We start from the raw sequence: 122,359 nt of genomic DNA on the forward strand, positions 1-122,359 counted from the left end.
ACCTTAACATTTACTGACAGTGCCGCTGCGTAACAATTCATATTATGACCAAGTGTGTTGTTACGACTTTTAGTTATGACTTTATTGACATCAGGTGCATTATAAATTAATCAAAGAATGGTAAAATAAAATAAAATAATTGCATCGCAGGACATTGTTACTTAAAATGTCCACATTACTATGTCTGATTTTCTTGCACCGAGAATTTTACAAGTTTTTACAAGTGCTTTATTGCACTAATAAGAATAATGATGTTTCATATCTAATCCTTTTTAGTGGATCTGTAATCTGTCCTGTTGAATATACCAATATCATAATAATTATATGATTTGATTTCAGAACGCAAACTTTTACTCGACACACAATCATGACAGGTTTCAAATCTCACAATCTACTTCCCGGTGGTGGTGCACCAGGATCAGCTAGAACTATTAGGAATCCATCTACAAACAATGGGTAAAAATCACAATGTATAAAAATATATGTTAATAGATGTACTGTGTTGCTAGGTTTTGTCACTAAGGCGTGCACCATAAATTTCCCTTTTCATATCGTTTGGACAAAAGAGGAAATTTTGATATTAAGTTTTTATTTCTTATGATATATCGTATAAAAATAAGAAGATGTGGTACAATTACCAATGAGACAATACTACATCAGAGACAAAATGACATATATATAGAAGTTAACAACTATAGGTCACATGAATATTTTAGACGCAAGATAAACTTACAAAGAAGATATATTCCTCCAATATTTAAGACAATTGTTATCAATTTCAAAGTTTTAGAATATTTATTGCATGTTAATATAATATTATCATATTTTCAGGCAAAAATTGTATTTCTTCGATATTAAAAAAAAAGGTTTTGCAGAAGTGTCTTTTAACAGAAAATTTAAAAGTTTGTCAGCTTTGGGATAGCGGATAGCTGATTCTTCATTATTTTGAGATATATGAGGGGCCTGATGGGGGGGTCTCATCACGATTCACGAGTTGATTTTTTTGTCAATCACGATTCACAGTTTTGTCAATCACGATTCACAGAAAATAAATTTCCATGATCACGGATCACGAAAAATTAATATATAAATAAAATAAATCTGTAGAAAAACGGATCACGATAGCGAAAATGCGCCGATCACGAAGAACGAAAATAACCCATCAGGCCCCTCATATATATTGCTTGAAATTTTGTTTATTCCAATTTCTTTCAGGAAGCCCCTGATTTTATTGTCCGGTGACGATGACAGCCATGCTTACATCTTAAATGCAGTTTCTGAAAGTGTATCTGATTGGTCATATCAGTCAAATAAGATACTAGATACAAAAGGCGGTACTGTTGGTGGAATCACGTCACATGATATAGATGGAGATGGGTATCTTGAGATATTCGTTCCTGCATATTCAAATAGTTTGATACATATTTACAAACTTTTACCGTAAATTAAACATTTCATACAGCAGAAATACCAATATGCACTATAAATAAATGAATATAGAAATGAGTATATGTAGAAAAGTGTTATTAAGCAAAAGAGTTGACAAGAAAGAATATGGTGTAAAATCCCTACACGCACAAGCGAAATCTAAATGTTGCTATTCATCTAAAAGTTACAATAAGGTCTTCATCCAGGAGCAAAAGCTCTCGCAGCACCTTAAGTCTAAGACGGTACTGCCAAGTACCAGTTTTAGCGGAATTCTTAAATCGCAATGGTAAGTAATAGGAAAAACCAAATCAAGGATTGTAAGAGATTTATATAATGAAACAAAATCGCGAGAGCAAATTGGATTTTTGGGTATATGCCTATATTTATAGATTATTGATGGGTTTTCAAACGAGGTTATCTCAGCTACAATCTCATGATATCGAAGGGCGACAGCACTGAGATGAGATGTGGCTGAGAAAAAAGAGCTGTTTATCGCTATTTTGCCAATGAAGTTGTTCATGTTTACATTGACAACGTCACGTGCGCCCTTAGTTTCTTCTTACGATAATTTTTCATCTCATGCGACTGAGTAGCATGATATGAAAAAATTATCACCGAAAAAGATGATCAAAGATCAAAGGAAAAATGCACAAAATAGCGATAAAGCATTATATATATGTTAAATATGTAAAAAGCAGCATTTTAAATACCAATGATTGGTAGAAGCTGTTGACTTTAGTTTGTATCAGTCAGTTTAGCCGCACTTTTGACAATGTTTTCCAAGTTTTTAGTATTTTTCCAAATAATGCATAAAATGGAAATTTTAACCAAAACCATAATAACGGTAAAAATTAAACTATATTTTGTCTTTAGGATATAAATTAATTAATGTTGGCTAGACATGTCCTTCTATACAAAATTTTAATACACTTGTAAAATTAGCACTTTTGTACCAAAATACCTTGAACAGAAACTGGTAGTACTGGATTATATTTTGATTATATGGAAATATGTCAAATTGTTAAATAAATGAAAGAACCAAAACAAAAACAATACATGCTTTCCATAATATAACTATTAATAGTTGAGGCAAGACAAGTTTTTTTTTAAAAGGTTATACTTGTATCGTTACTCGTTATCGTACACACATGCATTCTCGAAAAACCTTCAGAAAGTATGCAATCATAGGACGAGGATGTAATGAGCTATATGTCTCAAGTCAACTTTTCTATGGGAGTTGCAACCTTATTTTGTGTATAAATGCACGATTCTATGAGCTGGAAATTGATAAAATAAAATGTATCATTTAAATCATATCAGTACCAACAGTCTGTCTTCTGGGCGAATGGTTACTCTAGTGGACTAATAACGCACAAGCAGCAGCACTGGTTGTGTCAGGCGCACAGTTCATCAGTTTTTTTTTCTTCATTCTACATATACTACCTCACAATTAACAAAGATAGTTAACAAATCTTATTTTGATTCAATATATTAAGTAACATATACAACACTAGTTCTAAAGCTTTTGACTGAATGTCAAAATATATAATATATTATACCAATCAACTTGGCAGTTTCATTACAAAAAATTAAGAACGTTTTTCTTTAATTTGAATGACTTATATGGACTAAGTGCATGAGAACTCTACGTTGTTTAAATCACAGAGGAGACAATAAACAGATTACTGTGAAAGTATTTTTATTCGTGGGTATCAATTTTCGTGGTTTCAGCAAAAGTTACATGTTCGTGGGTTCTTGAATTCGTGGATTTTAGTTTTCTGAAGAAAAAAAACGAATGACGAATTTGAAGACTTCATAATCGAATATTCGTGATATTAATCATATGTTGTTTTATAATGATTTGTGGGGCATTGTTAAATAAGGTGTTCATTTTCACTCACTTGTTCGCCTTCATTACTAACAAATTCATAATATTTTGAATTGTAGAATCTATTATTATGACATAAAAAAGCAAGCCCAAAATGAAATCAGTATTTTTTTTTCGTATGAGAATTATGAAAAAAGGAACATTTCAACATCGCATATCATCACCGGAAATCTGACTTTCATCGATCAAAAATTATTTCTCATGAGAAATAAAATGTTAACAGTCGAACATTTTAGATTTTTTAAAGATTAAATGGGTAAAATTCGGTCTGAAGTTGTACAAAAAAAAATGTATATTTAGATCATAGTACGTTTATTTATATGACCGTATCCATGTAATCAAACCTACATGGGGATCTTTCCATGTCTGGAATTGGACAACAGTTATTATATTTTGTTGGACAGTTAAATTCGTGGATAAAGCCATCCACGAAAACCACGAAAATTGGTACCCCACGAATAAAAGTACTTTAACAGTATATGCCCATTAAGTTTGAAGTGCATATGTTCCACACACGTTTTTTGACTTGACACATGCTCATTTAACTGCATATAGTTCTGCCGCTACTTTTCGAAATATTCTGAACAAATCAAACATTAAAAAGAATAGAGAATGAAAACGGGGAATGTGTCAAAGAGACAACAACCCGACCAAAAAGCAGAAAACAGCCTAAGGCCACCAATGGGTCTTCAACGCAGCGAGAAAATCCCGCACCCGGAGGAGATGTGGTATGATTGCCAAAGAGACATCTATCTACCAAAGTTCAAATGAAGTGGATGTAAGCAATTATAGAAAACTGTACAGGCTTCAACAATGAAGAAAGCCCATACTGTATAGTTGGCTATAAAAGGCATGAAAAATATGAAACAATTCAAGTGAGAAAACTAACGGCCTAATTTATAACAAAACAATTCACGAAAAACGAATATGACAGACGTGAAAACTACAGTCTCCTGACTTGGAACAGTTACATATAGAATGTGGCGGTGTTAAACTAGTTTGCTGGTGCCAAACCTTCCCCTAACCTAGGACAATGGTGTAACAGTACAACATAAGAACAAACTATAATAATCAGATGAAAATTGAACGCCATACTAAAAAATCCGAAACATACAAATGAACAAAAAATAAAAAAAAATAAAACAACACAAGACTGACAATGACTAGATGATCCTGACTTGGAACAGGCACAAAAACATGTTTCATGAGACCTCAACCCTCCCCTTATACCTCTACCCAATGTGGAATAAACAAACACAGCAAAACGCTTAGTAAAACTCAGTTCAAAAGAAGTCCGAGTCCAAACTGATTGAAAGATAATGTCTCCATCATATGAAAATCAACCGCAATCCATCTCGTTAGGGCTTTAGTATCATGCCATCGTAAATTATATGAGAAGAACTTAACCCGTATCATGCTAACAACTGATTTCAAAATAAATGTGTTTATTTCCGATGCAAAGACCCTGTGAGTGAATCAATATTCCTAAAAATGCCATCTTTAATGACTTGACAACATTATTTCGTAACTATATCCCTTGTGAATAAGTCTGTTTAAAGGTTTGGTTAGCTTTTGAAGTGAAAGACGACATTTTTGTGTTTTGTATAATAGTGAAATTATAATATTCTATAATATCTTATAGAATGTTACCATAAAAGATGGGATGTGAAATACCTGGACGTATAAGGTCTGTCTGCACGTTGATTTATATTTACGAATGATGTCCTTGTAGCGATGATAAAATTTAGTAAAAGTTTTGAAAAGTTTGTGATATCGAAGACCCTTGTGTAATAATTTTTCAGTAATAAAGAATTCTTTCGTTAAAATCAAATACGTTGTTACATACACCAGCGAATCGAACAAGTTGAGGTACATAAACACCATATGATGGTGGCAAGGGAAGTCTAAAAATTGACAATTAACAATAGGTAATGAAAAAAATCTTCTCTTTTATCGTAAATGATCGAATCAGTCAACGAAATGGCACCTTTGTTTCACTTTCAATGTTGACATTTTTTTTTCCTTTTAATGGCTGAACACAACTTATACCTGCGTAACCAATCTCTAGCTAATGGGTTAAATTGAAGGTCACATGAATACGGATACAATGAGGTGGAATTAATCACTTCCAAGTGAATAATTCATCAGCGATGTTTCTTAGCTTATTTTGACAAAATTGAACTAAACTGGCTGCTAAAAGCGAATTATTATTTCACTATTTCACTTTCATTATTGTTTGAACAAAAAAAAAATCATATTTTAATTTTTTTATATCTCGTAGCTAATGCCCCTTTAAAAACGACCAAAAAATATTACCTGGTTTTTGAAAAACCAAGTGTACTAGTAAAAAGAATATACAGTTTAGTGGTTGAACAGTGGCTTGAAACGAAATAAATCTATTATATTCATTGGAAGCCAGTACATAATGATGATGATGATGATGATGGATAGCTGCTTAACGTCCAGCGGCAAATTAATATACATATTCAGGACGAGAACATGTTAATGTAATATGAAATTTAGCCCTTTTTTTACTAGACCGACATGCTGATCCGGATTGTTTTGCTAGTTCACAAGGTAACAGTCCGCAGGAAGACATGTCACCTTACCCGGACACCGGGACAAAAACAAATTCATGGAAGAGTTCTGTTAGCTTATGTTTGATACGAGAAATAGGGCTATTATGGTTGTTGTTAGGAGTAAAATGTTCTTTTAAATGGTTAATACGAGTATCAACTATTTTCATTACTGAATGGAAAAATGAATCTAAGGATTTTTTGTCAGTTTTTTCATTTTATACAGTAAGTATGGAATGAGTCGTGTATGATGTCACGATACACATTCCAATTAATAAATGACGGGGGACGATATTTAGGTCCCTGTCTAATGAATGATTTCAACTCTCGGTCCTGGGCTATGTTAAGGTCTCCTGTTATAACATGGGAACTGGGGCCATAAATGTATTTGGAATGATTGTTATTTCATACGTAGGTGTATTTACACTGATATTAACATCTTTACACACCTCGCTATAATTTAAAAAAAACATATTTCCGGGAAGATTTTTTGTAAACTTCATAACAAATAAGAGGGAGCTCAGTATTATCAAAATAACCAGGAATTTGTTCTTTTACAAAATGGTCATTAAGAATGCCGGCAATATTTATAAAATCAAAACCTTTATTGACATATTTGATTTAAAAGATCTTTACTATATAAAGCAGTGTTAACGTTACTTTTTTAACCTAGCTTCAAGAATTAAATTGTTTATCTAATATTCATTCTCTGCTATATTTGTCAGCAATACGACATTTGAGCAAAGGAGATAGATGTATTGCTAAATGAAAAACATCTGCTAACAAATCTCAAATTGAATCTGATAGATACCAGGGTACTCTTCGACAAAGTCGAATTTGTCTCAGGTGCACCTTAGGTGAGGTTGAAGATGAATGAAAAGTTCATTTTTTATTTAAATATGACACCCATATATTAAAAAGAGAGGAATTGATGCAAAGTATATTAAAATCATGTCCAAACTTCCGATATTTAGATACTAACAACAAAATAATTTGGATTAACCGAATGCGTCCATTGATAATTATTGCTGGCTTGACATATAGAATCAATTATCTTATAAATAATGATTTTTTATTCTTTTTTTTTCTTTGAACGAGTTTGACTCATCTGCATACAAAGAAGGATTTCCCTTTAAGCATCAACTCTTGCTGCTTACTGCAGATTAGTCATAATATCCATTATTCAATGTTATTTGCATTTACCTCATAGTTAAATGTGTGGGTGTTTTCTTAGTGTTTTTTGTAGAGATTTCTCCATAAGGTACACACTACTTAAGTCTTCTGTTTATTTACTAGTCAAAGCGCATTTACATGATGCACTTGAGTCAATGTTAACGTAATATTAATTGAATTAAAATATGTTGTTGTTATTTTGGTGTTTGTGTGTGTTTCTTTTTGTTGTTTTTTATTACATGTCTATTGTCTAGATTGCATTGCATATATTATATTGTTATAAGTGTCACAGTTGCTGTCTCTTTATGTTTTGTTTGTTTATCTATGTTTTCATGTATTTCAGCGATGATCCTTTTGTACTGGATTTTATACTGTATAAAGTTAGTTAGTTAGTTAGTTAGTTAGTTATATTATTGTTTATAATGACATTGTTGGTCTGTTATATGCCCTCATGGGGCCCTAATTAACTTTTTGGGTCTCTGTGGACTCAAAAGTTTTTGGGTCTCTGTGGACTCAAAAGCCAGTTGCCTTACTTCAATATCGCGTTCAACTGAGCCTTTATGTTACAGTCAACAATGTTCTTAAATAAAGAAAGCATTATCTTGTGAATTTCAGCTTCAGTGGGTAGCTGACTGGCTGATAATAAAACAGCAGAATTTGCAGTACGAGTAGGTAAATGCTGAATTTGTTTCAGCAATTGAATATGATAAGTAGACAGTTTTGAGATTATCAGTAAACAGTAATCTCTTAAACACTTGATCTTGTACATTTATATTGGAGATTTATTTTTTGACAGATACGTACAGCTCTTCTTTAACCTTTCCTGTAGCTCGAGTAATTGTAATACGCTGGTAAGAGTTACTTAGTGTCATTTTTAGGGTTTTCACCATTTTTGGAACAGCCACATTTCTAAAATTCAATTTTACCATTTTTTAAAGATAAAATACTTCTACTCAATTCATCCCCTGTATCGGTTGTCTATAATTAGAGAAAATATCTGTAAGCAATTCAATGTCATTATTATGCATACCCCTATAAAGTCAAAATGCCATAATTACCAAACTTCAAAAAGGGGGGGGGGGGGGGGGGGTTATGGTTTTTTCTTAAAAGAATATTCTGATCCCCAATTTGATGAAAAAAAATAATTGTGGTCAAGCAGATGACAAAAAAAAATATTCTGAGTCCAGATTTTCCCATACCTTAAATTATAGTGATAAGTTTTGAAAAAAATAATTTTATTGATAGCGTTGAAAAACTAAAAAAAAAATTCTGACTCAGGACAAAAAAATCATACCCCCCCTTTTTTTGAAGTTAAATGGTTGCTCCCTTAGCGTCTTGATTGCTGAGAAGGAATAGTCAAATCTTCAAAAAAATCAACACAGGCAGCCAAATAGAGACTGCATTATAAAATATTGTAATCTATAAGTATTTTTTTTAAATTGCTGTGAGTTTTGCTGTTTTTTAACAAAAAAAAGTCTAAATGTTATCTGTGTATTTTTCTCATCTAGAGATATAATTTTGATATAGTTTGACCTTTTCTTCTATTAACCCTTCGTTTTATATTATTCTTTCAAAGTTGCAATAGAATTTTTTACGGTTTACTGAAGTTTTCGCCATAGAAATCATTTTTTAAACACACTTTGCTTGAAATATTTGTCACTGGGGTTTCGCCTTTCTAAAAAGATTAGTCATAGGTGGCGCTACAATTGCTCGATCCAATTTCAATTGCGAGACCACCCCCTCGGACAACATTGTTTATCTGCTCAGACTATTTCCAAAATGGACGATTTCGCGCATAATGAATGTCTGGAATGTCGATATTTACTATAATTTTCCCTGCGATTTTGGTAAGATATAAACAAAACCATAAACTAAGAATACAACTGAGAATTAAATTGAAATCACTGAATATTTGAAAAGTCTGAATTTTAAATAGGAAACGAGAAATCATATGTGAAATAAGGCCACCAAACTTTATTTGTCGTAAAATGCGCAGTCGCATAGACCCTACGAATTACACGAAAGTTTAACAGAACTCACGGTCGAAATAAGTTGCATTACTTATCTAATATGCCAATTCAAAGATTCGAAACGCAACATTAAAAGACTTGCATTGTCTCTCAAAAAGTTAGCTACAGTCCGAAGCAGAGACTCTAGTGGTCCTGCATATTCTACATTCATCCTCACAGCCTTCGCGCAAGCCTGTCAGAATGTCGCGCAGACGCAAGGTTTTTATCAAACACCTGTCAGCCACACTGCGCACGCAGTGTCACAGTATACTTTGACAAAAAGACCCGCAAAATTTTAACCGATAAAATGGAAATATGTTTAAAAAGCAGGGTTATTGAAAATGAGAATTCAAAATGGCTGGTAAAATGCTAATATTGCATTGTCTCCCTTTTAGTTAGATTATGAGAGAATGCATGACATTTCTTCATCAGGACAAGATTCAACCTATCAGGATCTGAAAAGAAATTATTCAACTATTATAATGCCATGGGAGTGCAGTGCAGATCACTCTGGCAAGCTTGCCATATTGTCAAACCTGAAATGAAAGTAAACAGACATTGAAAGTAAATTAGTAATTCAATGTTCTTAAAGAAATAGTCCTGCTTGAATAATGTATGGATGGAGGACAGACAATTGTTCTTTAGGTTATCTTCCTAAGTACAGCTTACACTGTTAGAACCTTATCCTGTTTGGGCTTCACACAATTTCTCTTATTATATGATATGACATTTTTTTATGGGAATTAATGTCTGTAAATTCCAGTTATGGCAAAAAACAAGATAAGGTGTATTATATCCATTTTACAAAAATACTTATCTCCAGGACACAGTAATACATGTAATACTGAATGGTATAATCAACATCCAACCAGTATGCTGAAATCTTGTTTTAGTTCTATGGTCCTGTCAACGTATATTGGTTCCGCCTAACAGAAGTTCCCCTGGAAACTTTGTTATAAAACAATGTCATGACATCTGTTCCTGTTGGAACAAATATTCTATACCCTTTATTCCATACAGAATATTTCTTCCACTTGGAACTTATATTATGAAGGAACTTTTATTTCGTGACAGTCCAAATTCCAATTAAAAGTTGTTTCCGATTCAAATGCTAACAAACAAATTAAATACAATAATTTCAAAATAATTTCTGCATGACATTTAGTAACTTCAACTAAGGGAAGCAATCACGTCACAATATAATTTGAATGTTGGTGTTTACTAAACTTCATTAAGTAAGCAGCTGCGTTTCTTTTGGAAGCTGTTTTAAACAACCAGTGGATCGTCATAAAACCTTCCAACTGTTCTACTTCAGGATTTTTGTGTTTGTTGACGACTTTTCTGTCAAAAAGTTACATTTGTCTTAATACAAAACGAATCGCTAGTGATTCAAACCCTGTCCTTTACTATATAAAATTGTCTGCAGTTTTTAGAATTCAGGGAAGACACTCCCTGATTGTAAATACTTATTCAACATGAATAAGATAGATGTGGGGTGTACTTCAATGACACAGCAACCCAACAGAAACAATAACCAAAAGAGACCAAGAGAGCAACAAACAGTCTGCAAAATGAATGCAATGGGTCTCTAATTTCTGTAAACACTCCTACCCATCAGTTGGATTTTCAATCGTTATTGCCAAGTTTTATAGTTATAATTAACTGGAAAAAGGTGGGAAACCACAAATACATGTAGTTGAAAAAAATACATGAAATAAGAAAATTATTTATTATTTACACATTCTGATATTATACGTGTTATACAGTATAATACAAACTTTACATTGATAATAATAGGACACCTTTTCAATATTCTCAGGTGTTAATTTTTTTAATTAGCATTTTTATGAGAAAAAAAATCTTAAAATTGTCTTTTTGAAAAGTTGAATAAATTGATAATGTTGTGAACTGAATGATTTTCAAATAATTGGCATCAAAAACTATTTCTTTAACCTTATCCTGAGGAATGTGAAAAACAAACTTGTTTCTTATTTATTTTTGTTGTTGAAATTTTGAACAATGCACAAATAATGACAAAAAGATATGCTAGCTTGATTTTAAAATTACACTAGCCAGTCATATCTAATTTACAATGTTACAGTCAAGCCTTTATTGGGCAGTAAGCATTATGTTCTAATAAGGATCCTTTGATTTTACACCCTTGTTTGGTATGTTGTAGGGAGTTGGGGACCATCCATGATAAGTTTAAAATAAATATTAACCTGTGAAGTCCATGTGAAAGTGTTGTCATATCATATGTGAGGGTCATATGTTTATCCTGTCTTAAGTTATTTTGTTGTTACAGTGTTATCTATTTACAACATTTTGACTTTTACACTCCATACTTTTTTCAGTCGACTAAGTCAATTTGTAAGAATACCAAGGCAGATGTCTTGTTCATGACATATTAAAAAAATTGTGGTGATTTAATTTGTCTATTGCAGATGACATTTACAGACAGGACGCATGATGATAAGTGCAAGCATTGTATCATCAACAGGTCATGGAACAGGGATCCAGACTTACACATTAAACAGTTCTTCAGATATCATGAGTGATGGTATAAGTGAACCAAGTTCTCCAGAGAGTTCGTTTGACAGTTCTGATCTACTGGGTGATGATGAAGTTTCAGTTCAGTTAGCAGCTGCAGGTACAGACATACATGTAACATAGGATATATTGATTTGCCACTTAATATGGTGGTAGTGACCAAATAAACAGTCAAGTAATGTAATGACATGCTACTATATATATATATATATATATATATTACATTGTACAGTAGCATGTCACCATCTACCACTGTAATTCTTTGCAATTTACATTTTGAAAACCTGATTATTATTATTATGACCTACCATTCTGAAGAAAAGTGGAAAGTTTTAAATTGTCATCACACAATGATGGAGAATCCTTAATCCTCTATTATATATGTTAGTACTGTGTGTAAAAGACAAAGTTTGTAAACTGACAAAGAACATTACATTCAAAAAACAGATCCTACTTAATAACATATGTGTGGACAGAGAAACCTTGATACAAATTGGATTCCTGCATATTTTCATTGTACGTGTATATTGGAAAAACTTTTAAAAGTTCCAATGAAGTGCATGTTTATAAGTTTTTCATTTTTCAGAGTTGGATCTGTTTTTCCCAGCTATCACATTTTGACATATTTTGATACAAGAACAATTTTCTTATTATACCCCCGCTTTAAAAAAGTGGGGGTATACTGTTTAACCTCTGTCTGTCCTTCCGTCAGTCCATTCGTCAGTCCGTCCGTCCCATGAATATTTTCGTCGCATTTTTCTCAGGAACTACTTGACAAGGATTTCTGAAATTTGGTTTCAGGGTTTATATAAGTAAGTTACACCCTGTGATGCGTTTTCCGATACATCACTCAACAACTTCCTGTTTACCGAAAACACTTGTATTATTTTACACATGATAGCCAAGTTGAAAATTTTCGTCACATTTTTCTCAGGAACTACTTGGCAAGGATTTCTGAAATTTGGTTTCAGTGTTTATATAAGTAAGTTACACCCTGTGATGCGTTTTCAGATTCATCACTCAACAACTTCCTGTTTAACGAACACTTGTATTATTTTACACATGATAGCCAAGTTGAAAATTTTCGTCACATTTTTCTCAGGAACTACTTGACAAGGATTTCTGAAATTTGGTTTCAGGGTTTATTTAAGTCAGCTATACCGTGTGATGTGTTTTCAGATTCAGCACTGAACAACTTCCTGTTTACCGAAATATTTCATCGGGGGTATCATTAGTGAGCAGTAGCTCACAGTTTTACTTGTTTGTATTAATATTAAAAGGATAAAATAATTTAGAGGTATTGTTTTATGACAGGGACAGTAGGATTAGCTGCAGCTGCAGCAATTGCTGGTGGTAGAAAAAAGAAACGTCCACATTCTTTTGAAACTAATCCATCTATACGTAAACGACAACAAACAAGGCTGCTTAGGTAAGTATGTATTCCTGATAAACAACATAACATATTTTATTGAGTAGATGTCTTCACATGAATGAAAATTTTATTTATCGAAACAAATGTTTAAAACAGGGATCAACATTAGAAGTAACCAAAATCAGTAAAGTAAAAAACCACCCTCTTTGTGTTCATTTAGTATGTTGAATTTTCACAAAAATGTCGAGATTATCATGCTTAAAGAATTGCATGTAAGTTTATACATACAGTATTTTGATTTATTCAACAGACTTTACTAGAAAGATCAAATTATTTCATACACACAGAGAACAATATTTTAATGCCCTGTCTTCAATAGTAGCAGGCATTATGTGTACTGGTCTGTATATATATATATATATTGTTTTCAATTTAGACTTGTATATATATATATATATATATATATATAGATTCCTAACATCACTGAAGAGACATTAATTGTCGAAATCCGGATATGGTGTACAAAAAATCTTTGCACCTTTGTTTGCAGTATACCATCTTCGCTGCAAGTTTATTGTTTTCTGTTTGGTATTAAATTTATAGTTAAGATCCATTTATTACACCTTGTGATCCGTTTATTTGGCAATCGCCAATGGCAGTCAGCAGGATTTAAGAACATTTGTTGTTCGACCTGTTATCAAATGCGTTTTGTTAAAATATACTTTTTCACTTTTTTGGTCTTTTGGAAAATGTTGTTTGTGCTGTATTTAGACCCCTCTAACAAGAAATTGTTTGCATGCACACGTATAAAAATTGCGGTTTTTATCCAACGCAATCCTAGGTTTGAACGTTGTTTTCAATTTAGACTTGTTTATATTTTTTCGTTTGGGCTTGTATTATATTTGCCTTCGGGTTTATATGATCCGTTCATCCTATTTTGACTCCTCAAAATTCAAGAGTCTATCCTAAATTGAGGTAAATTATATAGCCTTCCAATAACCGTTTCGATTCCTAACATCACTGAAGAGACATTAATTGTCGAAATCCGGATATGGTGTTCAAAAAATCTTTGCACCTTAGTTTGCGGTATACCATCTTCGCCGCAAGTTTATTGTTTTCTGTTTGGTATTAAATTTATAGTTAAGATCCATTTATTACACCTTGTGATCCGTTTATTTGGCAATCGCCAATGGCAGTCAGCAGGATTTAAGAACATTTGTTGTTCGACCTGTTAGTCAAATGCGTTTTGTTAAAATATACTTTTTCACTTTTTTGGTCTTTTGGAAAATGTTGTTTGTGCTGTATTTAGACCCCTCTAACAAGAAATTGTTTGCATGCACACGTATAAAAATTGCGGTTTTTATCCAACGCAATCATAGGTTTGAACGTTGTTTTCAATTTAGACTTGTTTATATTTTTTCGTTTGGGCTTATATTATATTTGCCTTCGGGTTTATATGATCCGTTCATCCTATTTTGACTCCTCAAAATTCAAGAGTCTATCCTAAATTGAGGTAAATTATGTAGCCTTCCAATAACCGTTTCTATTCCTAACATCACTGAAGAGACATTAATTGTCGAAATCCGGATATGGTGTACAAAAAATCTTTGCACCTTTGTTTGCTGTATACCATCTTCGCCGCAAGTTTGTTGTTTTCTGTTTGGTATTAAATTTATAGTTAAGATCCATTTATTACACCTTGTGATCCGTTTATTTGGCAATCGCCAATGGCAGTCAGCAGGATTTAAGAACATTTGTTGTTCGACCTGTTAGTCAAATGCGTTTTGTTAAAATATACTTTTTCACTTTTTTGGTCTTTTGGAAAATGTTGTTTGTGCTGTATTTAGACCCCTCTAACAAGAAATTGTATGCATGCACACTTATAAAAATTGCGGTTTTTATCCAACGCAATCATAGGTTTGAACGTTGTTTTCAATTTAGACTTGTTTATATTTTTTCGTTTGGGCTTGTATTATATTTGCCTTCGGGTTTATATGATCCGTTCATCCTATTTTGACTCCTCAAAATTCAAGAGTCTATCCTAAATTGAGGTAAATTATATAGCCTTCCAATAACCTTTTTTGATTCCTAACATCACTGAAGAGACATTAATTGTCGAAATCCGGATATGGTGTACAAAAAATCTTTGCACCTTTGTTTGCGGTATACCATCTTCGCCGCAAGTTTATTGTTTTCTGTTTGGTATTAAATTTATAGTTAAGATCCATTTATTACACCTTGTGATCCGTTTATTTGGCAATCGCCAATGGCAGTCAGCAGGATTTAAGAACATTTGTTGTTCGACCTGTTAGTCAAATGCGTTTTGTTAAAATATACTTTTTCACTTTTTTGGTCTTTTGGAAAATGTTGTTTGTGCTGTATTTAGACCCCTCTAACAAGAAATTGTTTGCATGCACACGTATAAAAATTGCGGTTTTTATCCAACGCAATCATAGGTTTGAACGTTGTTTTCAATTTAGACTTGTATATATATATATATATATATATATATGTCTGTCCATTCAGTTCACTCCGGGCACTCTGGCTTTCTCCACCAATAAAAACTGACCGCCATGAAATAGCACAATAGTGCTAATACACACAAATTAGTGGTGTTAAACAACCAATCAATTAATCAATCAATCTGTCCATTTATATGTCCCATATCAGGTAAAAGTTTTTGGTGAAGATAGTCTTTCATGAAGTTCTGGTCACATCAACTTGAAACTTTGTACACTTGTAATTTATGATAGCTTTTTGAATTAATTTGTCAAATTACAGTTTTTACCATGATTTCATGGTTCACTGAACATCAGTTCATTCTTAGGTCAAAGTTTTTAGTTGAGGTAGATTACCATGAATTTGCGGTCACATCAACTTGAAACTTTTTACACATAAAAGAAATATTAACCATTGTTAACGTATATTTTCAGGAAATTGAAGCAGACAATAGAAGAGTACACTACAAGAGTTGGTCAGCAGGCAGTGGTGCTATGTTGTACGCCTGGAAAAATGTCAAATTCAAACAATAATTATAAAGTGTTTGGATCACAACCTTTAGAAAGTGTGGTATGTTATACAAGAAGGAAGTTTACTTGCACATTATGTTTTGTATTAGGTCATGTATTGAAGCAGCATTTAAGTGGATACTGGAAAAATATATTTTGTACTGCATATATTTTACAATACAAAAATAATGTGCGTAACAGTGAACATTTTTGTTTAGAGGCAAGCATTTAGGTAAATAATGCATTCATATAATCAAAACCCTTATGGGGCTGGCTTAATAGTTATCAATTTTCCAAACATTATCACTACTTTTGAGATAAAAAAAATATAGCTCATTGAGCACAACATTCTATACATTCTCTCCATGACATTTCAAGAAAAGTATCAATGAAATATTTACTCACGGTATTCAAGCTACAAAATGGTGTTTACATGTATGTGAAGAACCATACTTCTCAGAAAATTGCATTAATTGTACATGGTGTATGAAGAGGGGGGTAGGAGGGGTCCTGATCCCGAAATCCCGGGCTTAAAAACATGGAATCTCGAGGTCATGAATTTAAAAAAATTTAAATCCCGAAATTCGAAAAAAAAATTCCCGGATCCCGAAATCCTGAGCTTAAAAACACCCGATCCCGGAGTCCCTATAAAGGTCCTACCCCCCTCTATGAATCTAGTTATCAATATCAATGTCATTCTAAAAGTAATATTAAAAATTAGAGTTATCTTCCTTTGTCCATTTTGTAGTTTAGCTTTCAAATGCTCACTTCAATGCAATGTTTAATTTTAGTTCCCACTGCAAAATTAGTGCAATCTTTACCCTTCAGTGCTCACAAGCACTTTGATAGTATTGTTTCGTCTCATCTTTTAACAATGCCAAAAAAGTTGCATTCAGGAAAGCTTATACTATAAATTCAGAACAAAATATGATGTAAATTTATTCAATGAGACTGTTAATTGTCCTAACAACTCAAGTTAAACCAAATTTGACATTTATAGTCTCTAATGAAGGTCAGCCGTAGATATCTACTAAGATACGTCAAAATAATAAATTTTAAAAAAAATTGCACGTGTTTTGGGTTTCCCACACAGCCCTTATTTTAAGCTCTCCCTAATGTTGTTACATGGATTTCTCTGCCATAAAATTTTCATGAACACATTATTTCTTGTAACCGTTATTTTTATGCCCCTGCCATAGCAAAGGGGGTATTAAGTTTTACCCTTGTCTGTCCGTACATCGGTAGGTAAGTACAGATCCCAAAATTGTTTTCATTCTCTAACTTTTTTATGCCTTAACTAAATGTTATGAAACTTATACACAATGCTTATTGCCACAAAACACAGATCAAGTTTGAATTTGGGTGGCATCACTTTTACCTTTCTAGAGTTATGCCCTTTTACAAATGGAAAAAATGCTTAATTATGCCCCACCTAGGGGCATTATGTTTTTGGGTCTGTGCATCCGTTCGTCCGTCTGTCTCGCTTCAGGTTTAAGTTTTTGGTGAAGGTAGTTTTTGATGAAGTTGAAGTCCAATCAACTTAAAACTTAGTACACATGTTCCCTATGATATGATCTTTCTAACTTTAATGCCAAATTAGAGTTTTGACCCCAATTTCACAGTCCACTGAACATAGGAAATGATAGTGCGAGTGGGGCATCCGTGTACTATGGACACATTCTTGTTTTTTGTTTGCATTCTCTAACTTTAGTTTGCCGCAACCAAATGTTATAAATTTTATACACAATGCTTCTTATCACGAAACACAGATCAAGTTTGAATTTGGGTGGCATCACTTTTACTGTTATAGAGTTATGCCTTTTACAAATAGAAAAATGGCTGAATTTTTGGTTTCCATTCTTTAACTTAAGTTTGCCTCAACCAAATGTTATGAAACTTATACACAATACTTATTACCACATAACTCAGATCAAGTGCGAATTTGGATAGCATCACTTTTACCGTTCTTGAGTTATGTCCCTTTTTAACATTACATGTATATGCAAGCGGGGGACACATTCCCCATTTATTTTTAAATAAAATGAAAATGTACAACATGTAAACTGAATAATGCATAACATGAAAACTGTGAATAAAAGGAATGTATAATACTGGAATGGCAGCTCAAACAAGTTTTAGATGAATTACTTAAGAATTATTATATCTGCAAAATTATAAAAAATGGTGATTTAAAACTGTACATGTTGTGTAGCCATACATTTTGTGTATTTTGATATGTTAGTTTCCTGTGTTTCAGATGAGGAATTGTAAAGGAGTTATTCTTCAAGATTTAGAGACATCTTTATCTGAGACAATACCTCATGCAGAACACCAGGGTGCTCAAGAGCTACCGTCATTATCCATTGATGGTATCCCTACTTCAGTAGAAAAAATGACACAGGTAATTCATATTAAAGACATTATCTGGCCCAGATATTTATAACAAGTGATTTCTTGTAGCTGTAGAAATTATTTGCATATTAGCTCTGGACGTGACTGCCAACAAGTTACCCATTCATTTATAGATATAGATAATATGACAGCATCATCTTTTGAAAGAAATGTACATTCAAAGAAAGTTAGAACACAAAATTTAGTTTGAAACTGTCAAATGTTTGACACAGTAGCTTAATTATAGTCCCACTGGACTTTCACATATATAAGGAACTTTGAGAGTTATGACAAAGCTTTTGGAATATTATTAAAAGTGCACATCAATAGGAACACATTGCAAAATTATCCAAATTAAATGAATCAATGAAAATTGTATTTACAGTACAAAAAAATGAAAATAATTTTTTTTATACTTGTACATGAAAATCAGAGGCAACAAAAGTTTATCAATGTTCAAATCTCACAAATGCATTTGAAAGATAAAAATCAAGGTTAAATAAAACTCATTGAATTGCATGAACTCCAAAAGGAGCAAGACTCTCTCAGTCAAATGTCACAATAGGAAATTAATAGCACACAATCAGTAAGTTTACAGATCAGACCAATATTCTGGAAGCTTTAGATCTAACACAGTTAAAACATATTACTAGTCAGTTGAGACACAGACACACTGTATCTGTCAATCAAATCGTGATAGTGAAGTATCTCAATCTTTTATTCCTATACCTCAGTTACCTAGATAGTCAGACAAAATCCCTACAAATCATGAAAAGCTCTCAAGAGAAAAATAAGGAAGAAAATCACATTCTGATCAAAATTAACTCACTGAAAAAAATCTGACTAAAATTAGAAAAAAAATGGACCATGTTAAAGTACAAATTCAGGCCCAATTATGCCTCTTCTACACAGAAACCACAAAAAATATCACAGATAACAACTAACATCAAATAAGACTGAAAACTGATATTTTGAATTTTTGGGGTTGTCACAATTGGTTACATTACATCTCAAAAACACGACTGTTTTATCAAATCTTAGCCTACATGAAACTTTATCAGGAACAAAGAGAAAAAATGCATCCAAATGTGATGAAAAGGGAATGATGTACATCAAAACTGGTAGCAACACCTGTTTACAATTTTTTTTTAGAAACAAGAGGAGTGAACACAAGACAGTATATTATAAACTCGAATGAGAAAGCTCCTTTTCTGTGGAAACTTGATCATGTTTGATTTTTTTTTATTTACTTGTTGAAAACCTGCAGAGTATGAAGTGTATTTATCTGAATATGGTGTATTTAAAATTCAGTCATTTTAGTTTTTTTTACTCTATAGGCTCAGTTAAGGACGTTCATACCTGAAATGCTAAAATACTCAACAGGCAGAAGTAAACCTGGCTGGGGTAAAATGGAATGTCGTCCTGTTTGGTGGCCTGATGATGTTCCATGGGCTAATGTTAGAAGTGATGTTAGAACAACAGAGCAGAAGAAAAAGGTTCACATATTGATATTTAAATTCATAATGCCAGCCAATCAACATGATATATATAAGTCTGAAAAATAAACAGTGTTAGAATTAGATTTTTATGCTGACAAAAAGTTTGTCCCTCAACAGGATTTGGACTCATACCTTTGATACACTACAGCACCAATCGCTTAGCCTCATGTCCAGCGCTCTAGACCACATTTGCTATATAAAAATATGACTTCAATAGTCATAGTGTTACCTTGTCGCGTAAGGCGAATCTAGAGATAGACATAAGACATGTGTTTTAAGTGTGTGTAGATATATATATATAGTGAACTGTTACATTTCTTCCAAAGCTGCTGTTCTGGAATTATCTTGATTGTAAAAAAAAACCATGCAGGATAAGGAAGTACAACCAATTAACATAATGCTTATAAATAAAAAGAAATAATGTCAGATAATTTGTTTAAAAAGCGAAAACACAATTCTTGATTTGTACATATATTTATAGATCTTCAGAATTATATTTATTTTGAAAACTAGACTGAACGAAGATTTTTTATTATTCCCTTTTTGTCATTTTTTGAGTACGTACTGATATGAAAAAGGTTTAAATTGTTAATAGTGCAAGATAGGCCTTATTTGGCCTTAAATTTTAGGCACAAGGCTATAACAACCCATAAGGGTCATGTCTGTTTTTTTGCTTGGTCTTCAACATCAACTTTGAAAATTTGCAATTCCTTGAAAATGGCTAGATAGATTTCCATTGTGCACCAGCTATTTTAATTTTTGATCTGAGTTATTTTTTGTGGTTTCCATAACAAAGCATTTACTTCACAAATCCTGCATATATTGTGTTGAGATGACAGCTCCTTATTTGTATTCAAATATGAACTCTTTCCATGTATCTTTATTATATTGTTGACAAAATGCAAAACAGGAATACACTGGAATTAATGAACTGATCTTTTAACACTTGTGTTTAATGATAATGATCAGAATTAATAACCGTACATGTGCATACAGTGATATACTCTGCTTACATATGTATATGTATGAAATCATATAAAATGATTGGGATATAATAGTATTGCTTCAATCACTTACATTTCTGTTTAAATAGGTATCGTGGACAGATGCTCTTAAAAGTATTGTGAAGAACTGTTACAGACACCATGGAAGAGAAGATCTGTTACATGTATTCGAAACCGAATCGAGCTATCAAAGAACTATGTTACAAACTATAAACAATCCTGATGGTACAGTGTCTATTATTCAGATAGATACATCACCTAATCAAATCGTTACACTTCCTGATGGGACACAAGCTACAGTTGTTCATGCAGTAAGTTAATTATTGTTTGTCCTTTTATTAAGCCCCGTCTGTGTTAGTAGAGGGCATTATATTTCAAGGCTGTCCTTTCATCTATTCATCTGTTCCTTAGTTCGTCAGGTATCAGGTTAAAGTTTGAAATTTTCTATAGGCATTTATGTAGACTTTTGTAAAACCACAAAATTAAATGTCAACAAAAATACAATTTTTATACCACCGCAAAAAATTTGCATTCGTATATTGCTATCATGTCATCGTCGTTCGAGGACATTTGGTTTACGGACAATAACTTTAGTATAAGTGAATGGATCTCTATGAAATTTAACCACAAGGTTCAATAGCACAAAAGGAAGGTTGTGATTGATTTTGGGGGGTTATGGTCCCAACTGGTAAGGAATTAAGGTAAAAAAGGGGCCAAAAAAGGCATTTTTCTAGTTTCCGGACAACAACTTGTGTATAAGTGTATGGATCTCTATGAAATTGAATTGTACCACAAGGTTCCATACCTCAAAGGGAAGGTTGGGATTGACTTTGAGGGTTATGGCCCAAACCGTTCAGGAATAACGGGCACAAAAAGGGGGGAAAAAACAAGGTTTTTCTGGTTAATGGACAATTCATAAGTATTAGTCTATGGATCTCTATGAAATTGAAACACAAGGTTCCATACCACAAAGGGAACGTTGGACTTGACTTTGGGGGTTATGGCTCAAACTGTTCAGGAAAAGGGGGGTGGGGGAGGGGGAGGAGGAACAAGGTTTTTCTGGTTTCAGGACAAATACTTAAGTATTAGTCAATGGATCTCATGACATTGTACCACAAGGTTCCATACCACACACAGAAGGTTGGGGTCGATTTTGTGGGTTGTGGCTTTAATCATTAAGAAACTAGAGGCCAAATAGGGCCAAAAATAATACTTTTCTAATACTGGCTAAGCTGGTTCTAACATAAATTATTTCTGATCTATATAAAGAAACAACAAATACTGATATGGCAGGAGATACACACCAAAAAGGGTGTGTAAATTATTATATTTAGTTTGTAAAAAGATTTACTAAGCATTGCACAACAGCAAAGTATTGCACAACAGCAAGAAATCTTCAATTGAAAATAAATACAAATCTTTTAACCAATTTCAATGAGGATTAATTTAAAGTTTTGAATTGTTGGAGGTATTACCATGAATTACTATATTGGATATTTGGACATTTTTAAATAGGTCTACATTGAGGTCCAAAGGGTCCAAAATTAGAATTTGTTTGATTTCATCAAAAACTGAATTCTTGTGGTTCTATGATTTGCTGAATCTAACTGTGCATTAAGATTTTTAATTTTGGGCCCTGTTTTCAAATTAGTCCATATTAAGGTCCAAAGGGTCAAAAATTTAACTTTGTTTGAATTCTTTTTTTTATGCCCCCACCGTAGCGGGGGCATTAAGATTTACCCTTGTCCGTCTGTACGTCTGTCTGTCCGTACGTACGTATGTACGTCCCAAAATTGGTTTCTGTTCTCTAACTTTAGTTTGCCTCAACCAAATGTTATGAAATTTATGCACAATGCTGATTATCACAATACATTTTGGATATTGGACCATTAAGTAGATTAAATGTCCCATTTCAAATTTTTAAGTTATCTGACCACATTTATTCTGTATTAGAAATCTATAATGTATCAAATATTTAATCACTATCCAAATTCAGAGCTTATCAAGCTTGAATATTGTGTCCATACTTGCCCCAATTGTTCAGAGTTTGACCTCTGCGGTCGTATCCAGCTGCTCCAGTTGGAGCGCAATTTTCCTTAATACACGAAAAGTGGTACCCATGAAAAGAAATATTTAGGGCCTTCCACCTCAAACATGGTCTATTGACTTTGAAACTTTTATGTAGTTTACATGTTTAAGTTTGTGATTAGGTTAGTTTAAGGGGAACCTTTAATGGTACTTCAATGATATTTGGTATGCATTTTTATAAGCATAAACATGCCTTATTTTGACAGCATAATTATTTGAATATTCAAATTATCCAATCTTTTCAACTTGTCCAACAAAACAAAATCAGAATAAACAAAATAGTAATTCCCTCTTCATTCATTTTTTCAAGATCCCAAACATTACATTGTGTTGGTATTACCTATAAAAATCAAAATGAGACTCATAAAAATATGGAAAGTAAAATTAAATCCAAAATAACTAGCTTTTACCACTGCTTAACTTTTGAAACCAATTATTTGAAAGATTTTACATCAAGCTTTTTTTATGATTATGATTGATGTGACTTAAAAAGGTAATGCTCAATGACAAAATAATTTACTAGAGAGTTATCTCCTCTCAGTATTAAATATGTGACATGCAAATATTATTTTGACTCTGAAATACTAGAATCAAGGAAATAAAGTAATTTAAAGAAATTGTTTTTATGAATGACTCCCTGCTTTAAGATTGTTTTTCCATTTGGACCATATATTTTATAATATAATAGCTCCAATTTGTCTGTATATAGATTCATCCTGGAGTACCTAATCAGGAGGCCAGTCAAGCTGTGCAAACCCTGGCCAACCCTAGTGGTGATAATCTGACACACATGACACCTGTTAGTGTAGAGATGAACGCAGACTCATTGGCACAGAGTATAGCTACAATATCAGAAGATGGACAAATTATTTTAACAGGGGATAATGCATTGAATGGTAAGTAAACAGTGAATTGCACAACAGAAGATTTTAATCTTCATCTAAAAAATGTTCTCATTTTATTAAAAAAAAGTTCTCTGAATCCCTTCCAGTAGTAATCAAAGGCTTTATTTATGTCTTTATTTGATAAATATTAAATCATGTAAAATTGAACTATCAAGTTTTCAAATTCATTAAAAGGAAAGCAATGCAATTGCTGCTTTGATGTTTGAAGACTGTCATTCCTATGAATTGTGTATTTCCTTTAAAGATGTTTGGCAATTTATCATATTTCAACGAAGATATACCACATCTCCTTATTATATAAAAATGTCAACAAAATTGTGTGTTCAAAATAAAAAAATAAAAAATTCCAGCAGAATCTAGGAAACAATATTCAGAATAAAACAAACCTTAATTCATGACAAATTTGTTACATGAATGACAAATCCCAAAGCCATGGAACAGCATATTTATCTGAAATTCACAGTGAGGCTAAGTTATTCAAATGAAGACATGATCATATGCCAAAATAAAAAATATTTTTGTGGAATTTTCATTTATTTATACTGGATATATCGTAGTAATGTTTTTGCAATACATTTACAAATAGAATTAAGTTTTACTGGCAGCTTTGCTTTGCAAGTTATTTTGAAAAATACTTATAGATGTTTGTTTACGTTAAATTCCCAATTGATGTCAGTGGCTCATTAAATAGAGAAAGTATGCACATCCACCTACATATCCAGAATCAGATTAAAGTAAGTATGTCATTCTGTTAAAGGTTATGAAATTAGGTCATATACTAGACAATGTTTTTTTTTTAAATCACAACCCTACAATAGAAAAGGTCTGGTCTGTGATATATGGTTCTTATCACCATCAGACTAATTTTATGTTTTTTTATTTCAGGCATAGTTATACCTGTTTCAATGTATCAACAACTGACCAATCCTGTTACAACATTACATTCAGGTACAGATCTACATGTTGCCATGGCACCCATGGGTGTTCCTAAAGATGATGATATTAATGTGATACCAGATATTCAAAGTATGGACAGTCAGTCACCGGATGTGTTGGAACATGTTGAACCTAAACTAGAGGAAACATGATCTTAATGTACAAAAAATATTTATTATCTGTTTATTCATGTATATTATAATACAGTTGTCATTGTATGCTAGAGCTATATAGTTCATCATTAATATTTGGAATTGAACACTTTTCCAGTACGCTGTGATATAGTCTTTTAGTGCTGAGGCAGCTTAAGGCAACCACCAGTCAACCAATCAGTCTTTTCCAGTATTTGAAGAATAATTGACTCGAAAAAATTAATAACACTATTGGTTAAATTTTCCCTTGTTAACTAGGACATTTTGTAAATGAAAGGGGTAATAGCTGTAGCAACATTTCTTCCCAATCACTGCATTATATAAATATGATGATGCTGATGAGGTAATTTAGTTGGCTGCTAGACTCACCAGTAACAAAACACATACCCAGTCTGTAATTAGTCGTCACATTTTCCAACATTTGAATTAAAATGTAAAAGTAGCATTTTGAAATTAAGCAAAAACATTTCAGAATTAGTTGTCTGTTAATGATCAAAGACAATGATACATCAAGCCCATATTATGACAAAATATAAGAAATACCAATGTCTACACTCTGATCCACTATAGGCCCACCAGGCCAGTTGCTGTATAATGTGAAGATTAAAATACCGTAATTGTATTCTTGATTGATTTAAAGATAATAATAGTTTCAAAGTAAAAAAAAACCAAAAACGTGTGATTTGTTTTTGAAAACAAAAACATAGGAAGATAAAAAAAATCATCTAAAGCATACACAAGATGAAAGAAATTTGCGTGATGTTTTGAAAGTTTGTCAATAAGAGCAGTTGGCTCTAATATTTTCACACTGGTATTTATAGTCTTCTGGTCTGTGAGTCCGTTCGTTTGTCCCACTTCAGGATAAAGTTTTTGGTCAAGGTAGTTTTTGATGAAGTTGAAGTCCAGTCAACTTAGTCCACATGTTCCCTATGATGATCTTTCTAATTTGCATGCCAATTTAGAGTTTTGACCCCAATTTCACGGTCCACTGAACATAGAAAATGATAGTGCGAGTGGGGCATCCATGTACTATGGACACATTCTTGTTTCTCTTTTAAATAACATTTTGTAATTCACATAATGATTTTGTTGTTTGGACACTGGACTGGTTCTAGTTATTCTCAACAAACTGTCAGGAGGGATACTTGACAATCTTAATATACATTTATTTTTCTACTGGTTGGTTTCTGATTGATATGTATAAACCCAATGCAAATATGTGGAATTTTCGCAGTAATCTATTTAAATGGAATATAATGTACATTTCCATAAAAATATACTATATTCAAAAAGAAATTTTACAGAAAGTTTTAATATTTTTCTTAATAATAGATTGCATTGTTCATGCTTGCAAATATCTCAAAAAGGTTTACAAACTAGAAACTAAAAATAGGGACAGGCTTAGATTGGCCTTTTGGTTTGATTATCCAAACTCTATTTTAATGTATTTCATTGGACAATTAGGTGCATTTATAGCAATGTAAAATTTTTGTTTTACAGCAAATTTTTATTGTAAATTGTGTATTTATATGTGGTTACTAAAAAGAAGCATCATGTACTACTAAATGTAATTTATGTACATGTTGAATGTTTTATTGTTCTAGAAAACTTTATTGAATCATATTTTACATTGATATTTGTGTGTTTATTGTCATAAAAATAAAAAGTCAGCTTAGAATAGTAGTTCCTGTAAAGTGCCAGATTAAAGTGTTGACTATTGTGTTCAAAACCTTGCAACAGATGATCAGTTATAATTGGTTAAGCCAAACCAACTGACTATCATTTATGTAATCATAATTAACGACATTATCAATATGCTAAAACATTACAAATGAAAATTAACTCTTAAAAGTTCACTGAATATAAAGCAAAACATCATTAGTGCATATATTTGCAGTGATTCTACATGTATACTGCAACAATTTAAAGTGGACCAGCTTGTAATTCATATGGTCTTTAGTTGAGAGTTGTCCCATTGGAAATCATACCACATCTTCTTATTTTTATACAAATCTTTCAAAGTATTTATTTTACAACAGATCATAAACAATTAGTAAATTTTACAATGGATTATCTAGTTTGATTGCCCTAACCAACTGATATTCATTATAATTAATCACTAGAACAGCTGTAATTGATAATTGATGCATATCAGTTTGACGACTATTTCGAGGCCCTACCCCTAGGTCGTGGTCCAGCAACTTTGAATTAATTAGCAAATTTTAAAGTTAAGTTTTCTGCTTATGTTAGGTTGATAGGAAATACTTGTGATAGATCAATGATATTTAATATAAAGTTGCATTACTATCAGTACATATCAGTTTGACAACTATTTCGAGGCACTGCACCCTAGGTAATGGTCCAGTGATTTTGAATTAATTAGGGAGCAACCATTTAACTTCAACGGGGGGGTTATGGTTTTTTTGTCATAGTCAGAAATCTTTTTTTTTGTCATCTGCTTGACCACAATATTGTTTTTCATCAAATTGGGGATCAGAATATTTTTTTTAGGAAAAAACCATAATTCCCCGTCCACCTGAAATTAAATGGTCGTTCCCTTAGCAATTTTCAATGTTAAGTTTTCTGTTTAAGTTAGTTTGATAGGATCTTCTTGTGATAGACCAATGATATTTTGTTTAAAGTTGCATTACTATCAGTTCATATCAGTTTGACGACTATTTCGAGGCCCTGCTCCAGAGACTTTGAATTAATAAGCAATTTTCAATGATAAGTTTTCTGCTTAAGTTAGTTTGATAGGATCTACTTGTGATAGACCAATGATATTTTATATGAAGTTGAATTACTATCAGTTCATATCAGTTTGACGACTATTTCGAGGCCCTGCCCCCTAGGTCATGCTCCAGTGACTTAGCAATTTTCAATGTTATGTTTTCTGTTTAAGTCAGTTTGATAAGAACTACTTAAAGTTGCATTACTATCAGTACATATCAGTTTGAAGATTATTTTCAGGCTCTGCTTCTAGATAATGGTCCAGCGACTGAATTAATAAATCATGTTGCTGTCCATCAGATAGTTTTTTTCTGAAGTTTATGTCGACAGGCGAGACATATCTCTGTGTCAACAGTTTATTTCTTTAGACTAGGTGGGCTATATATGTATTTTGGAATTTCAGTCTCTTATACCTTAATTAAATCGTGGTTATGAATATGAAAATAGTTCAAGTTTTACATAGCAGATGTAATTGATCCACACAACCACATTTCTTGAAATCAGATATACCTTAATTTCACTTGCTGTAGATGATCAATGGAAAAGAACTGAAGTGCCCAAATTTGCTGGTGTTTAAAATGGCCTCAATGGTCTTGTGGTAGCGTGTTCCCCTCGGGTGCGGCAGGGTCAAACCAAAGACTTTAAAATTGGTATTTACTGCATCTCCACTAAGCACACAGCATTAAGGATCAGAGCAAAGACTGGTCATTCGGAGTCCGAATAATGTGTCCTGATAAAGTGACATGTCTTCCTGCGGACTGTTACCTTGTGAACTAGCACGTTAATAAAAGCACAGGGTTCCAATATCCCCCACGTTGTACATATTTTATCTATCCAAGGTACAAGGGCAATAACTAATAAACTGCTTCGCCGAGCGCAGCTGGATACGACCACAGAGGTCCAACCCTGAATAGTTGGGGCAAAAATGGACAAAATATTCATGCTTGATACAGGTCTGAATTTGGATTGTAATTAAATATTTGACACATTATAGGTTTCTGACACAGAATAAATGTATTCAAAGAACTTGAAATTGGTTATATGATTTGATTTTAAATTCAATTGAAGATTTCTTGCTGTTGTGCAATACACTGTGCTGTTGCGCAATACTTAGTAAATCTGTTTTCAGGCTATATACAAAGAATTAGCAAATAAATTGTAAACCCCAATTTTTCTTACGAAAATTGACAATTTCTTAAATTTTGAGGAAAAATAAATTGACACCCCCCCCCCCCCCCAAAAAAGTGATTGTCCTGAAACTGGAAAAAAAATTTGTTTTGGGCCCTTTTTGGCCCCTTATTCCTAAACAGTTGGAACCATCACCCCAAAAACAATCCCAACCTTCCTTTTGTGCTATTGAACCTTTCATTTAAATTTCATAGAGATCCATACACTTAAACTTAAGTTATTGTCTGGACAAAATTTTTTTGCGGTCGTATAAAAAAAGCACTTTTTTTGTTCTTTAAAACTTTTTATTAATATCTTTAGAGAAATGAAGGCTTCAGAGCAAATACAATGTGATTTCCATTATAATTTAAATTTCCAAGGGGCATAACTGGTTAAAAATATTTGATCAGAACTTATTATCGAAAGAGTCAAAGACATTGCTGATATCAACCTATGATATAAGTTTCATAAAATTCTGGCAAGAATTGAACACGAGCGATAACATTGCAATTTTCCATATAACCAATATTTTCAAGGGGCATAACTCTTTTGAAAATAATTGATCGTCACTGATTTTTGAACTCTTCAAGTACATTGATGATATAAACCTTTCATATAAATTTCATAAAAATCTGGCAAGAATGGTACACATTGGAGTGCTCATAAGGCAATTTGCCATATAATTAATATTTCCAAGGGGCATAACTCTTTTAAAAATTATTGATCTGCACTGATTTTCAAACTCGTTTTAGACATTGCTAATACAAACTTATGATTTACGTTCAATAAAATTCTGGCAAGAAGTTTACATATGAGAGCTCTAACAATGCAATTCTCCATATAATTAATGTTTCCAAGGGGCATAACTCTTTTAATAAACTGCTGCGCTGAGCGCAGCTGGATACGCCCGCAGAGGTCCAACCCTGAACAGTTAGGGCAAAAATGGACACAATATTCAAGCTTGATACAGGTCTGAATTAGGATTGTAACTAAATATTTGATATATTACAGGTTTCTGAATAAATGTAGTCAAAGAACTTGAAATTGGTTATATGAAAGATTTCTTGCTGTTGTGCAATACACTGTGCTGTTACGCAATACTTAGTAAATCTGTTGTCAGACTATAAACAAATAAAATCTTATAACTCGGAAACATAAAATCGAAAATTTCTAAAAATCAAAAGGGAGCTTACAAAAATAGATATGTACAATTTACCAAAGTTTCATAAAAAAATGCTGAAAGCATTTTTGAGTTATCCGAAAACTGGAAAATCCCCCTTTTTGAAATGAATAAAACCCCATAAATCGGAAGCGTATAGTCAGAAATTTATAAAAATGAAAAGGGAGCTCATGTCGATAGAAATAAACAATTCACCAAAGTTTCTTGCAAATTGGTGAAATTGTTTTTGAGTTATTGTTTGAAAACTGGAAAACCCCCCCTTTTTTATTGAATAAAACCCCAAAACTCGGAAACGTTAAATCCGAAATTTATAACAAAACGAAAGGGAGCTCACGTCAACAGATATCAACAATTCACAAAAGTTTCATGCAAATTGGTGAAATTGTTTTTGAGTTATTGTCCGAAAACTGTAAAATCCCCCCTTTTTTAATGAATAGAACCCCAAAACTCAAACCTGAAATTTATAAAAAAACGAAAGAGAGCTCACGTCAATAGATGTAAACAATTCACCAAAGTTTCCTGCATATTGGTTAAAGCGTTTTTGAATTAATGTCCGACATGTTGACGAAGGACGGACGGACAGACGGTCAACGTATACCATAATACGTCCCGTAAACGAGCGTATAAAAATCAAAGCACCAAGGGTGCTATAGGCAGTTAATTAAATCAAAGCACTGTAAGCGCTGTAGGCAGTTAACCAAAAACCAAGGCAAACATAATTATGAAAACTGTGGCTATGTTGCTTCATTTTTTTTAAGATTTAAAAGAACAAACATTAAACATTCATATATTGTGCATTTATGTTCATTTAATGAATTAATTATTAAGGCAAATAATTCATATTTTATCAAGGTTTTCCAAAGCAATGCATATATCAAGTATATTTTTAATGGTCATGTGTCTGCAGTGGTACAAGTTCGAAATGATTGCAGTTGTTCTAGTTGATAGTTAACGTTGGTATTAGTTGACTGTTAGTAGTTCAAGTTGACTTAGTACGAGCTTGTAATAGTATGCATGGACTTGCTTCCCTGGAAAGAAAACTGAGTTTGTGTTCTACAGTGCAAAAGTTATGAGACACAAATCAGACAAATGTTTACTACTACAGGGATCAAAGGTGAGGTCTGACTGACCTGCCCATAGTAAATGTAAATAACCCCCGCCTTCACCCCAAGTCCATGATGTCTAAGTTTGGAATAAAATGACAGGTGATTATAATAAAGTTGGTCAAACATTCTTGGGCTTGAAAGATATGTTTTCTTTAAAATGAGCCATATCAAAATGAAATTTTTTATAGAACCAGAAATTATTCAAAATATAATTAAGGTAAATTCTTTAAACCTACTCATTTTTTGCATCAATAAAATTTTATAATAAACAAGAAATAATTGTAACAGAATGCTGTTACGAAGTCTCCCAAACAAAGCTCCCATAATTATTCATTCCCATGGTCGCCTGACATTGGGCAAAGTCTAGTACACATTGATTAGGTCTAGTAAAGTGATATGCATATGTGATGCCTATGAGATTGACCTTGTATGTCATTCAAATCTGTTTGAAATGACGAACAGGAATGAATATGGTTTAGGAGTTGGTATCTCAAACTTTTACAAGTTCTTAAAACACACACAAGAGGGGATGGGGTGACCTTAGGGACTACCCCTATATTTCATTTGATTTTTTATGTTGTCCCATACATGAATATATATATGGTTTAGGGGTGGGGATCTCGGCCGTTATCAAGTTTTCAAACAGGAGGGGGTGGGGTGACCCCAGTGACTTCCCCTATATTTCATTTGATTTGTTATATTGCCAAATACATGAGTATATATGGTTTAGGGGTGGGGATCTCATCTGTTTCCAAGTTATCAAACAGGACAATATTTCATTTGATAAGTTCTGCTGTCCCATACATGAATATATATGGTTTAATTTAGAGGTCGGGATCTCGACTGTTTCCAAGTTCTCAAACAGGAGGGGTGGGGTGACTGCAGGGACTCCCCTATATTTCATTTGATTTGTTATATAGTCCCATACATGAATATATATGGTTTCGGGGTGAGGATCTCGACCGTTTCCAAGTTCTCAAACAGGATGGTTTACAGTGACCATAGGAGCTGCCCCTATATTTCATTTGATTTGTTATATTGTCCCATACATGAATATATATGGTTTAGGGTGGGGATCTCGACCGTTTTCAAATTCTCAAACAGGAAGGGGTAGAGTGGCCCCAAGCACTCAACCTATATTTCATATGATTTGTTATATTGTCCCATACATGAATATATATGGTTAAGGGGTGGGGATCTCGACCGTTTCCAAGTTCTCAAACAGGAGGGGTGGGGTGACCCCCAAGGACTCCCCCTATATTTCATTTCATTTGTTATATTGTCACATACATGAATATGTATGGTTTATGGGATCATTATTTTTTTGTATGCTCCAATGAACAAATTATGTCTTTAAGAGAAAGGTATATACCTACATATTACACACAAAATCCTTCCCAATTGAAACTTACTGGTCTATTATCACACTGTAACGTGCCACTGCTAACAAAAGTGTGCATGTTTCTAAGACATATTGAAAAAATATTTTCATAATACAAAGCATGTTACAATAACTTCATATCCACGTTGCAATTAAGAATTTTGCAAACAAATCAACCAAATATGGTTTATTTCAATTTTATTGTATGATATCACTTATTTATTTATTGTGTGTCTTGTTTGTAAATGTATAAGTATATATGTAATTGTTAATGTATAATTGTTATCCTCTTGTAGCACCATACGTGTGCTTAAGTTTAAATAAATTGTCTTGTCTTGTCTTGGGATCTTGACCGTTTCCAAATTCTCAAACAGGAGGGGTGGGGTGACCGCAGGGACTCCCTCTATATTTCATTTGATTTATTATATTGTCCCATACATGAATATATTTGGTTTAGGGGTGGGGATCTCGACCATTTCAAGTTCCCAAACAGGAGGGTTGGGGTGACCCCATGGACTCCCCTGTATTTCATTTGATTAGTTATATTGTCCCATACATGAATATATATGGTTTAGGGGTGGGGATCTCGACTGTTTCCAAGTTCTCAAACAGGAGGGGTGGGGTAACCCTAGGGACTTCCCCCTATATTTCATTTGATTAGTTATATAGTCCCATACATGAATATATATGGTTTAGGAGTGGGGATCTCATCCGTTTCAAAGTTATCAAACAGGAGGGGGTAGAGTGACCCAAAGGATTCCACCTATATATCATATGATTTGCTTACATTCAGGTATCATATAATCTAGTTGCACTATTTGTGAAAACAAAGTAAGAAACTTCCAGCTATTTTAACTGACCCTTCAAAATTGAGAAAAAAATTGCAGTAATATGTTTACACTTTAAAAGCATCTTACATGCATTATCAACATTTATCACTGATAAAGAAGATTTATACTGTCACCAGGAACATATATATTGTTAGATATACTGTTCCCAGCTGTCACATTGTATTGGATTTGGACATTAAAATTTGTCAGAAAGTAATTTTGAGTTTCTGTATCAAATATTTTTTGCTTTTTCTTTCTTTTACATATATCTTTTGGTTTCCATTTCTAGTGTTTATATTTATTTACCATGCATAGATGTATTTTGTCACCTGCCTGAAATTTTTTTTTTGAAGTTGATCTCCAAAACCCGGAATTACCCTTATCCGCTTCCGGAATCGGACCCGATATTGTAATTGTCTACACGGCATCCATTGTTTTTCGATGTTGTTTTTGTCAGTCAGATACGATTTTACTCGAATTTACACATTACTTGTCGGCGATTATCTGTATAAAGCTAGCGGTTGAACAAAATGAACATCGCTGTTATGAATAATAAAGATGAAAATACTTTTTGAGATCGTTTATTTAGAGACTTTGGTAAAAAGGTTTGCAAAGTTATTTTTAATTTCTTTCAAGTGAAAGGTCCGTCGGGCGTAGCTAGTAACCAAGTCGAGAGTCCGATTGCAAAAGTGGAAGGTCGCGGACCTCGGACCACCGCTAATTTGAACCCCTGCCTCCAAATTGAAATGATACGAAAATTTCGTCTTCTAATTTGAAATTGCCGCCAACAGCATGAACAGTTGAACTTATTAATAGACTACTGACGTAGTTGTACCACGTATTGACGACAAACAATATTCCTACGACTTTTGCCATTTGGGAAATCTAAACTACTTGTCTTTAAAGATTTTCGGCGATTAAATATTTCATACAATTGTTCTTTGACATCTTAGCCAAAAGCACAGGGGATAATAAACTACATAAGGATTCCTAATGTGCTCTACTTCCTATGTGCAACTTCAAAACTTTTGGGTGGTTCGACGATCATTTAAGGTTTTTTCTGGTCATATTTTTGTAATCCAGAATTAAAAGTATGAAAAAACTATTCAATTAGTTATAAATAACATTATATCCAGCTAGATAATAACAATGGCACGTATTTCAGCATTTATTAGGTAGAACACAAATCTAGGGTGCTCGCATAAGGCAGCTTAACTGCCTAAAAAAACCAAGGCAAACGTGGCAGAAGCTTAAGTTAAGATTAATATTGTAGAAGAATTGGTTTAATTTTTTATCTCAGCTATTTCAAGCTAAAACATGTTTGTACCTTAATATTTCCGCTATCCAATCCTACCATTTTCAAAAGTTATTTCTAATTTATCTTAAATATGTTTCTGATATTCATATGATGAAGACATAATCTTTCAATCAGTTTAATTGAGGTCTGGAGCTGGCATGTCAGTTACTGCTAGTAGTCTGTTGTTATTTATGTATTATTGTCATTTTGTCTATTTTCTTTTGTTTCCTATTCTGACATCGGACTCGGACTTCTCTTATACTGAGTTTTACTGTGCGTACTGTTGTGCGTTTGTTTTTTTCTATATTGTCTAGAGGTATAGGGGGAGGGTTGAGATCTCAAAAAACATGTTTAACCCCGCCGCATTTTTGCGCCTGTCCCAAGTCAGGAACCTCTGGCCTTTGTTAGTCTTGTATCATTTTTTAATTTTAGTTTCCTGTGTATAATTTGGAGTTTAGTATGACGTCCATTATCACTGAACTAGTATACTTATTTGTTTAGGGGCCAGCTGAAGGACGCCTCAGGGTGCGGGAGTTTCTCGCTGCATTGATGACCCATTGGTTTCCATCAGTTGTTGTCTGCTCTATGGTCGGGTTGTTGTCTCTTTGACACATTCCCCATTTCCATTCTCAATTTTATTCTTTTAAAATGAGCCTTAAATGAAAATTTTTATAGGCCCAGACATAATTCAAAAAATAATTAAAGTAAATTCAACCTAGACTTATTTCTTGCATCAATTAAATTCTATAATAAACAAGAAATGATTGTGACAGGATACTGTTATGAAGTCTCCCAAACAAAGCTCCTATAATTCGTCATTCCCATGGTGATCCATGGTCGCCTGACATTGGGCCGAGTCCAGTACAAATTGGTTTGGTCAAGTAAAGTGATATGCATATGTGACGCCTAGGAGATTGACCCTGTATGTCATTCAAACATTCTTGAGTTGACGAACAGGAATATATATGGTTTAGGGGTGGGGATCTCGACCTTTTTCAAGTTCTCAAAAGGTGGGGGTTGATCGCCAGGGGACTCTCCCTTTATTTCATTTGATTTGTTTTAATGTCCCATACAAGAATATGTATGGGTGGGGATCTCAACCGTTTGCAAATTTTCAAAAAGAAGAGGGGTGGGGTGACCCCCATGGACTTATCCCCTATATTTTATTTTATTTGTTTTATTTTCCCATACAAGAATATATATGGTGTAGGGATGGGGATCTCAACCGTTTACAAGTTCTCAAACAGGAGGAGATGGCGTGACCCCCAGGGTCTCCCCTATATTTAATTTGATTTATTTTATTGTTCCATACAAGAATATGTATGGTTTAGGGATAGGGATTTCGACCGTTAACAAGTTCTCAAACAGGAGGGGGTGGGGTTGACACCCGTGGACTCCCCCTATATTTCATTTTATTTGTTTTATTGTACCATACAAGAATATGTATGGTTTAGGGGTGGGGATCTCGACCATTAACAAGTTCACAAACAGGAGGGGTGGAGTTGACCCCCTGTGGACTCCCCCTATATTTCATTTTATTTGTTTTATTGTACCAAACAAGACTATGTATGGTTTAGGGGTGGGGATCTCAACCGTTAACAAGTTCTTAACAGAAGGGGGTGGGATTGACCACAGGGACTCCCCATTTATTTCATTTGATTTGTTATATTGTCCCATACATGAATATATATGGTTTAGGGGTGGGGATCTCGACCATTTACAAGTTCTCAAACAGAAGAGGTAGGGGTGACACTTGGGACTCCCCCAAATCATTTTCATTTGATTTGTTTTATTGTCCCATACAAGTATATGTATGGTTAAGGGGTGGGGATCGCGACCGTTTACAAGATAAAAACACATTTTCAAATTGAAGGGGGGTGGGATGACCCCCAGGGACTCGCCCTATATTTTATTTGATTTGTTCTATTGTCCTGTTATCATTACTGAAGATCGCGTGTGTGTCTATCACTTCACTTACTGTTTTCAAGTAATAGTCATTTGAAAATTGAAAAAAATAAAATCCCCTAGGGTTCTTTGGTAAACCCCTCCCTTATGTAGGCCCCTCAAAATACCCCTAAATAGACCCCAATGCACAAACGAAAACATTTTATGAAACTCTAAGTAAATCTGACAAGCGGTCCGAGTTGTCTTCTAAGACGATCCGAGTGGACTCGGTTCGAGTTGTCCATATTTCTTAAAAAATCCCATCAACGTCTATTATCGGATCTTTTTCATTCATAAAAACAACAACAACTGCCAAGGTCAGTGATAAACGGGAAAATATAATAAAAGAAAGGAATTTAAATGTGCATACATTTATTTGAAATAAATAAAATAATCACAATCTTCTTAAACGAAAAGACCATCATTATTAACAAAACTTTCTTTAAAACATCACTGATACTTGCCTTACGTTATAAGTTAAAATTATCGCCAACGTATACTACTACATATAACTTTATTGCCTCTATCATAGAGATTTGGTGTACACGAACAATATTCGTGCGCCTTTGGTCATTTGGGAAATGTAAACGACTTGTAATTAGAGATTTTCGGCGATGAAATATTTCATACAATTGTTCTTTGACATCTTATCCAAAAGCACATGGGATGATAAACTACGTACGGATTTCTATTGAGCACTACTTCCTATGTGCAACTTCAAAAGTTTTGGGTAGTTCAACCAGAGACATATATACATGTGTATATATGTCTCTGGTTCAACGATCATTTAAGGTTTTTCTGGTCATATTTTTTTGTATTCCAGAATTGAAAGTATGAAAAAAAGTTCCCAATTAGTTATTAATAACATATTAGCCAGCTAGATAATAACAATAGCACTTTTTACACCATTTAGTGGGAAGAACACAAATCTAGGGTGGTAGCATAAGGCAGCTTAACTGCCTAATAATTGATTGGCACTGATTTTCGAACTTGTCCAAGACATTGCTAATATAAACCTATGATATAAGTTTCATAAAATCTGGCAAGAATTGTACAAAGGAGAGCGCTAACGATGCAATTTTCAATATAATTAATGTTTCCAATGGGCATAACTCTTTTAATAAAATGCTGCGCTGGGCGCAGCTTGATACGACCGCAGAGGTCGAACCCTGAACAGTTGGGGCAAGTATGGACACAACATTCAAGCTTGATACATCTCTGAATTTGGATTGTGATTAAATATTTGACACAGCATAGGTTTCTGACACAGAATGAATGTGGTCTAAGAACTTAAAAAATTTTAATTTACCTATTATGGTCCAATATCCAAAATCTAAATACATGGTTAGATTCAGCATATCAAAGAATCCAAAGAATTCAATTTTTTATGAAATCAAACAAAGTTTAATTTTGGACTCTTTTGACCTCAATGTGGACCAATTTGATAACGGGGCCCAAAAATTAAAATACATGGTTAGATTCAGCATATCAAAGAACCCCATATATTCAATTTTTGTTGAAATCAAACAAAGTTTAATTTTGGACCCCAACTTGGACCAACTTGAAAACTGGGCCCATAATCAAAAATCTAAACACATAAGTAGATTCAGTATATCAAAGAACCCCATATATTCAATTTTTGTTAAAATCAAACTAAGTTTAATTTTGGACCCTTTGGACCTTAATGTAGACAAGTTTGAAAACTGGACCCAGAATTAAAAATCTAAATACATGGTCAGATTCAGCATAACAAATAAATAAATGTGGTCAAATATTTTACAAATCTAATGTGCCAAACTGTGCAATTAAAGATTACTTCTTGAAATTTTTCAATATTTGAATTTTGAAAAAAAAAAATATTTGAAGAATAATTCTTTTTTATTTCTGAAATCTGAAATGAGAAAAAATCGACCCCCCACAATTTCTTTTTACTCCCCCCCTTTTTCCCCAAAAAAATTCTTTCCCTCAAGATATGGTCATAATCTAAATCCAAATTTCCAATGGAGTTTGCAACCATAATTATCCATTAAAATTTACCATAGTGCTAACTTAATCTATTTTATAATAGAATTTAAAATATGGTGTCAAATCTTTCATATGGATTTTTTTGTAAAAAAAATAAAGATGCAACATTTGCAGATATTTTTACTGGTCTTCCTTTATAAATATGCATTTCTTTAAACATAATTCAATAGCAGTGTAAGGGAAGTAATCAAAACGTTGTATTTGGATTAACTCTCTTACACTGTTTTAAATTGTCTTAATTGTTCATTAACCATTACTTTATACATAATTTAAAAGCAGTGTAAGGGAAGTAATTCAAATGATGAATTTGATTTATCTCCCTTACACTGCTTCAAATTATGTTTTGTACTATAGTATTTGTCCATTAACCAGGACAACCTTGTTTTTCCCCTTTTTTGCCCCTTATTCCTTAACGGTTTGAGCCATAACCCCCCAAAGCAAATCCTAACCATCCCTTTGTGGTATGGAAACTTGTGGTATAATTTCAGAGAGATCCATACACCATACCACAAGTTATTGTATGGAAACTAGAAAATGCTTATTTTTGGCCCCTTTTTCCTTAGGAACATTAAGCAACCATCCATCAGCATTGTCATTTAGTGTTTCAATACAGCTAAATAAAAAACCCAAAACAGTGTAGAATTTTTATTGTATAAGAATTCTGAATAAATGGTAAATCATGAATACACATAATATGCTCTTTATCTAATTGAATACCGTCAAATTCCTGAGATTTCCATTTTACTCTTCCTAAATTCAAGTAATCTGTATTGAACCATGCTAGTTCCAAACCTTCTCTTTATTTTTCTTATTATATTTTTGAAATAATTCTTGGATTCAACAGTAAATTATTTTACATTAACAATTTTCTTTTTGTAGACTATGATTTGTGTTTTTATTTATTTTGAATTGTAGATTATATGATTTGTATTCAAAAAGGGTTACATGAATCTATATATAACATACAAAACATATACAAAGTAAATTTAAAAAATAAAAAAATATGTTCCCACATAGACAACAACCATTAAATTAAACCAGAGTTAAACTTTCCATTCAAGTCTCAGAATCTTTTCCGTCTATAGTAGACCAATCAATCAATCAATCAATCAACTGAAGTTTAAAACTTATATTTGTTATAATAAAGAACTCATATAGCTGTTCATTTGTTACAGTCTTGGTGCGTAAATCAGTTCTTTGTGTCAAACTGGCACCATTTGATAATACTAAAATGTCTACTTCTGTTGTTCATGATGACGTACAACCAGTACTGGTATATGGGCGTGGTGGATGACATAGTCACTAACACTACCCAGGAATGTTCTTCTTATTGTTCCCATACCCCTGGTTCCACTGACAATCATCCCAGCTGCTTCCTCTTTGGCTACCTTACAGATGACTTCACCTGGACTTCCACTTACACTCTTTACTTTACCACCGATCTGTCAACAGAGTTGTTATAGTTTAGTGAGCAGCACCTATCAGCTATTTAGTAATTATCAGAAGTTCTGTATTAGTCATATATTTTAATATTATGATCTCCATGAGAACAGAAGTAAAGGCGCCGTGAACTTCCCAACAGGAGAAAAGCAAGAACAGTGATATGAGCTTCATGTTTCATTCATTCATTCATCGACACAATTCTACTTTTTCACAACATAGAACATAATTGGTTTTATTTAACATATATGTGTTGCAGGAATTCCTTTAATTGTGTTTTTTATGTCTTGAATACATTTTTTATTGATGTACACTTTCACTTTTGTTGGTTTTTAGTTCTAAAACATTACATGTGCCATTTTTTTAATAACATTTCTTTTATGAATACATCGGATTTCTCACATAATCCTGCAAAGGAAGGTCAGCAACTGTGTTTATATCTTAGTGCATGTATGCCCTTTAATCAATTTGGGTGCTAATTTCAGAGCTTTGATGGCCTTAAATTAATTAACAACTTGTCTACTTAATTTTAGTTTGACTTGTGCTATAAACACTCGTCTAGTCTAGTACTAAAGACTGTAGTCTTATTTGTAGGTTTGTTGGGTTGCTGTCTCATTAACCCTTACTATGAGTCTCAATTGGTTATATCTATAAAACAAACTTGCAACAGTTCAATAAAATATACTGCTTGATATGCAATGTGTCTCCTTTTACATTAATTACTTTAAAGCGTTTAAATGACCTATATATCATTTGACCTGAACATGATAAATAGTCATAAGTTAATATTTGATATATAAGTAGATTTTGATATATCAATGGCAGTCTTGTGCATTTGTTAGTTGTAATTGCCCATCTTAAGACTAATTTATACCCGTGACACTGATTTTTCGGGGTTTATGTTGTCCTGGTGTATCTTTATCCGTAGATTGATTTTCTTATCTACCAGCCTACTCTCATATGAGACTAGTATAGCAGTATATATATATATACAGTAGTCTCAAGCATAAGTTATCTGTATTTAAATATTAATTAAATTATTACTCCATGGTCCTTCATTTTCTGTCCTAAAGTTTCCAGCAGTTTTTTAATTCGTTTTTCCTCTTCCTGCCACAGATCTGTTAACACTGTCACGTCAGCCATAACCATTGCTATTAAAAGGGGCAACATTTCAGTTACAATAGGTCAATTATAATTAGATAGTTCAAACTTGATACATTAAACGTTTAGTTTATGCTAATATACACGCACTAATAATTAAAGCCACTATATATTTATAACCTGTTTCGTAGGCTGAACTCTGGACCACGAGTAATTAAGTAAATTAAGGATGGTCAATGTGCGAATAAAAGGACATATCATTTGCCAAAATAAACATCGTCTTATGTACAGGATTCAGTATTTACGTATGTATTGACCTCTGTAAGGGGTCATTGTCCAAAGCATACCTAACCATGAGAAAGGCTAGTTCAACAAAAACAACGAGCCAATAGTAACATAAACTGTTATCACAGAGATATGTCTCGCCTTTTTGTAATTTTGATAATGCAAATGTTAAAATTAAAATAGCAATACTTTAACATGTAAGTTATGCAAATATTCAAAGTCGATGAACCATGACTGAAGGTATATGGCTAAACAATCTCCAATGAGATGTGTCAATTCTACAACTGCATACCAAATACCATTGGCTTATTATAAGTCGTTCCCTTTAAACAAACCTAAACACAAACATTAACTTGTAAACTATGTAAAAGTTTCAAAGTCAATGAACCATGGTCAGGGGTGGGGCTATATAATCTCCATGGAAACGACACTTGCAAATGCCAATAAATTTATAAAAATAGACCATGACTGAGGGGGCGGGGCCAAATATTCTCCATGGAAATGAGATGTGCAAATGCTTATACAACTGAAAACCAATTAACATTGGCCTACCACTAATGGTTCACCTTGAACTGACCTAATCACAAACTAATACATGTAAACTTAGCAAAATTTTCAAAGTCTATAGACCATGACTTAGGGGGCGGAGCCAAATAATCTCCATGAAAATGAGATATGCCAATGCTTATACAACTGCATACCAAATATCATTGACCTACCACTAGTGGTTCCCCATAAATTGACCTAATCACAAACTTATACATGTAAACTATGAAAAGTTTCAAAGTCAATAGACCTTGACTGAGGGGGCCGGGCCAAATAATATCCATGGTAATGAGATGTGCCAATGCTAATACAACTGCATACCAAATATCACTGACCTACTACTAGTGGTTCACCATGAACTAGACCTAATCACAAACTAATACAGTGTTGACGCCGCCGCTGACGCCGGAAACAGCATACCTATGTCTCGCTTTTTGACTCCGTCAAGGCGAGACACAAATGGATTATTAAATTTATCTACATTCAAAACGATGTTAACGTTTTGTCTTTGTGCATTATATAGAGCTCTGTATCTTTCATATTATCAGGTGGATTTCTCTCTCTTTCATTTGTTTCTTTTAAACAGTACTTGTGTATGTTTCAGCCATTGTATGTCTAGAGGCGTCCAACTTGGTATTAGATAATTGTTTATTTGCTGTAGACTAGTCTCGGGTACATTAAATTCTGTGAATGAATAATCTCTATAAAGTAAAATCCACGAAATGTCGGCATCTTTGGTATATGCAAACACATGACCTAATATTCCTACTTAATATTTATACCAATGACTTGCATCACATATATTACATAAAGATTCATCACGTGAATATCTTCAGAAATAGAAATCTATATACATGTTTGTACATGTACATAAAACTAATAACATTATATTATAAACCTATAAAAGTACATTTTCAATTGTATACACATGTTATATATAATATATATTAGATAAATGTAATGAAATGCATATAATTATCCTTGTCTTAACTGAAAGAAGTTTTCAATTGAATATAAGGGGACATTTTCATCAGCACCAACAACACCCTGGGATTGACTAGTTAAGGGGCTTATTAAAGTGGGTTGCCTTATAACGTTTAACCGACCGTGCGAGGGCTTTATAGCCAGTCAAGGTCGTTAAAAAACCCATCATCATAATAACGTATACTATTCTAAGTAGTTATTAAGGCAATAGTCAGGATGATCACCGAATCAATTCTTCTTGAAAAATCTTTGCGACCTGACACTTCTAGTATTCTCGGTTGCAACTTAAATTTTTTTTCGCTTTTTAGTCTTTTTCATTATTTTTCACGGTCAATCGTGGATGTTGATAATATGAAAATACTATTCACTTACGTGACTGAACAACAGTGTGATATTCAGGAACATGAACAAATATCACGTGATCGCTTGGTTTGTGCACATTCTTCATAAACCCTGAAATTAAATATTTCAATTATAAAGTTTTGCCGACTTTTACGAAAGTTCCGTATTTCAACGTTCAGAAAAGGACATGAGGGACCAGTAGGATTTTAAATTTTTTTTACATTTATATTCGGATAGTGAAGTTATAAGCGCTGGTCACCGGATTGTCCGAGACTGCACTGACTTCTGACTGCCCCAAACATCTAAAATAGGCGAACTTCATATTGATGTCACAATTCTACTTAATTCCTTTTATAATTGAAGAGTCTTTCACAATCAAAATTCCAACTTCACAAACATTTTTTTCAAGTTGTAAAGTACGAATATTTATCAACTTCTCAAATGGCGGATACATTCAGGTAATAAAAAACGTATGACCCATTTATAATCAGTTAGGGCAAATCCCTCTTTCATATAAACACATACCGTTTCATATTGTATATATCTGAATGTAATAAAACCCAATAACTAAATACAATATTGTATTACCAGCAAGTGAATACACTTGATTTAGTAATCATGTTAGACTAGTTATCTTACAGATGCTAGTATCTGCATTTCAGGAAGTGTTTTTTCTTCAAAATAACAAAGAAATCAATAGGGTAATCAGCTGTCGCTAGCAAACATGTTTTTGAAGAGCTGACATACAAATGCTCGATTTATGGAAGCGCTACAGCGTTTGTGTCTGAGGAAATAAAATATTTTGTCTTGTCTTGTAAAAAATAAAATATTAAAACCCTTGGGCTAAATGAACCAGTGAAGCAGAAAGTTTAATTAAAGAATTGTATCCAGTCAATGCATTCTCAGCACAAATATCTGTTAAAAATGGCCTCCTTGATTTTTTTTTATAATTAGGTATTTGATAGTCTTTGATGAAATGACATTTTGATGAAGGGATATTCATAATTCGTCTAGAATCGGGGAAATTCATATCTTATCAAAGACCGTATGTTCAATCATTACATATCTTAATAAAATGCTTCGCTGGGCGCAGCTTGATACGACCGCAGAGGTCGAACCCTGAACAGTTGGGGCAAGTATGGACACAACATTCAAGCTTGATACACACTGAATTTGGATTGTGATTAAATATTTGACACAGCATAGGTTTCTGACACAGAATGAATGTGGTCTAAGAACTTACAAATTATTAATTGACCTATTCAAACCATATCATTATCATTTGTTTTTACATATAAATAAAAAAAAACCAATTTAAAATGGAAAATTTTAAAGAAAAAAAAAAGGAAAAAAAAATCCCTCCCCTCAAATTTTTGAACCCTCTTAAGATTCATCACCCCCAAACTCAAACCCCTAAGCCTTCCCATTATGGTATGGTACCTTGCAGTACAATTTCAGAGAGATCCATACACTTGAACACAAGTTATTGTCTGGAAACTAGAAAAATGCTTTTTTTTGCCCCTTTTTGGCCCCAAATTCCTAAACGTTTAGGGCAATTACCCCCAAACTCAAACCAAGCTTTCCCTTTGAGATATGGAACCTTGTAGTTCAATTTCATAAAGATCCATACACTTATACACAAGTTATTGTCCTGAAACTAGAAAAAATGCTTGTTTTTGCCCCTTTTTGGCCCCTAATTCCTAAAATTTTGAGGCAATTACCCCCAATATCAATCCCAGCCTTCCCTTTGTGGTATGGTACTGTGTAGTACAATTTCAGAGAGATCCATACACTTAAACACACGTTATTGTCTGGAAACTAGAAAAATGCTTATTTTTGGCCCCTTTTTGGCCCCTTATTCCTAAACGTTTTGGGCAATTACCCCCAAACTCAATTCCAGCTTTCCTTTGTGATATGGAACCTTGTAGTACAATTTCATAAAGATCCATACACTTAAACACACGTTATTGTCTGGAAACTAGAAAAATGCTTATTTTTGGCCCTTTTTTTGCCCCTTATTCCTAAACGTTTAGCGCAATTACCCCCAAACTCAACCCCAGCTTTTCCATTGAGATATGGAACCTTGTAGTACAATTTCAGAAAGATCCATACACTTACACACATGTTATTGTCATGAAACTAGAAAAATGCTTGTTTTTTTCCCCTTTGTTGGCCCCTAATTCCCAAAATTTTGAGGCAATTAACCCCAAAATCAATCCCAGCATTCCCTTTGTGATATGGAACCCTGTGGTACAATGTCAGAGAGATCCATACACTTACACACAAGTTATGTCTGGAAGTTACAAAAATGCTTATTTTGGCCACTTTTTGGCCCCTAATTCCTTAACAGTTGGTACCATAACCCCCAAAATCAATCCCAACCTTCCTTTTGTGGTATTGAACCTTATGGTAAAATTTCATAAAGATCCATTTACTTAAACTAAAATTAGAGTGCGAAAACCAATGTGTCTTCGGACGACGACGACGACGACGACGACGTCATGCCAATATACGACCACAAAATTTTTTTGCGGTCGAATAAAAATTAGAAAAGAGGATAATATTTTAATAAGACTCCAACCCGGTGACTGAAAACTTTGGGAGTAGACATCTGTTTTATTTATGTCCAAATGCACAGAATCTGTGAATTTAAACATGTTAAAGTCCAAGATGAAGCTGAATGCTCGTCACATTCTTAGATAAAATAAAATGCTCCGCAGGGCGCAGCTTGATACGACCGCAGAGGTCGAACCCTGAACAGTTGGGGGAAGTATGGACACAACATTCAAGCTTGATACAGCTTTGGATTTGGATTGTGATTAAATATTTGACACAGCATAGGTTTCTAACACAGATTGAATGTGGTCTAAGAACTTAAAAATTTTAAATTGGACATTCACCTATTATGGTCCAATATCCAAAATCTAAATACATGGTTAGATTCAGCATATCAAAGAACCCCAAGAATTCAATTTTTGATGAAATCAAACAAAGTTTAATTTTGGACCCTTTTGACCTCAATGTGGACAAAGTTAATAATGGGGCCCAAAAATCAAAAATCTAAATACATGGTTAGATTCAGCATATCAAAGAACCCCATATATTCAATTTTTGTTGAAATCAAACAAAGTTTAATTTTGGACCACGATTTGGACCAACTTGAAAACTGGGCCCATAATCAAAAATCTAAATACATGTTTAGATTCAGCATATCAAAGAACCCCATATATTCAATTTTTGTTAAAATCAAACTAAGTTTAATTTTGGACCCTTTGGACCTTAATGTAGACCAATTTGAAAATGGAACCAAAAATTAAGAATCTAAATACACGGTTAGATTCGGCATATCAAAGAACCCCAATAATTCAATTTTTGATGAAATCAAACAAAGTTTAATTTTGGACCCTTTTGACCTCAATGTGGACAAAGTTGATAACGGGGCCCAAAAATCAAAAATCTAAATACATGGTTAGATTCAGCATATCAAAGAACCCCATATATTCAATTTTTGTTGAAATCAAACAAAGTTTAATTTTGGACCCCGATTTGGACCAACTTGAAAACTGGGCCCATAATCAAAAATCTAAAAACATGTTTAGATTCAGCATATCAAAGAACCCTAAGAATTCAATTTTTGTTAAAATCAAACTAAGTTTAATTTTGGACCCTTTGGACCTTAATGTAGACCAATTTGAAAACGGAACCAAAACTTAAGAATCTAAATACACAGTTAGATTCGGCATATCAAAGAACCCCAATAATTCAATTTTTGATGAAATCAAACAAAGTTTAATTTTGGACCCTTTGGACCTCAATGTGGACCAATTTAAAAACGGGGCCCAAAATCCAAAAACTAAATACACGGTTAGATTCAGCATATTAAAGAACCCTATGAAATCAAGAATAAAACCCCATTGAAATTGGTCAAGAAATAAGCAATTTATAGGAAGTATCTTCTTTTGCACAAACCTGTGCTATTAAATATTTCTTGCTATTGCGCAATACTGTACAATTGACAATTTCTTGCTATTGCGCAATACTGTGCTATTGGATATTTCTTGCTATTGCGCAATACTGTGCAATTGAAGATTTCTTGCTATTGCGCAATACTGTGCAATTGAAGATTTCTTGCTATTGTGCAATACTGTGCAATTGAAAATTTCTTGCTATTGCACAATACTTATTATATAATAATTTACACATCCTGTTTGGTGTGTATCTCCTACCATATCATTATTATTTGATTTTAAATATAAATCAGAAATAACCAACTTAAAATGGAAAATTTTAAAAGAAACAAAAAAGGAAAAAAGGAAAAAAAAGGAAAAAAAAAATAAATCCCCCCCCCAAAATTTTTTGAACCCCCATTATGATTCATCACCCCCAAACTCAATCCCAGTCTTCCCTTTGTGGTATGGTACCTTGCAGTACAATTTCAGAGAGATCCATACACTTGAACACAAGTTATTGTCTGGAAACTAGAAAAATGTTTATTTTTGGCCCCTTTTTGGCCCCTTATTCCTAAACGTTTTGGGCAATTACCCCCAAACTCAAACCCAGCTTTCCCTTTGTGATATGGAACCTTGTAGTACAATCTCAGAAAGATCCATACACTTACACACAAGTTATTGTCACGAAACTAGAAAAATGCTTGTTTTTTTCCCCTTTTTTGGCCCCTAATTCCTAAAATTTGGAGGCAATTACCCCCAAAATCAATCCCAGCATTCCTTTAGTGATATGGAACCTTGTGGTACAATGTCAGAGAGATCCATACACTAACACACAAGTTATGTCTGGAAGTTACAAAAATGCTTATTTTTGGCCCCTTTTTGGCCCCTAATTCCTTTACTGTTATTACCATAACCCCCAAAATCAATCCCAACCTTCCTTTTGTGGTATTGAACCTTGTGGTAAAATTTCATAAAGATCCATTCACTTAAACTAAAGTTAGAGTGCGAAAACCAATGTGTCTTCGGACGACGCCGGACGACGACGACGACGACGCCAACGTCATACCAATATACGACCACAAAATTTTTTTTGCGGTCGTATAAAAAATATATACTTGCATTGCTAACGTGCACAAAAATATTATAATAGCACCTTAACCCTCAACCGAAGAAACAATAATTATATAATTAGACTACTGTTTTCGGCTTGTACAGAGAGGCTTACACATATAAATTAGGGATAATGTAGTTGATAATCTTAATATTTAGGTAGTTATCTTATTTACTTAGAGATAAATGTTAAAACAGATCACTATGTCATTATATAGTACCTCGAAATAAGTTTTAAATATTTTAAAAGTATTCTAAAACTTTATGGCATGTCATATAACTACTACTCTATATACACGGTTGCAGTAAATGTCAAAGCATAGACAAACAACAATTCAACTTATTTGACGAACTATACCATCACCCATCCCATCACCCTTGTCAACATGGTGATGGGACATGGTCAATCTTGATATTCCTGAATCATCCCTGAAGGCAATAATAGATCTTACAGTAACTAATACACATATATCAATTTTAATAAATGTATAAACGATTTTGTGTATTAAACAGCCATCATTAGGTATGTTAGAGACCAAAGGAGAGAAAAATATTGTACGTAAACAAAAAGCTAGGTCAAATATTTGTGTCATTTTAATTGTGCTGACAGAAATTCTGCTTACTGGATTGATGATGCCCTCGGTTACGGAAGGTCCACAGGCACTTGTCTCTGAATCCCCACCCCCCTATATACCTTAATATCTTAATATAACGGCACGAATGCGAGTTAAGTACCTTGTGTTATATTACTCCTTTAAGGTATACATATATATAGGGAAAAAAAGTTCAGGGACAAGTGCCTGTGGGAGGTCCATAAGAAGTACTACTAATCCAGTGATGGTGATACAAAATTACGTATGATGTACGCACTAACCGTTTTTCTGATTATATTCACAAAGTAACTTAGCCCGAGACCAAATGTTTGGCAAGCAAAATACATAAAACGCTAATGAATATAAAACGCAAAAATGACGACTGAACATACTAATGGTCCAAATAAGGGCGGTCGCCTTAGTTCTAGTTCAAATACATAGCCTTGTTTATAAGTTGAAAATTTTCAATCAAAGCGTATCATTTAAATCACGCGATGTCAATACCGAGGCACTAACCGTTATGCAAATCATGCCATTACCAAAGAACTTACGAATGATACAGATTTAAGTGCACACGACGCATGACCATGTCAATACCGAAGAACTATCGAACGATACTAATTTTAGTGGACACGACACGTGTAAACTATGCCATTACCGAGGCTTTTACGTATGGCACCATTTTAAACACTAATATATAACTTATGAGATCGGTTTTGGTTGCAAAAGTCACAAGTAAACCATGCCAATAACGCAGTCAACTAATTATATTAATGGATGATATATACAGATTTTAGGGCACCCATATTGTATTAACCAAATAAGTCACTAAAATTCGTAACATCTATGCTAGTTGATCAAAGTCAAATTTTGACAATGGCAGGGGAATTACATGACGATATAAGGGGTCGTTTTTGTCGACCTAAATTGGTTTTAGTTTGAGTGAAGTCTGAAAAAAACAACATTAATACAAATCAAAACTATAGTATACGATTTTGAATCGTGACGCCGTCACGACGTTGTGCTTATTTTTCTTTGACGTTTTTAAAACTCTACTGTAAATGATATCAAATTATTTATTTCTTTGAAGAAGAAAAAATCCGAATGCAGTGATCCCTTGTAAAAATGTTCATAGCACTAAAACATAAACAAAAGATCGACAAGTTTTCGATAAATGACAATCAAAAGTTTATTTTAGCCACTTTTATTCTAGATCTGTTTCACAAATTTGAAATGGATTGATTCTCTGGAAATATAAATGCCACGTTATAAAACATTTTGTTCCCAAGCAGCTTGACAAGCACAATATTAATGCATAAAAATTCCCAAAATCTCCCAATTATGAATAACGTTGCTTTATTATTAAGCCAATTTAAGGACTGTTTCTAATCCTGCATATTTTTTTTATTCCACACTCTTTTTCTACCGTTTTTATCTTTTTTTAGTAAAATATCCGTCGCTCTCTTCATATTATATTCATGCAACGCCGGCTAAGGGTCAACAGGTCAATGGCCATTCGAACGATTTCTACTAATACTATTGAGTATTGTCAAAAGCGCATTGTTAAGATAAGATTATCTTTATTACAGAATTTTTGAAACCTTAGGTTGATGTACTGTTGTCACTGTTTGTAATGACAAACAGCAACTGACTTAGGCGACTATACAATCTACGCAACAAAAAATTACTTTCAAAGGCAGTCATGTGCATTATAAGTAACCGATAAGAGAGTTGTCACATTTCTGATTCAGAACATAAATAATCATATATAATAACTTACAATCAAATGCGTAATCTGAGTAATCACTTCCATCCATAGCAATGACGACTTTTCTTCCTTCAGACATTGTTAGCTTTGGTTAAAATGGTAAACTCAACCCGAAAGTAGATGAAAAGTATCTATAGATCTAATGCGTATACACCTACGTTTACAATATCGACGAGGTCAAGGTAGAACACAAGGCTAAAAAGGGAGATAACGCATGTCAGTCGCTGTTCGAATGAATCGGTGACAATATTTTACAGAGCTGAAATATATTCTAATTTAAGGTACCATGTAATTGTACGCTTACTTATAATTCATGCTTCAATACAGATTCTGCTAGTTTTATGTGAATTGTTGTACTAACTATAAAATAATAACAATACATGCTTTTTGTTTATAATGTATAAAAGAGTTGATGAGTGTGTCTCTCACTAACAATTGGTGCACACGTATAGAGATAGAGGGTCTAGGTTAGGGTGTTGCTATCATTGATTCATGTCTCCCTTGTTTACTCATCTGATTGAAAATAAAATAAAAAAAGCTGACAAGTTAATCGACACCTTGATGATGTATGTTACTTATTCTGTGTGTTTATTGTGTCAGAGGTTTATTGCATATGGAAATTATATTTATTTATCCAAAAGAACTTATTATATATAAATAAACCTATAATAATAACAGTCGATATTATCCATTTTTGGACAAAGACGACTTTCAACTTCGTTCATATGTCACAGTGCTTAATATGTTATTACTACAAATATACAAATATTTATTAGCACAAACTCATCAACAATAAATGGTTAAGGCTCATGGTATATTAATTACATAGCTGATCATACATAATAAGTATTGCAAATAATGACTATATTAATATGTAATATTATAAACAATGATTATGAATTAGACATAATGACAATTTTATAGAGTTTGTTCTGCTTTACGCAGGTTCAGACTGTCTGAAATGAAAGAGGAAGTCAATTTTAGGATTGTGTATGAATTATTATTTAATAAAAAGATTACATTATTTTCATTTTTTTGAAATTTTGTAGGATCAACGATTATGTTTGAAACTTTTTGGTAAAATATGGCCCTTACTTCACAGAAAGAACCGATTGTTCATTGACGTCATTTACACCTGCGATGTAACTCATGCATAAAACTCAAAATTGGTCTTTTACATTCGTGCATTTTCTCGTACATTTCCAATGTCACAGTAAATGTACAAAAGTTTAAGTAAAACACTTAGTCACAATCTAGAACAAGTCAAAAGATCGACTAATGAAATCAAAAACAAGCCGGTCAAGGGCAAAGACCAAAAAGTAAATGTATTATATAGTACGCGTTGTGTTCTAGAATTTAGTAAATCGTATCGAAATAATGCTAATGTAGTTGCAAAGTGGAATCTAAGGATTCCCGCAAGAAGTAGCCATCTTAGGCTGTCAGCTGCGGAAAGTGTGCGTTCTCCCCAACTCCTGATCAAATTAGATAAAAGGAACCTTATCTCTTTCTATGATATATTTATTTATTAGGTATTGTAGAAATATGGAATAAATAAATATTCATAAAACATATGAAATGATTTTACATTTCAGTACTTTTATAATTAATTTAATAATTATAAAAAGAAGATGTGGTATGATTGCCAATGAGACAACTCTCCACAAGAGACCAAATGACACAGAAATTAACAACTATAGGTCGCCGTACGGCCTTCAATAATTAATGAGCAAAGCCCATACCGCATAGTCAGCTATAAAAGGCCCCGAAATGACAAATGTAAAACAATTCAAACGAGAAAACTAACGGCCTATTTTATGTACAAAATAATGAACGAAAAACAAATATGTTACACAGCAACAAATGACAACCACTGAATTACAGGCTCCTGACTTGGGACAGGCACATACAGAATGTGACAGGGTTAAACTAGTTAGATGGCGCCAACCCTCCCGTAACCTGGGACAGTTGTGTAACAGTACAACATAAGAACAAACTATAAAAATCAGTTCAAAAAGGCTTAACTCATCAGATGGATCCAAATAGAAATACAATTAACAAAAGCACAGAGTGGACGTGGATGGGTACTTATACATCCCCACAACAAAAAGACACTAATTACAGATCTAAGAGTACTCGCATTTACTGACAGCTAGTTCAAAGCCAATAACAACTAATAAAAAAAACTAAAATATCAATCAGAACACATCCAACATCCAATGGATTTAGTGTAAAGACGTCATAAACAGCCAGAGAAAAACATGACCTTGTGCAAAACCAAGATATTGACAGATTGTAGAGCCACGAATGTGCATTTGTATATACAAATAATAATAGTTTGATTTTAATTTACTGATAACAAAATCAATATTAATACCAATAAAAACAATATTCAAAGATCTAATTACAGTGTTGAATTGGTAACCTTTTAGAATAAGTTTATTCAAAGGATCGATAAGTTTACCGGATCGTCTCTAAATTTCCGGGCTCGGTAAGCAACATCTCCGTAAAAATGAGGATGTGCTTTCCCGTTTGAAATAAGTTTTCTAAAGGTACAACCATACTTCCAAACCAAATCTTTATATCTATGGAAGAATTTAGTAAAGGTTTTAAGTAATTTGTGGTAACGAAATCCCTGACATAATAATTTACCAGTAACACATGTAATACATAGATTACGTTCATTGAAATCCAAAAAGTCACCTAATAAAGCTACTTTGTATTCTAGTTTGTTTAAATCGAATTAAACATTTAAAAAATCCTTAAATTTAGTTTATACTAAGTTAAAGAAGAGAGACTCTCCGATTCACACCCATTAATATTTATGTGGGGAAAAACACATAAGAAATCCATTTTTTACACAAGATCATGTAATGTTTGACAATATAAAAAGCAAAAATATTACATTTTTTCATGATAGAATCGCTACACCTGTCTTTTGAATCTAAAATCTAAAACAGAAATCTGGTCATTTCAATTTTTTTTTATTAGGAACAAATACAATGAAATGCATACTGACCTAATTCCTGACGTGAATGATCTTTTTCGTCAGGTTTTTAAAAATGATACAGATACGTTGTACGGTGTGACACATGGTGCCTCTTTATTATTACGTTGAAAATTAGTTCGCCCGGATCCCCGACTTTGTTTTTAAAATGAAAACTGTTTTTGATTTTTAGGTAAAGAACAACATTTTAGTTTACCGATGAGATGGCGAGGAGAGTTGCAATTGTAAGTAAGCCAATGTATTATTTTAACATCAGTTCGACAATATACGTGAACCTACTTTGCTCTTCATGTGCCTTTTAATTGGTATATTAATATCTTATCTTATCTTATCTTATCTCTGTAGTCCGCTGAATACATAATAATTAAAATAAGATATATAAAAAACCTCTCACAAACTAACTACTGGAAGCGTTTTAGGTGATCAAAAGAAGATATTAGGTATATTTTATACAAAACCCATCTGAGAAGTTGTAAGGCTTTGTTCTAACTGTTACACAATGTAACTGTAGACATTCCTGCATAAATTGGAATCGAATTTAGATTTAACACTACTATCCCTTTGATTAATTGAAAGATAGACCACATCGTCTCATTAAAAAGAACCTTTACTACATATTCTTTGTTAATGTCATGAAAAATCTAACGTTGTGAAGAACCACACTGTTTCCAATAACAAATAAAAGACAAAAAGAAAATGCATCTTGCAAAGTTCTTTTTTAAAATTTCACTAAGATGTATCGATAATGTCCTGTCAACCAATAGCGCACATTTCAGTGAGTGCTTGCATCTCATGTATACCAGTGAAGTTGAGATGAAGGATACTATCGAAACTATAAGGTCTTCTTCATATCCTGATCTTTTCCTCAATATGCGACACATATAGACGACTGTAATTAGAATCTATGATAAATTTTTCCGATTGTCAACTTCTCATTTCTCAGCAGTAACATTCCCTCTGTCTCGCCGTATGACGTATACATATCCCAAATTATTCGATATCTTCGTGAATGTTCACACTATACGGACTTCATTAACATGTGTGTGTGTGTGTGTGTGATCCCGATACAAAAGCTGCTCCAACAGATATACAAGGAAAAACGATTCAAATCGACACTACATAAGATTATGGTCATCATCACGAATTGGTTGAACGATACTATGTTTCTCAACTCACTAGCGACATTTTTTTTGCGGTCTTAGATGTTTAGATACCAGAATAGTCGTATGATTTGTAAATTTACAGATTGTGTTCTATTCTCGATTGTGATGATTTGAATGAGAATGGATTCCCATGGCGGGTGATGCGCGAATAATACATTTTGTGTAGGATATGCTAACCCTGTCGATGCACCTGGTCTCACTCGTTGTTTCGTTCATGCAATTCCCTAGGGTTTTTTGATTACCTCGATCGATTTTGTTTCGAAGTGTGTGCTTGTTGTTTGGTCGTTTGGTGTCTCAGCTTCAGGTCGTGATATTCAACGTACAAAGACGACATATGCCAACGATACACTTTACAAGATTAGGCTAATATTGAACTAGAAGCGTGATATAGAGAAGCCTGGTCACATGAAAAACATAGATCCCGATGTAAAATGAAAATAGACTCAAAGTCGATTATAAGTTCAGTACTGTATTATCAAAAACATACGACTGTAACAAAGTAACAAGCATAAAGATGTACAACCTCATAAACTTCAGGCTCGACAATACGTTCACCTAGATATTTACTCCTCTGACTCTCCTCTCTTACTTTGACTGTCACAACCCTCTCACATCTGTTGTAACTCTTTTATATAACTCCTACTTGCCCTATCAGGTCCTAATGCAAATATGGAAATACTTTGTCCTAGTAGGGCAGCTAAATGCTTACAAATGAATAATTAATAAAGCAACAAACCAACAGGGCACCAAGGCACCATTACAATAATGCACTAAGACACCATATGCAAATTATTAGGGCTAACTAGTCAAACAGGAATCTAAATATAATTATGATAACAATTCTGATAAAATACCAAATTATCAATATATTTATCATTAAATCTAACTGTACAAAATTATCAAAAAAACTATTAAAATGAAAAAAGATTAAACCTGATAGAAATGCATAAAACAAATGACATAACATATAAAAATGTTACACAATCTTTTTAATAATGGATTTATGAGATTTGAACATCGACTAACTACTGTTGTCTTAATTACATATAAAAGAATGAATTTTAATTGAGGATTTGTTTGTTGAACTAACACCATATTAGACGCGAAGAGAGGATCAAGTATCCACACCATCAGCTTCTAAGATGGGTTTGAATCCCGAGTGCTCATGGTACGTTTTAGTTTACCAATGCGCCTCTGAATAAACAAAGATAAAGCATATTATTCATTTCGTAATGAATCTAAACGTCTTCATGTGTTTTTAAGGTTACTGGAGCTAACAAAGGGATAGGTTATGGAATAGTACAGGCTTTGTGTAAACAATTTGATGGTGATGTTTTCCTCACAGGTAAGGTACATTATATAGATACGATGGCTGAGCGTTGGTGCATTAAAATGAAACCATGAACCGGGAGGGTGAATAGTTCCTTTTTAAAAAAGTACACAATGTTTAATACATCAGCTATTTGAAATTTGTATAACTTTTGATAATTGTAAAACTCAAGCAATAAACATTCAAATTATTATCACTCATCATCAGATTCTTACTTTTTATTGATCAATGTAATGTATTGGTTTTTTTTTCTTCTAGAAAACGTTCCTTTGTTTTATATATCAACAGCCATTGTTTTCTTTGAAAAAAAACATTTACTCCAAGGTCTGGAATAAAAATTAGATTAAAATTATTTTACCTACACCTTTGCCCCCCTTTTCATTTTTTTTTTGTTCCATATATGTACCATTATAAACGTTTGCAATATTCAAAATATTTTTTATAATTCTATTCTCTTTCATCTTTAATCATCATGATAGGCTCTTGGAAATTGCCTCATGTAATTGTACACTTCATTAGTGTAGTTATTTAAAAAAGTTCACTTTCATAATTAATCTACAATGAAAAGTCATTTATGTATAGCATTTTATAGTAAATGGAAAGCCATGTACTATGAAAATTAGAAGGAAATAACTGACAAGTCTTCGGTAATTCATTGTTTAAATGTAGTTTGAACAATCCACTGTGTGTATTGTACTTGTTATGTTTATAGGAAGAAGTAAAGAGAGATGCGAGGCTGCAGCCACTGAGCTTCAAAAGGAAGGACTATCTCCAAAATATCACCATCTAGACATTGATGATAAAGATACCATCATCAAATTAAGGGACTTCATGAAGGAAAAATATGACGGCATTGATGTCTTAGTTAATAATGCAGGCCTCGCTTATAAGGTGACTTATTTCTGTTCCCAAAATAAACTAATCAAAGTTACTAGTATTGTATTAAGGACAAAATGTCGGGTATACAATGTATATGAAAATAAGGAGATGAGGTATAGTTGCAAATGAGACAACTAACCACCTGAGATCACAGCGGGAAGGGAATGTAAACTATAGGTCACTATACGGCTTTCAAAAATGAACAAAACCCATACCGAATAGTAAGCTACAAAAGGACCAGACATGCGAGACAATCAAAGAAAAAGACATGATTTATGCTATAAACAATAAACGAAAAAACCTTTGGCAGATAGCAACCAACAACATCTACTGAATTAAAGGGCGTGTATTTTCTTAGATTTGTCCCGTTTACACCAATATTTTTAAAAACAGATGACATATACCTTTTTGAGAAAGTTTACTAGATAACCTTTTCATCTTGAACGATGTCGAGGTCCCCTGTAGCATGGCCACAGCGATTATACTATTCCAACACTACTTTAAAGTGTTATTTTATTAAATTAGCACAACGTCTATCTTCAGCTCCTCCTACACCGTTGATTAGCTTTCTGTGATACTATAAACGGTAATTTTTTTAAGTGATAGTTATGGTACTATGAACCTCTCTTTTTTATATTACACCAGATCAATTTTGGTGCATTCCTAATGACAAAAAGAATAATCAGCATATGTGGTATGATTGCCAATGAGACAACTAATGAACTATGCAACAGAATCAAGCAACCCATAACTGCCAAAAATAAGGGCACACACCAAAAGAACGGGGACACATTTTACAGCATCCACACGGCACAAGCAACAAACCATGCGATCAACACAGAATGAGGAGATAGCTTAACTTCATAATTTTCCCTTTTGTATTCTGCAACTCCTGCTTGTAATCCCTTCTAATCCATTGTTGATTCTCTTAACAGATCCTGTTCGGCATATGTTAATTTTGTTTATAACCTATTTCATTTTATGATCAGATGAATGCTTTAACACATAAATTGTCTTTGTGCTTAAGGGCAAACGATACAGTTACAGGGGAGGTAATGACGTCGCTAACATAAAATGTTATTTTTCGCGACGTCAAATATTGTGACATATCGGGAAAAGATGCTTGTTTTGACTGATTTTTATCATTCAGACTGATTTATCTTGAAAACAAGTTCATGGACCCTTATTTTTAAAAATGAAATTGTGCTTGATTATGTACGAAGATTGCTTGTGCCAATTTTTATAAACAAATCACCGCTGATTTTTTTTTTCGAATTGGATAAATATACAGCAAAAACACCGTTTTTTTTTTACTAAAATCATTTAAATGTGATTAAAATTAATTATTTCTAAAAATATGTTGCACAAACTCAAATCAAACTTATGTAGAGAAGATATCACAGATGATTTTACAAAAGTCCGCTTGCGTTTATCTTTTAAAACAAAAAAGTTAGGTATGTCTTTCCAAAGGATAGAAATGTCAAAAAAAAAAACGAAATTTCCAGTAAATGGACATTAGGTGTCAAATTCATGTTCAACGATTTGACTCAAATTCCTTTATTTGATTTATGACATACTTAAACATATATACAAAATTACAAAAAGTCTGAAATAAACAAAAATGACAATGCACGGACTCGATAATATGTATCAACATTTCGTGTGTATTTTAGTCTAGACGCTATTTAATTCATTATCGAGATGACCTCCGAAAACTGCAGACGGTTATGTAACCCAATATAAACATAAATAGAAATATAAGTAGAAAGCGAGATCGTGCAATTGGATTTGTCTAGTTGTGTTTGATTTCATATTATAGGTTAAACGAATATGTTTATCATTTTTTTTACCTGAACAAGAATGATTTTTTGTTTGTGGATCCAATCAGTCAACCAAATGGTTCACCCTTGTTTTAACTTTCACTGTTAACATTCTTTTTACTTATAATAACTGAACACGCCTAGTACATGCGTAACCTATCTCTAGCTAAGTGGTTAAATTGAAGGTCACATGCATGCGGATTCAATGAGGTTAAATTAGTCACTTGCAAGTCGATAATACATCAGCTATGCTTTTGAGCTTATTTTGACAAATGTGGGCCAAACTGACTGCTTACAACGAAATATAATTTCAAAATTTCGCTTTTCTTAATACGTGAAATAAAAAGAATCGTATTTAAATTTTTTGTCTAAATCGTAGCTAATGCCCCTTTAAGTTCCATAGAAAATATATATGGAGTTAATCATGTATTCAAATATGAGGAATCCATATTAAGTAAATGACTTTTAAAGGTATCTGTTTAAGCGTTTGAGTAGCACTTTCCTTCTTTGCACTGATGTTTCATTTGGAAATTCTAATACAAATAATTTGAATGATGAGTGTAAAAGATAATAAAATAGGAACGCTAAAGTATAAAACAAATAGAAAGACATAATGAATATTCATCAATATATAAAATTCACTTAAAATGTTGTAACTCTAATTGAAAAAATATGGAAGACATGTTTTTATCACGTTTGTCGGGATTAAGTGCATTGGAGTTACTGTGATGGGTTAAAGTAACACCATAACATCAACAGGTTTTTATAACTTAAAGATTTCACTGTTTCTCTGCAGCGTGAATCTACGGTGCCATTTAGTGAGCAGGCCAAAATGACATGTGCTACCAATTTCTTTGGAACTCTTACTGTGTGTAATACTCTGTTTCCTATACTCCGACCTCACGCGAGGTAAGCATGTTGTCTTGTATTATACAAATTACATTGAAAGATTTGATACATTTATTTAAAGGAATTCCATTGTTTTTTTATTATGGTGGTTGTGGTGGTGGTGGGTGGGTGGGGTTGATGGATGTACGAGGACTTTGAAAATGAATATGCTGGCCTGGTAAGAACTAAAAATAAAAAGTCTTGCCCATGGAAATGAAAATAACACTGTACATTTGATGCTGCCGAATAGCTTTTCGGGATTTACCTTCTCCAGGATCGCTCAAAACCATTTATTAATACTGGATCAGCTGTATGATAAAAAGGACCTCTACAATATAACCAAAAATGAATTTTCTGCAGAACAAAATGTAGGATATAATTGTGCATAAAATAAAAATAAGTTAGCACGCCTCGTAACAGATGAAAAATGAATTTTCCATCCTCGAAAAATCCTCCTGGCTCCATAGAAAATCAAATGGTCACCCCTTTTCACTTGCATTTTCATTCCTTATTAGGCATAATGCTACATTAATGATCTTGGTAGAAAGGATAAATTTGTGCAAGAGTCTTTGTCCCGGTGTAAATAAAATACAACAAAGCAAACTGAATCATAATTTTAACTACTTTAGGCGTACCAAAAGATACTAACAAATAAATCAGAAACCTTTTTAAATTATAGAATGGAAACGACAAACTATTCTGTGAATACCACATTGTACCACATTGATAAAACATTCTATCCCATTACAAGAAACAACATGGCTTGAACAATATGAACTTTTTCCTATATTACATGGATAGAAATGAATTTTTGCTCGTTAAGAAAAAAGAACATCTTTATTGTTATCAAAATGCCTATCTAACATGTAGTTAAAAGTAACATGAAACGAGTTTCTGGTGATTGTAATGGTTAGGAAATTATTGAACCGATGCATATACACCAAATGAGTGCTCTGTGCACGTCTTTTTAAATATATATTATGAATCCATAAAGTAAAATCGATAAAACATTTTTTTTTTGTTGTTGATCGAAAACTTATGGCTGCTCATTATTTTTTTGATTTTTATGCGAAGTTTACCGATCGCGTCCTTGATAAGCAATCAAAACAGAATCATAGAGCACCTGCATAATAAGTGAGATGGTAGAGCGATGTTTATTTGTTTTTGTTTTTTTATTTTCCATGCTTTCCCATTTGTTAATTAAACTTTGTCACAGTTGTGAAATGATTTGACGAATTAAAATTTATCTTGATAATTGGTTAATTCTATCGTCTTTCCAAGTTCCTTTTTTAGCTCAGCTTTTCTCATCACTTGGCGTCCGTCGTCCGTCGTCCTGCGTCCTGCGTCCTTCGTCCGTAAACTTTTACAAAAATCTTCTCCTCTGAAACTACTGGGCCAAATGTGACCAAACTTGGCCACAATCATCATTGGGGTATCTAGTTTAAAAAATGTGTCCGGTGACCCGGCCAACCAACCAAGATGGCCGCCATGGCTAAAAATAGAACATAGGGGTAAAATGTAGATTTTGGCTTATATCTCTGAAACCAAAGCATTTAGAGCAAATCTGACATGGTGTAAAATTGTTTATTAGGTCAAGATCTATCTGGCTTCAAATTTTCAGATGAATCTGACAACCCGTTGTTGGGTTGCTGCCCCTGAATTGGTAATTTTAAGGAAATTTTGCCGTTTTTGGTTATTATCTTGAATATTATTATAGATAGAGATAAACTGTAAACAGCATTAATGTTCAGCAAAATAAATAATCAACTTGATCAAAATGGTCAGTTGACCCCTTAAGGAGTTATTGGCCTTTATAGTCAATTTTTAACCATTTTTCGTAAATTTTTGTAATCTTTTACAAAAATCTTCTCCTCTGAAACTACTAAGACAAATTTAACCAAACTTGTCCACAATCATCATTAGGGTATCTTGTTTTAAAAAATGTGTCCGATGACTCCGCCCGCGAACCAAGATGGCCGACATGGCTAAAAAATAGTACATAGGGTAAAATGCATTTTTTGGCTCATATCTCTGAAACCAAAGCATTTAGAGCAAATCTGACAAGGATAAAATTGTTCATTAGGTCAAGATCTATCTGCCCTGAAACTTTCAGACCAATCAGGCAACACGTTGTTGGGTTGCTGCCCCTGAATTGGTAATTTTAAGAAAATTTTGCAGCTTTTGGTTATTATCTTGAATATTATTATAGATAGAGATAAACTGTAAACAGCAATAATGTACAGCAAAGTAAGATCTACAAATAAGTGAACATGACCAAAATTGTCAATTGACCCCTTAAGGAGTTATTGCCCTTTATAGTCAATTTTTTACAATTTTCATAAATTTTGTAAATTTTTGTAAATTTTTACAAAATATTTTCCACTGTAACTACTGGGCCAAGTTCATTATAGATAGAGATAATTGTAAGCAGCAAGAATGTTCAGTAAAGTAAGATCTACAAACACATCACCATAACCAAAACACAATTTTGTCATGAATCCATCTGTGTCCTTTGTTTAATATGCACATAGACCAAGGTGAGCGACACAGGCTCTTTAGAGCCTCTAGTTTTTTTTTCCATCACTGTTCGGAATTTTTACAAACGCTCTGCGATTGCCGAATTCAAACAGGAGACATGGTTAAAGTCACTGCATACGGAAAAGCTGTACTCGTGTTTTATAGCAGAAATATAGCCATTCAAGTATATAAAACATATTCATCTTTTTGTTACATTTGAAGGATCATATGACTTTAAGCAGGTTTATTTTTAGAGTGGTCAACATATCGAGTACTAACTCCCAATGGGCGATTGAAAAATGCAGTGACGAAGTGAGGTCACAGTTTTTGCAACCAGATATTACAATTGATAAAGTGAAAGGTCTCATACAACAATTCATCGAGTAAGTAGAAAATTCCAGTTTTTATAATTATGACTCAACTTATAAAATAAACGGGATGTTTAAATGTTAAACCCCAAACTGTTCTGAGAACGCAATCGTCATTATTTCATCTGATAATGTATAGACGCTTGAATTTTGCCCCTAGTGAATGGGGATACAGTTCTGTACTATTCATAAGGGGTGGCAGTTTAAAATCCATATACAGATATTGTTTAATGACAGTCCCACCATGTCAGAATAAACAATGGTCTGCATGTTATTTTGACTCCAAATACCGTACAAATATTATTTTTGAACATTTGCTTGGTTAAGACCAACACTATATATATTAATATCATATCACATGTGCTTGTCCTGAATATGGTTAGAGACAACGATTGTTGTTAAACATACATTCATGTGACAAGCTTTGATACCAACGTCATGTTTTACAAAGAAACAATTGTCTGCGACGGTACGCCTCTCCATAGATATTTTAGTTTCTAATGCAGGGGACTTTTGTAAATCTCATTAATATCATTCATGTTGGGTACTCATTATTGAATCTTAATCGTCTTGCTATTCAGTCAAAATGTATGTTAATTTTATTGAAGGATACTTGATTGTAATGCCGGCTAAGATATCCCTCCATACAATTTTGAAGGATGTTTTTTTATGCTCGTCAACTTCGTTCTTTATTTGTCATCTTTAACTTTTTTGATTCGAGCGTCACTGATGAGTCTTTTGTAGACGAAACTCGCGTCTGGTATAAAAAAATAAATTTTGTATATATGATGAGTTTGTTAATGTGTTTTAACAGACTACTGAAAAATTATTTTGAACATGAGTAGGGCATTCAATTGTAAACGATTTTTTTACAGCGCCGCACAAGTTGGACAACACCAAGAGCAGGGATTTGCTAATACAGCTTATGGTATGTCTCATATAGGGATTACGGTTATGACTTTTATTCAGCAAAGACAGATGAACAACGACACGAGGGATGACATCATTATTAATGCAGTAAGTGTTACAAATCTGTTTGATTAAGAGGGTTATCCATGATAAGAAGTTTAAAAAATGTAACCATAGTGAAAGGGAACATCTAAATATGAGTGATCATATTTCAGTTTTTTTTCTTTCAATAGGTTTATTTTTCACAAAAATATTTACTGGTAACAAATTGTGTACTATCATACAAAACGTACCTTACAGATCATATATTTCTCAGATATACTTACATGCAATCGTTTAATAAATTCAACAATTTCTTCAACGCACACGACTCAGATCAAACATACAATATACAAAAAATGTATTAACAAAAAACAACAAATTTTAGATTGGAGGGGCATTCCCTGTCTAGATAACTGGTCTCACTGTTTTTTCATATATTGTGAATGCTTTCAATCCCATGTTTATCTGTCTATTTGTACATGGACTTTGATGTTTGAACTTTTTTAAATGAACTGCCTTCATATATGGGAACAAGAAGCAGATGTAAAGATTAAAATCAAAAATTTCGTTTTGTTTAAGTTGCTTATTATACAATTGGAGTGATGTGTTAAATCATTTGCCGGTCGGTTTGTATCTTCCTTCTCAAGGCATTCTACAGTAAAGTCTTTCAGCATCCGCATATATCCAACAAATCCTAATTAGGAAGCTATAAAAAACTTGTCTTCAAAATAACCCTTTAAATTGTTGAACCAATCCGTCAACGTTGTTATAAAAAGTTTAATTGTTTTATCTATATTCATTTATCATCTCTTATTTTTGAGCAGCCATGCTCTAATGGTCGTAAATTAAGGGTTTCTTTCCATTATCTTCGATTAAAAACGAATTTGTTGTTTCTGTACAATTTACCCTTGATAGTGTCCCAATATACGTAAAAAGTCTAAAAAGCTGAATTTTCTAGACATTTATATGAAAGTGTGTAACAAATGCGTACTTTTAACTATAACCAATTGAAATATTTTTTCTCCTGTCCTTGATATATTCATGATGATGTAGTGTTATCACTGAAAATTACAATTAAAGATTTTGCTTTTATTGTGTAAGTGGACACGTACGGCTCTTCATCCACAAATGTTTTATATTGAATTTTGTTATAGGATTCTGATATATGAAGTTGGAAGGCCGTTTATTTCCAAGCATGAAAAAAAATATTTGTATAGAAGAGAGGCGAAAGATACCAACGGGACATTCAATCTCCCAAGTCAAAAATAAACTGACAACAACATGGCAAAAAAGAAAAAGACAAACAGACAAACAACTATACACAAAACACACCATAGATAACCAAAGACTGAGCAACACAAACCCCACCAAAAACTTGGTGTGATCTCAGGTACTCCGGAAGGGTAAGCATATCCTGCTCCACATGTGGCATCCATCATATAATGTACAATATAATATATACATTTGATGTTACAGTGAAGACTCACATGAAAATATATTAACATATGTTTACATTAAGACAGATTCAAATGTTACTCTCCCGAACGAATATATTATTTTGCTTGTTTCTGGCTTTCTTTAATAATGTGGTTATGCATTTCAGCTTCAAAAACAGAAACTATATTTGGTTTGATCACCACTTAATGAAAAATTTCAAAATTTCAAAATGAGCATATAACGCATCAAATTGATATTGACATTTTGTTGTTTTTTTATAACAATTTCAGCATTGGTTTCATTGCTGGTCGAGTGTATTAAGCCTCGGATGATTTCTCCAACGAAACCAGCGTTTTTGTTCTTGCATGTTATTATGAAGATGTGATATCTCAGAATCTGTGGGTCACCAAAACATTTAAAATTCTGAGGTGATCCGCTTGATGCACATTTGTTCCTCATCAGGTTTTGCTTCCTGGTAATGTAATGTTAGTTTACTGCTCGTCCATGTTTCATAATGTTGGAATACTAGTATTTTGTTTCGAGCACCACTGACGAAGAAAAGAAAATTTTCGAAATTCTCAAATTAGACACAAAGAAATATTTTCACTTCTTATAATATTTTTATACGAACGAGACAAATTGTCAATTCAATAACAAATAGTAGTTTATATCTTAGCGTTTTTTTACAAATCTTCCTTTAACTAATATGAAAATAAGGAGATGGGTTATGATTGACAACGAGACAACTATCCATGTATGGATGTAAGCAGCTTTATGTCACCGTACTGCCTTCAAAAATGAGCAATCCCTATATCGTATAGTAAGCTAAAACGAGAAAACCGACTGATTTTTGCTCATATACTAAAGGAAAAACAAATATGGCAAACAGTAATTAACAATTGAAGTCTTTATTATACCCCACGCAACAAAGTTGCGGAGGGTATAATGTTTTTGATCCGTCCGTCTGTCTGTCCGTCAGTCCGTCCGTCTGTCCGTCCGTCCGTCCGTCCGTCCGTCCGTCCATCCGTCCGTCCGTCCGTCAGTCCTGTTCTTGTCATCGCAACTCCTCTGAAACCACACAACAGAATTTCATGAAATTTTGTGGATAATAAGGACATACTATGTAGATGTGCATATCGACAGGAAATTATGATTCATTTTTTTTTCTAGGAGTTATGCCCCTTTGACCTTATTGGCCTCAATATACTACTGCAACAGTTTGTCATCGCAACTCCTCTGAAACCACACAACAGAATTTCATGAAACTTTGTAGATAATAAGGACATACTATGTAGATGCGCATATCGACAGGAAATTATGATTCAATTATTTTCTAGGAGTAATGCCACTTTGAACTTATTGACCTCAATATACTACTGCAACAGTTTGTCATCGCAACTCCTCTGAAACCACACAACAGAATTTCATGAAACTTTGTAGTTAATGAGGACACAATATGTAAATGTGCATATCCACAAGAAAATTTTTATCACTTGACTTTTGTACAGTTATGAGTCTTTGAACTTAGGAACCTGGTGAGATTTTGTTTGTCCAGTGACAATGTGGGGGCGTGGGGTATGTGAGCGTGCTCACAAAGGTTCTTTAATTTTTTTTATGTCTGTTGTACATCGAATTTTTCGTCAATGTCTTATAACGAGTAGGGTGTTATTTGCACGTCATCGGTAGCATTTCTTGTTCATTACCCTATTCACTGGCCTGCCCATTGTATCTTCTTTCTATTTATAACCAGATGTTATGTTTGACGAAAATACATTTACTCTTTGTAGTGTTGTCCAGGATTCGTACAAACAGACATGTCATCTCACAAAGGACCCAAAACAATACAAGAAGGTACGTTTATATTCTTACTGACTTCTGTGTATTACATCAAAACTGTCAGACGACTCCTTATAGGAATTATTGCCCGTAAATAATGAATTTTACTATTTTTTTTTCATGTTTGCTTTTTATCTTGTAAACTATAATAGATAGAGAAAAACTTTAAAAAGCAAAGATGAGCAAGATCCAAAGAAAAAGTCAACTTGGCCTTAATCGTCAGTCAACTTCTTATTTGAGTTATTTGAGTTTAAATGACGATTTTTTCCAACTTTAAGTGTATTTGCTTATTATCTTGAACATCACAATAGCTAGAGATAACTATAAAAACAAAAATAATCAGCCATACAAGATCTACAAGTAAGGCCCATGAAATGACGATTTTACCTGTTTTTGTCTATAATTTTAAGATAGATAGAAACATTAGATAGCAAAAATTATCAGTAAAATAAGATGTGCAAATAAGTCTATAATGCTGAAATGGTTGATAGACTCTTTGCAGCAGTTTTTGCCCTTAAAAGACTGATTTCCTAATTTTTTGGGGGCATTTTTGCCATTTATCTTGAAAACTAAAAGATAGATAGAAATCTGAATAGCAAAATATGATAAGCAAGACAAAATCTACAATTAAGTCATCATCACCCAAATTGTAAGTCAACTCCTTGTAAGAGTTATTGCCCTTACATTATGATTTTTTACCATGATTTACATAATATCTTGAAAACTATTATAGATAGATAGATAGAAACTTTAAAAAAATGATCAGCAAGACAGGATCTACAAGTATGTCAACATGACGGAAATCGTGAGTTAACTCTGAATGGATTATTGCCCTTAAATGATGATTTTTACAAAACAATGGCCATTGTTGAAGATGCAAGACAGCGACACAGGCTTTTTAGAGTCTCTTGTTTTATAATACAGAAGTTTACATTCAAGATATAGATGAATAGAATACGTATAGAGAGATCTTTTATCTTTCGTTGGTTAGGTAAGAAAAACGATTGATTGATTGTTGGTTGCTTAACGTGCAGTGGCAAATATTTCATGCATGTTCAGGACGAGAACAAATTAACAATAAGTACAAATAGGTAGGTCCTGTAATAGAGGACGTCCGGGATAAAGGTAGGTGAAATTTAGACTGCCACAGGAAAATGAGGATAAATTGGATAGGGACAGAAATTTTGCCTGGCAACAGGCCATCTACGGACCATCAAAGAGATGTAGCAAGGGTTCCTAACGTGCAGAGGGCGTGACACTCTCTCTACACGAGGCATCGGATTTAACGTCCAAATTCTGACCGGATGTGACTGCGTACTTATACATCCCACACAGCCAAATGGACGCCCAACTTTGGCAAGGGTTTTACTGCCGGTCGGAAGAAGACCTGTAGTGACCATATTTCTATTCCCCAGTCACCCTTGAGGGGTAAGAAATACGAAGAAAACAGTAAGATAATGAAAATATAAGTTGAAGATAGACAACACAATAACATATATGAACAATTGAATAAATAAGTGTCCACAAAACATATCACAGTTAAACATTTATATTTACAATATTTATCAAAATCTGATGAAAATTTGACTCCAACTGTTGACGTCAGAAAAAATTCTGAAATTTATGTAATTGTTTGATTGAAAATTCGAAATTGAAAAACTAGATCTCTTGAAAAAAATGAAAAAAAATGTATATTTTAGGTGCTGTTACACCAGTATATTTAGCATTACTCCCAGCTGGAACAACAAGTCCAAAAGGAAACTTCTTATCTGATTGCACGATCAAAAACTGGGGATGAGGTTGAAAGAAAATATATGAAAAAACTTAGATTTTCTAAACATATCTATATTGATATTTGAATGAGTTCATTGCATTTTCATTACTTTTAAATAACGATGAATATGTTATAATGTATTAAAAGTAAAAAAGCATAGTGATTGGCTTCTTTGTGTAGTCATTCAAGTTCAGTCACTGAATGGTGAGTAAAGTTACATTTACGCCTTAGACTATCTCGACTTTAAAAAGTACATTGAAGTTCTTTTATTTTCTCAATCGTTTGAACATTACGTCAATGAAGGTCAAGCAGACTGAAAATTGCAAACAAAGTTTATCCTGATGGTATCATAATCCGTTAACAAATCATATTAAACAAAAATCACGAGTTTCAAATACAAAGCATCAACCATGGTAAGGATAAGTCATAAAAGAGAGGTAAAGGATACCAAAGGGACATTCAAACTCATAAGTCGAAAATAAACTGACAACGCCATGGCTAACAAAGAAAAAGACAAACAACAGTACACAAAACAACATAGATAACCAAAGACTGAGCAACACGAACCCCACCAAAACCTCGGGGTGATCTCAGGTGCTCTGGAAGGATAAGCAGATCCTGCTCCACATGTGGCACCCGTCGTGTTGCACATGTAAGTACAAACCCCGTGATCTGTCAAATTCATAAACCAAGTTTAACGAAATGACTGTATCAAGTGCATATTTCATAATTACTTTACTGAGTTAGATGATATTACAACTTTTATTTTGATAATACATTTCTATGATAATCCTGTCGAAGCACACATTAATTGTTTACACTTAAATAAATAGAACCAAGGGCTACTATATATAAGGTCGTATCATATCCCATTGCTAGCGAAGATGTGGCTAAGTATTTTGTTCTCAAGAAGGCAAATTCCATCACAATTCCCCAACCTCAAGAGTCATCCTACCATTATGACTGTCCCAACACAAACCCTGGCTAAATATTACTTTTAACCACTTGACTAGAAGATATAAATTGCAAAAGACTCATTTCTGCTTTGACCCAACAAATATAAAATAAGAAGGTACCAGAACTAATGTAACAACTAATGATAGCCAGAGTTAAGATATTTGAACAAAAGGTAAGACAGAATTGTTGTGATAATTGAAGATTTAAGCTTATCTGACACTAAGCTATTCTCGTCACTTGGCGTGCGTCGTCGTCGTAATCCGTTAAATTTTTACAAATATCTCCTCTGAAATTACTGGGCCATTTGAACAAAACGTTACAGTCTTCATTGAAGTATCTAGTTAAATTTGTGTCCGACATGGTTGACATGGATAAAGGTAGAATATTGGGGTAAAATGACAGTTTCTTACTCTGTTTTAAAAAATGCAGTGGCTATTTTGCCGGCTCTGATTAAAATATCTTAATTCCAGCCGGCAAAATAGCATATTTCTATAGAAATGGCTATTTTACCGGCACCAGCAATATAGTGAATTTGTTATTTTGCCGGTAATTTTAAAGAGTGAAATGTAATATTTACTTTTAGAAAGTACTATGAAAATGTGCACTGTCAACATAAAAGAATCAAATAATTACTGATATACCAGTAGTTAAATAAGAAAACAGCTAACAATAATTGAGACACATATACTCGTTTAAAAACATTTATCAGCCAAAGTGTAAATAATTATTAAGAATTTATAACAAGAAAAAACAAAATAAAAATGTTGAGCATCCATTTATTGCTATGAAATCATATCTAAACATGTAATTGAATTTTTTTCTAAAATCAGTCAGTCTAATGCTACATGTATGCATAAAAATAAAATCTCAGATTTTTTAACTGTATGCTATAAAAAAAATAAAAGTTAAAAATCTCATTGCATCATGAATTTGATTAAACATTATACAATATAACAAAGTCAATCACATAGCTTCAAAAATCAAAAATGTTTAAATTAAACTTGCTTTTGAAATAATAGTCAGTTATTTGAATTGCATATGTGTAAACAAAATAGTTTTTAACTTGGCTTCCGCTTACCTTATGCCAGCAAAATAACATATCTTTATATTTTTCCAGCGCCGGCAACACGTTCACTATATTGCTGGTGCCGTTAAAATAGCCATTTCTATAGAAATAGGCTATTTTGCCGGCTTGAATTAAGATATTTTAATCAGAGCCGGCAAAATAGCCACTGCCTTTAAAAATACACTATAGAAATTTTGACGACAGAAATGGTCAAAATGATGAGATCTACATACTGTCTATTACATCGAACCTGTCAGATGACGTCTTGTAAAAGTTATTCCCATTAAACGACGAATTGTTTTCCATTCTTGTATATTATCGTTACTAAAATAAAAAGAGTTAAACTGTAAAACATCAAAACTGATCTACACATAAGTCAACATGTCCGAATTTGTCAGTCAACTCCTTATTTGAGTTATTTTCCTTTAATGTCGATTTTTACTAATAATTTTTTGCGTTTTTGCCTATTATGTTGAAACTGATAGGTACATAGATAGAAACCTTAAGCCTCAAAAATGGTCAGCAAGACAAGATCTATAAAAAAGTGAAATGACCGAAATTGTCAGTTGACTCCTCATAGGAGTCATAACCCTTTAATAAAGGGCTTTTTTAAACTGATAAAGCCAAAAAGGACATAAAGCATAGTCAAAACCGAACAAGGAATCAGAGCTTTGCACAAGGGAGATATATTCCAAAATTTTAAAACGACAAATATCAGACTTAACATCATGCGTATATTCATGGCAGAACCGAAGTGCTGGTTACTGGGCTGGTGTCCACCAACAGAGGTATCGACCCAATAGTAGTAGTAACACTTATCGTACCAGATGCGTATTTCGACAATTTATGTCTCTTCAGTGATGCTCTAGACCGAAATATCTGAAAATCTTAAATCGAATAAAAATGTTGAAGAGCTGTTTAAACCAAATAGGACCATAGCAGAATGTAGACAAGGAATCAGAGCTTTGCACGTGGGAGATATATTCCTTAATATAAATGATTTCAAAAATGTTATAACTGCAAATTTTAATCTAACAAAATCCGTATTTTCATAATGGGTTGGTGATACTCTTGGGGACTAATAGTTCACAAGCAAAGGTATCGACCTTGTGGTAGTGGTTGTTTTTACAACTGCGCGTAAATGTACAATCGTCCGATATAGGCTTACCACGATTATTCTTTAGATGAATTTGTGTTCTTCTTTGTTAGAGATTTACATTGTAAAATGAATTTTACATTTACTATAGTTTTGCATAAAGATTGTGGAGAATTTTTCGAGAAATGTGTATTTAAGCCGCTTTTTACGTATATTTTATATTCTAGATCTGTTTCACAAATTTGATTTGGATTGTATTTCTGGAAATATAAATGCTACATATAACATATTTTCGAAGCAGTTTGACCATATGAAAATATAAGAAGATGTGGTATGTTGGCCAATGATACAACAACCCAGAAACAAAATGACGTAGCACGTACAAATGATAAAATTCCGATAATCGACCAATTTATATGTATACATTTTGAACTTGGCTTAAGGACCGTTTCCAACCCAGCATTGGTAAACATTTGTCTTTCGTTAGAAAATGAAGGTAGTTCCCTATTTTTCGTCCAATACCAGATCTTACTAGTTACATAATCATCGTTGAATCTCAAACCGTACAGTGAGGAGCAGATGCACCTTTTTTCGGGACGTCGGGATTTGGGCCTTTATTTTTGCGGGAATTGAAGATTAACACTTATTGAGACTCGGGAATCAATGATTATATTTCGGGATCCGGGCAAGAATGTTTTAATTTGTCGGGGATTCAAGATGACACCCATTCCTATCCAACCCCTGACAGAAATTGTCTCTGTCAATATGATTTCCATCGCTTTCTGAAGCTTTCTCAAGACAACCCGTTCCCCACCAGCCCATGAAAATGCTTTCATATCTTTAAATAAGACTAACCAACTGAAATCACAGGAAAAGGATGTAAACAACACTGTAAATCCTTCAAAAATGATCAAAACCCAAACCATATGGAAAGCTTTAAAATGATCCGACATGCGAGACAACTATAGACAAAGTCCAGATTTATGCTATAAACAATACACGTAAGTAAAGTGTGGCAGACAGCAACCAGATACATCCACTGAATTACATATGCGTGGCATGGGAAAGACACATTAAAAATGTGGCAAGGATAAAAATGTTTATGAGCGTTTAATAAATTCCTAAACTGTTCTCTAAATGTGATATGCGAGTCTCAACAATACTTATACATCTACTCAAATAAAAAACATGAATTAATTTCCGACACCGGACTATATTTTTGTTTTGAACGATGTTGAGGTCCCCTGTAATATATAATAACATGGCCATAGGAATTAAACTATTACCACACGACTTTTTTTAAATACTTTTTTTATTCAACAATGAACCTCTCTTTTTTATTTTACATAATATTGATCTTGCTGTTTTCCCAATGAAAAAAATATAAATAAAAAGATGTGGCATGATTGCCAATGAGACAACTATCCAGCAGAGTAAACTTAAGGTAGGCAACTCTCTCAAAATAATACAACAATAATTTACAAAAATAAGGGCATACACCACAAACACGGGAACACCTTCCACAGAATCCACACAGCCCAACCAACAAACCCTGCGATCCATATAGAATAAAGAAATAGCTTCACTTCATGAAAGATAGACGGAACATACTGAAGAAATATTCAATTCATAAAAAAAACGTCCAAAAGACTAAAAAAAAACCCAATTTACAACTAAACTTAAGACTGATCAACACGAACCCCACCATAATACCGAAGTTAATTTCAAGTGCTCCAGAAGGGTAAGCAGATCCTGTTCCACACGTGGCACTCTTCGTGTTGTTACTGTAAGTACAAATTTCAGGATAAACCTAAATTGGTAGGTCATAGTTTGCCCTACTGCTTAAACATATTTTTTACGTTTGGAGGACGTGTTTTTCAAAAACAACCGGCATTCCCATGGGAACCAACTGTGCTCCTTTTCTTGCCGACTTGTTCCTTTATTCATTTGAGGCTGACTTCATGCAGGAACTTCTTATGAAGAAAGAAAAAAAGTGAGCAGTATCCTTAAACTTCAATCGCCGCTATAGAGATGATGTTCTGTCCCTAAATAATTCAAAATGTGGTGACTATGTTAAATGCATCTATCCCATCGAACCTGAAATAAAGGATAACAGATACAGTTAAGTCTGCTTCATATTTTGACTTGCATCTTGAAATTGACAATGAGGATCAGTTGAAAACAAAACTTTACGACAAAAGAGATGATTTCAGCTTCCCAATTGTGAATTTTCGATTTCTATGTAGCAACATTCCAGCGGCGCCTGCATACGGAGTATATATCTCCCAGTTGATACAATATTCCAGGGCTTTTATTACCTATAATGATTTCCTTGATAGAGGGTTGATGCTCACAAGAAAGCTATCAAACCAAGAGTTCAAAGTGGTGAAGTTGAAATCATTCCTTTGTAAATTTTACGGACGCCATTACGAGTTGGTTGACCGTTATGGAATATCTGTATCACAGATGACGACGGATATGTTCCAATTGTCATAACTGCTATCCCGTCCCCTTTTCACCGAATATGACCTACCGAATTAGACTTATCACCGGGTTTGTACTTACATGAGCAACACGACGCGTGCCACATGTGGAGCAGGATCTGCTTACCCTTCCGGAGCACCTGTGATCACCCCCAATTTTTGGTGGTGTTCATGTTGATCAGTATTTAGTTTTCTATGTTGTGTTTTGTGTATTGTTCGTTGTCTGTTGGTCCTTTTTTTTTTTTAGCCATGGCGTTGTCGGTTTATTTTCATAGAATTTAAATGTCCGTTTGGTATATTTCGCCTCTCTTATATGTTTGTAACCCCCTGTTAACCACAAATGATTATTTTGACAGATCCTGTTCGGCATATGTTTATTTTTTTGTATCTTACAAGTGTGGACACAGATCAGTGTGGATAGTATGATGAAAAAATTCGAAGTTTCGGTTATTCAATATTTGGTTTTTCTGTTCAAGACTGTCATGGAGGAAACACTATTTGTACATGTTATATGGATTACCAAATGATTCTGTTAAAATATGTTCCACTACTTTGCTTTTGAATAAAAACAAAAACACAAAATTAGTAGAGGAACACATTAGCTGCATTTCTGCATTATTTGATTTTAATATGCAAGGTGGTTTATGAGTACCTGTATATATGTTCCTCTAGTATGGTTCTATTTATGTCCGTTGTGGCGGTCATTTTTTACTTGGAACTGTAAATTAGTTAAGAATCATCCCAGTATCATAAGTAAAAGATTTCGTTTAATTGTTCAAAATTGTTTCTTAGATGATGTCCAATAGTTCAAAGTGATGATAATACCTGGCATGCACATGGGGGAAGATTAGCAAGAAAGTACACTCCTGTTGTTTTACACATGTATTTAAATTCTTTCTTTGAAAATGTCTTTTTCTTAGATTCTCCAAGGCCTGGCTGGTCATATAAAAGAAAAATTTACCAGTATGAAATAATTTTAATAACATGGTATATCCAATTTATTTGTTTATGATTCTTAATTTCTGGATATAAATTATGATAAATAGTGTAGACTAAAAGAAATATGAACTATGATTCTGTAGTATTTGAAATGAAAAAGGTATTGCAGAATAATTCTTATTTCAAGGTTCTTGTTATGTGGATAAAATTAAAATGAAACCGGTAGGATGCAGTTTTGTTGTGGTATAAAAATAAACAATGCTGTAATCTGGTAACTAAAAAAACAAATTTACAAATTAACAAATTAACAAATGAATGATAAAAGTTGAACAATGGAAGATAGTTTTAGGAACTGACTAGGCCTTGTTAGTTTCGTCCATATGTATGAATGAATGACCAGTTGCACTCAGGACTCTTCAGTAGGCAGTACAGATGGTTAAAAAAGTGTTACAACAGATACAGTTAAGTCTGCCTCATATCTTGACTTACATCTAGAAATTGAAAATGAGGGTCGGTTGAAAACGACAAAAGAGATGATTTCAGCTTCCCAATTGTGAACTTTCCATTTCTATGTAGCAACATTCCAGCAGCGCCTGCATACGGAGTATATATCTCCCAATTGATACGATATTCCCGGGCTTGTATTTCCTATCATGATTTCCTTGATAGAGGGTTGCTGCTCACAAGGAAGCTTTTAAACCAAGAGTTCTAAATGGTGAAGTTGAAGTCATCCCTTCGTAAATTTTACGGACGCCATCACGAGTTGGTTGACCGTTATGGAATAACCGTTTCACAGATGATATCGGATATGTTCCTTATGTCGTAATTACAATCCACTTCCTTTTTCACCACGAATGTGACCTACCGAATTAGACTCTTTACTGGATTCGTTATAACATGAGCAACACGACGGGTGCTTCATATGGACCAGGATCTGCTTACATTTCCGGAGCACCAGAGATCACCCCTAGTTTTTAGTGGGGTTCGTGTTGCTTAGTCTTTAGTTTTCTATGTTGTGTCTTGTGTTTTATTATTTGTCTGTTTGTCTTTTTATTTTTTAGCCATGGCGTTGTCAGTTTATTTTCGATCTATGAGTTTGACTTTCCCTCGGGTATCTTTCGCCCCTCTTTTACAAAACCACCAAGCATCATACTCCAGGTAGCAATGTTTGGTATATTTCAATGCGCTTTTTTTATTTGGCTATCTGGATGCAAAATGTTTAGTTCACATGTAAATAAAATGTTTTAATCTCCCTTTAACTACATATGTTCTGTGGATGCTGCTTCAATAATTCCTTGTACTGACAATTTCAATGATCTTACTTTACAGTTGTTCATACATGTATGTAGATATGGTTGTCTATTTATGAATCTCAATTTCACAAAGAATGCATTTGCATAACAATGAACTGAGCTCAATGCAAAGCACTTTAATAATACACTTAGACAGAGAGCTCATTCCAGTGATATACTTTGTTATAATGGCCCTTCATGAACACTGCTAACAAACATGCCGAACTACATGGATCGGAGGTTTTGAAAATAGACATGTCAATTGATTATATTATATGTATATAAAATGTATATGTATATAAAACTTATACAAAATTGTGGCAAAAATAGTTAGCAAAAATGTCACTACATGTACATGTACATGCACAAATAAATATATGCTGAGTGCCCCTATCTTGAAATAAGAACAAACTTCCACCTTATCATACTAAACAGGTGAAAAAACATTCAAAACTATAAAATGTTTTTAGTGTCTATTACCGTCACATTGAAATCAATATATATATATATATATATTTGTTTTGCATGCACACGTATAAAAATTGCGGTTTTTATCCAACGCAATCATAGGTTTGAACGTTGTTTTCAATTTAGACTTGCTTATATTTTTTCGTTTTGGCTTGTATTATATTTTCCTTCGGGTTTATATGATCCGTTCATCCTATTTCGACTCTTTCAAAATTCAAGAGTCTGTTCTAAATTGAGGTAAATTATATGGCCTTCCAAATACCGTTTCGATCTCTAACATCACTGAAAAGACATTAATTGTCGAAATCCGGATATGGTTTACAAATTTTTGCACCTTATGTTTGCGGTATACCATCTTTTCCGCAAGTTTGTTGTTTTCTGTTTGGTAATAAATTTGTTATAAGATCCATTTTGTTATATCTTGTGATCCGTTTATTTGGCAATCGCCAATGGCAGTCAGCAGGGTTTAAGAACATCAGTTGTTCGACCTGCTAGTCAAATGCGTTTTGTTTAAATATAATTTTTCACTTTTTCGTCTTTTGGAAATTGTTGTTTGTGCTGTATTTAGACCCCTCTACCAAGAAATTTGTTTTGCATGCACACGTATAAAAATGTGGTTTTTATCCAACGAAATCATAGGTTTGAACGTTGTTTTCAATTTAGACTTGGTTGTATATACGTGTGCATGTAAAACACATTTCTTGGTAGAGGGGTCTAAATACAGCACAGACAACATTTTCCAAAAGACCAAAAAAGTGAAAAGTATATTTTAACAAATCGCATTTGACTAACAGGTCGAACAACTGATGTTTTTAAACCCTGCTGACTGCCATTGACGATTGCCAAATAAATTTGTTAACCAGATGTAACATGGATCTTAACTATTAATTTCATACCAAACAGAAAACAATAAACTTGCGGAGAAGATGGTATACCGCAAACATGAGGTGCAAAAATTTGTACACCATATCCGGATTTCGACAATTAATGTCTCTTCAGTGATGAAAGGGGTCGAAACAGTATTTGGAAGGCCATAGAATTGACCTCAATTTAGGAAAAGCTCTTGAATTTTTAAGAGTCGAAATAGGATGAACGGATCATACAAACCCGAAGGGAAATATAATACAAGCCCAAACGAAAAAATATAAACAAGTCTAAATTGAAAACAACGTTCAAACCTATGATTGCGTTGGATAAACACCGCAATTTTTATACGTGTGCATGTAAAACAAATTTCTTGGTAAAGGGGTCTAAATACAGCACAAACAACATTTTCCAAAAGACCAAAAAAGTGAAAAGTATATTTGAACAAATCGCATTTGACTAACAGGTCGAACAACTGATGTACTTAAACCCTGCTGAATGCCATTGACCATTGTCAAATAAATTGATCACGAGATGTAACATGGATCTTAATTATTAATTTCATACCAAACAGAAAACAATAAACTTGTGGAGAAGATGGTATACCGGAAACATGAGGTGCAAAAATTTGTACACCATATCCGGATTTCGACAATTAATGTCTCTTCAGTGATGTCAGGGGTCGAAACGGTATTTGGAAGGCCATATAATTTACCTCAATTTGGGATAGGCTCTTGAATTTTAAAGGGTTGAAATAGGATGAACGGATCATATAAACCCGAAGGAAAATATAATACAAGCCCAAACGAAAAAATATAAACTGAAATAGAAATTTGTTTTGCATGCACACGTATAAAACATGCGGTTTTTATCCAACGCAATCATAGGTTTGAACGTTGTTTTCAATTTAGAATTGTTTATATTTTTTCGTTTGGGCTGGTATTAATTTTGCCTTCGGGTTTATATGATCCGTTCATCCTATTTTGACTCTTTCAAAATTCAAGAGTCTGTCCTAAATTGAGGTAAAATATATGGCATTCCAAATATCGTTTCGATTCCTAACATCACTGAAGAGACATTAATTGTCGAAATCCGGATATGGTGTTCAAATTTTTGCACCTCATGTTTGCGGTATACCATCTTATCCGCAAGTTTATTGTTTTCTGTTTGGTAATAAATTATTAATAAGATCTATTTTGTTACATCTTGTGATCCGTTTATTTGGCAGTCAGCAGGGTTTAAGAACATCGGTTATTCGACCTGCTAGTCAAATACGTTTTGTTAAAATATACTTTTTCACTCATTTGGTCTTTTGGAAATTGTTGTTTGTGCTGTATTTAGACCCCTCTACCAAGAAATTTGTTTTGCATGCACACGTATAAAACTTGCGGTTTTTTTACAACGCAATCATAGGTTTGAACGTTGTTTTTAATTTAGACTTGTTTATATTTTTTCGTTTGGGCTTGTATTATATTTCCCTCGGGTTTGAATTATCCGTTCATCCTATTTTGACTCTTTCAAAATTCAAGAGTCTATCCTGAATTGAGGTAAAATATATGGCCTTCCAAATACCGTTTCGATTCCTAACATCACTGAAGAGACATTAATTGTCGAAATCCGGATATGGTGTACAAATTTTTGCGCCTCATGTTTGCCGTATACCATCTTATCCACAAGTTTATTGTTTTCTTTTTGGTAATAAATTATTAATAAAATCTATTTTTTTTACATCTTGTGATCCGTTTATTTGGCAATCGCCAATGGCAGTCAGCAAGGGTTTAAGAACATCAGTTGTTCGACCTGCTAGATAAATGCGTTTTGGTAAAATATACTTTTTCACTCGTGTACATGTATTTACATCAGTATAAAATTATGCCGAAAGTTGTAAATTTTTTATGAATGTATATTCTCCAAATATCAGACATTGATGTATGGCTGTAGGCAATTTTTTCGCACCTACATCGATATTTATAGCAGTGTCAAATTTTCCTGTGGATAAATATATATATATATACATGAGGCTGGTGTGTACGAGTAGACCATCTAGGCTTAAGGTCTATGCAATTTTGATAAATAATATATACATGTATATACACAAGGCTGGTGTGGACGTACTTGCATGCACACACAAAAATTTAAAAAAAAATTCATATGCATGATGAGAGAGAGAGAGAGAGAGAGAGAGAGAGAGAGCAAGGGGTAATCACAATTTTATCCTGACTTTTACGTATTTTTCTTTCAGTAAAATGTGCTGTTGTGTTAATAAATTTATTCTAATTTTTCGAAAAAAGACATTCCAACGAAATGGAATCATCAGAATCAGAAGCTAATCTGTTTAACTCTCCCAGTATGGAGTCAAAATATTGTGACAGTACTCACGAAGAAACTCAAACTATGCCTAGCTAGTAGTTCGTCAGATTCAACAAAAAGTGTAAGTTCTGTGAAATGCATTCCAAACTATCCTAATATTGGCATGGAGGACTTTCAAAAGAAGACATGATGAGAGACAATAATTTTAAACTTCAATTAATTCAGACAAAATTGCAATATGTAGGGGATTTCCCTGTTCCTGCTTAGTAAATTTTAACTAAGATTGTGCATGTAAGAGGGGTGAATATACATGTAATCTGGTAAAGTAAACCTGTGTGAATTACTGTAAATCCAGAAATTATTACGAGGTTTTTATTAATGCGACTAATGCGACAGGGTGAGTATCCAAATAATAAGAACTCTTTTCGAAATCGCAAAAGTCAAAATAATTAAACTAGCATTTTTGTCCATTCTTGAAAAATCACAATAATAAATGCACGCAATAATTTCTGAGTTTACAGTAACTGGCCATGTGTACAATAATTACTTAAATATTTTTACTTATCTAAGAAAAAAAAAAATGTATATGATACAATTTAATCATTATCTAAACTCATCGGAGTTTCAGAGCCAATCAAATTAGAACAGTGCAGTCACTGAAGCAGACATGTACATTTCTGTCAATACAAAAATAAAAGTTTACTTGCTTTTCATGCTTTTAATACCTTATCTAATGAATAAGTTATTTTGGAAAAGAACGTCAAACATAGATGAAATGTAAATTATTATGTAAATGTGTTTTTATTATATCTAGAGTGGAGATAAATTGCATTCACCTTGTCCGTCTGTGAGTTTATCCATTCGTCCAAAAAATATTTCCTTCACACTTTTTAATGTATGTCAATACGTTGCATTATTGCTTGTGTATACCAAATATCCTTTTATTAACTTTAACACTAACATTTACTATTTTGTTTATTCTAACCAATTTGACTTGATCAGAAACTGTTCACATAATCAACTGTATTTTCAAAGGTAGAATGAAAACTCACATTGCAGAATTATTTTTAAAATATCTAAAATAGAAATCTAAAAACTTCAATACTTTGTGACACAGCTGTAACAGCTAATCAAATGAATTTCTGTTCTATTTATGGCGTATTGGCAATAATAATTTAACAATTGTAGCCGGGGGACAGGATGATTTTTTGCGGATTGACTCATCATTTTCATCTGATGCTACTCATGCTTATTTTATTCAGTGGATACAATATTCATTTTCATAATCCTCCTCCCCAAAATCAAATAACTTTCAACTTTATACCTACATGTACTACTTCTGTGCGGATTGACTATTCATTTTAATCTGTTGCTACGTATTCTTATTTTATCATGTTTATTCAGTGGATACAATATTCATTTTTCAGTGGATACAATATTTATGTTCAAAATCCTCCTCCCCAAAATCAAACTCCTTCCAACTTTATACCTACATGTACTACCTCTGTGCGGATTGACTTTTCATTTTCATTTGTTGCTACGCATGCTTATTTTATTCAGCGGATACAATATTCATTTTCAAAATCCTCCCAAAATCAAATTCCTTTCAAATTTAGACCTACATGTACTACCTCTGTACGGATTGACTATTCATTTTCAACTGTTGCTACGCATGCTTATTTTATTCAGCGGATACAATATTCATTTTCAAAATCCTCCCAAAATCAAATTCCTTTCAAATTTAGACCTACATGTACTACCTCTGTACGGATTGACTATTCATTTTCAACTGTTGCTACGCATGCTTATTTTATTCAGCGGATACAATATTCATTTTCAAAATCCTCCCAAAATCAAATTCCTTTCAAATTTAGACCTACATGTACTACCTCTGTACGGATTGACTATTCATTTTCAACTGTTGCTACGCATGCTTATTTTATTCAGTGGATACAATATTCATTTTCAAAATCCTCCCCAAAATCAAATTCCTTTCTAATTTATACCTACATGTACTACCTCTGTGCGGATTGACTATTCATTTTCAACTGTTGCTCCTAGGCATGCTTTTTTGATTCAGTGGTTACGATATTCATTAACAGAATCCTCCGCCCCAAAATCAAATAGTACTCCCCATTTCCTTTCAACTTTATACCTACATGTACTTATTTGTACTACCTCTGTACCTTTGTCTTCGGGTCAAATCCTCATGCCCCCGTTTTTAAGTTTGGTAAATCCGACTTAAACACATGAAAAAGCATTCAAAGACCTTGCCGTCACTATTAAATCTCATTATCTGAAGCCAGACAGGTTTTTCCACTGTCCACTGAGAACCCAGTAATCAAATGGTACTCCCCATTTCCTTTCAACTTTATACCTACATGTACTTATTTGTACTACCTCTGTACCTTTGTCTTCGGGTCAAATCCTCATGCCCCATTTTTAAGTTTAGTAAATCCGACTTAAACACTTGAAAAAGCATTCAAAGACCTTGCCGTCACTGTTAAATCTCATTATCTGAAGCCAGACAGGTTTTCCACTGTCCACTGAGAACTCCAAAATCAAATGGTAATCCCCATTTCCTTTCAACTTTATACCTACATGTACTTATTTGTACTACCTCTGTTCCATTGTCTACGGGTCAAATCCTCATGCCCCCTGTTTTTCAGTTTAGTAAATCCGACTTAAACATATGAAAAAACATTCAAAGACCTTGTCGTCACTGTTAAATCTCATTATCTGACACCCAGACAGGTAATTCCATTGGTCAACTGAAAACCCCAAAATCAAATGGTACTTCCGCTTTTCTTTCAACTTTATACCTACATGTACTGCCTCTATACATTTGTCTTCGGGTCAAATCCTCGTGTCCCCTGTTTTTGTTGTTCTCAAGCAAATATAAGTTTAGTAAATCCGACTTAAACACACGAAAAAGCATTCAAAGACCTTGCCGTCTGACACTGTTGAAATCTCATTATCTGACAGCCAGACAGGTTATTCCACTGGTCCACTGAGACCCAATATCACTGACGATAAGAAAGGTTTAAATATATGTTAATTCTTACCTATGATGCAAAATATATCCAAAAGAAATGATAAAATGTCCAGCTGAGATACGATGACCCAATTTTTTTTCGATTACATTTTGGTTGTTGTCTCATAGAAGCTTTATCTAGAGAGTTATTTAAAAAAACGTTATAAAACATCATGTTACTTTAAAAATCTAAAACTTATCTAAAGCGAGATAACTATGACACATCTCAAATATATAATACAGACACAGATATCTCTCCTTAGCGTCCTCTCCGTGGACTAACGTGCTCAGCGATGACGTCCCCAGCGATGATTACGCTGTTGACCCCTTATCCAATTTTGAGAGAAAATAAATAGAGAATTCCATAAATTTCTACGCAATTGAATTTCCGGATTATATAAATCGAACGTTCCGGAAATTTTCTCAGGTGTCCAACACAAAACAAAGGTGTAAAGTAAAGAATTTTGCAACAAAAACATCAATTCAGCGATACAGGCTTAATTTATATGTATGATTATGTGTTTCGTGTCAACCCCTAAGTTTTCAAATAAAACACTTCCGCCCGCCATGAACCAGTAATTATTCTTTTTGTATATGTAATAAAGTAGTTAATAAATATGTTACGCTCAGAATAAAATGTTAACAAATGAATTGTCTTTGTGCTTAAGTTCCATAGCAAAACATGGACTTTATCATGTATTCAAATAGAAGGAAGCATCCATATTAAGCGAATGAATTAAAATGAACGTTTTTTTTTGAAAGTTTGCTATAGCTTGCTATAGCAATATACTTTCCTATGGCATCGGCCTCAAACCGGAAGTTGGACAGACTATCTCACTATAGGATGTGTGTTCTACTCCTAGATAATGTAGTACTAGTGTTTGAATACAGATTCTAGGAAGATGCTTTTGAAATTTTGAGTTACTTCTATTTTGATAAGCTTACAGCTTGAATAAAAATAGACTGAATGTTCAACGACAATTTAAATGAATTCAACTTCATTTTGAAAATGGGTATCACAAACACTACTTCGCGGATCTGCCCTGCGCGGAAGATATAATCAATACACATCTACACGTCCCGTTTCATTCATTGAAAATTAAGAGGGCCTGATATTTATTTTGAGGTGTGTGTTGGTTTTTTTTTACATTTATTCATGAAATTAAAAAAATTCTTTTTGTTAAGAATATCGTAATCTTTTCAATTTTTACGTTTGTAAATAAAGGCAACAGTATTTTACCGCTGTTCGAAATTCATAAATCGATTGAGAAAAAACAAATCCGGGTTACAAACTAAAACTGAGGGAAACACATCAAATATCAGAGGAGAACTACGACACAACAGAAACACAACATTAAAATGTAACACACACAGAAACGAACTATAATATACCAATGGCCATTTTCCTGAATTGGTACAGTACCTAAATGGTATTAGGTGTGACCTCTTTAAATTATGCATACTTTGAACTGTCAGCCATTTTGTATGTTTATGTTACCTGTATGCTTTTATCGGGATTCCCCAGACATGTGTGAAATCCATATATGTGAACCTCCCCGACGGGATTACAATAATCCCGGTTTCAAGGGTCTCCTCCCGTCCTCCGGTTGAAGAGAAAATAAATACCGTGTTTAAAATATTTCATGAATGAATATTTTCGGCGCCATTTTTTACTTCGATATTTACAAATGTTTATTAAAGACCTAAAAACCCGAGTGTACCAAAAGAAAAAGAAAGGTCAGTGGTATATGATACACACCAAGCCCAAAATGCAACAGCATTTTAACGCACAAAAGATATGGCCCAGACACGAATTGTACAAGGTTACAAATATCTCGGCCCATAACAAACTCGGACTATAACAAACTCGGCCTATAACATAATCAGACTATAACAAAATTCGTAATTTTTTTTTTTCATATAAAGTAATTTTTTTAAAAAGTCAGAAAAAACCGTTAACCACACAATCTACTAATCGTAGTCACAGTTTGTTCAATATATTTCTGCATATAAATAATAGTAGGCCGAGTTTGTGAAAGGATGATTTTGTTTTAGTCCGAGTTATCCAGCAGCGTGATTGACATTACTGATTACGCAACATGTTTATATTTTGACCAGGCCGGCGGCTATAAATTAACAAGTGATAATAGTTTGATTGAACAATAAACAGGTGACAGGATATTAAATACTCGATAATCATATTGCTTCTGTCTATGTCACACGCCAAGGATAAGTAAAGATAAATACCGGCTTTGATAGAAAAGTGCATTGTTTTTTGTCAAAACATCGATCGGAAGGTTTTGATTCCAAAAAAACATTTAAAAACTTTCAATTCAGCAAAGAAATACTAGCTATTTAACATTCCAATGCGGATATAACTTATAAGGACTAATTGGATCCAAACTGACAGCAGAAAAACATTGACTCAACTACAGTTCACAGCCTCCTACTTATAAGTGTTAGGATTAACAACTACACAAATTGTTACAAGGATAAGGATTACTTTAGTACAGTCAATTGTATTAAAAGCAGCAAAGTCAGCTTCTACTACTTAAAATAACCCAGTGTGCCAAGACAAGTGCTGTAGAAATTATTAAATAACATGTGTCCATGTAATAGAGACAGTGCTTTACCTGGACTATTATACTATTAGTATAATAGTCCCAGGCTTTACCTAATATATTTTAAAGTGCTTAAAATAATGAGTCTTAAGTTTTCCAGCAAAATGACTTTCTTAATGCTTGAAAGCCATACACAACTTTGATTATTGTTTGTTTGTTTACTTATCACGTTATAAATATGTATAGCAAATATTTTTTTTTATATACATGTATCTATGCTTCTGACATTGCATACTAATAAAACAGATGGATCATGTGCATGAATAAAACACTATACTTAAATTTTCTCTAATTTAAGTACTCAAAGAAAGGTTAAATCATAGAATCTGAAATGATAATGATAGTTGACTTTATCCTATTCGTGCCCGTTTCATAAAGTTTGTGCTTTAAACTTTGGGTTATCAAACTCAGTAGCAGTTCCATCATGGTCTTTGGACGTGCCATATCCCAAAGTCGGCTCAATTTGCCCTTGAATTTGTCCTTTGATACCTATGATAGTAAAACCTTGTACAATTCGTGTCTGGGTCATATCTTTTGTGCCTTAAAATGCTGTTGCATTTTGGGCTTGGGGTGTATCATATACCACTGACCTTTCTCATTTGACCCCTATGATAGTTAAACAGTGTCTGGTTTGTGTTTGGTGCATACGTTTTGAACTGTAGCACTTTAATTGACAAAACTTTGTACGCAGAAGCATCATACTGACCTTGACATTCAAATTCAGAATTTACAGAATGAACCTCACACTTTGTTCCTGGGTCAGTATGATTCTTTAAGATTGACCTATAATTAACAATGTGTCAACTCAACACAGAGGCAAAGATTATATCAAATGAATGGCTGAAAACCAAAAAACAATGCTAAATTTCACAGCAGCAACTAAAATGTAAGTTTGCTGTCTTATCTAAATTAAGAGATGTGGTATTTTTGGCGAATGAACCAGCTATCCCAAAGAGTTCAAAGGAGGAAGATATATGAACAATTATAGGTCAGCATACGGTCGTCAACAATGAGAAAAACTCATACCATATAGTAAGCTATAAAAGGCTCTGATATAAAAAAAAATGTGGAACAATTCATACAAGAAAAACTACCTGCTTAATAAGTAATAATACAATTAACTAAAAACAAATATGAAGGACCTTAATCAATAAAAAATACTAAAATCACAGGCCCTTTACATGGGAACGGCACAGAAAGAAATTAACAGAGCTTTCTGTATATTTGATTATTTTAAATCTACAGTTTAAAGTTGCAATAGAAGTTATCAAAATTTTACATGACAAGCATATGAAAAAAAAAGTGATTTTTGATAATTGCTGATGAGACAATGGTTTAGGAAATTAAATACATATTTGAAATAATACACCTCTACCGTTGCAAACTTTCCACAGGTGCTATCCAGCACTTTGATTTAGCGTTTTCAGTCCCTCTTTTCATTGCATTGCTATTTCATTTGGAAATTATGACAAGAGTAATTTATATGATGAATTGGTTAAGTTAATATCAAAGGTATAAACAAATAGGGACGCGATCCCACGCGAGGTAAGTATTTGTCTTGTATTATATATATTTAACATTGAAAGAGTTGACACGTTTACTAAGTAGACGATCATTGTTTTTTTTTGGGGGGGAAGGGGTTACATCGTTTTAAAATTAGCTTGTTGGTCTATAAGGAACTGAAAATAAAAAGTCTTGACCAAGTAAATGAAACAAACACTTTGTACTTTTCTGGATTTAATCAAACTGGAACGCTGAAAACCAACATAATAAAGGACGTGGATTTATAAATACTGAATCAGCTGTATGATAAAAAGAGTACACAAAACACAACATAGAAAACCAAAGACTGAGCAACACGAACCCCATCAAAAAGTGGGGTGATCTCAGGTGATACGGAAGGGTAAGCAGATCCTCCTCCACATGTGGCACCCGTCGTGTTGCTCATGTTAGTTATTTCTAAAAACATGACATAGTATAGAAGTAATATAATATATATGTATTACAAATCAAATCAATTTTATTGTCTTTAATAAACATTTACAGTATGTTTGTGGCAATACAAATGTATTACAAATCAAATCATTTTTATTGTCTTTAAACATTTGCAGTATGTTTGTGGCAATACAAATGTACTACAAATCAAATCAATTTTATTGTCTTTAAACATTTACAGTATGTTTGTGGCAATACAAATGTACTACAAATCAAATCAATTGTATTGTCTTTAAACGTTTACAGTATGTTTGTGGCAATACAAATTTAAACAAACAATAAACAACAAAATAAAAACAAAACAGTATACAAAAAAAACATAAGTGAAAGATTTACAATATTACAATGTTCAATAGACATGTTACAATGAGACCTCTGCCCTGGGTTCAAAAGACCTTTTAAAAAAGAAGCCAATAATTCTAACATATCTCAAAGAAGGGGGTTTAATATATAAGATAATTTTTGTTCATCAGGGAAATGAATGAAATTTTCATCATCTAATTGTATATCATTAATAGATTTTGTCTGATATTCTGGTTTACCTTTCCATTCATAATAAAATGAAATTCATCTTCGATGACTTTGCAGGTTTTGCACAGTCTTTGTTCTCGAGGAATTTCAATGTTACGACCATTTTCTATTTCAAAACCATTGATACTTATACGAAGTTTATTACAAATGAATGAGTCTTTTATATTACATAGTTTTAACGACTTCAGGCGTACCAAAGCAAAATAAACAGAAACAACAAACGATTCAACGAATAACACATTGCTAATATATTGAAATCCCATTACAAGAAACATCATTTAGATATTACCCTTGTACATTAAGAATTCTTACCTATATTACATGACAAGAAATCATGTGTTGCTTGGTAAGAAAAAAGAACCTCTTTATTGTTATGAAAATGTTTATCTGACATGTAGTTTAATGACTTGGGAATCAAGTTTCTAGTGATTAGAATGGTAAGGTAGTTATTGAACGAATGCATGCATATATACTTAACTGAGTTCTCTTTTTAAAATTTATGATGAATCCATAACGTATAATCGACAAAACGACATGTTAATTTTCTCTGGGTTCCCATTTGTTAATTAAACTTTGTCATAACAGTTGTGAAATGATATGGTGTATTAAAATTTTTCTTTCAGAGAATTGGTTAATACTATCGTCCTTTTATGTTTTATTTCTTTTCTTCCATCACGGGTTTTCCCTTTGCACCTGCGCTGTGGGATTGCCGAATTTATAACGAGGTCTCATTATTAAGGTTACTGCATACGGAAAAGCTGTCGGCTAATAAGAGTACGGGAAGGCGATTCAACAGCAGTCTAATTCAGAAGATTTGATAAAATAGATGATTTTTTCCTTTAATAGCAATTCCACGTACAATTGTTTTGCAGCAAAACCTCAGTCATTCAAGCAAATAAAACATATTCATTTTTTATTTAAAGTTGTATGATCAAATGATTTTAAACAATTATTTTTTAGAGTGGTCAACAGATCGAGTACTAACTCCGGATGTGCGATCGAAAGATGCAGTGCCAACGAAAGGTCACAGTTTTTGCAGCCAGATATCACAATGGATAAAGTGAAAGGTCTATACAACAATTCATCGAGTAAGTAAAAAAAAAAACAGTATATACATGCTTCAACTTATAAAATAAACGCGATGTTTAAATCAACCTGTTCTTTGAACGCATGCGTCATTATTTCTACTGATAATATATAGTTGTTTGAATATGTTCTAGTGAGTGAGTGTACAGTTTTGGACTATTTATAACAAAAAATAATCAAAGATACAAGGCATATAATTTTGTATACCAGACGTGCGTTTCGTCTACACGAGACTCATCGGTGACGCTCGAATAAAAAAAGTTAAAAAGCAAAATCAAGAACGAAGTTGAAGAGCATTGAGGACCCAAAGTTCCGAAAGGTTTTGCCAATGACAGCTAAGGTAATCTATTCCTTAGGTAGAAAACCGTAAGTATTTCAAAAAATTCAAAATTTTGTATACAGTCAATTTATAAATATGACCATATCAATGATATGTTATGCCAACACAGAAGTGCTGACAACTGGGCTGATGAAGCGCTTGTGGTTGAAACCTAGTATCAGTATGGACACTTGTGATGCATATAATTTGGTTTAAAATCCATATACTTTCATAACTTTGTTTCAGGACATTTCCCCACGTCAGTAAAATGAATGGTCAGCATGTTATTGAGACTGCAAATACCGTAAATAGATTTCTAATCATTTCTTTAGTTAAGTACCAAAAAATATTTATATTAATATCATATTGACATGTGCTTGTCCTGAATATGATTTAAAAAAAAACGGTCGCCGTTAAACACCCATTCATGTTACAAGCTTTGATACCAATCTCCGCTTTTACTAAGAAACAATTGTCTGTGAAGGTACAGTCCTGTCCCTTGATATTTTAATTTTTACCTTTGATATAATTCGTGTGGGTTACTCGATATTAAATTTTAATCCGTTTGTTATGAAGTCAAATGTATGTTAGTTTTATAGGAGGTTCCTTGATTTTAATGTCGGCTAAGACATTCCCCTTTACAAACGAGTCTAACATTTGATTTTAAAAAAAGATTTGGTTTATTTTAGTGCCGCACAAGCTGTACAACATCAAGAACAGGGATTTGCTGAAACAGCTCATGGTATGTCTCATATAGGGACTACAGTTATGACTTTTATTCAGCAAAGACAGATCAACGACAGAAGGGATGACATCATTATTAATGCTACAATTCTATTTAAATCGAAATCTATTCCTAGGAAGAAGTAAGAAAACAAATTTATATCAAAGTGAAAGGGAACATCTAAGTATTAGTAATTTATTTCAGTCTGAAAAATAATGTTCTTTACTTTCGGTAGCGTTATGTTTTATAACATATTTACAAATCAACAAGGATAAAAATTATAAAAGATAAATAGACACTTTAAATCACAAAAATGATTAGCAAGGCAAGATCTACTAGCAGGTCAAATTTTGCCGATATAGTTAGTAGAGTGCTACTCTTTATAGGAGTGATTGCCCTTAAATGAGGATTTTTTTTACCCTCTTTTATGTTTTGAGCAAAAACTATAAAGTAGATAGAGAGAAACTAAAAAGACTAAATGATCATCAATACAAGATCAACAAAACAGAGATTTTTGTCATGAATTCTATTCTCATCTACAGTGTTGGAGAGTGTCCTTTGTTGAATATGCACATAGACCAAGGTGAGCGACACAGGCTCTTTAGAGCCTCTAGTTTATATAATACGGAAGTTTGAATAAAAAAAAATATAACATGAATACGTTACAAGTCGAAGCAGCTTTTATTTATCGCTTTTTATGTAGGAAATACGAAGAAACCAGTGAAACAGTGAAAAAATAGTAGAAGGAAACCTAACACCATGACAAATACGAATGAATAAATAAAATTCCACAAAAATTATCGTAGTAAAATGATTTCTATTAATCAAATTTATCAGTCATTTGACTATCCATCTTTTTGGAGTCACACATGAGTCTAAATTTTATTAAATTAATCGATTTAGAATTCGAAAATTATAAAAAAGTTCTCTTGAAAAAAAATTGTCATGTTTTAGGTGCTGTTACACCAGTATATTTAGTATTACTCCCAGCTGGAACAACAAGTCCAAAAGCACAATCAAACACTGGGGATGAGGTTGAAAGAAAACGTATGAAAAAAACTTTGATTTATTAAACATATCTATATTGATGTTTTAATGAAATTATTGTATTATTATTTCTTTTAAATAAATGAATGAATATGTTATAAGGTAAGTGAAAATCCAAGTGATTGACTCCTTTATGTACAGTCGTATAAGGGCAGTGCCTGAATGGTAAGTGAAGTTATATTTTCGCCTAATACTATCTGGCCTTTTAAAACTACAATTTCTTTTATTTTTCTATATCATTTGACCATTACGTCAATGAAGGTCAATCAGACAGATAGTTGCAGAAAAAGTTTATCAAGATGCCATCACAATCATTCCATAAGTCATATTAAACAAGAACCGCGAACTTTGAATTAAATGCATCATCTATAGGAAAAATAACTCATTTACAATCTGTTTTAACCACTTTTAACAACTTAATATATGAGCACACAATAGAGGATTTACACATTTCACAAAATCGATTCATTAAATCATTTCTACAAATGTGTAATGGAATTCGCATATTGTTTTACAAAAAATATATAAAATTTCCCTTCAATTTCAGCTATAAGGAAACAAATTTGTACGTTCAAATGATTTTAAACAATTATTTTTTAGAGTGGTCAACAGATCGAGTACTAACTCCGGATGTGCGATCGAAAGATGCAGTGCCAACGAAAGGTCACAGTTTTTGCAGCCAGATATCACAATGGATAAAGTGAAAGGTCTATACAACAATTCATCGAGTAAGTAAAAAAAAAACAGTATATACATGCTTCAACTTATAAAATAAACGCGATGTTTAAATCAACCTGTTCTTTGAACGCATGCGTCATTATTTCTACTGATAATATATAGTTGTTTGAATATGTTCTAGTGAGTGAGTGTACAGTTTTGGACTATTTATAACAAAAAATAATCAAAGATACAAGGCATATAATTTTGTATACCAGACGTGCGTTTCGTCTACACGAGACTCATCGGTGACGCTCGAATAAAAAAAGTTAAAAAGCAAAATCAAGAACGAAGTTGAAGAGCATTGAGGACCCAAAGTTCCGAAAGGTTTTGCCAATGACAGCTAAGGTAATCTATTCCTTAGGTAGAAAACCGTAAGTATTTCAAAAAATTCAAAATTTTGTATACAGTCAATTTATAAATATGACCATATCAATGATATGTTATGCCAACACAGAAGTGCTGACAACTGGGCTGATGAAGCGCTTGTGGTTGAAACCTAGTATCAGTATGGACACTTGTGATGCATATGATTTGGTTTAAAATCCATATACTTTCATAACTTTGTTTCAGGACATTTCCCCACGTCAGTAAAATGAATGGTCAGCATGTTATTGAGACTGCAAATACCGTAAATAGATTTCTAATCATTTCTTTAGTTAAGTACCAAAAAATATTTATATTAATATCATATTGACATGTGCTTGTCCTGAATATGATTTTAAAAAAAACGGTCGCCGTTAAACACCCATTCATGTTACAAGCTTTGATACCAATCTCCGCTTTTACTAAGAAACAATTGTCTGTGAAGGTACAGTCCTGTCCCTTGATATTTTAATTTTTACCTTTGATATAATTCGTGTGGGTTACTCGATATTAAATTTTAATCCGTTTGTTATGAAGTCAAATGTATGTTAGTTTTATAGGAGGTTCCTTGATTTTAATGTCGGCTAAGACATTCCCCTTTACAAACGAGTCTAACATTTGATTTTAAAAAAAGATTTGGTTTATTTTAGTGCCGCACAAGCTGTACAACATCAAGAACAGGGATTTGCTGAAACAGCTCATGGTATGTCTCATATAGGGACTACAGTTATGACTTTTATTCAGCAAAGACAGATCAACGACAGAAGGGATGACATCATTATTAATGCTACAATTCTATTTAAATCGAAATCTATTCCTAGGAAGAAGTAAGAAAACAAATTTATATCAAAGTGAAAGGGAACATCTAAGTGTTAGTAATTTATTTCAGTCTGAAAAATAATGTTCTTTACTTTCGGTAGCGTTATGTTTTATAACATATTTACAAATCAACAAGGATAAAAATTATAAAAGATAAATAGACACTTTAAATCACAAAAATGATTAGCAAGGCAAGATCTACTAGCAGGTCAAATTTTGCCGATATAGTTAGTAGAGTGCTACTCTTTATAGGAGTGATTGCCCTTAAATGAGGATTTTTTTTACCCTCTTTTATGTTTTGAGCAAAAACTATAAAGTAGATAGAGAGAAACTAAAAAGACTAAATGATCATCAATACAAGATCAACAAAACAGAGATTTTTGTCATGAATTCTATTATCATCTACAGTGTTGGAGAGTGTCCTTTGTTGAATATGCACATAGACCAAGGTGAGCGACACAGGCTCTTTAGAGCCTCTAGTTTATATAATACGGAAGTTTGAATAAAAAAAAATATAACATGAATACGTTACAAGTCGAAGCAGCTTTTATTTATCGCTTTTTATGTAGGAAATACGAAGAAACCAGTGAAACAGTGAAAAAATAGTAGAAGGAAACCTAACACCATGACAAATACGAATGAATAAATAAAATTCCACAAAAATTATCGTAGTAAAATGATTTCTATTAATCAAATTTATCAGTCATTTGACTATCCATCTTTTTGGAGTCACACATGAGTCTAAATTTTATTAAATTAATCGATTTAGAATTCGAAAATTATAAAAAAGTTCTCTTGAAAAAAAATTGTCATGTTTAAGGTGCTGTTACACCAGTATATTTAGTATTACTCCCAGCTGGAACAACAAGTCCAAAAGCACAATCAAACACTGGGGATGAGGTTGAAAGAAAACGTATGAAAAAAACTTTGATTTATTAAACATATCTATATTGATGTTTTAATGAAATTATTGTATTATTATTTCTTTTAAATAAATGAATGAATATGTTATAAGGTAAGTGAAAATCCAAGTGATTGACTCCTTTATGTACAGTCGTATAAGGGCAGTGCCTGAATGGTAAGTGAAGTTATATTTTCGCCTAATACTATCTGGCCTTTTAAAACTACAATTTCTTTTATTTTTCTATATCATTTGACCATTACGTCAATGAAGGTCAATCAGACAGATAGTTGCAGAAAAAGTTTATCAAGATGCCATCACAATCATTCCATAAGTCATATTAAACAAGAACCGCGAACTTTGAATTAAATGCATCATCTATAGGAAAAATAACTCATTTACAATCTGTTTTAACCACTTTTAACAACTTAATATATGAGCACACAATAGAGGATTTACACATTTCACAAAATCGATTCATTAAATCATTTCTACAAATGTGTAATGGAATTCGCATATTGTTTTACAAAAAATATATAAAATTTCCCTTCAATTTCAGCTATAAGGAAACAAAGTTGTATGATCAAATGATTTTAAACAATTATTTTTTAGAGTGGTCAACAGATCGAGTACTAACTCCGGATTTGCGATCGAAAGATGCAGTGCCAACGAAAGGTCACAGTTTTTGCAGCCAGATATCACAATGGATAAAGTGAAAGGTCTATACAACAATTCATCGAGTAAGTAAAAAAAAAACAGTATATACATGCTTCAACTTATAAAATAAACGCGATGTTTAAATCAACCTGTTCTTTGAACGCATGCGTCATTATTTCTACTGATAATATATAGTTGTTTGAATATGTTCTAGTGAGTGAGTGTACAGTTTTGGACTATTTATAACAAAAAATAATCAAAGATACAAGGCATATAATTTTGTATACCAGACGTGCGTTTCGTCTACACGAGACTCATCGGTGACGCTCGAATAAAAAAAGTTAAAAAGCAAAATCAAGAACGAAGTTGAAGAGCATTGAGGACCCAAAGTTCCGAAAGGTTTTGCCAATGACAGCTAAGGTAATCTATTCCTTAGGTAGAAAACCGTAAGTATTTTAAAAAATTCAAAATTTTGTATACAGTCAATTTATAAATATGACCATATCAATGATATGTTATGCCAACACAGAAGTGCTGACAACTGGGCTGATGAAGCGCTTGTGGTTGAAACCTAGTATCAGTATGGACACTTGTGATGCATATAATTTGGTTTAAAATCCATATACTTTCATAACTTTGTTTCAGGACATTTCCCCACGTCAGTAAAATGAATGGTCAGCATGTTATTGAGACTGCAAATACCGTAAATAGATTTCTAATCATTTCTTTAGTTAAGTACCAAAAAATATTTATATTAATATCATATTGACATGTGCTTGTCCTGAATATGATTTAAAAAAAAACGGTCGCCGTTAAACACCCATTCATGTTACAAGCTTTGATACCAATCTCCGCTTTTACTAAGAAACAATTGTCTGTGAAGGTACAGTCCTGTCCCTTGATATTTTAATTTTTACCTTTGATATAATTCGTGTGGGTTACTCGTTATTAAATTTTAATCCGTTTGTTATGAAGTCAAATGTATGTTAGTTTTATAGGAGGTTCCTTGATTTTAATGTCGGCTAAGAAATTCCCCTTTACAAACGAGTCTAACATTTGATTTTAAAAAAAGATTTGGTTTATTTTAGTGCCGCACAAGCTGTACAACATCAAGAACAGGGATTTGCTGAAACAGCTCATGGTATGTCTCATATAGGGACTACAGTTATGACTTTTATTCAGCAAAGACAGATCAACGACAGAAGGGATGACATCATTATTAATGCTACAATTCTATTTAAATCGAAATCTATTCCTAGGAAGAAGTAAGAAAACAAATTTATATCAAAGTGAAAGGGAACATCTAAGTATTAGTAATTTATTTCAGTCTGAAAAATAATGTTCTTTACTTTCGGTAGCGTTATGTTTTATAACATATTTACAAATCAACAAGGATAAAAATTATAAAAGATAAATAGACACTTTAAATCACAAAAATGATTAGCAAGGCAAGATCTACTAGCAGGTCAAATTTTGCCGATATAGTTAGTAGAGTACTACTCTTTATAGGAGTGATTGCCCTTAAATGAGGATTTTTTTTACCCTCTTTTATGTTTTGAACAAAAACTATAAAGTAGATAGAGAGAAACTAAAAAGACTAAATGATCATCAATACAAGATCAACAAAACAGAGATTTTTGTCATGAATTCTATTCTCATCTACAGTGTTGGAGAGTGTCCTTTGTTGAATATGCACATAGACCAAGGTGAGCGACACAGGCTCTTTAGAGCCTCTAGTTTATATAATACGGAAGTTTGAATAAAAAAAAATATAACATGAATACGTTACAAGTCGAAGCAGCTTTTATTTATCGCTTTTTATGTAGGAAATACGAAGAAACCAGTGAAACAGTGAAAAAATAGTAGAAGGAAACCTAACACCATGACAAATACGAATGAATAAATAAAATTCCACAAAAATTATCGTAGTAAAATGATTTCTATTAATCAAATTTATCAGTCATTTGACTATCCATCTTTTTGGAGTCACACATGAGTCTAAATTTTATTAAATTAATCGATTTAGAATTCGAAAATTATAAAAAAGTTCTCTTGAAAAAAAATTGTCATGTTTAAGGTGCTGTTACACCAGTATATTTAGTATTACTCCCAGCTGGAACAACAAGTCCAAAAGCACAATCAAACACTGGGGATGAGGTTGAAAGAAAACGTATGAAAAAAACTTTGATTTATTAAACATATCTATATTGATGTTTTAATGAAATTATTGTATTATTATTTCTTTTAAATAAATGAATGAATATGTTATAAGGTAAGTGAAAATCCAAGTGATTGACTCCTTTATGTACAGTCGTATAAGGGCAGTGCCTGAATGGTAAGTGAAGTTATATTTTCGCCTAATACTATCTGGCCTTTTAAAACTACAATTTCTTTTATTTTTCTATATCATTTGACCATTACGTCAATGAAGGTCAATCAGACAGATAGTTGCAGAAAAAGTTTATCAAGATGCCATCACAATCATTCCATAAGTCATATTAAACAAGAACCGCGAACTTTGAATTAAATGCATCATCTATAGGAAAAATAACTCATTTACAATCTGTTTTAACCACTTTTAACAACTTAATATATGAGCACACAATAGAGGATTTACACATTTCACAAAATCGATTCATTAAATCATTTCTACAAATGTGTAATGGAATTCGCATATTGTTTTACAAAAAATATATAAAATTTCCCTTCAATTTCAGCTATAAGGAAACAAAGACAGCAAGAAGGTCATATATCAACAACACTGTTCAAATATTTTTCAATGTACAATTTCGTTGAAGACTATATATATTTCTTTGTAACATTAAAGTGTATATTTCATAATTACTGCATTAGATGCAAAATAAACGTATATTTTGACAATAAATTATTATGTTTTTCCTTTCAATTCACACACAAATTGCTTACACTTAGATATAAAGGAAACAATGTACGAATGGTCATTGTGGAAATTATTCTTAATAACATCATTTCAATACAGGCAGTTTTTTCATTTGCGTTTTGACAATGCATGAAATAGATTTGTTTCTACATAAAAGAATTTGAAAAACTTGATTTTCCATATAAGATGTATGAAAAAAAATCAATGTTTTATGTGTGAAAAAGTTGTAGTAATACCAAGAATTTTAGAAAATTTTCTCACTCAAGTAATTGATATGAATATAACTAAATTAAAGAGAAATGCAGTGGTTGCTTCGCAATCTTTTTTAATTGTATTGCGTAGGAAACAGCCAGTGATGCAAAATATTAAGGATAAGTTCAAAATTATAGCAGGAAATATTATTAAACCAGTGTACAGTATTTCTGTTCTCTTTCGACGTTAATAATGTCAACATCCTCAGTTCTCCTCTTGTACTGCACCACAAATTTATTGCCTCCATTGCCACTGATGATTCTAAATGCTTGATTATCGTTGTCGTAGATATTTACTTCAGCGTTTTTCCAAACGTTATTATTCTCTTTATGTAAAAAATCAATAGTAGCCTGGAGAAGTTTCCGTAGTGACGTTTTCTGTTCCTCTTCCATGTGTCCTTCATTTCCACAATAGGATATTATACATTTTCCAAGTGACCTTTTGTTTATTTCTTCTACTCTGACGGTTGTATATAAGCTCTTAAAAAGAAAACAACATGTTTTAAATGAATCAAACATATATAACGAGAGCCAATAGAAATGCAATCCCTACATGTATTTTCCATTTGATAAAAAATGAAACTGATAGATCTTCCTTGTAAATTGACAAATTGTTCTAAGATTTGAAGACACATTTCCAGCAATTTTCAAAGCTTTTTTATTTTCATTTAAAATAGGTCAGATTTTAACAAATTCAACATTTTAAACAAAAAATTGAAATTTTTACTTTGAATTGCAAATTTCCACCATTATGAATACCCTATTTCGTGTGTAATCAAAAGAAATGCAGATTCACAATTTTCGTTTACATTTAGTGCAATGTGATCATATTTTGATGGAAATTTGTGAGTTTTGTAGTAATCCCTATAGGACTAATCAGAACAGAAAAAAAATCGACTCAAGACCAAACTGTTAAAGTAACATTTAGCCAAATATTTAATTAACAGGTCAGTTTTCAAAGTCAGGAATATGGCAGTTGGTATCAGACAGTCCGTTTCTATGTATGTTGGCGTTTGCTTTTGTTGTAGTTCAGTGTTTCTGTTGTTCCGTTGTATTCCTCTTATAGTTGGTGTGTTTCCATCGGTTTTAGTTTGTTACCCGTATTTGTTTTTGCTTAATCGAATTATGACTATTGAACAGCGGTATACTACTGTTGCCTTTAATTTTCTATTGTTATTCAGAAAAGGACCAAAGAGGACTTGTAATATGATGTGTTGCGCTATTGGCGCTAAGTATAGATTTCAAAAGCCTCTCTGATCTTTCAAATAGAAAAATTGACTTAAAGACGTTTAAGAGAACTATTGTATTATATAAAGATAGACAGAATAATTAAGATTTAAGAAAAAAGTTCGTCTTAGTTTTGTTTAAGGTGTTCCCTAAAATTTTTTATTTTTTTTTTTGGTATGATATCAGTTATACTTTATACGAATTAAGTTTTCGTATTTGTTTCATGTCCTTAATCTTGCTTTAAGGTAGCTGGGGTGTCTTCCTTGTCTTCCCATCTTGGATTTTGAAATAGCAGATTACAATCGGTCTATATCTTTAATGAAATGTGCAAATTTTGAGAGTAGTATGTAATTCATGTGTAAGACTTTTCGTGTAACTATAGAACATTATGTGTTTTATCATATTTACGGCTGTAATTTACAAAAAAACAGAAAATCTTTGTTTGATTCATTTTTTTTTTTCAACTTTGCCACATAAGAGGAGATAACTCAGATAGAAGGGGAGATAAATCAGATAATGTAACTTTTATAATAGAATGTGTTGTGAATTTATCTATTTCATTATGTAGCAAGAAAACGAGTCCGGTGACCCAATTTTTTCTTTTTCTTATCTGAAAGCATATTATTAGAGCTATCTTCTCATATTTTATCTTACAATTCTATAGTGTAGTTTATCACACAAAATTGGGTTTTCCATGCATAATCTATATGAAATCTGACAATTTTGCACAACCTGTAGCGTGAAAAAAGCCCGGTGATCCATACTTTTTATTATATTTTTGAAAAAAGCATGATATAAACTACATTTTGACAAATTATTAAAAAAATCTATAGATATTAATGACTTAATGTTAAAATAGCAAACATCTCCACAGTTCTCTAATCTTTATATTTTTAATTCATATTTAGACATGATCGACATCTTCACCCAATACATAACTTGAAATGATGTGGAATATACGTCAAAGAGACAGTAACCAAAGAAAGATGCCTTGACTTCAGAACAATGTTATTACCATAAAAAAAACCCAAACAAGTTCTAAATCGATTGCAGCGAGTTTATTAAGTTGTGTATAAATAGATAAACTTTGTAGACTCGAAAAACGAGTCTTTTGAAGAACATGTGCACTAGTGACGAAATAAGTTGTTTTTTTCCGTTTTTTATCTTCTTTACACTTTACCCTTAAATACAACGAAAGGAATACTGAGATTAATCATATTTGAATAAACCATCCTAATAAAAAAAAAAAGTGTTATGAAGCAGATGTTGTTTATATGTATGAACGTCTTTCTATGATGAATTCACTTTGCTTGTCTTATTACAGACCTGCTCCTTAACTGTTATGAATTGCAGATTATTGAAACTCATATTGACCTTAGGGAACATACACTTCTTGATATATACTTTCTGCAATACTTGCTGATATTTAAATGACATATCTTTTTAATACTCTAAATTTGTCCATATTTATATATCGACCAAAACATGCACTTAATGTAATGTTACCTCATTCATAATAACAAGGTCTTTACAACGACCATTTTATACGAAACATTTAACAGTCTTTTCATAATCTGACTCTTCGTTTCTGAAATAAAAACAAATATGATCTAGATAAAGTCTTACTCTACCTCATGTGCATGTGCCTGTCCCAAGTCATTTGTTGTCTTTTGTCATATTCTTATGTTTTTTTAGTTTTGGTGGTTAATCTTTTCTAGTCTGTTTCAATTTATGCTTATCTTTTATATTAGACTCGAGGCGAATTATAACTTAACCTTTTTTAGATCTAATGTGATATGTGTGCTATTGTGAAGAAGTCAAGACACCGTTTGAGTCCTTTGATTGCTCTCTCATTGACGTGTATCCAATTCATTCATTTCCATCATATGCCTAGCAATATACGACGTAGCAGTGGAATTTGATCAATGCATGGTAACTGACATCTTCGCTAACCAAGGGTTACGATCCAGTCTCCTCCTCTCCACCCTTGGCAGATTGAGATAGTATTTCGGATCCACGAGGTAATGATTTCCATTGGTCGCAATTGTAACTGGCTGTGTCCAATCAAAAAGCGCCTTTAAGATAATCACGTGTAAATGTGGAACATGTAAATAAACAATTGCCACGTGCTGATTGTGCAACAAGTCTTTAACCTCAAAACATAGGACGATATTTAGTGACAATTCAAAAGTTCTTATTCAACTAATTGAAGTTCCTTGGTATGTTTCTCAAGCAAATGTTGGAATGTCAACGTATACATTCGGTTCCTGCTTCACGAAATTTGTAAACACTAGACATAACCATTTTTTACACCTCCACACCGAAGAGATTTAAAGTACTGTCATTGGTCAAGGTCAAGAATGATGTATTCGGAATGGGCGTGACTTTTATCTATCGGTAGATGGCGCAGCATTGTCATCACAAATGTTGGCTTAATCTTCCAAGGGTGGAGAAGAGGAGGCTGGATCGTAACCCTTGGCTAGCGAAGATGGGTAACTGATGATCATATGACACTAATTTAGAAAATAAATAAAGCTTTGCCTTAAAACAATTTATATAATAACGGTCTTGCCAAAGGCACAATATATCTACTTTGTTAACATATCATCCATTTCAATTAAATTCAATTATCAATATGCTGGATTGTTTAACGATCACATATATGGTGGATTGAAATTCCAACTTACAATCAGTATGTCAATGTAAAATTATAGTGTACTCATGCTAATCGATTTGATATTGTACTTGTAGCAAGCAGAATTCATACGAGAATAATAAATCAGATATATTAGTTTCACTTTGAATTACTATATATATAGTATAGTTATTGAGTTGAGCAAGTAGTTACATCTGTGAACTTAAAATAGAACAACATACAGAGACATGAAGGTATATTTCATATCTATATAGTATATTGAAATGAATGCTAATTGACAACTGAAAACTAACATTTATGACAAACGTAATCGTCGTTAATTTCTTACTAAGTTGTAATATACCATATATGTCCCAACTATAGCAGTAACGCATCTCAGTTAATAAGATATATATGACAGAAATTTTCTCAGTACGGCAATTTTCATTAGCAAAGGTCTATAATTAAAACTAAACATCTATTGTCGTAGGCTACGGACAAATTAAGAAATACAACAATGTGGAGGATCCAGGGGCCGTAAATGGTGTATGCCCCTTTTTAATCGCCAAATCTTTTTTTTTCAAATCTCATGATTTTCACGATATACATATATTATTTTTTAGTATAAAATCGTCCAAAATATTTTGCGGAATATATTCAATTATCGGGACTACGCCCCAACCCTTTCGATAATCCTGGATCTGCCCCTGTTACCATTATGTCAAGCGTGTACTGTGCTCACTTCTGTGGAACTCTGTTTATGTTTCTACATGTACACAATATCCACATGGCATTGTCATCGGTCCTGGCACTATCGTTTTGTTTTACCAGTTATGCATGGTTGTTTTTTTCAGTATTGTATTTAATAATTCATAATCTTCACCTCCCGCCTTTTCCCAACTTCTAATTTACCTAAAAAAAGCGTGACAGAAAGAGGTACTTACCTGATTCACTGCAACAGAGTTAGCCTCAAGTCCTAGGATTCAAGATACTATTCATGTCCATACTGGTAAAATGGAAGTATTTGTCATAATCTTGCTGCATATGTTAATCCGATATTTGTTGTCAAAATGTGTCACGCATTGAAATATTTACAAAAGGATCTGTTTTGAGCTATTTAAATATGTGTGAAGCGAGACACAACATAGCATTTATGGAAATTTGTATCATAACCTAAATTCCAGGTACCTTCTGAACAGTAAATAAACTGAAAGTACAGATAACAACGGAATATCCGAAATATTTTCTTACGTCATCCGGAAGTCTTTTGCATTCTTTAAATAATTTGGTTTTACCTTAGAAACTTCATTCAAAAAATTGTTTATTCTGCAGCTAATTAAGTAAGTTATTTTTCTAGACAATTTTTTCTTTGTATTTTTTTGTTTGTGCAAGAAGAGCAACAATTTTTTACTATTTGTTTCGCTTTTGAAAACGCTTGTTAAACTGTTATCTTTATTTTTTCAGATCAAGATCAAAATGGCCGTAGCAACAGTAAGTTATACATGTTATATTTGTTGGAAACTTGTCAAAAATGAAATATCTTTTCTTGATTTGAAGAAAACAAATGAAATAATAATATATTATTTTAAAGCTCTTATTTTTGAATCATCTGGGGCATCATGATTTATACCTCTCTCTTTATAAAGGGGGGTACGAATAAGGAAATTTTAGCTTATTCTTTATTAGTTTTTGTTTTACAAAAACTACCAAGGATCTGCCTAAATTTTGAACTTATTTTTATTGAATGTTGCGTTATGAACCTTAAAATATGGTCCTGAGTTGAATGGTGGTAGTCCCATATGTCTCTACGACTTCCGGTTCTCTAGTTCGGTATTGCATCATATATTCAATTATGCATTGTGCCCTTAATGAGCTATGGAATTGACCCAATTTTTTTTTACAGTATTGTACATCATCTGCAGATCATCTTACACTTAGCAGATTTGAGATATGTGTTGTCGTTTTAGAGATATTACAGTTTGAAATTTTGTGAGGGGGGGGCAAACATTTCTGAATCAACAACAGCTAGCCATCTGAAATATCTGAAATTGAATGAGTTTAACATGGTTATATGTTTGACTAAATATCAAAAACATTTGATTAAAACCAAAGAAATATAAGCACTTTGAAATTTTCATGTTTAACTTTGAATTTGTATGTTTCATAGAATTTATAGAATTGATATTGCATCATTTTTTGGACTTTGCCAAATGGCAAGGTTATCGCAAATCATATGAATGTCCTTAAAGCGTTAATTTCAAATATCAAATTTCTGTCCCTTGAAAAACGTTGGGTTGGGTGGGGTCATTGAGTGCGAAAAATAAATTGTCTTAGAAGGTAAGGTTGCCGCATATCAAATGAAAGGTTGTAATGTGTACATTTTAAATATCAAATTACTGTCCCCCCAAAAAATGAGTTGGACAAGTTGGATGGGGTATAAGTGCAAAAAATCAAACTTCCTAGAAGATGGTGTTGTCGCATATCAAATGAAAGGTCTTCAAGTCTACATTACAAATATCATACTTCCGATCTCGAAAATTTAGGTGGACGAGATCATTAAGTGCGAAAAAGTGAAAAGTTCAAGAAGGTATGCTTGTTGCATATCAAATGAAAGGTCGTTAAGAGTGCATTACAAGTATCAGACTTTTAAGGGAAAGACCTTCCAATTGTTGTACAAACAATTGAGATACTAGTTGTAAATATAAGATTATTTATTACAAAAACATGCAGAAATATTTTACTTCATACATTTTTTTCAATGCAACGAAACTTATCTGGGTTTTATCAACGCCTGATCACTATTTACATAAAAGGAGTTCTGGACGGATCATTCTAAAAATAAGGGGATCCATTAGCAAGATGTCTGAAAAACCATAAATCGTAGCCCATAAGGAATCACTACTGGATAAGCTCTAGATTGTACTCCGTGTAAACCCGTGTTGTGAACACGGCCTTTACCTGCATGTAATATCTATTTTTATGTCTCATATTTTATCTGTTTAATGCAGAAGTCAAAGCAATTATTCTTTTATACTAGTAGTCAATTTAAAATGTTGCTGGTAGGTAACATATAATGAACATATCACAATTAATTATTTCAAAATAAATTATTTTTGATCCTCATTATCAGCTCGAATTGTTGACTTTCCTAGAACTGTGTCTCGATATCAACATTTACTTCATGTTTTGTCACATCCATAAACAATTTTCTTTCTTGATTTTTTTCTGTTTATTCACATGCGAGTTAAAATCATATTTTCTAATCTAATTTTGTTTCAATGAGGGACATTTTTGCCCGTGTTATAGATACTACTCAAATTATTCTTCCATAACACAATGATACGTTTTGTAATAATTAATCGCAATAGATAAATACAATTATTCTATTTTTTAATTGTATTTACATATTTAAAACAAATGTGTACGCATCAATATGCTCGTGTTATTTCATTTATTTTCATGACTAAAATAGTTTATTGCTCAATATTGTTAACAATTTACTCAGTGTACAGCATTTTCACTAAATTTTCCTGATGTCTTTCTTTTAAGATATCCAGGGGTATGGAACGCCATAGCTGCCTGATGAGAACGATAATCATATCATTAAGGGTTGAGATATAACATGAAGCAAATGTTCTATACTATTACGACATTTGACTATACTACTCTGTCAATTTGTTATTTCACTAAGATAAATTTATATACTATGTAGACGTTTTGATATAACATGGAGTTACCTTTTCATTTGATGATGCCATTTTACCTTGTCATGAGGATATTCTTTTATACTACGAAGACATCTTGATATAACATGGAGCTACCTTTTCATACTGATTTGTCATTTTACTATACTAGTATGTTATATTGCTATATCATAAAGATACATTTTATACTTTAAAGACATCTTAATATAACATTCAGCAACCTTTTCTTACTATTTTGTCACCATACTACACTATTATGTCATGTTACTATCTTATTACGATAAATTTGTATACTATAAATGACCTCGACAAAACATTGAGCAGCTTTTTCATAATATCCTGTCATATTACTATCTTACGACGATAAAGTCGTATACTACAAAGACATCATGATATAATATAAAGCCACGTTTTTCATACTATCTTATCACCTCACTATGCTATTCTGACAGATTATTATATCGTAATGATACATCTTTATACTATAAAGCATATTGATATAACAGTAATCTGAACAAGGAAAATAAAACAAAAGGCACAAGGATTCCAAGGTCATCTCAAAATGCAACATTACCAGTTGATGAGATCTGTTTTTAAATTTATGACTATGCTTTTACGAGTGATTTTTTTTTATGGAAAATGATAACTAATTCTTTATTTCAGCAAATTAATGACTCACTTTGCTTTGTTTATTAATCATTTTTTAGCTCACCTTACCTGAAAGGTCATGTGAGCTTTAGCCTTCACTTGGCGTTCGTCGTTCGTCCGTCCGTCTGTCAACAATTTACTTAAAGATCTTCACCTCTGAAACCACTGGACTAATATTTACCAAACTTGGCAGCAATGATGCTTAGGTAATCCTCTTTCAGAATCGTATCCGATGATCTGATCCGTCATCCAAGATGGCCACTATAGCCGAACATATTCGAAAATAGGACTAATATCTTTTGATTAAAACCAATTGGGCAATTGGGACCAAACCTTGGTGGTCCTAAGGTGGTACTCCTTCAGGATTGTATCTGAATACCCCATCACTCAAACAAGATAACCACCATATCCAAACATAGTTTAACTTAGGACCGTATAAAAAATCACTTCAAGATCTTCTTGTCTGATACTACTAGGCAAATTTTAAGTTGAAATTTAACCTACCTGATTATGTAAAAGATCTAGATTTCTGATATTGACTCTCATAGAAACCTTGAATGAGCTCGATTTTCATAAAAATCTTAAATGGGGACCTTTTTTAGGAGAGGGGCTTGCAAAATTGATGTCGCCTGGATAACTCCATTTCTTGTCCAAGCCTCTTCAATTTCAAACTGAGGTTCACTCCTATGGATTTGTTTTACCCAGTGACAATTTGGGGGCGTGGGGTAGGTGATCGCACTCACTAAGGTTCTTTAATTGTTATATGTCAAATACTTTGTTTATTTAAGGACTTGTGGTGGCTATGATTTAATGTTTCACATTTATTTCGAGGTCATTTAGTGCTTGTTATGTGGTGTGGACTGTTGCTCCATGTTGAAGACCACACGACGACTCCTAGAAGATGGCATTTTTGCCATGTTCTATTTTACTGGAATTGTGTCTCATTGACGCACACCCTGTATTCTTTCTTTTTCATATTCTTGTAAGATTGAAAACTATGGGCTACCATGATTATTGGTAATTTCAAAAGGTGACAATGAGATTGGTTTTATTGCTGACTCTGCGAAATAATACTCTCACATTTGATGAAATCGTCTTTTCCATCGTTCTTGGTGGTGTTTGAAAAAGGTACGGAAGTCCTTAGCGAATCTTTGTATCTCTGCCACAAGGTTACGGAAATTGGACAAAAGACTGGTCTACTATTACCATCTTGCTCCAAAATAGAAATATCAAAACCTTATACACCATAATATTGAAGATCATATTCTGGTATTGCACCGACTGGATTTTGCAGCTGACCTGCTACTCAAAGAGTCAATGGTGTACGAAGTCGATGACATGACCAATCATCTACCCAAATTTCGATTTTCCTGTTGATATCATCCATTAATATATAACGCAGTACCATCAAATGCAACTCGTTCAATGGGTCTAAAACACCTATATCCGCCATATGATAAAAAATATGGTAAAAATAACATAGAACGTCTTCGAAGAGATCACGCCAAAGTCTTTCAATGTGTTGATTATGAGTCCTCGGTCCTGTAATCATGCTTTCTGGTCCATATAATCCTAGCATAAAATCGGCAACAAGGATATTTTCTAAACTTTTGTCCGATCTTACACGTTTGGGTGTTCCATAGCGGGAAATTCCAGTGCGAAAACATTCTAAAATTGTTTCCGATTTGTTATTATCACAACATTTCATGAACATTAGCAATCGCCAGTAACCGTCAATTCCACCGACAATAATGAATTTTCAACGAATCAGTTTGTGATTTGTGTCTATATGCCAAAGATAATTTGGTCCCTCCACATTATAAATTCGCCTATGAAGCCGTCCTCTGCGTCTTTCTTGTGAACTGTTTTCGTCGACCCTTTCAATACTGTCTAATAGACGCCATCTCGTAACATGTATTCCTTTTTTTCATCATGATTCTTAAATAGGTTTCCCCACACCTTGGAAAGTCACTAACTATTCCAAATAGATTTTGGTCAAGTTCACCATCTTCTATTTCAGAGAAAGAAGTTTTGCTTGAATCATAAATGGCCATCCTTCCGTAAACTGATATTTTAAATCCAATCTCCAACATGTTTTCTAATAATGACTTCGGAATGTTGAATTCTTGCACACACATCAATTTGTAAGTACTTTAATCGGTTTTGATGTACCATATTTAGAGCAATCTAACCTTAAATTCATTATGTCTGACCTGTTTTGGACACCAAGTTCTTCCATTTCATGCCATGACAACGGACATAGAATTTCTGGAGATATTTTCTCAAGTTTGAATCTATGCAACAAGTTCTCCAATCCATGATTTTTAAGAAATTCCTGCATAACTCGTCCGTCCGCCATATAGAAATAAGGAGATGTGGTATGTTGCCAACGAGACAACTATCCACTAAAGTTCAAATAAAGTGTATGTAAGCAATCATAGACAACCGTACAGCCTTCGACAATGAGAAAAATCCATACCGTATAGTCGAGTCGGCTATAAAAGGCGCCGACATGAAAAATATGAAACAATCCAATTAAGAAAACTAATGGCCTAATTTATAACAAAACAAATATGACAAACGTCAACCAACGACCACCTCGGATTTATTAAATTCTACATAAACAAAAAAAAAAAATTCTTATATTCCTTGGTCAGCATTACTGTTATATGCTTTATAGTAAAAAAGTGTATCATTATGATATAGTTATCTGTCAGAATAGCATAGTGAGGTGATAAGAAAGTATGAAAAGGTGGCTCCATATTATATTACATCAAGATGTCTGTGTAGTATACGACTTTATCGTCGTAAGATAGTCATATGACAGAATAGTATACTAAAATGACAAATCAGTATGAAAAGGTAGCTCCATGTTATATCAAGATGTCTTCGTAGTATAAAGAATATCCTCATGACAAAGTAAAATGACAGAATAGTATGAAAAGGTAACTCCGTGTTATATTAAAACGTCGTCATAGTATATAAATTTATCTTAGTGATATAGAAAATTGACAGAGTAGTATAGTCAAATGTCGTAATAATATAGACAATTATCTTCAGTAATAGTTATCCCATGTGGACGCGGTGTGTCAGTGTAAGATCCCCCCGATAGCCGGAGGCCAGAGGGTGATCTTACACTGACACACCAAGTATTTGGACTTATCACACCTGACCTTCTACTTTATAATGGTGATTCCATTTATTATGATAAGGTTGTATATATCCCGATTGAAAAGCTTCTGTGACAATGGTTGTTTAGGAAATAGATGTAGGAGAAACCCACGTGTGAGAAAAGAATCTTTGCTTATTATAAATTTAGTATTGAGCATATTTTTTCTGTTCACATTTTCAGCAGGTCACAGTTGAGTACAAGGGACATTGCAACCATGAAATGATTCACAAAATCTATTCTGAACATGAAAAAGAACTCCTTGCCCATGAGAAAGATGCGTTAAAAAAGCTCAGAACTGAAATCCACCGCATCATCAAAGGGGAAAAAAGTTTAAAAGTTACTATTTATCTGGAGAATATGTCACCTGTAACCATATCTAACGACGGAGACGAACACGAATTGGTGATACAATTCAATAAAAATGGTGATATAGATTATCAATGGGTAGAGAAAGAAAAAACGTTCGCACAAAAAACAGCGGAGTTCTGTGGAAATTTTGCAAGTAGAATTGTAAATAAAATAGTAGACATATTCGTGGATTTGATAGGCGAAAGTTTCAAAAAAGCAGTTGGATGGTTTGGAGAAAAAGCGTCAATTGCATGGAAATAATGACATTATTCAATATTTTGAAATAAGGGTTCCTGCTTTAAAAAAAAATGGATCCTTTGTATACCAATAAGCAATGAATGTAGTGAGCACCAGTTAGAATAACATTTTCAATGAGCATAAACAATGTTGTCATTTTATTGAAATATTGATTCTCACATTAGTTTGTATTATTTAATAGAAAAGAATATATACATTTTGGTAATTTTAAATTTAATGAATAAAATATACAAAAAATGTGTTTTGCATTGTTAATCCTTCTGTATTCATTTCATTGTTTCACTTATCGAGAAAGAGTTAGAACGACACATTTATACCGACCACATATTAACGTTTTTAAAAGAGGGTAAAAACGCCACAAGCGGTTGCCCTTTTAATATAACTTTGTAGTTTTGGTCTTTGAAGGATTTGGTGCTGATAATAGATCTTTTTCCCCTCTGACCGAAAATAAAACATGAATAAAGTTATATTGGGGTATATTAAATTTGACAGTACCATAACACTATATCTTAACCAGACTTGTAAAGTTTAACAAACTATTTTCATCAACAGACCAACGAATTTACACTGTAGGAATCCTGGTAGAATAGTTCTACTTAAAAAAGGAAACCTATTCCCTTTTCATTATTTGAACACATGCACAGAATTAAAAGCTATGTGGAGAATGAAAGATAAAAGATAATGTTACATTATTTGAAATTAATATCAAATAATTTTTTGTCAGATTCGGAAAAAAATGAATCTATATCTGCTTCTTTACACATACGACCAAAGTTCTTGCTGGAGTCTTCTTGGCTTTGTTTGTTCAGTTCATTATTTTTCCCTTTTATGTTTGGTGTTGGTTGAGGCTGAATGTCCTCTGTATTGTTGCGACAGTTGTCACACTGCAATGTTAAGCCAGATATTAGTTGACCATGTACTGGACAGTCTGGAATATTTTTGTCGTAACAAGGATCTTCCTCTTGTTTAATATATGGTAAAGTCTGGAGGTCTATTTCTGTATAAATAAGTATAAATAAAATGATTTTTTTTCTATGAATTACTGTTTTCCAAGAATATATGCGACAAGGAAGGGTTCACTTTCTGATTAAATAAGCACTATTCAATGCATTAGAGCTCTTATTTATTTTTATAGTGCTTTGATATTTAATGACAAATTTTCTGTTGCGGCAGAGGCTATCTTTCTGATGCACAAATTTTGATTCGTCCTACCTGTATTTTTTAATATTTTTGGTATCCAATTAAAACCTTCGAACATCACTGATGACACATAATTTGACCAAAAAACCGAGACAGAAAAGATAATGTGCAATGCCAAATTTACATGAAGGAGTTAAAACCTAGAATAATATATTTTTTAAATATTACCGAATAGAAACATGCAAAACGAAGGGATACAAAGAACAAAAAGAAAATTCTTTCTCTGAAAATATTCTAGTAATCTCAACAACAACAAAATGAAAAAAAATAAGTAGACAGTCAAAGTCATGATTTTAGAAACACCATCGAAATTTTCCTCAATAGACAATCGCAAGTTTTGTTATATTTGTATTCATAGTTCTTTAAAATGAAAATGACCCTTTCTAAATTGCGTGCGTCTAAAGCGCTTTTATGCATTTATCAGGAATGCTCATGCCTAAACAATTGAAATATGCATAGAAAGGTTGGGAGCTAAATGGCCAAAAGGGACATAAGAAAATAGCCTATTTCATCTAAGGTTAACTTTGACTGAATGGGTTGGAACCTCGGGATTAAAACATAGCGTGTAGTGCAATATATGGAAAATATAAGGAAATTCTGTTTAATTATCTCCGAGGTCTAGGTTTAGAACAAACAAGGGTGTGGTATAAACGAAACAGCACGATGTCTCAACAGAGTTAGGTTATTTGCGTCAACATGATCAAGTCTGCTATTAATGCCTCACATATTGTATATTTGAAAGTGATATCCAGATTATGACAAATTATGGCAACGGAGAAACACGATTGTTGTACTCCTTATTTTTGGTTCGTGTTGTTTGATCTTTAGTTTTGTGGACTGTTGTTTATTTTCTTTTTTTTTTTTTTTCGCATTGGGTTGTCTGTCCCGTTGCTATACAAGTGCCATCTGTAATGCGATTCAAAAGTTCTTGTTCTATAGCAAGAAATACAATGTTGAAATCTCATAAATTGATGTAACAAACAAGCAACTAGTATTTGAAATTAACAAAGCAAACATATCGAATTTATGATAGAGTTAAAATGATACAAGAGAGATGAGAAATTAACAAGCTTTCAGTATCGCACATTTTCATTGACTATATTTTGAAAACGTTTGTTGTATCTATTCTAAAATATATATTCAGAATGTCAGTAGAAAGTAAGTTGAAAGAAGTAGCATAACATTAAAAGGGGTTCGAAATAAAATTTGAGGATACCAGTTTTCAATTAATGGTTCATTGGAATTATGTTGAGCCGTTCAAACATTTTGGAGGCTAAGATCAAATTATGTAGACCAGTCAATCTTAACTTGGCTTAGAAGTCGCTTTAATTTTACCGATTGTGTCCTTTGCCCGGGTGTGACATTTCGGCTGAATATGGATTCGTATGGCGGTGATGCATGCATAGCTGGAGACAATTAGCATGTCGACACACCCAGTCTCGCATCGTTTGGAGTTCGATTTCCTTCGATTTTGATTCTTACCTTGATGTATATCTTCTGAATCGATTTATGAAATATAAACACCGATAAACCACTGTTGTCGAATCTTTTAATACCAGTATATGATGTTGACTTTTTGAAGTGATTTTCAGTGTTTGTTGTACATAAAATGCTTGCACAAAATACTTTCAAATACCAAACATAACAATAACAAAAATACATATTACACGGAAGAATAAACTTGTTATAAAAACTATTGCAGTCAAATTTAAAAAGAAAAATCTTAATATATTAAGATGTCAATTGATTTATGGTTATACATTTGTACTTACCTCTGCTAACTTTAGAACCACATGGATTATAGCGACCTACAATTTAAAAAAACCCAGCAATTTTGGAAAAAATAGTTTTCCTTCCTCAATTATGTCTTTGGTATCGGAGCATTCGTTTCATCCCAGTGTTATAAAGAAAGGCCTGTTTTCCATATGGTAGATAGCCAATTTTTACCTGATTTATAGTTAAAGGGGTGTTTAGTTTTTTGTACCACAAAATTTCGTACTGACCTTTAAGTTGACAATCAACGTCTGGTCCGTATCAAGATAAAATCAAACTGTTCTTTCAGTCGGCATGGTTAAGAAGTCTTGTTTATTTATTTTTTTGCTTTTGTTTGTTGTTTTGTTGTCTGACACATTTACAACACGTTCAATGATAAAATTCAAAAGTACATCCTCCATTCACTCCAATCTTTACAGAAATGTGATTTTTTTGTACTAATAAATTGTAAGTTTTATACTTACTGAATTTATACATGGTGAAAACAATGATGATAACTATAATTAGACCAATGGATCCTATCACTGCACCAATCATTCCAGCTTGTTGATTTGTGTTTTCATCCGATTTAGATGAGTCTTTCCCGTCAGACTGACCTTTGTTTTGAAGAGATCTTGTCATTATATTGTTTGGTAATTGTAGATTGACTGGTGTAACTGTAATAGAAATATATAGGTGATTGAAATGAACCCACTTTTTTAATTAAGGTTATATGCAGTACAGAAATAAAAAAAATTACCAATCAGTATTAAACGCTGTGGATACCAGATATGTATCCTGTACTAGTAACCCAATGTATTCTTATATAGACATAAATTTAAAGTAAAATGCTATCCTATTCTCGTATAGTAGTTCCAAACATGTTGTTATTAGTGTGATACATGTATTTAACACAATTGCAATGCTTCATGCGAAGCTCCCATGTTTGCATGTTTATATATGTATATATATATGAATATGTTAACTGAACATTGATACACTGACTTTACGATAATAAACTTTTATTATGATTCCATACATCCTTGAGACTACCAGGTCTTAAATTATGCCTATTGTAATTATGTCTATTCAATCAATGGCAAAGTTATGTCAAAACCATTTTTTAAATGTTCTTGTATATTATTTCATTTCATTTGTTAACACCGTTTTTCTTACTGTCATATCTTTTGTTGTGGAAACAAACTTTTGGGTCCGTGTCTGAATTACTGCTTAGGAAAAATGCCTTTGGTAGACTCTCTACACAAACTACATTGATGCTTTCCATAAAAAAATCCAACGAGCAGTTCATTCTGAAAATTGGGGACTAGAAAAAAATGTTAATTTCATATGGTTAACAAAATTACAAGGTACAAGGTAAAAATTAGATACACAATATACGCATTTAGATAATTCATTTCACATCAGTTGTGCTGGAAACTAAATATATGAAAGCCAAAGCTTCAAACGTTAAGTGTCAAAGTTGGGTTGAATAGTATCTGAGTTGTAGAATGTATAAACCAAACCCGAGTACCATCTAAAAGTAAAGAATTAAAATAAATTTCCTGATAGTTCAACTAATCAGGGTTATTTGATATACGAAAAACTGTTTATTTTTTTTTATATATATTTTGCATTACGTCGCAATGAAATTATCGACTTCTTTAACTTATATCAATCACTGCATCATTCTGTGTCACATTATTTTTGTGCTTAATTTTATATTCAAAACTATCTTATTGCGTTGATTTCTATAACAGTTTATTAATGTGTGCATTTTGGTTGCACCAGGCAATTTATTTCATAGTAATGATCTCGAAATTCACAATGCATGTCGAAATATTTGTTTACACCTGAAAGATGTTAGATTATAAAAAATGTATTTGTCAATACTTATGGTCAAGATTGAACTTGGATTTTACGGTTATTCAATATTTCTATTTGATCAATTACTTTTATGTTTAATAAATACGGATGTAAATAGTTCTCTTTTATAAACGGAATCAATCCGTTATCTAATTTTTTGTTGACAAAATGACCATTACAAAATTTGTTGTTAGCAACGTCATTTGGTACTTAAAGAAAGTTGAATTATTATTTGGGGACTCCGTTTGGGCATGCCAACGAGAGCACATGAACTGCATTCGGATTTTCAAACACAAGCAGATGTATTTTCTTCTTGTTTAAAATTACTGATTTGTAATACTGTTTCATTTTATATTTGGAGTCTATTAAAAGAACTTGGACTTTACCAATTCGTTTATTTTTATTGGATTTTACTGCCGACTTGGCTGTGAATGAACTGTGAGGTCTTGATTCCCATCCATCAACTAAAACCCAATATATCATATATTGGTACTGAAACGTCTAACCTGATGTTACAAGTTCGTATTTTGTAGTACAATAACAGCCGACTACAAATACAAAAGCTTGTTTCCCCAGCATCAACATCATTCCCACGAACTGGATCCCACTCAAAGCCATTTCGACAATTTTGATCAGGAAATGTATAAAATCTTTCTTGATAATACTGCGGTTTTAATAAAATTCTTTAGTACCAAATTTTGTGGATATTGGGGGAAAGCAATCGTGGATACTTGATTTCGTGGTATTCAAAAATTCTGCATACAAGCATAGTAAACTTGTAATTTGTTGAACACTTAAATGCATGGTTAACCTTTACGCGCAAATTTGTTTTACGAATATTAATGAATCAACATTATCTGTATTTATTTCAGTGTATTGTTTATGTGTCATTCCTAACGAATTGAAAAGGGTTTTGATACCCCTTTTTTGTTATTATGTAATAATTGCTCTTTAATGTTTATTACTTTCCGGTCTAATTAGTTTAGTTAATGACCTATGTGTTTTGGTTTATCAACATGTTCGTGAACTACATGTTATTTAAATTTTAGTATAATATTCAGTTATCTTGTATTATTTAGAATTCGTTAATTAATGTATGGCGTCAGGTTTTTCCTTATTTCAAAAAGGCTTCAGAAATAGGAAAACAATTCCTGTGAAATAATAATTTGTCTCATTCAGCATCAAATGCAATAAACACTATATACTAAGGTTTCAACTCCCTCAGACAAAGTTGACCTTGGATGGATTTGGCTATTTTTTGTTATGTCCTTTTGGTTATATAGCTCTTCAATTGTTTCGGTTCTTATACATGCTTGGCTTTCAAATAATCGGCTTTGAGTGTTCCTGATGAAGGTGGAATCAAGAAAAGCGCTGCGGACGCATGAAATTTATAACGTGTTGTTTTAATTTTTTAATTTTTTTTTATTAAATTTATGAGTGTGCAGCACTTTTCTGGATTAACCTTCATCTGGAACGCTTAAACCTAAACATTGAAAGTCAGAGATAGGTAAATATTCTGCAACGTCTTATTCTTGATAGTTAATGGATGAGGCTAGCCAACAAAATAAAATTTCCATTGCTTCCTTGTTGTTAGAAACTAAAACCTTAAGTTCTATCTACTACTACACAAATATGTTCGTAAAAATAATTCATGTATACGTGCATATCTTAGAGTAAAGTAAAGCAGAATAGTATAATGATATTGTAATAAATGCTAGTTTTACCACTATCTCTTGAACAACTGATCTTAATATTCTCATGTAGAAGATATGTCGCTTTCCATCGTCTGTAACAACAGTGACTTCAAATCCACTGTAATTTACAACTGTCAAAAAAAAATATTTGCATGATAGATCATAATTCTAAATAAGTTATGTTAATCATGCGCATCTACCAATTACTGGCACCGATGAACTGTAATGTTCAAGGTAATAAAGAAAGAATTATGAATTTCATTTATATTTTCTATGTTGTTTTTTTTTATTTTATTCTAATAACGAATAAAGTTTTTAACTTAATTATTACAATGAAAAAAGACTATTTTATTCGGTTTACGGCGTTGACCTTTCTTGTTAAAATATGTTGGTCTTTTTCGATTTCTTTGTACTATTTTGCATGCATTGTAACATTGTTTGTATATCAAAATGTATAAATAGCTAAAAAAAAAAGGGAAAAAAAAAGATTGAGTATAGAAAGAAAAGAAAACAAAATGATGAGACATCAAAGATGTAATTAAAAAACATAAATTTTCAGTAAATGCAGCAGATTTTTCGTAGAAAATTATACAATTCAGTAACCGTTTGATAATGTTTAGATGTTAAATTTATCTCCATTTGCGCTATTCAATGATTTGCTCTTATGTTCATATTTTTTTTTAATTTTTAATTCAATGAAAGCAATAATATCTTAAAATGATTAAAAGTACCATAGTTGTTGTTAGTAGGTTCCCACGAGATGATGTACCACATGTTTTCAGTGCTTATAATTAATTGTCTTGGTTTGCTAATTTGATTCATGTCCCTGTTGTAATAATCTAAAAAAAATACAAAATTTTACCTCAATCAAAATCAAAAGGTGCCAGCCTGCACTATAGTGTCTGTTTTCATTGTCAAGGTTTGAAATGTATTTCTATGACAAAGAGAATAACATGTGCCTCATTTCCAATACATTGTTGTATCATTGTCACCTAGACTACCTTCAACAAAAAATATTAATTTTTTTTTTTTGGGGGGGGGGGGGGGGGGGATTAAAATATAATTTTGGAATGCCTCTTTGATTGTTTTCTGTCAGGAAAAAATCACAGAATAACAATCTATGTAATGTAATAATTGTATTGTGAAAGCCATGATACAGCTACATTTGGCAAGAAAACGATTTAAGAACTATGGTCTAAAAGTTTTAACATAATAACTAAATGTGTTAGATGCACAGCAGGATATATCTAAGCAGGCGCTTCTCTGAAGTAAAATTATATGATTTATACTGATTTCACTCCAAACAATAGTTTGTTTGTACATTAATATTGACATTGTCATACTATAATCTTTCTTATTTTAATGTGTACATCTATTTTATTCTTCAGTTTGAAGTACAGAAAATGACAAAGTGTAAAACTTACCATGTACACAAGGAACGTCTGCCATTATACATGTTGTATTAATCTCAGCAAGCCTACATAAATTCTGAAATGAAAGAATCCTGATTACTTTTCACTTTTATTAATAGGATTTGATAGCAATACACAGTTAAGTTTGGTTTCGCATTTTGGCCCGGTGGATTTTTTAAATATGAAAGTTATTGTGCAATAAAATTGATTTTTAGATAGCTGAATAATAATATAGCCTTCAAAGCGGGTTTATATGAACATCAAGATTGTTTTTTGCATGTTTTGTATGCCATTTTCTGTTTGACAATCCGTGTTTCCCCATGTGAAATTGAAAAATCGTCTAGAAGAAATAATCCACAATGTTTTTCAATATAGAAATGGTAGCATACGCTATAAATTTATTACTTTTGGATGCCATACGGCATATTTTGTTAATAATGAACAAAAAGGTAAAACATTCTATACAGAGGAACAAGTGATTAGTATGGTGGAGTTTCTTATTGACAACATATTTGTTGAATTTGGAGGTAGACTTTTTGAACAAATTGACGGCATTCCTATGGGAACAAACTGCGACTCTCCTTGCCGACCTCTTCTTATTTTCATATGAGTCGGAGTTCCTTCAAACACTTGTTAAAACAGAAGATCAAAGAAGCCAGATCATTTAATTTCACATTCAGATATATTGATGATGTTCTTTCTATTAACAATCCAAACTTTTCTGATTGAGTTCCATTAATATATCTTCCAGAACTATAAATTAAAGAAACAGCAGACACAGTTTTCTCCGCCTCATTTTTAGACTTATACCTCGAATTTGACATAAGCGGTCATTTCAGTACCAAAATCTATGACAAACGAGACGATTTTAATTTTGAAATTATCAATTTTACCCCACCTTAGTAGTAATATACCAACTTCACCTGCATATGGGATATACATTTCCCTACTCATTCCGTATTCAAGAGCTTGCAGCTGCTACTCAGACTTTATAAAACGTCACCAGTGTCTGAGCATAAAGTTGATGTACCAGCGTTATGTCAAAGAACGTCTCGTCCTTTTTCAAAAAAAAAGTTCATCGGAAGATACCAAGACCTTGTTGATAGATATTCCGTATCAACTTCACAAATAATACATAATGGTCTTGAAGTAAAGATTCTAGGTACTGACGGTGTTTATCATCTTAATTACGTGTTATAGTGTTTTTATTTGTCTTTGTAAATTATTAACCTTTTCTGTTTAGTCTATTTTTGGTAATATCCTCTTGCGTGGCTCGGTACTTTTAGATCCCGCCATTGTGTTATTGTTCTATCGTCATTTTTTGTATTCTTGTCTTTCATTGTTGCTTATGTGCTTTGTCTATATGCCATTTTGTTTTTCTTTGTTGACATACTTGTTTGTTTTTATAGTGATTAAGATTATAACACAATGTTGAGTGCTGTATCCCTATTTTTGACATTTTTACCTGTTATGTCTGTTTGTTTTGTTCACACATTGTTGTCCATATAATGGAATTTATGCGACTGTCATACAAGCGAGAGGTTTAGCTAGCTATAACATGTATAACACCAGGTTTAATCCACCATTTTCTACATAATGAAATGCCTGTACCAAGTCAGGAATATGACAGTTGTTTTCCATTCGTTTGATGTGTTTGAGCTTTTGATTTTGCCATTTGATAAAGGACTTTCCTTTTTGAATTTTCCTTGGAGTTCGGTATTTTTTTAATTTTACTTTTTACATCAATACCGCACATAGGTCCAGAAATTATTGTAGTGTTTTCCAACAAAAATTTTACGCTCGAACTTTTCAATTCAATTTTATGGAATTATGAGGTGAAATGCATATGATTTTTATTTGACCTCGTGATAGATAAATGTCAACGGTTTCAGAAAAGGTATCACTCTAATGGATTAAATTTCTACTTTGGACCAAATTTTGGAGGCTTTTTTGACATTTTCAACACCTTTTTGCAAAATTTGTATCAAATAAATGCAGATTGTTGCCATGGTTACACCAAAAAGAGATTATGTTTCACCATTTCAACTATTGGAAATGAAATCTATGGAAGATGCTGTTTCTATACATATGCCCATACAGGACACCAACACTAAGCCTAATTTGTAAGAAAACAAGGGAAAGTTCGTGGTTAAAAATTATGAGTGTCAGTTTTGCTCTTCAACTTTGTACTTGTTCGGTTTTATAACTATTTTGATCTGAGCGTCACTGATGAGTCTTATGTAGACGAAACGCGCGTCTGGCGTATTAAATTATAATCCTGGTACCTTTGATAACTATTAAGTTTTCTTGTCCTAACTGTGCATTTCTACCTTATGCTGAACAGGCAATACTAACAAGAGGTAAGTGTGAATAGTTATTGAAAGCTCAAACGGAACAACAAAAAACAAACGAAAATAGTCCTTAGTTTGAATGAGATAAACTTTCTTTCAAATTGTATTCAATTGTTTTAGTGCTGAAATACAGGTTACTTGTTGGATTTCACCTCATAGACTGACTATCAAGGTACAGTGCTATCAAATCAATGGAAATTACTTAAAATTAGTGCCTATGCTCGATTTCTGATATATAACTTGTTGTTATTTTAGTTAAAAATCTTATTACATTGACGAGATTACAAATGTAAACATATAACGCATATTTCAGTGAGCAAGACAAGTGTTCTTGTGATAACCTTCATCATTAAGACTCAAGATCAAAATTCAGAGAAGTTCATTTTATGAAAAATAGTGTTTTTTCAGTGCAAATGACTATGTAATTGATAGTCATTGATTACACACAAAAAATAGCCGGTAATGCCAAATCATTTTTCAATTACTATCAATTACATGTCTTATTAGTCCCCTACTGACGAAGTCGAAGGGGACTTTAGGTTTGCACTCCGTCCGTCTGTCTGTCTGTCTGTTTGTATGTCCATCCGTTAGTCCGGCAAATCAGTTTTCCGCACTTTTTTTCTTCGTGCTTGAAGATATTGATTTGATATTTGGTATATAGTTTTATCATGACAAGTTACAGATCAAGTTCGAATATTGTTTCGGTCTGATGATTTTGTGCAGAGTTATGGTCCTTGGACTTGGAAAATTCACTCAAATAATCAGTTTTCCGCACTTTTTTCCGTGATGCTTAAAGATATTGATTTGATAATTGGTATATAGTTTTATCACGACAAGTTACAGATCAAGTTCGAATTTTGTTCTGGTTTGATTATTTTCTGCAGAGTTATGGTCCTTGGACTTAGAAAATTCACTTCAATAATCAGTTTTCCACACTTTTTTTCGTTATGCTTGAAGATATTGACTTGATATTTGTTATATAGTTTACACAATGACAAGTTATAGATCAAGTTAGCATTTTGTTCCAGTACAATGAATTTTTAACCGGTATGGGACTATGTATTGCCGTGCAATACTCTCAGAATGCTTGTTTTTATTGATATACTAACATGTTGCATCTTTGAAAATAAAAATAACACTTTATAAATTTGGTGCGTCCAAAGAGCACTTTGAATGAGTAAATACTATATTGGACGAAAATAACACTTTATAAATTTGGTGCTCCGAAAGGCACTTTGAATGATCAAGTACAAAATATACTGCACTTTAGAACAAAAATAACACGTCACTTTCAGATCATTGAACTCTCTCAAACTGTGACTTCTTTCACATTGTAGAAACAGCTTTTAAGCGTTCCTGAAACAATTTATACCAAAATGTGTAACTAGAGGACAGAACAATTAAAATTGTGATGCAGATTACGTGCAAACAGTTTTGTAGACATGGAATTTCTATTGGAAATAGTTATGATTTATAGATCTAGTATCATTTTCGTTTGTAATATTCATTTAAAAAGTTATTTGTAATTTCATTAATTTCTTGTCTGATGTATTATTATATTTATAATTCTAAAAAGATGGAATTTACATGTATAATAGTTTTTTCAATGTAACTGAAATGTAATTAATAACTTTTATACGGACCCTTGTCTGCACACTCATGATAAAAAGTTTGGAATGTCAATGATATAAATGTTTCAGAGTTTTAAAATCTAAAAGCGCCGAAATAAAACTAGAGGCTCTCAAGAGCATGTGTCGCTCACCTGTATCTACTGTGGTTTTGGAAATCATGTAAAATAAGGTTAAAATCATAAAAAATAGTATTAGATACCCTAATAATGATTGAGGCCAAGTTTGGTTTAATTCGGCCCAGTAGTTAATTTTAAAGCAGGTCATCCCCTTGTAGTCTTACAATAGTTACTGAAGACC

At 32.8% G+C, this 122,359-nt stretch overlaps 4 protein-coding genes and 1 long non-coding RNA gene across 11 annotated transcripts in view; 4 read left to right on the plus strand and 1 right to left on the minus strand.

Annotated features, from left to right (window-relative positions):
• The window catches only part of LOC127714363 (uncharacterized), a 5,185-nt gene extending 3,726 nt beyond the window's left edge, over positions 1 to 1,459 (plus strand). The window contains exons 4-5 of the mRNA XM_052220429.1: positions 340 to 456; positions 1,216 to 1,459. Coding sequence (XP_052076389.1) covers positions 340 to 456; positions 1,216 to 1,444 — 346 coding nt within the window. The 3' untranslated portion in view covers positions 1,445 to 1,459. The remainder of the gene's footprint in view (positions 1 to 339; positions 457 to 1,215) is intronic.
• A 7,344-nt stretch (positions 1,460 to 8,803) lies between these two features.
• Positions 8,804 to 26,657, plus strand: LOC127726654 (DNA-binding protein P3A2-like). 4 transcript variants are annotated; one of them, XM_052234109.1, is made up of 9 exons: positions 8,804 to 8,912; positions 11,519 to 11,724; positions 12,939 to 13,053; positions 15,930 to 16,065; positions 18,262 to 18,405; positions 19,733 to 19,891; positions 20,988 to 21,209; positions 23,696 to 23,882; positions 24,777 to 26,657. In XM_052234109.1, exons 2-9 carry the CDS (start codon positions 11,541 to 11,543, stop codon positions 24,977 to 24,979), a joined length of 1,350 nt encoding a protein of 449 aa, XP_052090069.1. In that variant the 5' UTR covers positions 8,804 to 8,912; positions 11,519 to 11,540; the 3' UTR covers positions 24,980 to 26,657. The 4 variants fall into 4 exon arrangements, with proteins under 4 accessions (XP_052090069.1, XP_052090060.1, XP_052090078.1 ...); XM_052234100.1 differs by lacking the exon at positions 8,804 to 8,912 and adding an exon at positions 9,302 to 9,638; XM_052234118.1 differs by lacking the exon at positions 8,804 to 8,912 and adding an exon at positions 9,302 to 9,621.
• A 12,614-nt stretch (positions 26,658 to 39,271) lies between these two features.
• LOC127726723 (universal stress protein Slr1101-like) lies at positions 39,272 to 50,947 on the minus strand. The gene is made up of 4 exons (XM_052234200.1): positions 50,771 to 50,947; positions 43,368 to 43,448; positions 41,124 to 41,230; positions 39,272 to 40,081 (listed from the first exon to the last, which is right to left on the minus strand). Exons 1-4 carry the CDS (start codon positions 50,835 to 50,837, stop codon positions 39,875 to 39,877), a joined length of 462 nt encoding a protein of 153 aa, XP_052090160.1. The 5' UTR covers positions 50,838 to 50,947; the 3' UTR covers positions 39,272 to 39,874.
• On the plus strand, positions 50,935 to 98,315 carry LOC127726702 (carbonyl reductase [NADPH] 1-like). 4 transcript variants are annotated; one of them, XM_052234166.1, is made up of 9 exons: positions 50,935 to 51,039; positions 53,935 to 53,986; positions 56,189 to 56,270; positions 56,968 to 57,146; positions 59,751 to 59,863; positions 62,614 to 62,742; positions 63,603 to 63,744; positions 66,903 to 66,966; positions 97,095 to 98,315. In XM_052234166.1, exons 2-9 carry the CDS (start codon positions 53,966 to 53,968, stop codon positions 97,211 to 97,213), a joined length of 849 nt encoding a protein of 282 aa, XP_052090126.1. In that variant the 5' UTR covers positions 50,935 to 51,039; positions 53,935 to 53,965; the 3' UTR covers positions 97,214 to 98,315. The 4 variants fall into 4 exon arrangements, with proteins under 4 accessions (XP_052090126.1, XP_052090132.1, XP_052090139.1 ...); XM_052234172.1 differs by lacking the exon at positions 97,095 to 98,315 and adding an exon at positions 94,280 to 94,925; XM_052234179.1 differs by lacking the exon at positions 97,095 to 98,315 and adding an exon at positions 91,465 to 92,090.
• A 4,951-nt stretch (positions 98,316 to 103,266) lies between these two features.
• LOC127726733 (uncharacterized) lies at positions 103,267 to 110,398 on the plus strand. The gene is made up of 3 exons (XR_007993659.1): positions 103,267 to 103,369; positions 103,494 to 103,520; positions 109,734 to 110,398. It is a non-coding gene; the product is annotated as an uncharacterized LOC127726733 (long non-coding RNA).
• Positions 110,399 to 122,359: the final 11,961 nt, after the last annotated feature.

This window comes from Mytilus californianus, unplaced genomic scaffold (genome assembly GCF_021869535.1).
Source record: "Mytilus californianus isolate M0D057914Y unplaced genomic scaffold, xbMytCali1.0.p SCAF_1, whole genome shotgun sequence".
Lineage (NCBI taxonomy): Eukaryota > Metazoa > Mollusca > Bivalvia > Mytilida > Mytilidae > Mytilus > Mytilus californianus.

Bases quoted from the DNA above. Each gene is read 5' to 3' on its own strand.
- LOC127726654 (XM_052234109.1), top strand. From the start codon at position 11,541: ATGATGATAAGTGCAAGCATTGTATCATCAACAGGTCATGGAACAGGG. The intron at 11,725-12,938 runs GTACAGACATAC...GTTTTATGACAG, and splicing joins AGTTCAGTTAGCAGCTGCAG to GGACAGTAGGATTAGCTGCA. The intron at 19,892-20,987 runs GTTCACATATTG...CTGTTTAAATAG, and splicing joins CAACAGAGCAGAAGAAAAAG to GTATCGTGGACAGATGCTCT.
- LOC127726702 (XM_052234166.1), top strand. From the start codon at position 53,966: ATGGCGAGGAGAGTTGCAATT. The intron at 56,271-56,967 runs GTAAGGTACATT...TTATGTTTATAG, and splicing joins TGGTGATGTTTTCCTCACAG to GAAGAAGTAAAGAGAGATGC. The intron at 59,864-62,613 runs GTAAGCATGTTG...GTTTATTTTTAG, and splicing joins ATACTCCGACCTCACGCGAG to AGTGGTCAACATATCGAGTA.
- LOC127726723 (XM_052234200.1), bottom strand. From the start codon at position 50,837: ATGTCTGAAGGAAGAAAAGTCGTCATTGCTATGGATGGAAGTGATTAC. The intron at 43,449-50,770 runs GTAAGTTATTAT...ATTTAATTTCAG, and splicing joins CTCAGATTACGCATTTGATT to GGTTTATGAAGAATGTGCAC. The intron at 40,082-41,123 runs GTAATAATTTAA...CTCTGTTGACAG, and splicing joins AGAAAATGAAGGACCATGGA to ATCGGTGGTAAAGTAAAGAG.